General features: G+C 45.0%; 1 protein-coding gene and 1 non-coding gene across 3 annotated transcripts; one reads left to right on the top strand and one right to left on the bottom strand.

The window, feature by feature from the left end:
• Window positions 1-590: 590 nt before the first annotated feature.
• LOC121592471 (WD repeat-containing protein DDB_G0292056) lies at window positions 591-102,702 on the bottom strand. 2 transcript variants are annotated; one of them, XM_041913941.1, is made up of 6 exons: window positions 101,436-102,702; window positions 55,328-55,952; window positions 11,847-12,056; window positions 11,368-11,597; window positions 5,262-6,799; window positions 591-5,145 (listed from the first exon to the last, which is right to left on the bottom strand). In XM_041913941.1, the coding sequence occupies exons 1-6, from the start codon at window positions 101,511-101,513 to the stop codon at window positions 4,929-4,931; spliced, it is 2,898 nt and encodes a 965-aa protein (XP_041769875.1). In that variant the 5' UTR covers window positions 101,514-102,702; the 3' UTR covers window positions 591-4,928. The 2 variants fall into 2 exon arrangements, with proteins under 2 accessions (XP_041769875.1, XP_041769876.1); XM_041913942.1 differs by lacking the exons at window positions 55,328-55,952; window positions 101,436-102,702 and adding exons at window positions 44,281-44,335; window positions 44,450-44,462.
• A 34,109-nt stretch (window positions 102,703-136,811) lies between these two features.
• On the top strand, window positions 136,812-136,909 carry Trnai-uau. The gene is made up of 2 exons: window positions 136,812-136,849; window positions 136,874-136,909. It is a non-coding gene; the product is annotated as a tRNA-Ile (tRNA).
• Window positions 136,910-141,079: the final 4,170 nt, after the last annotated feature.

The raw sequence follows: 141,079 nt of genomic DNA on the forward strand, positions 1-141,079 counted from the left end.
ATTGCAGTATGAGGGTGATTCTTTTTCGGGGTGTATTTTGCATGTACGCGTTACCGTAGCAACAGCATACACGCACTTTCGAGGGGATACGGAGCGTCAAGGCAACGGCAACAAATCTACGACGAGCGCTCACCGGAGAGAGCAAAGATGGAATAGAAAAGAGATTAGAGAGGCCCCTCTATTCTTAGTCACTTAGTCCGTGGAAGACCAAAAAAAAAAAAAAAAACACACACACACACACACACACACACTCATGCACACTGAGGGTTAAAATCCGGTGACCTTTTTTCCCCCTATCTCCCTTATTAGACAGGGACTGTTAGAAAAAGCTGAACAATGAAAATTATCCTCACATTCAAGCGGTTGCAATCAGTGCAGAAATTTATAATCTTTTCCAAATAACAATCGCTAGACTGTTGTTCTCGTGGGGCGTTTTTTTCACTCGTACAATGAAAAGGCAACAGGGATAGATACGGGATAATGGAGATGTTGTTAATGTTTTAGGTAAGGAAAAGATGTACACAACCAAAAAAAAAAGATATATCTTCATGAAGTTGTCATCATTTTATAAGAGATTATTTCAATTTGTTTTGATATAATTCATGTATGGTTTTTATATTTCTTGCATTCATACAGCTGTTTGTTTGAAGTAAAGGTTTTACGTATTTTATTTCATGTTCTATTCGGTTCGATTCTTTACAACGCGTTGGAATGAGTTTGTTTAAATTATGTTTTCTTATTCTTCTGCTTCCTGGCTCTAAACTGTCTGCAAGCGATCGCCTTACCCAGTTGCAAAGCATCCACCCCTTGTCGTCTATGGCCTCATTCGTCGTCATATTAATGCTTTCTAAACGATTAGTGGAACTGTTTTGGGGGTTTTGGGTTTTATTTTATTAGAATAAATGCTTAAAATGCGCTTCTGCTCCGCTCTGTGTTTGGATCTGCTTACGAGATGCGATAATCGAGTTGCTATCGATTGTATTAGTATCGTACTACACGGGCCGCAAGTGACCCCACGTGGCCCTTGTTATGCTTTTACGAAAGGTTTTTGATAGTAAAGTTACTTTGAGATACTGGCACTGGCAGCAGTGGAACAATGTTTTTGCATGTTTTTTGGGGGGATGTATTTATGTTTTAACTTCTCTCCCTACAAGCTAAGTAGTGAATTTTGTGTCCTTAGTGTAAGGTGTGTTTGTGTGTGCATTTTGCTGTGTAAAATTTACGTGCTTATATGTGTGGTGAGAAGGTGAGAAAAAACGTTTCCCAATTTTTACAGTGTGTGTGTGTGTGTGCTGGTGGTGGTGTCTCTGGTGATACTTTTTTAATTTTATTAAACTTGCGCTAAATCTTAACAACTACGTTGCTTCGTATCTGAATTGAGCCTATTCGTTTTGTCTTTCTTTACTTGCGTTTTTGCTTATGCTTTAACAGCTTTTACTTCCTTCCTTCCTACCACTAAGTGTACTATTTACATTAATGTGTTTGATCATCACTATCATCACTAGCATGTTGTTTTTCGTGTATCAGTTTTACCTTAACCTAAACATTGATCGCTCTCACTTCCCCGCCGTCACGCAGCTTGGCGGGCGAGAGGGTTGTCTATTATTTGATTTTAGTCCGTTCGTACCGCTACTATACACCGGTGTGAAGAGAAGGGGCAAACGAGGAATAAAGTAAATCACAAAATAAAGACAAAGAAAAATAAAACACATTTGCTAAAAGCCATTTCAACGAAGAAGAGAGTGCGAACAAAAAAAAAGAAGGGGGAAGTAGGAAACAATTTAAGAATTAAATAACGTGAAAGGTATTTAATACCGTGCGTTTTACATACGTTCGTTGCTCGCAAAGTTTTTCTTTCTCTAAACATACTGGCAATCAGCAAACGAAGAGCACTTACTATACAATGAGCTAAGAAATAAATAGAGTTCAACTACTTTTGGGAAAGTGTTAAATTGGGGAGCTACATTTAGACGGATTATAAATAACAAAAAACCAATTCTCTGTACTGGACGTGCGCCGGGCTCCATTGCAGCACGTGTATATGGCCACAATTCAGTGTCCTTTTTCCACGCACACGCAATCACGCATTAAACGATCACAAATCATATGAATTGCAACTGGTTCACTGGCGGTGGGCTCGTTTGCTCCACGTGTATGCCATGATCTCGCAATTGGCTGGATGGCCCTGGCAAGCTGCATTATCACCCCATTTGGACAACGCCCCCCCTTCGCGTGCAGGACGTGGAGCCGTTACTCTCACATTAGCAAATTTTCCAATTAGTGTGATACCACCGCGTGATGCCGGTAGGAAATAACCGCGTAAGCCTATTTTGATGTGATGAGGATTTGCTCCCAAACCCAAGGGAGCCACTGCGTGACCGCGTCATAGCGTTGCGGTAAAGGGGGAGACCACAAGCAAAGGGAGGGTATGAAAGAAACATAAAACCATGCTTGTTAGCTAAATTTGACCGTTTGATAATGTATGGGAGATCGTTTTTTTTTGTTTTGTTCAGTTGTCCTGAATACTCTGTCGCTGCATTTTGGTCACACAATTTTAAGGAAGAAAACATCGCCTCTTCCACCACCATGTAATGAAATCATTTAGTGTTCAATGCCCTTTTCCCTACCAACAAATAGACTCAATTTAAAAAAAAGTCGTGGTCGGCCCATCGAGCCCTACAACAGGTGGCTCGCACGAACTCGTGATCGCTGAAATTATTATAGCCCGTTGTAATGTAATAAGCGCGCGGTTTTTAAGCGCATCTGTGTGTGTGCGTGCGAGCGAGCGCTTCTCATACCCGAATGCTGTTTGATTGGTGCTTCCAGCCGAAAATAATAAGCCACCCCGGGATGGGGGAAAAACGTTTATACCCCATTTTACTCTGCCAGCGGGTGGGTTGGTAGGCCGCATCATCAAAATGAAATGCACCGCAAAATTATCCGCACTGATTGATAGAACCCAGAGCTGCCACAATATCCTGCGGGCAAAGTGGTAGTTCCCCGTGCTAGGGAAAAGTGGTGCAGAGCGGGAGGGTGAGGGCGTGTTCGAAAATGGGAGTTTATTTTCCGCCTATTAATTAATAAATAATCATAAATATAATGCCACGGGATGGAAACGGGGTGGCGCGATGCCTTTGGGTGAGCTTTGAAAGCCTCGTGTCGAGTGGAGACGATGCGTTGCTTTTTCACGTGAAGCAGCCTACGACACGCGGGGTCGTACGAAATGCGCGGAGTTTGGGTGGGTGGGGTGGTGTGTTAAAATAATGAAAATAATAAAAAAAAACGGGAAAAGGATTGTACACAACTTACGCCCCATAACGCACAGTCCACCGTGATAGGAAATGGCCGAACAACGAGTTGAATGTTGTAAGCCGCCTTCTCTCTCTTGCAAAAAACGGGCGGGAAATCGGTTCGGCCGTTTTGTTGGCGGCATCAACCGCACCCCGGTTGCTTTGTTGTTGAACTGGAAAATCTCTCCGCTCGTGCAAGCGCAACCATGCGCCTCCATTCGGGGGGAGGTTTTCGATGGGATAATTTCCACTACCACCACTACCACCACCGCCGTGTGTGTCGATTGGTGTTACTTTCCATCATTAAATCAATCAGCAGCAGAAAGTATCACCCCTGTTCCGCTGTTGTGTTGCGTGGGCTCTTTCATGAAATTGTCAAACAAGCGAGTGCGCGGGCGTCTGGGAGGTGGGGCTGCCCGCCTTCATTTGAGCTGCACTTTTCGCTACACCGGTGCAAAAATGTGTGCGCACCGTGCGCTATGTGCCAGTTCTGTTTTCGGGTTTAATTATATAATTAGGAGCGTAATGCACAGCCCCTTCCTTGCCATGCCACATCGACCCACCGAAATTCGGCAGCGCGCGATAATAGCGCACAAATTGTTCGTACACCCGATCATAAATGCACCACTGGAGCGACCACAACAAAGAGACTCTCACACGCACACAAGAAAGAAGCTGCTGGAAGCGTAAAATATTACAAAATTCCCCGCAGCAGCAGGAGCAGGAAAGAAAAAGCTTTACCCCGGGTGATCGGTATGATGAAAGCCGATAGGGGCAGTATCGGACGGACGGTGGTAATTTTTGCCTGCACTTACAAACCCGATTACAAAACCCCTCCCCGCTTGCATTATGCATGTTGGGTTGGAATTGTCCCAGCGTGGGCGTATAAAAATGATCAAGCAGGTAGGCTCAGCGCAGCACCGAACGCAGGTTTCTGATGATGGCGAAAAAGAGCTTAACGCTGTGGCGGAACACGTGTAGCGGGATGTGAATTTTTCATGAAGTGGGAATTCATTATTATGTTAATTATTGCGCGATAACCTTTTTACCCCACGATAGTGGTCGGAGTTGTGTTTTGGGAGGCTTTATGGTTTACCAAGAAACCCACGGGTTGACTTAGAAATATGAGCCCGTAATGGAATAATCCCTCAGTGAACTCAGTGAACTCTTGAGTTTGAAATATTTCATCGAAACATTTCAAATGCTTGTGAGGCGTGTTCGCATTTGGAGCCGCCATGGGCCAGCGCTTCCATACTGCCCGAAGGAACTGAAAAAGTTGACGGTTTGGAAAACGTTAAAAGAAGGAGGAAATCATATTAAATATAAGTGGAATGTGATCCCATACATTCTAGCGTTCGTTTTGATTCGTTGATTATTAAATCTAACACCTACTGGCATGGCTTGTACTACTTTACAAAACCCACCCCGGACACTGTCCGAGCGACAAGGGTTGCTATTTACGTCTAACGATTAGGAAACGAACTGCGCTTTGCTTATTTGCTGCTGTACAACCAGTTGCCTCACTGCAGCGCTGGAATGGCTTTCGGCTTTTTCGCCTACTCCCTACACCAAAACAAACAAACAAAACATCTTGCTCCGTCTTTGGTTCGTGTACGATCTCTTCCTTAATCTCGCAACTTAGTCCCGATCGCCGTGATGGAACGGATGCATCTGCGACGCTTCGTGCAGCCCGGACAGGTGGGGCGCATCGTGCAGCGCGGCCAGATGAGCCTGCTCGCCCAGGTTCGCTAGCTGGGCCGGATCGTACAGCGACATCTTGAGCCGCTTGCACTTGGCCCGCCGGTTCTTGAACCAGAACTGCACGTTTTTGCTCTCCAGCCGGGGGAACTTCTGGCTGTGGGGTAGAGAAGAGGAAAAGGAACAGGAGAAAAAAAGATTAATGTAACTGCAGGTACGAAATAAAATGATCAAGTCTTGGCTGGTTCAGTAGCTCAGTGGTAGTCAACTTACCGGTAAGGCATTCGGTTCAGATCCTCGGTGTACTTCAGGATCAGGTTGTGCGATGGGTGCGTGTTCATCGAGAACCACTGCTCCAGCTTCGGCACCTCGGTAACCGGATCGATGAACGTGCGGTTGCGCTTCCGCCGCTCGTCACTGTTGAAGGACAGGTTGAGCCCGCCCTGCCCGAGCGGACCGTGCCCGCCCGGGGCGAACTCGCTCTTCAGATGCATCCCGGCTGCGCCCTGCATCGCCGGGATGTAGTGCGACATGTACATGATCGAGTGGGACAGCATCGGGTTGTTCATCGGGAAGGGCAGCTGGCGCTTGGAGTCGGGCGAGGGCGACCGATAGTCGTCCATGTTGCTCACGTCCGGCTCGTCCATGTCGAGATCCTCGGAGGCGGGCGAACGGGACGAGCGCTGCGGGGAGTTGCTGCGCTCGTTCGAGTAGTTCGATTTCGGCTCATCGTTCAGTGTCGAATCGTTGACGGATGATTCGTTGTTCCCATTGTTGTTGTTGTTGTTGTTGTTGTTGTTCGTACTGCTGTTGTTGTTGTTGTTGTTGAGACTGATACCACTCGCGCTGAGACCTACTCCGCTGTTACCGTTACTGCTACTGCTGCCACCCGCACCTGCAGCTGCTGCGCTCGAGTTGCCCGCGCTGTGCTCGTGGTTGGGCGAAGGTGACGGTGGCGGACTTGCCGATCCCACGTGCTGCTCCTGCTTGATCGGTGTCGGATGGGTGTCGGACGGCGTTAGCGGATGGTTGCGCTCGTGGATCGTCAGCGACAGCGGCAGCTGCGGCGATATCGCCCGGTCCAGCTCGTCGTCCATCTCGTCCTGCGACAGGTTGTCAATGTCCTCGGACGGTGCGCTGGGCGAGCTTTTCATGTAGTCCGCCTGGGACAGCATCATGCCCGGCGTGCCGAACCCGTTCGTCATGCCCTGGCGCATCTCGGCCCGCTTCTGGGCCGCCCGCGCATTCTTAAACCAGTACACCACGTTGTTGACGTCGAGCGGCTTGCGGCCGCGGCGCGACTCGAGCGAGTTCAGCTGCACCACGTACGACTGGATCTGCTGGCGGGAGGGGTGCGGGTTCTCCTGGAACCAGCGCTGCAGCTTCGGCAGCTCCATCTCCGGATCGAAGCTGGTGCGCATGCGCGTCTTCTGGTTCGGGTACTGCGAGTGGACGGTCTGGAGGGCCGGATGCACCACCAGGTTGTGGTGCTGGTTGGTGTGGTGGGCGACGGCGGCGGCGGCGGCCGCTGCCGCTGCTGCTGCCGCTGCCCCGCCGTCGCCGGCCAGCAGCGAGCCGGCCGTGTCCCGCTTCACCCCGTGCAGGCTCGGAAAGCCGTGGGCGGAGAAGTCGAGATGATCGCTCGGCTGCGGGTTCGCGAACGGCAGTATCTTGTGGGCGATCGGGTTCGGCTGCGGCGCCAGCTGGTTGCTCCACCACTGGTCGAAGTTGCGCCGCGTCTCGTCCGTGATCTCGGGCGTGAAGGGGAACGTGTTCTGCAGCGGGCTGCGGCATATTTGCGATAGCGTTATCTGCAAAGCAAACGAAGGGAGAGAGAGAGAGTGTGAGTTCACAGTAGATTAGTTTTGCGGGACAAGGGATTAGCTGGCGTGTGCTAATCTGTGCCACTTGCTAGGATTAGCCGACCCGGTTGGTGTAGTTGGGGTGTTCTGGTGTGTTCAGCGGCATCATTAGTGCCACGTATGGTGTAGGTGTACGGTGTAAAAATATCTGTTTGCATGACTTTGTACCTTCCATTTCCACCTTTTCCAACCGTAACGCACCGCCTGGTGGGTCGATTGTAAGCGTTGGATAATATTTACGCTGATCTTGAGCCATAAACATCGGCGGCATCGAGCGGTACCGACACGCAGCGATTCCATATCCGCATTACTGTATCAACACAACGCTAGAGTGCCTAATCGGTACAAACGAGTACTCTTCAACCCCGCGTGAAAAGGGTCGTATTTTTGCTAAATCGTAAAACTAGCGAAGGAAAGCGGTGACAGCTGAGTAAGTGGAAGGACTGATTTTAAAATTATCTTATCATGCCGACAATTACCACTCTCAATGGTTCTGGCCGTGATCGCTTCAAGCGGGCCAGCGATGCAACCGAATGCACTGGGGTAGGTCAATATGGAACGTAGCGTAGAATGCGTAGAGAAGAAAAAACGTAGCGTAGAATGCCCTCAAAGCTTGTTTCGTATCAAACCTTTGTGTGAGTTTCTTGCGCTATCGTCTTGTTAGTTTGTATACCATTCCAAGAAAGCCTTAACCTCAAAGCACGAAACATTTCCAACAGACGCACTCGTGAGGATGCTTTCGAATGTCTTGGGCAAGATATGCGTCTGCTCAAAAAATGGAACGCTTCGTAAGTGATTATGGCTCAATATAGGCATTTCTTATTTTAATAAGTTAATCAGATCTTTATTTCTTTATTGCGAGTCTAAAGTTTCGCCCAAAGATACTCGAGTTTCACCGCACAATGTTTGAAAAGTTCAAGCACCTATTGGAAGAGTTAAATCTATTCACCTTCTCGTGCTCGCTTGACTCGCCGTTCGTCCTTCCCGGCACCCACTCACCGGGTCGCTCATAATAAATAGATTTGTTTTTCATGAAAAGCATCCACCCCCCCCCCCCCTCTCCCCGTTTCCCTCCCCATTGCCACAATGCCGGTTCGAATGGGACTCTGCTCCGCAATCCCCTCGACACCATCATCGCCATCGTTTGCGATATCTTAAAGACGTTCGCCGTGCACATGCCGTCCTCACAACGCTTGCTGGGGCGGTGATCCTGGTGGATTCGGGATCTAAATTTGCCCCTCCGCCCCCTCTCCCATCGCTCCGTACTTGCTTCAGGCTGGGCGAAGTTGGCGCGAAGCGGCACTGGCAAGCTGGAAAGGCTTAACCGGTGGCAGGAAGATTTCAAGTGTCTGATGTATTATAAGCCATCCAGAAGATCCGGCGGAGCAGGACTAGGGGCTGTTTAGTGACGAAACGAGGGCAAGCAGGTCGGTATTAAGGATCGCTTGCCAATTCCGGTCTGCGCTTAAGAAATTTCTGAACACAACACGCAAGGATTCACCTACAACACACACACACGTGCGCGGACAAACAAACATCCGGGCGAGCTGGATATCAAGAACGGTTGCTGCTGCTGCCGCTTTTGTCCATGGCGCTGAAGATGTGTTTATCTGTTGGGATATCGTGTTGGGTGTTGAAGCTGTGGAGGAGTATGAAACGGAACTGAGGAGGCATGTGGGCCTGATCCACTGTTAAAAGCCTCTCCGCTTGAGAATGCCGGCAATACAGTACGGTACGAACGTTACGCAGGGTTGTTATGGAGATTTAGGACCTTCAATTTCCAACAATTCTATAAAGCTTTTTACTTAACAAATTAAGAAAGCAAAAGTTTTTTGATATAAATATTTCATTATTTCAAAATAATTTGATGTTCTGAAATAGCTCATGCCATTGAATTGACACATACCGCCACAGCTATGTCCATCACTGTACATCTTCAAGACACACTTGGACGGCGGCCTCATCCCATGTGTAGCGATTGGGATAAATTCTTATACTTAATACTTCTTATTTGTTTGTCTGATAGAAAACCCGCCGAGACGAGATCCTTCGTCCTTCTGCTTGCCTTTCTTACTCTGCCCACTCCTGCCTCAGTTCTATAATACGTATTTGCGCCGTTTTCTGCAAATCCGCTATTTTCAAGCTCACGACGGTGGGGCATGTTCTCATGCTTGTAAGTGTGCTTCACGAACACGGCAGCGCAGAGCGTTGCTTTCGACCTTTTCTGGGTGGAAGAACGAAGCACACCGCCCTACGCCTTTTAAGCCGGGGTATCGGTATGCAAATGTTAAGCATGGTGTACATGTGAAAGTGTGTGTGTGTGTGCTTCAGTAACCATTATCATTAAGAAACGATATTAATTTTAATTTCACCCACCCCTCAGTAAGAGATTACGTGCAAACTTATAATCGTTCGGAATTCAATCTTAATTCTGTGAAACATATCTTGAACCCGTGCGACCTCCAGTTGCTCGAGTGTGTGTGTGTGTGTTTGAAATCGGTCGTCAGTATCAAATCGGATCAAGACTTATCGTTCGCCTCAGTCTTCGGCTACTCTAGCTCCGAGCTGTTTTAAGACGGATGTGGATAAATCGTCTCTTGGCGCTCGCCAGGCAGACGACTCAGCCAAACAAGCGGTGTGGTGCCTGCTGCCAATCGGGAACTCTGCATCCGGTTGTGCCGCATTGGAAAATCCGGAAAACTTATGATTAAGACACTCGTTAGGCACCATAAAAAAGTGAAGCACCTTCGACAAACAGCACAGTCGAGAAGACTGGTTCGCATGGCAGTAGTAGCATCATAAAATCGATCACTGTGAGGGCATTCTTCCCTTACGCAAGGGTAGTAAAGGGGCCCTCCCCTTTTCGTTCGGTGGCTTATGATTGATTTCAATTACCCCAATAAAACATAAAATCCCGCGCGCGCTTGTGTGTGCGTGTAAAAATCAGAGCAACAAATCACGGTGTGTGAGTGCCGGTAGCAGTAACCGGGCCAATCGTGCCCTCTGATCGATTTCCTCGAGCACAGCGCACCAGGTTTCTTTTTTTATGACAGGTACTTCAATCGCGAGGTTTTGATGTGTAGAGATTGCTGTGGGAACAATCGTGCGAGGATGGGTGGAAGAGGTTGCGTACCCCCTTGGGGTCGTTGTTGTTGTATGTTGGGTAGATAATGTTTTTGGACAGCGCGTCTGATAGGCTCGCAGTGGGACGGCTGATGGTAGAATGCTACGAAATGTATGTTTTATCTGCCCACTGATAGGGGCCGTCGACTTGGGGAGTTAATTAATGGTTTGATAAACGAGATTACATCGGCAAATCTGGTCATTGTCGGGAAAGAATGGATAGACAATTTTCTCGTGATAAGCCTCTATTACGTGTCACGTTATAAAAGATTGAAAATTTAATATTTTAAAACGATTTATTTTTAAATATAAAGAACGAGTTCTATAAAAGATCGACTACAACTCTTAACAAATAGGTTACAAAAGATGCTTGAACAATACGCCTATAAGTATGCAATAAGCATAACAAATTTGACTGCTTAGGATGTATGAGCTTAAATACTCTTTGAAAGTATGAATTAAACCAGTAAACAACCGACTTAGTTAAAAATATACAATTCATCCAATTTTATGGATTGCTTACGGACAGATTTTTTTTATTCCCAAATACTGCATGTCTTTAACACAGCCTTATCAACTGGACAGTTCTGATTATTAGCATGAAAATCGGGCATTTGCATCAGAAAACTGAGTCAAAATTGTTATTCCAGTTAATGCAAAAAACACGATGCTAGTGATTTGGAGTTTGGTTAAGCAAAGCTGTTTTAAAGTAGCAATTAATGCAAAAAACCGAACAGCTTTATCTAAACAGCATCGGATTAATGATGTACTCTGTATTGCGCACTTGAATGATAGTGATGGCAGAAACGACGTGAGCTACATTCGCATCAATTTTAATCAAAATTCATTAGCTTCTATGCAGATGGAACGAAAATAAGAATACCACAGCGAGCGGCAGTTAAAAGCATTTTTATCACTTTAGCCGCTGTTTAACATCTTTCAACTACCGCCCGAAGGTGGCAGCATCAATCCTGGGACACCTTATAGCAAATAGAAATCGTATTCTGACTACTTCTTAACGTCTAAGCGCCTGAGATGGAAAAAGCAAGTGTTTCAAAAAAGGAATAATTTAATTAGAATTAACCTTTACGTTTAAAATTCCCCATGCTTACGGTGAGCTCAACTGAGCGCTGTTCTTCGCAACCAGTGGAAGGGAAAGGGAATAAAAACCATGTTCAATGTTATTCAGCCCTGCAGCTCTCTACAATGGCAAGTGAAAGTGAACCACTTCTTTCTGAGATGGCATTCAGCTGTTGTAGAATAAATATTTGCTCAAGGAATTTACCCTCCGAATGCCAACCGTGGGTGGCCATCGTTTGCTGTGGTTTTGGAGAATCATTTTCTTCTGCTAGGGAACTTTATGATATGGGAGCAGGATGGTTAAAACCGCTTACCTCATCCAGCGGACAGCCGGTCGACCGGAGCAGTGCGTGTGACTGGAGAATCAGCAGCTTCAACAGTTTATCCTTGATTTCGGCCAGCTGGGACGGTTTGTTGCGCAGGATCGTTATCTTCAGCGTCACGACCGAGGTCAGCTCGCCGAGTATGTCGCTGACCGACACGAGCGGATTGTCCGAGATGGCATCGAGCGAGAGGGATTTCCAGTTTTTGATCGCGATGGAACCTGCGAGATGGTGGAAATAAAAGATTTGTTGTAAAATAAAAAGAAAACAAGTTTCAAAAACAAAGAATTGAAGATGTTCTATTAGAAATAAAGTTTAATTAGTAGATCTAATTTATAAACATAAAAAAACTCAATTTAACAGCCTCATAAGGAAACCTCTTCTTATCTGTTTGTGAAATAAAACGCTCAAGATCTTGAATGCCTTCAAAGTGCGGATAACGATTTGCTCTAATTCGGCGCCACACTTACCTCGGGCTGCATTGGAGATCTCTGTGGAGTAGCCGAGCCGCTGGAGCGCGGTCGTAACGATATCACAAAATGGCGTCGCGGCCGGTATGATGACGTAGCTGTCGGTTTCGATGTTGGGCCGCCGCTTCCAGGGGCTGCGGGTGTCAAAGTTGAGCGTCGCCTGCAGTGAACTGACGGACTCAACCACGCAATGGAGCGGTAAGGATTTAGCTGAAAGAAATGAACCAAGAGCAAAAAAACCATTAGACTTTCACTTGCAACTTTCCTTTTCCGGGTGAGCCGCACCGCAGCAACGAATGTCACTCAGCGACGTGTCGATAAAATCTTTCAATAATCTTTCGCTTTCCTGTTGAAATCATCCTTCTTCACGCTGTTTGGGCGGTGAAGCGGCTTCAATCTCAAAGATGGCCGAAACGTCAATCGAAAAGTGTTTGAGTGGATTTTTGCCAAGCAGGAAGGGGGAGAAATTTTAATCCCTCATTGAGAAAATTCCATCAACCGTTTTCCACCGAGAGCAGTTTTCCGAAGGGGAGCACCCCGGTGCTCGCTAATTCCATTTCAAAAATCATAAAGTCAACATTTTAAAACCGTTTCATCACGACCGTCCCCGCACCTCACTGCAAGTCTGTTGAAGCGGGGGCAAATCACTTTAACAGGAATTTTGCCAATACAACATACCAACCAACCAGCGGGGAGGATTTTGGGACGTAAGGTCGGTCGAAGAGTAGGGGAGCAAAAATTATCTCTTCATTAAATTTGATTCCCTTTGGTGGCTTCCCGTTCGGCATTTGCCTGAGACACACAGAGCCAAAGAATCGTTCTTATCCTTCCGGCGCGCGATAAGATCCTTCACCATCGGTGGATGGAAAAGGTACTATTGGATGGTGTTAAAAATTGGCAGGCCGGAAAATCTCCTTTGCCGGGTAAGGTGACGCCTTTTAGCGTCATCGGTGTCAAACAAGTCGAACGGCAGTCAATCCGCTTTCGCGCGCGTTTGACAACCGTGGCGACGACAGGTATGAAATGGGTGGACTTTGCTCACACCCCTCCTCTGCCGATCGCACTATCTGATGGAGAAAGAGGGCAATTTTACGGGGTGCGAGTGAAATTTCCTAAATGCATGGGGCAAAGAGAAATGTGTTGCAGTGCCGCAGTGTGATGGGAATCATTTTTTAAAGCCAGCGTCGACAGGATGCCAAGCTGAAACGAAATCGAAGCTGATGGTGCAGAAAATCGGAGAGCTTTTAGGAATAGGGAAAAAACACTCAATTTACTTTTTGAAAAGACAGTTATGACATACATTTGTAAACGTAAGCATACAATCATGAACATGATTTAGTTGATAAGGATTTTTAAAATTTGCTTTCCAGAAATTTCAGATTGTCCTTCGGAAAAATTCTAATTTTTAGAGAGCAATTTAAACAAAATAGAAGGTTCATTCAAAAAGTCGTCTCAACAATTTGTTTTCCGCTTTGACGTTTCCCGAAATTTAGGATAAACTTCTCAATTCAACTGTTTGGTACGGAACCCTACGTTGTGTTTTGTATTTTTTTTACAGATGTTCTTAATAAAGAATCGGTGGCTCTGAAAAGAGCCGATTGTGTGCTTTTTTGTGGTACCAAGCTGGGTGGTTTTGCTTGGAGTTCTGTGCCACTTGTGTGTGCCAAGGAGTTGCTGTTGAGATGCGCGAAGCGTGTTGCTTGCTGAGGATTTGAATGACAAAGAGAGAGTCTAGAATTTGGCTTTGCCGCTTTATTTATAATGCATATTTTTTAATGGTGTGCGTGATGACGAAACGATCGATGACCCGTCGAACAATTTGTAGCGATCCGCGAAGGTAGTGATGGGCCACAATCGGAACAATAGTAGTGATGTGCTACAATCGGGAACGAACATACCGGCCACCTTTTGGGAACAATTCCCAAAACTTATTCCTCGGTCTGGCACTCTAAGGCACATATCTTGGAGACTGGTCTTTTCATGATTCCAGAAGCGGTCCGAAGGGTAGCTACTCGTGCCACAGCATCAGTTCCTAAATGCAATGATACAATGCGTGCCAAAGGCCACTTCAATGGAGGTAGTTGATCGTCTTTCATGATTACCAAGTCGCCTATGGAAAGTTTATGTTGTTTACGGCTGATGTTACGTTGGTTATGCAATGATGTTAAATACTCCTTGGTCCATCTAAGCCAGAAGTTTTGAGATAACTTCTGTATCAATTGATAGTGGGATAGTCGGTTAGTTGGTATATGCTGTAAATCGGCTTCAGGCAATGCCTGGGGATCCTTGAGTAATAAAAAGTGTGCTGGTGTTAAAGGTGATAAATCATTTGGATCTTGTGATAGTGGTAATAGTGGTCTTGAATTCATACATCCTTCAATTTTTGTTAATAGAGTACACATGGATTCGTATGAAAGTTGAGCTGTGCCAAGCTGCCGAACTAGATGAGTTTTAGCTACCTTAACTGCGGCTTCCCAAAGTCCACCGAAATTAGGAGCACGTGGTGGTATTAGATGCCACTGAATGTTTTCGTTAGACAAATGATTAGTTATTTTGTTATTATCTTTATGAAGGAATTGATAAATTTCATGCAATGCATTCTTTGCACCAATAAAGTTGGTACCATTATCTGAGTATATGTTTTTCGGTTTTCCTCGTCGTGATACGAATCGATCCAAGGCCATCAAAAAAGTGGTGGTACTCAAGTCACCTGCGAGTTCTAAATGTACAGCCTTGGTGCTCATACAAACAAATACGCATACATATGCTTTTGGAGATGCAGCCTTGCGATGAGATGGACGCAAATAAAGTGGACCACAATAATCCACACCAACGCAGGAGAAAACTTCATTTATTGTTACACGTGATATTGGTAATTGACCAATAGGTTGGATTATTGGGGTGGGATTAGCTCTTACACAATTAAAACAAGTTCGAGTTACACTTCTAACGGCTCTCATGCCGTTCAATGGCCATATTTCTTCACGAATAGATGATAATGTCATGCTCACTCCGCCGTGCATCGTTTTCAGATGATGATCCATGATTAGAAGGCGAGTGAAAGGATGGAAAGCTGGCATGAGGATGGGATGCTTAGCATCGTGGCTCAGATCAGAATGGCGCAACCGGCCACCAACGCGTATTAATCCATCGTTATCAATAAATGGATTAAGAAGTCGAATAGAAGAAACCTTAGCTAACCCTTCATTTCTTTTTAAGGCTTGTAGTTCAACAGAGAATTCAGTAGCTTGTACCATTTTGCATAGGGCTCGTTTAGCATGTTGTATCTCCTTTACCAGTAGAACATTAAGCGATATTCTTTTATTTGATTTGCGAGTGTTGTTAATGAATCGCAAACAGAAACCAAAAATACGAAGTAATGGTTGTAGTGTAGAAAAACGTTGAAATATTGGATTTATTTCAGTCACTTGAGTTGTTAGGATAGATACCTTTCGTTCGTCCTCTACGGTTATGTTGTTATCCGGGGTTTGCAAGGGCCAAGAGCCTTTGGGTTCACGAAGCCAGGAAGGACCATGCCGCCATAGATCACTACTGAGGAATTCATTCACCGCTACTCCTCTAGATATCATATCAGCTGGGTTTTCCTTGCCAGAAACATGCTGCCATTGGAAGCCATGAGTTAGTTCTTGTATTTCAGCTACTCGATTAGCTACGAAAGTTTTCCATGTTCTAGGAGTAGCTTTTAGCCAACCAAGAGTAACAGTAGAGTCCGACCAGAAATAGCATGTGTCAAGTGGAATATCTAATGCATGTTGTACCTTTTTGAATAGTCTAGCTCCAAGTAATGCAGCAGATAATTCAAGTCGTGGAATGGTTAAAGGTTTCAATGGAGCAACTCGCGATTTTGATGTTAGTAAATTTACGCGTGCGGAACCGTGTTTGTCTTCTGTGCGTACATACACACACGCACCGTAAGCACTTTCAGAAGCGTCGGAAAAACAATGGATTTCAATTTGTTCATAGTGTGGTTGAAAAGCAAAACGGTCAATTCGAAAGTTAGTAAGTGTAGGGATTTGCTCGAGAAATTCTGCCCATGAATTTTGTAATGATGGGGAAATTGTTGAATCCCAATCCAAGTTCAATAGCCACAATTGTTGCATTAGTATTTTAGCTCGTATAGTTATAGGGGTAATCAATCCAAGTGGATCATATAGTTGTGCTATGGTTGATAGAACCTTTCGTTTGGTATAAGGGCTCTTGATTATATTAATGTTTATGTTGATACGAAATTTGTCTGACATAGGCTCCCAGCATATGCCCAAGGTTTTGATACTTTCATCTGGATCAAAATTGACGGAAGAATGGGTGGCAACAAGTTCAGGTGGTAGGTCAGCTAATACTGCTGGAGCGTTGGAACACCATTTGCGAAGGAGAAAGCCACCCTTCTGTAGCAAAGCATTCAGCTGATTGCGTAGTTCAATTGTTTCTGGGATGTTATTTGCTCCTGCTAGCAAATCATCTACGTAAACGTTTTCTTTAATCACGGAACGAGCTTTGAGATACGTATCACCTTCATCATTGGCAAGTTGTATTAGAGTGCGCGTTGCTAGGAAGGCTGAAGGAGCTAGGCCGTAGGTTACGGTTCCTAACTCATAAGTTCGAATGGGCTGAGAGCTGTCAAATCTCCACAAAATTCTCTGTAGGTGTCGATCAGTTGGATTCATAGTAACCTGCCGATACATCTTTTCGATGTCAGCTATGAGTGCTATTTCATATTTTCGAAATCTGATAATTAATGTCAATTATTCTTCCTGTACCACCGGCCCTACTAGTAAGGCATCGTTCAGTGATTTACCGGTACTGGTTTTGGCAGAGCCGTCAAACACAACTCTGACCTTGGTGGTAGAGCTAGAATCCTTCAGCACAGGATGGTGGGGAAGATAAAATGCTCCTGAACAATCTTCCCGTTCTCTTGGGACTAGAGTCATGTGCCCCAACGTTATATATTCATGCATAAACTTGTGATATTGAGCCTTGAGATGCGTATCGCTTTCTAATCGTTTTTCAAGTAGTTGAAATCTGCGCATAGCTGTGTTTTTAGAATCACCAAGCATTTGAGTGATATCAGGATGTTTTGGCATTTCAACTATATATCGACCATTGTGGTCGCGGGAGACTGTTTCTTTGAAATGGTTTTCGCATTCTCTTTCGTTGAGACTATAACTTGAATTGTGAAGTTCATCTATCTTCCAAAATCGTTCTATTTGTTCTTCAATGGTGGGATGCATGGTTACTACGTGACATGTAACTTCGTTTTGATTTTTGGATGGAATATTGCCGGTCATAATCCATCCAAACACAGTTTCAACAAGTTGGTTGTTGTTTGGTAATTTTTGTCTTCCTGGACCTAGCAATGAATAAAAATGTCCTGCCCCAATGATCATGTCAATGCGCCCTGGTGTGCTGAAGTGAGGATCAGCAAGTTGATATGAAGCAGGTACATTCCAAAAATGAGCTGGTACTGGTGTAATTGGTGTGTCACTAGCAACCTTTTTCAAAACTAGAAAGTTCATTGTTGTTGCGAAATTATTTATTCGCGATTGTACTTCCGCTTGTATTTGATACCTTGCGCTTGTTTTTGTACCATCAACTCCGACAATGGAAACGTTAACATTTTTTCGAGTTAAATGTAACTGCTGACACAATCTTTCACTAATTGCGTTTGGCTGTGAACCATTGTCCAATAAGGCTCGTGCAAAATGTTTTTGGCCATATTTGTCGACCACTTGTAGTAGTACAGTTGCGAGAAGCACGTTTTGGGGACTGTGCTCAGAACTAATTGTATGCAAAGTTGCCATGATATTTGATTCAGATGTGGTGCTTTCTGATTCAGGGTTATTATTTGTTTGCGTTTCATAGTGTAAAATAGAATGATGCTTCCTTTTACAAATTCGGCAAGAGTACTTAGAAAGGCATTGTTGAAAGAAATGTCCACTTCTCAAGCAATTGATACAAAGTTTGTTTCGTGATACAAACGCTTGACGCGTCTTACATGGCATAGCGATAAAGGATTGACACTGATGCAACGTGTGACCATCTTTTTTGCATGCAGGACAAGTGTGTGTGTTGTCCTGTTTCACACTAATTGTGTTAGTGCTCATTTTCTTGGAAAATTTATGGTTAGGTATACCCATTTTCGAATGAGATGTGGTTGAGCGGTTACCTGTCTGCAACGCTAATGCTTCAATTGTTTGAGCTCTTTTCAACAAGAAGTTTGTCATATTTGGATGAGTTGGCTGGATGTCTTGGGAATTGTGTTCTTCCCATGCTTGTAATGTTGCTTTATCCAATTTGGTAGCAAGAAGTTCCACAAAAATTGTGCTGTTGTCAGGAATGCTCTCCTCTAATTGTTTTAAGATATCGATGTGTAGCTGAAATTGGTTAGCCAATTGTCGCAAGTCTGGGGCGTGACTATTGGTTAGCTTTGGAAGCTCGAACAATGCACGTGTGTGCATTTTACGAAGATGTACTTTATTGGAATATCGATTCAAAAGAGCTTTCCAAGCCACCTGATAGTTTTCTGCTGTAATAGGAATTGGTTGTATTATTCCGGCAGCTTCCCCTTTGAGGGACGCACGCAAGTAATGAAATTTTTGGATGTTGGAAATTTCTTCAGAATTATGAACAAGTGAAACAAAGGTGTCATAAAAGGATAGCCACTCTGTGAGCTCACCACAAAATTCAGGTAATGAAATGATAGGTAGTTTAACACTTACGTTTGCTGGGCGGGTAACCTCTTCTTTTACCTGATCTGCTGTTTCCGGAATGTACCTTGTTAACGCGGCCTTTGTTTCGAAGTAAAGCTCCTCTGCTTGTGACAATAACGCTTCGTTTTCGCTGGTAGCATTTTCGGAATCGTCCCATTCCTCGCAGTCTTCCTGCACCATTTGGAAACATTCCCAAATTTTCGACAACCGATCAAGTCGGTCGGGTATTTGCTGTTGTTGTTGAGGAGTATAGTCTTTTGCAAACTGCGCAAGCCGCTGCATAGACACAATGAGGCTTTGCCGTTTGGCTTGCCTTGACTTAAGCTTGTCTGCTTTTGTCATTTTTAATGTTCACTGAGCAAACACGGTTGCTTGAGAAAAAATCACTTTACTTTTGTACTCGGAGGAGGTACACAAAATTTTGCGAAATGCACAGACAATTATTGATTGTCTTGCGAAGAATATGCGCCGCGAGATAGCGCACCAAGGATAATGCGCATGGATCACACGAATTGTGAAGCGCCTTTTGTACACTGAGTGGTACACGATTATTCGCGAGCACACACACACACACTGTGTGTCGCTTGTGAAGCGCTACGTACCGCGAATGAGTTTGAGAATGACGCGCACAGAACACACACTTTGTGGTACGCGTATTGCACCGTGGGTGGTACACGAGTATTCGCGAGCGCACACATACACACTATGTGTCGCTTTGAGAAGCGCTACGCGCCGCGAATGAGTTTGAGAATGACGCGCACAGAACACACACTTTGTGGTACGCGTTTTGTACACTGAGTGGTACACAATTATTCGCGAGCGCACACATACACACTATGTGTCGCTTTGAGAAGCGCTTCGCGCCGCGAATGAGTTTGAGAATGACGCGCACAGAACACACACTTTGTGGTACGCGTTTTGTACACTGAGTGGTACACGAGTATTCGCGAGCGCACACATACACACTATGTGTCGCTTTGAGAAGCGCTACGCGCCGCGAATGAGTTTGAGAATGACGCGCACAGAACACACACTTTGTGTTACGCGTTTTGTACACTGAGTGGTACACAATTATTCGCGAGCGCACACATACACACTATGTGTCGCTTTGAGAAGCGCAACGCGCCGCGAATGAACTTAAACGACCGCGAATGAAACAAACCGGTGTACAACTTTACACTTGGAACACACACGGTGGCCACAGAACGCACACAATTTTTCAGGATATCTAATCCTGGTTTGTCGGCACCAAATGTTTGGTACGGAACCCTACGTTGTGTTTTGTATTTTTTTTACAGATGTTCTTAATAAAGAATCGGTGGCTCTGAAAAGAGCCGATTGTGTGCTTTTTTGTGGTACCAAGCTGGGTGGTTTTGCTTGGAGTTCTGTGCCACTTGTGTGTGCCAAGGAGTTGCTGTTGAGATGCGCGAAGCGTGTTGCTTGCTGAGGATTTGAATGACAAAGAGAGAGTCTAGAATTTGGCTTTGCCGCTTTATTTATAATGCATATTTTTTAATGGTGTGCGTGATGACGAAACGATCGATGACCCGTCGAACAATTTGTAGCGATCCGCGAAGGTAGTGATGGGCCACAATCGGAACAATAGTAGTGATGTGCTACAATCGGGAACGAACATCAACCTCTAACCTCTCTCCAAAAACCAAAAGCGCCTCCACTTTGGCAAAGGTTTCGAAATACAGGTGTGTGTACCTTCCAAACGCAGGCCATAATCCTTCGAGGGAGATTATTTCATTCTTTAACCCAATGGCAGCCTTTTCCCCCATTTTCCAACAAGGCAAATCTTTCCTTACAGCTTGTCCGGGACAAGGATAAGATGGAAAAACGGACTAAGCCTTTCCGTTTAATGCGGGAAAACACACGGTGACCTCTCCGGCTGCACGGTGGAAAAATGGTGGCAGGGAAAAACACTCTTAAAAATCCGATATTCATCCCAGCTCACCTTTGCCTCTTTTTTCTTGTGTGACTAGGTTTTGTCTAGGTCTAGGCCCGTTGAGTGATTCTGTTGTTACGTGCCGAAGGGATTGGCGCTCAAGATTCATCCCATCCCCCGTCATTGTCCTGCCCAAAACCGCACAGTGCATGATCGCGGCTGTTTTGCGTGCGTGGATGAACAAGACAAAAAAACGCGAAACAAGAAAGGGATAAAGAGAGTAAAAGAGGGGACATTGGGAAAAAGGTGAAACAAGACGACGCTGGGTTGTTTGTGCGAAACCAGAATCCGTGTACGTGTACCCAGGATCTCCCCGCCACGTAAGCCGAAGAAAATCCTCGATCCTAGACACACATACACCCGCAGACAATGCATTATAAATAAAGGATGAAAGATTTCCACTCATCCAACTTAAGAGGGTTCGAGTCTTTGGGCATTCGGATTAGCGTCGTCTCCTTTGGTCCCGCGCGGCAAGGTAACACATACGTGTTGTGGCACCCTAGCGGCACAGCGGACGAGAGCGCTCGGCATAGAGGGTTGGGGTGCTTTGCAACGTCTCTCCCGAGACGCCGTATCCACCGGCAAGGTGGATGAAAACTAAACCACCTACTTTGGCTTTTGTTAAAAGGATATCCGTCTATCCGTGCGTTGAACCTCGGCACCATGGGGTGGCGGGAGTTTGCGTGAAGAGTGTTGTGTTCGCGTCTGCATCCATCCCGTGTGATGGGTTCAAATTGAAAAGTAAAAGAAAAAGCAAAATGTTTGCAGTTGCACTGATGAGCTTAATGTTTGATGATTAAAAACATTATAAATAATGAGTTCGTTTATAGTACTTAAAAAGGTTTGTGAAAGAGGTATATGAAAAATGGATGAAAAAAAAACTACTGTTAAATGCTAATAACAAGAAAATGTGTCTCTATTAACTGCGACAATATATAAGTTGCAATGAGAACGAGCCCAGAAAGCGTGACGAAACGACGAAACGAAAAAATGAAAAATAATGCAGGAATGTAACCAAAGAGAAGCTAAAAAAGAAGCATGATAAGCTTTAAAATGTGAATTTAGATATGAAAACAAACGATGAAGCCAACACAAATACATATCGAATTGTTTTCACTGCATAGACGATCGTTAATTGAATATACTTGTTTTGTGAGTATTATCGTGTTAAGTTTCCTCAAGCAATTGTTATGTAAAGAATAAACAAAATGTTATATAGTAAACGTCTTTTTATTTTCCTAAGACATATGTTACCCTTTCTCTTAATTATCTAACAAAACCATTCACTCTTACAGTATCCAAGCTCTTGTAAATGCATTACATCTCCCCTAAACTTGCCCAACAAGTACACCAAAATTATCCTACGTCTTAACATTCAAAGGACCTCCAGACATGCTTTCCCTAAAAAAACGTTGTAGCCGATCGTTGCTGCTATGCACCAGCGTTTCTTTTTTGATTCTTCCTTCAAAACAACAGACCTTCACTCATCCGACCCGCTCCCTCAGGACATGCTGCCGGGTTGCTAAGACGCTGCTGCATGAAGGTGTTAACTCATCTTCGGCGTGGCAAAACTCGACACGAGCAGAGTGCAAAACCTTTCTGAAGCGGATTTGATAGTTTTTAGCACACACACACATACACACACAGACCTCGAGTTTTCCTCCCGAAGGAAGTGAGAAGCGGTCCCCGTTGTTCGGGCGCTTAAACGATGCCCGCTGACGATGAGCAGATCTGACATGGTGCTAAAAAGACGGATACGGCAAGACACGCTCTCATCGAGTGCATCGAGTGCAAACGCTTCAAACGATGATGGCGGCGTTGGGGCGATGATGATGGGTAATCAACGGGTCCGGAAGTGGTGCCGGGAATGCGAGTGAGGGGTGGCAAGTGTTATTATGATTAAATAGGAAGTTTTTCGCTACTTTGCCCAAAAATCCTTGCCCCCCGCCGGTGTCTTGAACGGGTTTTGGGCAAATTTATTCCCATCGAATCGAGAAGCGAAGCTGTACGTGTGGGTGAGTGAGTGTGTGTTTGTGTGTGCGACGCTGTACAAGTGAGTAAGAAGCGCTTGTGTGCTAAGTCCCTAGTTAAGAAGCATCAGGATTGCACACAACCTCAACCCGTCCTGCACGCTTTGTATGCAGTTTGCCAAAAGCGAACACAGAGAGCACAGAAGCGTTTTAATTTGCATAACACGCTTTTCGGAAAATAATTGTAACAGCATTATGTACAACGGGCAGCGGGTACAGCAGCATAGAAGTTTGCATTTTTGTGGGAGAAACTGCACACACAAAAAAGGGGGTAAATTAGAGCGGGAAAGTGGAAGGAAAATCGCAAAACCCTTCAGTTTCGCTTGACTTGTGGCGCGGAGTTTCCATTGCACTCCGCATTGCGTTTCCGTCCTGCTCGTGTGGCGGAATTAGGAGAAGCTTTAAGTAACACACAAACCAGTGCCTTTGAGTACCGAATATCTTCCCCCTTCACACACCATCAAATAAAGGATTTGAATGTTAGTGAGTGGAAAATGCACAGTTACAATACATCGAATCTCCTGGAGCTATTGTTCCCTGGCTCGAGGTGCAAGATGTGCAAAGGCGTTTCTTAAAGTGGTCCAAGGAAGTGGTTCTGTGCACCTTACACGGTACAAGAAATATGCAACGGCGCAGCATGCCAAGGAAAACCCACAAAACGATAGCGAATGGAAAACGGTCATTGCATTATTAAATGTTTCCGTTTTCCGTTCTCCACATACAGACACACTCAAAACGTCCTCACCATTCGCCCCATGGGGAAGGTAAAAATTCATCATCCCTAAACTGCGTGGAACCAAGTCATTGGTGCGGATGTGGGTGTGTGAGAGAAAATTTTAATTAACCCCTTTTTGTGAGGGATTAAAGTATTTACGAATGTGTAAGCACTGATACTGACCACCAGCTTCCTTCACCGAGTGGACCCTTACCTTCTGGCGGGCGCTATCTCGGTTTCAGACACCCATATGCACCTTCATCTCCCTCCTCCCCCTAGTTTCCAGTGTGAGAACTTTGCCAAGAGGCTTCCGTCGGCGGTACCTGTACGTAGAACGGGTCAACCTCCCCTCCCCGAAGCTCTTGTGCCGGTCAGTTCGGCCTTTTCAACACAGCACTCTTGCTTCTAAATGATATGAAATATGAAGTGTAATCCTCTATGTTAACTCGATAATACCTCTTTAGCCATGTGGGGACGGTTTCCAGAGGGTTGCGCATCCCTCTCTCTCTCCGTTTGAGCTCCGGTGTGTCTTTTGAATCCGATGACCATGCTCTGGTCTTGGTCATCTTTCCCATCCCGCTGATGCAAGCAGAGGGTGGTCGTCGCACACAAAAATTTAAAACTATTAGCTCTAACCCCCGTGTGCTGACCTCGATAACTCAGCCCACCTTGCAGGCTCAGTGCAGAGCGGTGTGGTGTTCTCTCTCCCATCTCCGTTGTGCGGTGGTGTGATGCGCTATACCCCTCACAAGGGGATCGTAACTTCACTGTGGATTGGAGCAGTGTCCTTGGGAAAATCACCGTTGGGCAAAAGTCGAAAGCTAGGGCTAGGTTGATGGCGGTACGGGCAGCGAACAAAGCTTAAATCCCAGGCCACAACAAACTGGGATTCTGATTCTTGCTGATTGTCGACATGTGTTAGCTTAACCGTATGGGTGGGTGAGTGTGTGCCCTAGTACGGTTCTGATGTTCCAATGTCTATACGGTGGTGTCTTCGTTGGTCAACTCCAACAAACGGAAGATCTTGCACAACCAGAAACAGGGATGAGAACGACCCAAACGTATGTCTCTGGAACCGAGATATCGTCAACCTCGGCTCTAACAGGTCTTGCTTCAGCTAAGTACAATGTCCAGCTGGAGGATTTAGATTGAACGACCTGAGAGTTGGATAGTCCTTTTTTATTCGTATGGATTTTTTTATTTAAATTAGAATGATTAATATGTAGTTCGTTTCCTGGAGCGCAACAGAAATTCAATTCAAACTGCCATTTTAATAAACTTTTCAGATTGATCCCCACCAAGCCGTAACGGTTGCGTTAAGAATCTTGCAGAGGATTTCAATACATCCTTCCTTCTGGAAACAGTTTTCGTAACGTCTTATAGGTCGCCCCCAAAAAGGGTTGACTTATCTGCTGAGCGTTACGATTGCCCTGGGTGGTTTACATTCCTTTCAGGATTTATCTGTATGTATGCTTAAGCGGGCACAGGTGTCCTTGCTTCAACTTAAAACAATCCTCCATCTTGGGGCGCAAGCTCGCCTATCTAGCCTTCAAAAACCCCCGAAACTGCTGAAGATGCCGTCATACCCTTCTTAATCCTTACCGGAAGCCGGAAACCTCCGGTTGCGAAGGAGTTGAATTTGTCACTTTCGAGCAGGTGCTGGATGCTGGTGGACGGTGTAAGTTCCGCCGAATGTTTGTCTCCTCTTCCTCTTTTGGTGTTGTTCATCTCTGTCTGCTGGCCGGTCATCTCAGCTGACGGTGTGAACCGTTTTAGGTGGACCAACATAATGCTACATAATCGTCTCCGGTTCGCCGGACAAAACAAATACCGCTCAGCACCACCGAAGCTGTCCCCCGCACCGCACCGAATGGAATCGAATGTCTTGGCGCACTCGTCTTGAGCCCCGTGATGTGTATGTACCACCTTAGACCTAGGACCATCTTGTACGTGTGTCGGAAGGTTTTTGTTTTCTTCTGTCCAAAATGTTGCACAAAACGGAAGGGGAGAAAAAGGACAGGACGAATAAGTGTGTGTATGTTTGTGGGGATGGATGGCGCGAGGGGCACAAAACCTCGAAGCCTTAGAGGGATGCGGATTTGTGCGAACAAAATCCTTTTTCCATCAGTAGCTCGTATCGATTCGAAACCTTGGGCACAGAGGCGGGGGATGGAGCAGTTTTCGGTGACGGTGGACACAAATCCTCGTTTGCAGCGTTGAAGCCGTGCCATCACGGGGTAGTGGGGTCTTGTTAGGGTTAGGAGTGTGCGAGTGTGTCTGTGGGTGCGGGAGATCGGGTCAAAGGCAAACAATGGTGCTTTTGGTACGCCCCGAAGAGCGTACCGATTAGATTTCGCAAAATAAACCAACTGAAACGGACTAATCCATTTCGGTGTATATATTCACGGTGGCGGAAATCTGTCAACTCGAAGCGGACTTGCCTGACATCCCTGACAAACGCCGCAGACACCGAGCAGAGGGACGGGGAGTGTCGTATCAGAGTTTCGGTTTCGATATTTGTCACCTCCAGATCCCCCCGGATCGGCGCCCCACTTTGAACAACCACCGTTGCAAGGTGGAATGGATACAGATTGATACAAATCCTACAATGGCCTCGGGGGCAGAAGCGCTCGACGGAACATCGGAAAGCATCGCCCGAAACGGGAGGATAACGAAAGCCACTTTGGAAGCGTCCTTTGCTAAAACCCCGAACGGTGGGAAGGAAGCGTTTGGGCCAAAGTTAGACGTTCGCATCCTTCCGGAACCTCACTGTTGACCTCACCCGGGGATCCATTCGGGGATCGAATCGGATGGATTGTGATCGGTTCGGTATGCGGGTTTGGCACGCAAACGCGACGGGGAAGTTAATCTCATCACTCAATTGCCCGACCGCCAAGCGAACAGCCAAACCGGTCAGTGGGGCATAACAATAGGGGAACGGATCTCTCGTTCCATCTTCATCCGTATCGCTGCTTTCGCTCGGTTCCGGTTTGCGGAGTCCGGGTCAGCTTGGAGCAGAGGAGAAAGAAGAACAAGAAGAAAAAAGCAACAGAATAGCGGCTTAGCCCGCTGGTCACACACTAACACTCAGGGCGGGCGTCGGTGTAGGTGCCAGATCGGATACAGCGCCGAATGGGATCCGCGTGCGAACGGATGCGGATTAACGATATCGGGGACAAACCGATTGGCATCGACGTCCAGCGATGGAGCGGCTTCCATTTGGTTTCGGTACGGAGCTGTGTGTGTGTATCCACCCAGAGAGCTTTAACTATGCGGTCGTATTTAAGCCGTTTTTATAGTTATTTTATATCTTGTTGACATATCCATTTAAAATATTACTAACTAATAAAGTTCCGTTTGAATATGAATTTGATGAAATATTTAACAATTTTCATGTCAATTTAAATTATTTCAAAACCAAACCAAGCTCTTCTAAAACTAACTGTCCCCGACAGCGATACTTTCACCACAACTTAAGGCTTCACACACATACACCAGTTCGCTAACTATCGCCGAGCGAGCACAGTTCATGAAAGTCAATTAAAATAATTCCAAAACAGCTGAGACAAGCGCCTGGCGTCGAGATAAAACTTTTCTCTAATCCTTTGGATCTTGATCCACCTCCACCCAGCACCTCACAGCGAGCGTGGGTAAAAGGCTGGCTGGGAGGTCTGTTGCTCGGGCTGCGACTCTATCAAACCCGTTGCAGCAGCATCCTTCCAGGCTTCATCGATGGTTTAATCCTTCGGGTAAATCCCTTTATAGAAAAGTAACCCAAACCAACCGACCGCATTTCGCCCGAGTTTGCGACGCCCACTGTTTCTATCTTCCGCTATAACACACAGACAGCCACACACACATACGCGCGCGCAAGGGTATGGGAGTGAATCTAAACCGGATTTCTGTCCATCCCGATGGTCCCTGTCGATGATACGGGATGGATGGATGAATAGATGGGCCATCGTGGGGGTGGATTAAACTTTGTCAAACGTGTAGCCTCTCCCATGACTGTGAGTGCCTTGGTGTATTAGAACTCCAAACGCGTACCTCTGGTCCTGGTTCCAACGACCCACTACCGACTACCAAAGGGGGCACATCCCGCAACTATTTACATTTGGATATTGCCAACTAATAAGGTGCTCACAAATCACTACCCGTTTCCTACGGTTCGGTTTGGCGGCGGCTTTTTCAACGTTGCGTGTGTTCATTCACCGTGATCTGGGCGCAACATGTGTGAGAGTGCCGGTTCCATTCCGGGATGGGTAAAGCTCCCATCAGGAGTAGTCCCCTTTTCCGCATCGTAAGCTTGGAGCACTAGGAAGTACGGGAACGTCTTAAGATATCTGGCAGAGCAGCGGCTCGGGTGGCCCGGGAGAAAATCTCAACTAATTAGAATGGGATAAGCCGATGGCTCACGGTGGAGGGGACGGGGTCGGACGGTTGGCTGGGGAGAGCTCTTTGTCGTTGGTTAAGGGAAGGGAATTATTTCTTCCATTTAATGCTTCGCTCTTACGCGTTCCTTTCAAACATTGGAATGAGGTAGGATGGAGATCCTGTCGAGCTATACTCACGATAGGTGAGTGTGGGAAGTACCCAGTGCAAGGCGCGGTAGGTATTAAGTGCCACAAATACATACACCCGCACATACACATTGATACGGCTCCAGTGTGCGATGAATAATGATAACAATAGTAAAACTACTAGTAAAGCCGGCACCCGATAACGGCGACGGCAAGGAGGACGACGACTTCACCGATTGGATGGATCAAGAAGCCTTGAGAACCCCTGTCCCACCCCATTTCCCCAACACTGGCGTCCCGAAGAGGATCTTATTAAGGCGCTCGGTTAAGGCGAACGGTAGTTCGCCTTCCCTTTTCCATGCCGAACAGTGGCACAGCTGCGGCGAGCCCTTTGGCAAATCTGGCAAACGGAAAGGATTAAGCAATTTGTCGGTACCCGATGCCGGTATATGTGTGTGTGTGTGTGTGTGTGTGTGTGTGTGTGTGCGTACATGTGTGCGCACATTTCCGAACGCTTTTCGATTTTCAAGCGTACTTGTGGCGTGGCGATAGCTTTCCTTTCCGTTTGATAAGAAATAAGGAAGCAGAAAATGGAACAAACGGCGACGGCGATGGGCACGATGCGGATGGGTTTTACGATATGTTTATCGTGCTGGTGCCGAACTGCTGCCCCGTAGTCCTTGCTCTTCCTTCTCTCTTTTCCCGCCCCGAAGCCTGCCACGTGGTCGTGCACCTGTGCCTTCAACGACTTCATTTGTAGCGGTAGCGGCACAGACACAACCACTCGGATCGGGATGTTTAAGAAGATGTTTAAGAATATATTTATTTGATTAATAATACCTTTTAACTCTTTCCCTACCCCCAGCTCCCCAGCCACTTAGGCTCCCGGCTTTGGGGGTTGGGATTGCGAAAGGCTCGGTCCTCCTTCTCGAAACGGCTCTAAGCACGTGCACACGACACACAGAGTGCGCACTCACTGCCAATGGATCTATAGCGGCAGCCTACCGAAAGCGGTTGATTTAGAGACACAGCGTGGAGGCAGTGGAAAGGCAGTGAGACAGTCAGGGCGGGCCGTCTCGAGCCCACGGACAGCCGAGATGAGTTAATGTCGACGACGAAGACGTTCCAGAGCAATCCGAGGTTCTTGAACGAGGTTCTCAAATCCTTTCGACGAGCGTCTCTACACGCTCGGACTTGGGCGCTCGCTTTTGGCTATGCTGGCAGTGGTGGTTCTGGGTGCTGGCTCCTCTCACTTACACCCTCGCAACCCGTGGCTCTAATTTTGTGTGAACTATTTGAAGAGGGAGATTTAATCAGCTGGAAGAAGGTGGAGTGGGCTAGCTGGCTGACTGGGCGAGGCTTTCAGAGCGTGAGTGAGTGTGCCCGAGCGAGCGTTCTCGGGGAAATAGGGATTAGAGACTTCAGGAGCGATTTATGGAAAATTATAAGGAGCAGGAGGATAATAATGGCGGGCTCGCGCCACTGTCTCGAACGGACCTGCTTTTGGGAGGTTTTCGGAGATGGAATTATGCCTTGAGTAAAGCCAGAAGCCAGAGCAGCAGTAATGGCAGCAGCAGTACACGCACTGCTTACCGTTCCGGTGAATCAATCGGAGACGGTAACAGGCCGAAGTACGGTTGATAGCAGGTATTGGTTGAGATTACAGTTCATGCCTCCGGTTCCCAGCCAAGCCACGGCTAACGAAACTTCTGACGTTTTCGTGGAAGTGAGGCAAGCTTGGGCAACTATAAAATGAATGATTCATTATAATTGCTCTCAAATCTTAGCAAAAAATAAACGAGAGCAGCATCTTATCGAGAAAAGCCATCTACTCATCTCTATGGACTTGTGATTAGCCGCCCATTGCGCACTGCTCTTGTCTCGTTTTGGGGTGGGAGGAAAAAAAGGACATCAAATCTTATCCCACCGTCACCGCTGTCCCTCAATAGCCGGTATTAAGTGTATATCTTCGCTTTATCATGCTTCCTCAGGAATCGTTAATAAGCCTGTGCGCCCGCTCGTTCATCGCCGTTTCCCCCTTCACTGCAGTGGAACTTTAAGTGGAACAAAACATAATCCGACTCGATTGATTTCGTCTCAGCTAATTCTGCGTTCCGCCATTACCACATAATTCCTCGTCCTAAAACTGCCCAGATCCAACGAGTCAATGTATTCGGGCGGTGAATGGCCGAACGGTTTTAGCCAGGAAGTCTGAAGACTTCATCATTTTGGGGGTGTTTTTTTGTTGCTACTGTTACGGACTATCATCTTATTGAAAGACTGTGCCTGAGTGTCACCGGGGACGGCCTTTTCCCGTGGCCTGGGCTGGGATAAGGATTAAATCCTTCATTAAAATTAATTCAAGATAAGAGTTAAGAAAAACAAAACCGCGCCCGCATTTTCAGATGCTGCCTCAAACCGTGGCAAGGTCTGCTGATGTATAGTCTGATGGGTAAGGATTTTGTGTGGCCCAGTTTTTTTTCCTCTCTTGTGGGAAGTTCGAGCAGACTTTTGCAAAGTGTTTTGACAAAGACATTCTTTATCTGCTGATTATAATTTTGGGGGATAAAAATGTTTACAAAAGCAAAAAGAAAGAGCAAAAACATCGATCATGGGGTTAAAATTAGATTTGTTGAACATAGAAGGTCCCTTCCTCAATAATGATGGGAGCGATTTAAGCAAATGAAGTTTAAATTTTGTGCTTAATTTGAGCTTGACTTGGCTTGAAGCTTGAAAATTAAAATAATTCAGATTTTTATATTTGCGGATGATTTTTCAGAAGAAATCAAGTGTGTTTAATTAAAAAATTAAAATGACACATTTTAGCAATTTTTGTTTATAACTGTGCAATTTTGCTGTAAACAAGTGGCAGCTTCTTTAATGAGTGTCATAATATCATTTAGATGCAACAGATTAAATTATTTCGAAAAATATTTGAAATTAGTCGCACGCTGGCTTTTTAAACAATTTTTTAAAATAAATATTACATCATGCACCATATTTCGCTTAATATATTTGAATTTTCAAAAGAAATAAAACAAAAACGGATAGAAAAATCTATGTGTAACTGCTGTGTTGGAAAGCCCGGAAAAAACTAAGTCGAAACGACCGGAGCCGAAAAATGTCACCAAGCGCAAACAAATCCTCAAATCTGTTGTGGATTTTTCCAGTCAATTGATTTTTTCTTCTGTCTTCTTTTTCTGCTAGTAGCAACAAGCGAGTGAACGCTGCTTTCGCCAATACCGTGCCACAGCGCAGGGAAAAGTCATCACGGTAGTCTGTGCGGTGGTTGATATCTTCAACCATCAAGGGTGACGACGAATCAAGCAACATCCCGAACGAGAGCGTCCGTGGGGATAAATCGTGGGAAAAGGAGCAGTATAATTCGCCGACGAGCGATGAACGATCGTCGCAAAATCTTCTCCCACGCTCACGCGCACCCCTCTCCCTTCGCTAATAATGCCAATCGTGCGGATTATTGACAATATCGTTCATTTTATCATAATGATTATTGTTTCCTATTACTGTAAAAAGGGAGGAACCATTGGAAGGAAAGAGCACAAAACAGAAAGGTCTGGTCTGGTCGGTTGGGCCAACATTTTGTATGCGCGCAAAACAGTAAGCGTTTGCTTTGGATTTACTTAAAAAAATAACACCCTCACTGTCCCCACTCTCTTCCCGTTTCCGGTAAAAAAAACGGCAACGATCGATCGATGCTGCTGCAGTGGAAAGCTCGCTTCCTGCCGTCTCTCCAATGCGCTTTTGCGCTTAATGCGATGGAAAGATGGCCCGGAAAACCCCGAGCTCGAGGGCGAGCGAGTTCATCATCGGCTCAGTCGCGTAATGCGTTCGCAACCCTGGGACACGCTAGCTCGGTCATACCCGCGTAAGTGGGTGGTGATTATGTTGGGTTTTCTTTCACTCTGATCTCCTCCCGCGGTTCGTCTCTCCCCCGCCACCGCCGCTGGTACGATACGATGCGATTTTATAATCGAAACAGTCAATCAAGGCACAGTTGGCAAGGGTGCGGAGGAGTTTGAGCGCGACCGATCATAAGCAACATTTCTCCCCCCCCCCTTTCCCTCCTTAGCTTCGGGATCTCTTCTGCACCACCATTGCTCTCATTTCACCTGCTCAGGCTGGGCTGCAACCATGCATATTAGTGGCATTACCATTTGCAGCTTATTGCCGCGTTCAATAATATAAATTTAATTCCATAATAAGCGGATAACTTGCTGCGTAACCGTGGCGTTCGTTGGCGTTTGCGTCATTTTGGGATTCATTTGACTGGGGTTGTGGTGGTGGCGTTTGGTGGCACTTTTTTATCCGGCTCTCGTTTTCCGCCCTGGGTCTGTACCGCCAACACAAGCTTTTAATTTTTGCGTTCTCTGCGTTCTCCGTGCTGACAATTGATCAAATGCATCGTTTTGATGTAAGGTAAGGTGTGGTAAGGCTTGTCGGATAAACTGGCGGAGGCAGTCAGAGATTACTTGGGTTGCGCATTGATTGAATCGTGTCGTAAATGGCAAATGAATCAAAACATAAATATTCTGATGTATCAAATACTGATTAAATAAACATTGAGCTAGCTTCACACCGAAATTAAGTATCATTTTTAACTTCAGTCTCGAATGTTTTTTTATTCATCAATTGACAAAAACACAACAAATTTAAAACTATTGTTTTGAACTCCATTCAACAGAAAAAAGGACACACACACAACAGTTGTGTTGTGTAAAACAGGACACCTTGCATACGCTATAAATCCTTTCCATAATCCTTCGTGCGCTCGGTGCACGCGGAAACCTCTCCTCGCCTTATCGCTTCACGCGAGTGGGTGAGGTATAATTACCATAACCCGATCAATTAGTTGCCATCGATGAATCAAACCATGAGCAAGCGGATGAGTGAAAAAGCGACTGAAAAGCAGACAGACTGCATCGCTCTGAGCTGAGCCCGTGCTGCAGTGCCCCCCCCCCCGTTTGCTGGCAGGTAGTAGGAACTAATGAGTTGCAGGGTGTCAATAATTGAATTGAAACGGAATGGGGTAACACTGGCAAAAATATTCACCCACAATCGGTCACACAAAATAGAGCAAAAAAAATAAATGAAAGAATAAAAAACCAAAAAATCCCCACCATAATTCGCGAAACCAATCATCATCCGCCCATCGGTTCGTGCGGGGAGATTAATCTTATAAGCTTTTTCACTCGATACTTCCCTCCGATTACGCAAGGGATTTGTGGCCAATTGATGAGCCAGAGTGGAATGAATGAATGATGATGATGATGATGATGACGATTCGATTCTATAATTACGCAGATGGCCGTTTGATGGGGATGAATGAGGATTAAAAAAAAAAACAACAAATCCATGAACACCGCCACTGTGTAAGAGAGGGTGCAGTTTAAAAAAAATAAATATTTAGTTCTGCACAATGTGTGGTAGGTGCAGTTGAATTGGAATGTGTTTTAAAAATAAAAAAGTGTGGTGTTTGCATTTTTGCACAATGGTGGAGACGCCTAGCCTCTTACAACTTTTAAGTAAAAATGGGGTTTAAGTCAATTTTAGATACTTTTTCAATTCAAAATCAAATTGAACCTTCAAGTTTAACTAAAAAAAAGGCATATTTTCAAAAAATTTCTTGCAGTTTGAATGTTTATTTTCTGCAATTAAAACTGCATTTAAATCTCACGTAACGTTCTTCGTGAATAGGTATTTCAATAACATATGGTAATGTCCAACCGATTTTATGTCCACCTGGACTTACTATGTTGCAGTTGACATCAACCATTTCCTTCCCCCACCCGCTTTACCAGTTAGCTAAAAGCGCCCGCCAGTATCCATACACACCGGGCTTGCACCCAAAGCAATGCTGCCTTACGGGGTTGTGTCTGCTTAAAAAATCAATAGCGTTAAGAGAACCTGACACGAAACAGAGAGGGAAGGAAAGAAAGAACGAATGGCCACGCGAAGAAGGAGATTATAAATTTTAATACCCACTGACCGGGAGGTTTGCCTACCAGCACTCCTCCATTCGCACACCTTCTGCTTTACAGGTCAAGATTTGAGCAGGAGACTAGCATTGTATTCAAGGTTTTTTGTTTTTGCTGCTGCCGCTCCTTGTAGTCCAACAATTGACCACCGAGGCCTCTTATTATCGATCCCAAAAACCGAAGAGCTCCTTAGCCCAAGCAGGAAAAGGGTTTTTTTTGTTGCTGTGTTGCCAACCGTCACACAGCCCCCGTTTCACGTTGAGCTGCCGTTAGGCAAATGGCTTAAGTTATGTTAGCTGCAGGTCGCGGTGCGTTGTAAATCAGATTCCCTTGCATGCATTTGCTCCAGGGTTTTAGGGCGGAGGTGGTTTTTTCTCTTCTTCTCACAAGTAAAGTAAACGGCAAGGTGTCGAACGGGTGGAATGATCCGCCGTACCGCCGTCTTCAGGATAAGGTGGAAGCAAGGGAGGGGGGAAGCATGGACCAGCTGTGTGTAATGTGATTAGGTGAAGTTTTGCAACTGAGCCTAAGACATCACCCTCCGCCTGTTCTGCTGTGGTTGGGTTCTGCTGTAAATCTGTTTAAACAAATAAGATTGCCAGCGCTTGGAATGGGTTGAGCCTGTTATCATGGCGGAGTGGGGCGTGCATAACAAAAATATAACCCAAAAACACCGATGAGCAACATGTAGCGAAAAACTTATGAAGAGTACAAAGATACACATCTTTTTCTTGGTTTATTAATTTTTAATAGAACCTCACAAAGAGACACTTTCTAAATGATTCAATAAAGAAGGGGAGATTCTGATAAGAATATCCGGATGCCGGAAGGAGTGCATCAATTTGAGCATTGGGAGTCGGTTCGAACGCTCATCGAATGGTCTATGAGCTGCACTCAGCAATTCAATGCAAAAGCATGACAATTGCATCAAAGAAGTACATGCTCACCCACTCCGATCTGTTTCTCGATAGAGAGTGAGATGCCTTAAGTCTTACCGGTTGTCTCTGGGAAACTGGGCACAGAAGCACTAAGCACCGAGTGTCCGAGCCGATGATTGGATGATGGTTCCATGCATCGAATCGCCGCTGCTCCAAACACAGGGCAAGGAATAAAAATGATCTTCTTATTGTCCGTATCGCCGAGACGTTCGATACTACTGGCCGATAGCATAAGTCGCCCTGCGGGACACCGCTCTCCAGTCATTCGACGATGGCGCCCAAGACGGTGGAACCCGAGATAAGATTTATTCAAGATTCAATCAAGAGCGGCGATCCACCCTAGCGAAAACGTAAGGAAATTATCTGTCAGAGGTTTTGTGTCACCGCCATCGGTGGACTATTCCCGGTCCCGGTCAACTTCTTGCTGGGTTTTGTGGTCGCACGGGCAGGCAACGTTGCTGAGCGCTCGAGAAGTTTGTTGGAGGAGGGAAAGGAACCACATCGGGCAGAATCACGGTGGCTTTCGATTTGACAGGTGCGCCACATTTGCAAATACCACTTCGAGAGAAGGCGCGGAGAATTGCCCCGGAGAGGACGCTGCAGGAAAGTTCCAGCAACAGCCACAGTAGATGCTAAGTATGATATATATTCGTTTAATACTTTATAGGAAGGAAAAGATCTTTATAATTTCCTCTGCCAGCCGTTCCATTTGCCTCCCGGTGTGTGCTTTCTCCGCCCCAGGCGCTTCTTTCCGATGCAAGCTTAAGCCTTCGAGCGGGAGGAACCTTGGGAAGGAGATTCTTGCGTTTGCGAAGACTCATCATACGAGCCCCACAGCGTGTTCCGTTCATCGACGCTCAGATCTTAAGACAGCAGCAGCGGCAATGCAGTCGTCTTCACCATCATCGTCGTACGTATAAACACGTCCGTCTGCGAAATAAAGCGAACCCAAATGAAGCAGAACCGGGGTCTACCGCCCTAAGCAGGTGATACGCTAGTCACAAGACACATAGCCGCAGACGAGCTGCCCTAGCCCTCCAGTGCAAGGTTTTGTCCTTACCGGCACAGTACATAGAGACGCACCGAATCGGGAACGTGTATCGAAGGATTTTCCGACAAATCCGTCCTCGATGCCTTAATCCTTTTAGGCGTACAGGGCAGACGACAACATCACTCCGTGTGCAGGTTTTGTCCGGATCCGATCGTCTCTGGACCCGGGCTGCGTAAACCGACAACGGTTCTGTGCTGTGGCTTTTCAAAGACTGTCGAAGACCTGGTCGGTGTCAGGTCGATGCATCATAGTGGAAGGATGTGTGTATGTGTGTGTGTGTGTGTATGCCAATCCGTTTCAAGCTTCTACTGTTCGAGTCTTCAGCTTCCAATGCCTTAAGACAGCCCGGACGGTGGACGATTTCTTTCCCGGCACAGTGTCTTCTTCCGTTTTCGGTTTTCTCAAAATAGCCCCCTTGGCCCCGCTCACCAAACTTGATAGTCGAAACTTGAGCACAAAACTGTTTACGGTATTGTTTGCGAAAGTTTGTGAAATTAATTAACTCAACCCCGGGATCGGACGTTCTGGCCGTTTCAGTGAACGGCCGGCGGCAGTATTAGCATTGCTTCGAAGCTTCTGCACGATTAGCTTCCAAGTGTGTGCGTGTGTGTGTGTGTGTTGGTGTGCTGGTGTGACTGATCAGCTGTACACACGGTCAGCAGCGTGGTTTTTATTTCACTACAAAATGCCACTTGTTTGCCAAGAGCGGGCGGAATGTTGGAAGAAGTTTTTGGAGAGTAAATATTTATTAGCTATTATTATGCTGTACTCAGTATCGGCCCATAATGTCCGGAAAGGGAAGGAGCACGCTGAAATCAGGCTGGAATTGGATTTGTGTTGAGTTTGGTTGTTTGTTTGTGAGCAAAAGTTTTCATTTTTACCGCCGGGTTATGCTATAAGGCAGTTTATTTAAACGAAAAACAATTTTTTGAGCGATTTGTTTGTATTTCGATTGATTAGTTCGATGACAGTGAGAAATCATCAATATTAACTTACTGTGTAGTAATATAAGTTGAAGAATGCACAGGACATTATTATTAAAAGATGGATTGATGGAACTATCTATTGTATTACTTGTTCATCCATTTACATCCATTATTAAAAGGATGTTAAATTATTGATGAATAATTACATTCATATTTTTGTGTCAACCGTTGTAGACAAGTTATTTGATAGTTAGTTTCAACTTTTCCTTTGAAAGTATATGGATAAAAAACTAAAGGCATTACGTTTAGATCCGATGATCTTATTTAACTATCTAAGAATATTTTATAAGATCAATTTCAGTATTATGATTGAGCTAGGTAATGTTTAGGTTTAACTCCATGTTGTATGGTCCTCGAAGCAAACAACTGAAATATAGAAGATCAATATCAATATCATTTTTAAAAAAGGTATGAATGATTTTTAACTTTTATAGAGCATCTACATTAACATTAAAGTCATATAAAGATTTGTCTTAAATAAATCCCAACAAAACCTATATAACTGACAAACACACTAATTCACAAACCACTTCAAAAGCAGTAATAAAACTGCAATTTACACCTTGTTACAGCCATCACTGACCAGTAAGCTCGAGCGTGATGCTATCATGCTTAGTATTACAACCACGTTCGGCTAAAGACAACGTGAACAATTATCATCGTGCAAAATTGCGCACCATCTTCTTCGCACGGACAGAAACCGGCTGGCACTAGCAACTGGTTGGATTAGCTCCAGCAAAACTCTCCTCGTCTGCAGCTTTACAGGTGGGCAGCCGATGCCAGTGGCAGTGATAGCATCGATATCCTCACACTTACGCATCGATACCCGCCATGAAGAAGACCGACGAAGTCAAGCGTACGGAATCCGTACCTTCACGCCAACTACTGGAAGTCTAAACTCCATCCGGTCCGGTCGAAAGTCTTGCGCCGCCGCGGCCGTCTGCTTTGCGGATATAGGGCCAGAACAATCAAGGGCACATCACAGACACTGGTTAGGTTTACTAGGTACAACCCCCCCCCCCCCCCCCTCTCTCCACTCCCACAACACGGCGTGGAGTGGAAGAGTGATAGAGTAAAAGAGAGAGAGAGAGAGAGCACAAATATCATATTTTCCTTAATCTCTAATCCTACTTTATCTTGTTATGGCAGAAACGTATTCCCTTTTTCGGTCCCGGGTGTTTCGTGCTCGGGCTCCAGGTTTACACGCCCGGTACCGTCGACGTCGGCGTTGCCGACGGCGCAAAAGCCATATTCATATTTACCCCCCCCCCCTCCCGTTGCCTCTTGGTTGCCACGCTGCCAACACCCGTCCACTTAAGGGGTGAGGTGAGCGCGGTGAGTGCAATTTGCAGTGGTCGAGCGGTGCGACTCAACTTTGTCACGTCCCGCGTCTTTTGCGAGGGCATGTGAGTGGGATGAGGGGTGAAGAAGGAAGCGCGGAGACACGTGAGGTGGCATTCCGCTGCAGCAAAGAGCACTCGAGCGTTGGCGACGCAGAAATGATCGGTCAATGACGGCGCCTTGGGTGAGTTGGTGGATTTATACGAGTTTCGAACCGGGCCGGTACATCGGTGAAAACGGGACGTAAAGTCACCTCTAATCCTGCCCGTACTGTTTCGTTCGTACACTCACTCTCGCTCTCGCTTACCACCTCCAAACACTGGTGGCCTTTCCGGTGGGGTCTGGGATGTGGGTTTGGAGCGTGATTGTTGGATTTGCAGCTGCAGCAACGGCCGACAGCTCGGCGCTGCTCAAGATTGCATCGCGGGATGCTAATCCCTCACTGTGACGTTTGTTTATGGACCGGCCGGATTAATGCGCAACAACCTCCTCCAACCTCGGTATGGTGAGGCTACTGGAGACCGGATTGGATTCGCGGCCGTGTGTGTAATTAGCATTACCGAGTGTACCCGAGAGCACAAAACGTCTTTATTGTGCGCTCAACACACACACACACGGCAACCGATTAACCCTCAGCATCGCATCCCAGACAGACGTAGAGGTTGAAGGTTCGCAGACGTACGGCACTCACTTGATTAATCTCAGCCCACCGGAGAGCTACAGCGAGATCTCATCTCTCGCAGCGGGAGTGGCAGAGAGAGAGAAAGAGAGAGAGAGAGCGAGAGAGAAAGAGAGAGAGAGAGAGAGCGAGAAAGAGAGTGAGAGTGCCGGTGCTGCGCGGAAAAGAGTTAGAACTTTCGCGCGTTATGTACAACGGGTCCGCTCGGTGTACCACGCGCTCGTTCGCGAGTATACAAAACAAATCGGCAAAGGGCCGGCAATGTACACGTGCAGCACGCAGTACGGTTTGTTTGAATGTATGCTTGCTATACTCACTCGATAAAGCTCACATACACAACGACACACTATTAGGCGGTATTTCGCTTCGACAATAAAAAAAACCTCTCGGTGGCGGACAAAAAAGCGCAACATCCGGCTCACATCCGCCACAGAAGAGCGAGAAGTGGTGTGGTTCTTGCCGCCCAGGCCTTCTACTATAAAGGTTGGGCGGGCGACCGTAGGCACGCTCCGTTCGTCGGTGCGCCCAATCTCACTTTCGTTCGGTTGGCGCGCAAACTGGGCTAGGCGAAAGGGATTAACACATACTAAGAATTAGAGCATTAGCTGGTGAGTTTGCCGGGATTACGTTCGGCTCGGATTGTACTAGTGAACGTACGGGTGCACCGGAAATGCGGAAGGTTTACGAAAGACACACACACTTGCTTCCTTTCGCAAAACAGGAAGTTGTTACGCGGATGTGAGTGACGTGAGTGTCGAAAAGTGATTAGGGTATTTGATTTTTCGAGGAAGCGGAATAGGAACAGTTCGATGACATCGAACTGTTGCAATTTGGAAGTGATTTCCTTCTTTTTTTCTGCAAATTTACTGGAAATACTCAAGAAGATCATTTATCCCCTCCAACAAGTATTTTGAAAGATTAATATGTATACCGTTAAAAGCATGCGATAATTAAAAGAGTTCTAATGTTCTAATCGTTGTTAAGAGCACAAATTAAGATAGAACATTTCACAGACAGGATGATTTGAAATCCTACCATTTAGAGTTCTCGGAGCTGATCAGAGGCAAATGGCAATAACTTGGTTCCATAATCCTGATATTCTAATCGATGTGTCAAAGACAAAGTGAACCTACTTATTCATGATCCCTTTTCACATTCCCAGGCAAAGAAGTAAAAGGGAGAAGCTTTAATCCTTCTTTATAAACCTCGGCCTGCCTCAGTAGCACAAGAATAGTCTTAAGACTCTCCCCTGTGCCATTTTTGATAACAAAAATATCTTCACACATACCCACACACCCACATGCACAAACACATATATAAAGGCGGATCCGGGTTTTCCATTCGGATCAGTTTCCTTGCATAATCCTTTTGCAACCGAGAGCGCTCTCAGAAGGGGGGACGCCTCGTCTCAGGATCTGGGTGACGTTTTATAGTTTTCTCAAGCATCAGCTCCTTCCGGTAGCTTTATCGTCTGTCTGCTGTGTTGGCCTTGGCCAGACCAAAGAAGATGGTGGTGGAGCATATAAAAAAAACAAACGCTCTCTCGTTCTCTCTTTCTCTCAAGTCGCTGAGCAAGCTCCTTGCTTACTTCCTCGCTGCGCTTTGGTTTTAAAGTCCAGCATTGGGAGAAGGAAGGTATTACTGGGAGGTTGGAAATCCATTTCTTCGACTTTTCTTAAATCCAAAATCTATAAATTCTATAGAATTTTCGACTTAATCCTATCTTACCCTTGCCTGCCATTCCCGCACCGTTTGGAAACCACTTCTGGAGCTCCGGGGCGAAGGCTCCGTCTTCAAGATCGTTTTAAAAAAAATTCCCCCCCCCCCACACACACACACATACACACAAACATACACTCCGTTGACGACCGCAAATGGTCCGCTTCTTGTCCTCGACTTCCGGCCGTCCCGGAAGCGTCAGCTTCCCGTGCAACAATCGCTACCTGCTGGAGGATAGTCTTGTGCCGACCCACGGAAACCATGTTCACAGCTTCTTCAAGAGCTGCTGGTGTACTACCCATTCATTGGAGGCGAAAGCTTGCTACATAAGAAGAGCGTGCTATCACGTGGGGAGCTGCCGGTGATGGAGGTAGTGTTGAAAAATCTTTACCCTCTACTTATTCACCGTCGTATGAATGGCAAAAGGATAAGGATTACCCTGCCTGCTCGGGTCGTCCTGTCTACACCGGCGGCGTGTGAGTATGTCTGCCGGGGCATGTGTACGAGAATCTATCCGTCCCACCACAAGCGCTTGGATGTATTTGTGTGTGTAGCCTTGTGTACGATATATGGAAGAGATTTGTGAACGAGAGTTTGTCTGTGCATGGGTGTGTGTGTGTGTGTGTGCGCGTTAGTAGACACCCAACGTCGGATGGGTCGGATAAAGCGAAAGCAGAGGAAGACGAGCGAGCGTATTCCGAAATCTTCCCCAACAGCTGTGAGCGCGCGCATGTGAGCGGGATTTGCAGGGAGACGACATGGAGCGTCGGTACAGTATCAGTGTTAGGATAGAGATAAAGCTTCTTGAGGATTCTTGCTTCTTTTTTTGCTTCCGTACCCGTCCACCGGTGGATGGATCACGTTGGCCGGATGTCTTAAGACGGGTGGGTAGCTCTTCTTTTATTTTTTGCTAAAAAAGGGATAAAAAGAAAGCAAGTGAGTGGGAGAGAAGCACCGAAAAAAGGGATTTAACTTCCCACCTCTCCAGGGCTCCCCTTGGTTTGGATTTCGGTGTTTGATATCTCGCTTCTCCGAGGAAGAGGATTTCGACCACATTTCTCCGACCTTGGGCAACTCGGGAAATCCAAACGAAGGTGGAGGATTTTCGAGAGGGCGTTTGTACGATTGCTTTACTGTGCTCGTTTCTTTATTTAGCTGGAGAAACAAAAAGAAACAAAACCACATCTCCAAGCGGCCTGGAGGCCTGGGTAGAGGAATGACAGTTTAAAGCAAAGCACATTCCAAGATGGGGTGTTACGCTGGTGTCGGGTCGGGTGTGTCGTAGGAGATAAACATAAACCGGAATAAATCACGTCTCGCAATCCATTCGCACTTCGTCTACGTGCGAAATGGATCGCTCCACTTGGCTCGTAGTTTTCGTTGCGGAATGGAACAGGGTTACAATGGGGACCGATTTTTCTTTACCACCGTTAGCAACCATCTTACATAGGCGGAGCATTGCCTCTGCCAAACGAACGGTAGCATTCCTTCCTAATTGGGTGACGATAAATCATAAATTTTAAGTACACTACTCTATTACCGCTCGGTATCTCGGTACCCTTTTCTTTGCCCTGCAGCCTAAATGGAACTTCTTGACAAGAAGTAAAGTACCGGAAGAAATCGTTTTCGTTTCCCCCGCAGTGAATTTTTCCTGCTCCTGCATCTCTACAGCGCACCGATTGGGACGGTTGGCTGGAAAGCAAACCTTGAATCAAAACTTTACTACCGCGCAGATTAGTGGCGTATTTCTCGATTCGGGAACGGAATGATAATAATAATAATCCCTCGCACCCACGCGTGGTGGGTGAGGCAAACGGCAAACAACCCCCCACCCCGGCACGAGCCACGAACAGACGAGCAGTACGCACAACTTAATTTGTTTGTAATGGAAAGCCTCCCGCCCCCTGCACGGTGCGAAGGGCGAAGGAAAAACGAAGAAAGAGCGCAAAACCTTCCCATTTCGCATTCTCTCTGTCGCACTCTTTCTCTCTGCTTGCTTCCGTCACTCATTTGAGCACGCTTATCCATGGCTCAAGGAGCGGGTTTTACCTCCCTCCCTCCCTCCGCGGGGTCGGGATGATCGAGGGCTGGAAAAATAAATTGTTATCGTTTACTATTAATTAAGTGGTACGGCTCAAACTGGAGGGGAGAGACAAGAACCCTTGTTAGAAACACACCATTCAACCGATTTGGGATAAAGAAGCAGCAGCAGTAGCAGCAGTGTTAGTGTTCATCTCCCCCTGTTCATCCTATCGGGGCGAGCACTCGATCCGTGTGGAATCGCGTGCAGCAGCGGGAACCGGCCCGGACGGGAACCGTGTGCCGTATCGGATGATCCCTTTTTCTGCTTGCTGTCGCTTGCCGACTGCCGTTTTCCTTCATTTCCTCAGCGCGACCGCTCTGTAATCCTTCGCCCGGCTTAGAGCGGGATTCGCCGGGTTTGGGTTTCGGCTCGTGATATTCAGCAGGGGCACTGCATGAGGCGGAAAGGTGACGTCGGCCTCTGTTTATCTATCACTTCGTTCAACGTCAACCATCCGTCAGAAACGCACACCCCATAAATCTCGCAACAGAATCGGAAATTCAGCGTTTTCGAGCGTCCACACATACACACACACACACCACCATCGTTTGCATCTACACACATACACGTGAAAGCGAGGCGCGAGTTTATCCTGTCGTGATGTGTAGGGGGGGCACGCTCACCGACTATCAGTGGACGGGATAAATGGGTAGCCATGGCCGTGCTCCGTGGATCACCGCGATTACAGTGCTGGGCGTATAAAGAGCTGCACTCAATATTCGACCTTTTGAAGTGGTGAAATTTTGTAAGTCATGAAATACATTTCTTTTTCAAACAAACATAATATGCTCATATGTGATAGATTTCTTAAAACATGTATGTAAATTAAAATAAACAATTATTCATCACTGTAAAAAACCATTGTTTACCGCATCCCCATGAGCCAAGAATCACGCAAGCCCATTCTGTGGCAGGGGCGCTAAAATCACGCATCAACAGTTCAGATTTCGATTCCGTCCTTGGTGTGGGATATTATTCTGTTTCTCCCAGCACGTTCTTTACGCTCACATTCGCCTATGTGTTTGTGTGTGGATTTTTCGGCACTTTTGTTTTTGCCAGCGTTGGTACAATCTGAACCGGTGATTGTTTGCGTGACTCACATTAGCCTGGGAAGGATACGGCAAGGGAAGGAGCCGGGGCACTGCACGGCTTTTGCGTCAAGATGCGTTCGAGTAGCGGTGGGAGAAAAGGGATGTGATACCGCGCGCCCGAAGTTTTCCTTTCGCTTGCGCGAGGGATATATGGATTAGGGATTAAATGTGACCCGAACGATGCGATGTACCGAGAAGGTTTTGGTTTTCGGGTAGATAAAAATAGGTTTTCGATCGTTTGTGGGATATTGAAGGACTTTTGCTTACGGTTTGTGGGATACAGAAGAATCGTTTATGAGAGTATAGGAAAATTTTAACAGGTGTCGAAAAACGAATGATGAACAATGCCATGATGTGTCATTTTTAACAGTTTGTTCAGGGACAATCTGATCAATTTGTCATACCAAAACATCAACCAACAATTTGTTTTGATAATTTTCACAAATTAGGGGAAATTTCAAATGAAAAAATGACATTTAACATTTCTTGAATGAATAATATTTTTAATTGTTAAATAGAAATGCGTTTGAACTCATACCTTTTTATAGGTAGAGAAATATATCATATAATGATGTAAATATGAAGTAAATGTATAAGTTGACTTACAAACTGCAAACACGCGTTTTGGTGACATCAAATAGCAAAAAGGTTTGATAATTACCTGCAAATAGAGAAACATTTAAAAATTAGGTTATTTTCATGTTCATTCAAAAAACTAATCAAACCATTGTTTAAAAAATATGTTTTTTTTCTTTGCATAAAACCATTAATCTACCATTGGTTGGGCCTTAATTAATCAATCTCGCACACACACGCACGCAGTACCGTATTCTGATCGGGCTCGGTCCGCACTAAGGAGCCTGGTGCAGGCACCGTTTCCGATACCGATTCCCATTATTGTTAAGCTGAGGCGAGCGTACATGCGATGCCTGCCGCTCTAATCCCCTGAAGAAGGTAGCACAAGGAAGAAACACAGAAGCCTGGGCACAAAAGACCGCAAGCACCACCACTATCACCACCGCGCTGCTGAGACTTGCCGGGGCCCTTACTGTTTGCTATCGGCTTAAGACGCAACTCCTTGCACAAACTCTGCTCGAGATGCTCGTGATTCCCGGGGCCAGCGAGGATAAAAAGGATTGGTCGTGGGGGAATGAGGGAGCTGAAGGGTAGAAATTGAGGAGTGCTGCGCATGTATGTGTGTGTGTGTTTGAGACCAAATCCTTAAGCATGAATGTCGAGACGAACCGATTTTGGGCCGGGAAAGGATGATAAACAGGGGGAAACTTGTCGGGCGAGGGTCGCCGAACGGGGCCGGTTTGGTTGGCCGAATATCCGGCCCTATCATTATCTCTATCCGGACGCGCGCGCGAACCCACTGCATATCCCGCGCTATAGACTATGTGAATGGGCACACTCACACAGGCAAGCACGCGCACATACACATTGTGGAAAAGGATAATAAAGCCGCGGATCAGGCGCTCCTGCAGGAGCCGGGGAGATGGCGTGGACGCCTTTCGATCCGCTTTCCAAATCCGGCAAACACACACACACATTCTCTCTCTCTCTCTCTCTCTCTCTCTCTCTCTCTCTCTCTCTCTCTCTCGCTCTCGCCCAAAAATACATACAGACACGCGCACACACACTCACAAAAGGCTAGGGGTATGGGAGAAGATGGAAATAATATAAATCCTTTATCCCTAATTCTTTATCCCTTTCAGTGTTGTAGGGGCCCGTGTTATATATGTACGTGTGTGAGTGTGGTTTTTTTGCTGCCTTCCTTTTACGTCGCTCGTCGATTCGCTATAACGCGCGGATTTGGTAATGGAGGGCGAACCTCGGCGGACGGCGGTGGGTAAGTGTAGGAGAGCAGTGTGCATTGGAAGCCGCACGCACGCACACACAGACGTGCAGGAGCAAAAGGGAGAGAATTCCATCCCTGCCACGGTTCGGTATGCTTCCATTCCGACTTGATGGGATTAGGAGTAAATCCAGATAAAAGGATAAAGCATTATTCTTTGCTCGCAAGAGGGAATGTGTCCTCGTTTCCTGTAACACTCGATCCCTTTCCGCTCCCAGTCCTGCCTAGTCCCATGCACGCTCACACACTCATACACACACATGTGCAGGGATATATTTGCAGGTTCTATCCCAGGACCAACTCCTAAAACCGTCTTCTCCTTCCGGTATGATGATGTGTGAGATCTTTGTTGGAGCTCGTAGAGGTTTTTTTTTGTTCGAGCCCCATTTCCCGGTGTCGCTGGAGAAGGAAAAGTTTCACTGATCCATCGTGTCTCCACCCTGGCCTCCCCGCAGCTCGGCATGTGCACCATACAAGTTAGGGAAGAGAAAGAAGGAAAAAAAAACGGAATCCTCGGGACGAAATCCAACGCACCACCGAACCGGTTGCTTGGTGAAATGCGAAAATGCGAACGCGGTGGGATTTATTCCCTGCTCTCACGGACCCGCTAGCCGGCTAAGGATTTACTCACAATAAATCTTATCTTGCGCCCGACAGCTAGCAGCACGAAGACTAGGGCAGGCTGTGCCCCCGGGGCGGGATTTCGCTACCTCTCCGCGCCCGCTTAAAGCCCGCCTGGCTGGCAGGCGATCATCCGCTGCCAGGGAGTAATGTGTCTCGAATTTCGCCAAAAAATGCAGGCTCTGTTTCTTTTCTCGTTCGGCTGTGCTCGCTACTCCGCTGCTGGTACGGATTTAGCTGAGACGATGGAAAAGCGAATGGATTTGTGGATTTCGTCCTTCACGTTGCGCTAGTTCCTCCCTTTTTTTGCACCTGCCACCAGCAGTTTGGCGAGTTTTGGGAGGGTGAGCAAAACGAGCTTGGGTTTTATTTTTAATCGATACGACGAGCCAACGATGGGAAAGGTTGAAGCGTTGGAACGAATAATCCTTACGGTGGTGATTAACATTTAGCAAACGAAACGAAATGGCCATAGTGATGTAAAATTATTTGAAAGTGAGAAAATAAGTAGTGACTTTTCAAGAAATTGTAGAAATAAAATAATGATTCTGTGTAAAGTAGAAAAAATATCAAAGAAAAAATAAAATAAATAGATAAACAATGCAAACAGACAAATGAACTTGTGATATTCAAAAGAGTATTTTTGCTTTGCATATTGTGTAAAAAATGTGAAAATAAAAGTAAAATATAAAAATAATGAACATATAGATGACACAAGTTTGAAACAAAAACGAAAGTGTTGAAAATAAAAGCAAACAAGAATAATAAAAGATAAAAGAGAATCTTCTTATTATTTTGTTGTTTTCTCCATCATCACAACAACACATTCATATTTGTACGGAATGTCTTAATATAGGAATAGAGTGAAATTTTTTTAAATAAATATCTTACTCACATTTAACGATGTAATAAATTTTTCATTATAAAATGTTTGTACTTATATTTTTAAATGTAATCATTCCTTTGCCTATAAAGTACAAAATCTCAACACAAAGGACGCCGAAGGAGCAACAAACTCACCAACACCGCGCTACGGCTCGGATAAATCAGATAAAAAAGAGAAACGAATGTCGTCGACACTGCTATTGCCGCTGCTACCGTGTGTTAGGAACGTTCCGGCGGTATGCGAGTGCCCGGGCGTAGGAAGAAAACCCCCTTGCAAAAAGGATGAAGGATGGATTAAGTCGATCATGTGTGTGTGCGTTTCTATTTCCGAGGCAAGGTTATAAAGAGCCTTATCGAGATGTTTGTGCTGCGTGGTGGAAGCGACCAACTTTGCTTGCGCCTTTGTATGGCGGTGGTGGCGGCGGCGGCGGCCACCGGTAGCAGCCAGCGAGATGAGCTAAGACGGAAAGATTTCCCCCTCTCGCGCCCCCCCCTATCCAGCACACGGGACGGTGTTTTGAATCCATCCTTCCTATGTTAAGGTGTGTGTGTGTGTTTGTGAGTGTAGTTCTGTGAGGCGTATGTTTGCATGCATGCCTGCCGGTAGTGTTTGAGGAAGGATTTAGCCTCATCCCGGGCAGCAAACCCGTGCGGGAGGGAGACGCTCCCTCATGGCTCCACTCTCCCCCGAAAGCCGAAAGCCATTGAACTAACACAGAGTGGGATTGAGAGAAGGAGAGAGAGAGAGATAGAGCAAGAGATACTCCAGACGCCAAACACTGGGCAAACCGGGCCCCGCTGGTGAGTTGAAGAAAGCTCGAGGAGAACAATATCCTTGCGAGACGTCGCCTCGGAAGCATCCGCGGGGTGAGCGTGGCGGAGTGGCTCGAGGAGCGACAGGTTTCCGTTTGCCGTTCGCACCGGGTACTGGCCCCGTAATCGTAAGAACGTCGTCGTTGTTGCCGGCATCTTGTCGAGTTTATGTATGTTCGGATTAAGCAAATCCTTGAACGGGCGGATCCTTCGCTTCAGGATGGCGCTTGGCAAAAGCGGAAGCCAACTGTGGCAGCTTCGTGGAAGGCGTCGGTTTGCGGTTGCAGAGACGGTAGCGTTGCGAGTGAGCTAAGAAAGGCGATATTGCAGAGCCAGGTTTGGATTTGCTTTCCTGCTCGTAGCCAGCTTCCCTCAGCTCCACTCATTTTGTTCATGGTGAAGGTCGGGATTTTGGAAAAGGTAAAATCGATACCATTTGATTCTGGTTAAAGCAGCCCGGGAGGAGGACATCGGGAGTGTCTCTGCTTTATCTGCCAGCTAGTGTGTAGCGGGTGATGATACAAAAACCGCGCGAAAAGAAATTATTCATCACGCTCATGTGTCCCGGGGCTAGTTGAGGTGTTTGCTTTTTGCTTCCTTCTCTCTATCTCTCTTTTTCTCCTCAGAACACTTGCTAGATTTGGTGCAATCTAGGGGATTAGAGGTTCCTGGTATGCTATTTTTTCTCTCTCTCTCTCTATCTCTATCTCTCTTTCTATTATCTCTAGAATACCACGGAATATCTCCATTATTGAGCAAGGCAGACTGCACCAGACAGGCTGCAAATCCATCGCGAAGCAGCGAAAACAACAACAGCAACAAAAACAAAACAAAAATCTCACACACACGCCAGCCGGGATCTCCGGTGAAGATCAACCGTCTTCCCCACACGTTCGCGCTTGCCGGAGAGGACGCCCCCGACACGGCAACGCTTCTCAGACACCGCGCACATCCCGGTGCACATCAACCAGATGCACCAGCCGTTGGCAGCTATCGGGGATTAAGTGTTTGTCCCGGGGTTTGTTCCAATACAGGCGCCACCGGCCTGCCAAAGTCCCGGGGCACAAATTTGTATCCTTTTGCTGCCCGCTGGACACCGCACGGTGAAGGATTGGTATTTTTTGTGTGGGCTAGTGTCCGGACACTTTTCCCGTTCGCTAGGAATGTGTGAAAAAAATCTCTATCCCGGCAGGTCAGTTGTGTGCTTCTACTACGAGGTACTACCGCGAACGATACTACGCCAACTAGGCGATAGGTACAACCTCGAAACCCCATGGTCATACGGTGCCGGTAGGTTTTATAGGTTAGAGAGACGGTTATACATAAATAAAGTCTAAATCCCCTTTTCATCCATTTCTCCGATGGGCGATGGGGACGTGAAAACGGTTCTCTTCCCATAACCGGCTGAGGTCACCCATCCATCCATCCAACCATCCATCGTTGCTGATTCGCGAATTTCGTGCATTGCGCTCGCACGCGAAGTTTGTTTCTTGTATCCTTGTTTGTTTTGGATGAGGTGCTTTTTTGAGCGTTTTATTGTTCTATTGAAATGTCGAAATGGTTGTTAAACATCCCACCGGTAGCCGATCGTAACCGATCGTTCCCTCACGGCCCGGTTACGCCTGATCATGGTGCGGCATGCAGGCGTTCGGCACATTCTTCATCGATTCCCATAAATCCTTACGGGGTGCGGTATCCATACACGCACATACACACAAACAAGCACCTGCTTCAGGTTGATGGCGTACGAGGATGCGTTTTAAGTTTCTATTCGCGCTCATAAAACGATACGCGAAAGTGGACGCGGCCGTCACTTCCATGAGCGCAACAGCACGATGGGTTTTGGCGTTGGCGCTAAAATGGTCCACCGTGCAGAGCAACCAGTTTAACGGTCGCGGCTCTAATCGCCGCTAAAACCGAGTGCAAAAAAAAAACAAGTAAAAAGTGTAACCTTCTCCCGGAGGTTACCGTCCACCGACGAGGACCGGACTTCTGGGGCCGAACGTTTTCGAAAGCGCCCGCGGTCCCAACGGCCGAGAGGCATAATCCCAATTCGACGACCTGTTTTTTGAAATCCAAGAGGATTAAGCACTAGCAGTTTGGTGCTCTTGGGCCCAATTTCTTTTTTTGGTATGTGTGTGTGTGCGGTGGACTGGTGCATGCGGTAGGAGTGTTGTGTTTGGAGTTTGCCGGCAAGTTGTCCGCAAATGGCAACGACGCAGCATGGACGCAGCAGCGTGAGCGCGTTGCCGCTGTTGCAGAGTTGGATTTGCGACGAGGATTTCCCGTCGAGTGGGCCGGATTGGTACCCATTATGGGCCGTGTGCTGTTCACGAATGTCCCCGAATGGGTTGGGAATGGGATCCACGTATCGGGGCTTTCTGCGACTGCTTTTCAACGTTCACCAGGACCTGGTGGGTCCAGACAGCCGGTAAGATTGATACAATGTTTTGACGCTGTAGTTTTGTAACTGATTTTTAACGATTTCTAAAACGTGACTCTCGTCAATAATAAAGCGTGTTCTTGCGTGTCGTCCGTATCGGGGCGTACATCGAGTCTCCTACCAAGTGTGATAAGAGTTTCAAAAATGTATAGACATGGTAGATGGACAAATAAAATCCTTCCGAAACTAAGGGGTTTCCCTACACCCGTACCTTCCGTACTGTCCAATCCAACCAGCGTTATCCCCAGTGGACAGTGTAGTTTGTTATCATTCCGCGTACTGGCAAGTAGCACAAACGGTTTCAAATAATCACGCAAGAGGTATGGGAGAATTTCGCGAATAATGATACAGGATCTAAATCTCGTTCATCCGCGCACCATCGTCCGATCTGCCAACTCGCCAGCAGTTTGCTACCAACCATTCGACAGAATCTGGCGATCAAAAGACCATCGCTACGATCCCAAAACCCCTGTTGGCGGCAGCCGTTGGTCAATCGATTAAAACCCCCTTGCCCGGCCAAAGCCCGCGTACCGTATCATGTGCTATTGCCATTCCATTCCGGTAGATTCTTGTGACTTTGCGTTGCGAATACTATTGAAGTTGGATCGAACGGTAGCTTTTTCGCCGTTTTACGCGTTCACGCGCGGACGCACCGGGAGCTGCGGATGGGACTCCATTTTTCTAAATCCTCCTAAAATCCGGCTCTTTTCTCGCGGCCATAGGGATACACCGGACCGGTCGCATACGCCTCGCACAACGTACAATACCGAGTCCAAGGGCTAGTTGATGCGTGCCCGGTATTGATGCAAGGATTAAATCACTTCCTGGAACGGTGCAGCGATGGGATTGAAGGATTTGTGCGTTTTGTGTTGTTCGAAGTGCAGCGTTAGAATGAAGCGAAAGAATGTATACTAGCCGATCATCTCGATTGGTTCAATGTTTATGCTAGGTTGAATTTTGTAGGTTGTTTGCCAACTCCGGGCCTGTTCATTACCGCACTGAAGGTCACTGTAATAATGTGCTGTTAGTAAGAGACATTTAATGACCAAAATGGAACGTAAATGAGGCAAGTTACCGAGGCAATAATCGGTTTAACGGTCAATAGCATTAGGCAGATGCTCAGAGTCTTTTCAATCAACTCTCCTTAGCAACCTATCCATTTGATAACTTTTGATTTATTTGCTTTTGTTGGAGCGAAGCCCCCGCCGAAAAGATTAGCGAACGGGATTCTTTTAACAATCTCCTCTCACTGTGGATTATTATTGAAAGGCTAAAAGAACGGAGCAACTGTACCATTCGATTGTACCTAATATCCAATGGGATTACGCTCAATTAACGCAATTGGCATGATGCCACCGGTGTATGAATTGAGTGCAAACATAAAAAAACGATTGCAAACAAAAACTCTCACCTCATTTGGTAGCTAATTGAGCGATAAGGGAAAGATTGAGATGTGATAAACGTTATTATGAAACATCCAATGCTTCGCACTAGAACCACAGCCGCTCAGCTCCTTTACCATCCACGCGTTCACAGTAACATCATGCATTCTTTCTGCATCGTACGTGACCCGGACCGTTGAGCTCCAGCACGTGTTCATCTGCTCAGTTCGTGCTCGTTTGATCTGGCCCTGGCATGGTGTGCCACAACAACGGTACACAATGTGCCACACTGCTAGTAAATTGATATCCTGGGATCGAACGCGATTTGTGCACCGAGCACGAGTCGGGACAGCTTATCACCAAGGAAAGGGGCAAGGAAAACCCCCGGTGAAGAATATGCAGATTTACCACACTAATGGAAGCACCAGTGGCATTAGAACTGCGCTCCTGTGGTAAGGTAAAGTTCGCTGAGCTGTTGATGCTTTATTTTTATTTTTTGGCTGTTAATTTTAGGGTTTTCTGTTTTGGCCGGAGCCCGGTTGCTAAGTGAACGATTTATGATACTAGTACCGGTGTACCGTTCTTAAGAGCTTGCATCCACTTTTTGTCGATGGATTTAAGGGATCTTCATCCGCACGCATCGGTGGATAAGGCCAACCTTCGAGTGCCCGAAGGGCACGTAGCATGGTAGTTTGGTACCGATTGCAAAGCACTTGTGTCCTCCCCGCCCTTCTACCCGGTCGTTTTAAAGCCCCCAAAACTGTTCGGCTGCAATTCAGCCCATTGCTGGAAGCACATGCATTTGATTTTAGTGCCGTTGCTGTACATACGGCCCTTGTTTATCGAAGGATAATTCCCTTTGCTTTCAAACCGGCGGCAGCCGAGCACGCACGCAAACCTGCTGGTGCACTCGGACCCGGGTGGCATATCACATCACGCATTTTTGATTTGCCGGTTACCGGTCGCATATCGGTCGCCGTTGTTCGGGATTCAGGATCGGGATGAAAGGGGTATTGCACCCGAACATGCTGATGATGACGATAATGATGATCACCGACAAACGCCGGAAGCTTCGACTGTTGATCGGTATGAAATTATGTGTTCTAATGCTGCATGCAGCGCAAGAAGATGGGGATGCAAGGATTGTTACGATGTAAGCGATCTGGGTTGAGGCCTGATGCAATCGCTCCATCCGTTTTTAATCCTTTTTCCACTGTGATTTATCTTAATCATGCTTTCAGTGGTGAAGTTCGCTTGGAGGGGTTTAATTTTCGGCATTTTTTTTGCGTTTTTTTGCAGCGTCTGATTTTGTAGCATGAAAGAGGCTTTCAAATGGATTACTGGTATCTTCTTTATCCTTTATCCTATATAACTTAAGGAGTTAACTAAAATATACACAATATTTTACAATTCACCGTGCGAAATTTCTCAACACACATCCATCAGTGAATAAAATAAACAAAAAAACGGATTTGTTAAATCGCAAAACCCAAATCAATTCGCACTTCACCAATGTGCGGGAAGGAGCGAAATGAATTCGTTCTCCGCTTGTTACCGTTGCAAATGAACACTGATGCATTGTGCGTATGTATTGCTGCACTGGTGCAGAGTGCAGCATAACCTCAACCCCTGGAAATAATCACGACGGGCAGAAGCGGATGACAATAACCAAATCCTTCTAAAATATATAAATTGTGGATTGAAATTTTCGATTTAGCCGATTCAATTAATCAAAATAGCGGAACGGTAGAGATGCCGGGAGGCTTCGAGGGTAAAACGCAACGGATAAAGAAACGGTTTAGCGCAAAGCCCTGTTGGAAGTTTGCAGAGAAAGAGAGGGAGTGATAGAGAGCGAGACTGGCGCCATTACACTGGTGGAACGATATGTGCGTTGTGCTCAGAATTTGTCGTAGAACAAATCTGAAATATATATTTTTTTAATTGTAAAATTTAGCCTCTTTAAGAGGAAGCTTGTTCATGGGATAAAGATGCATTATTTTAATTGATTCAAAAATATTTCTAAAAAAATTTCTAATGATGCCTGCTATGCCTAGCTGGAAAGAACAAACATTATTCATTTCATGACGCTCTAACACGTGGCCACCCTTTAAATCCCAACAACGCAGGGGCGAAGTCAGCACCATTTCTCTCTCTCTCTCTCTCTCTCTCTCTCTCTCTCTCTCTCTCTCTCTTTCTCTCTTTGCTTCTTTTCAGCTCAATCCATTAAACTATTCTATGCGGGAATTAGTTAGTTCAAGAGTTTTGCGTGGACTGACCTCTCCACTTTTCACGACCTCGAAACACTCGCCAAAAGGGTGGCCCAAAGGGGTGAAAATCTCTGCCCCGGCACACACACACACACGCGCGCTCGTGGACAAACTCTGAGCTCGGCGCGTGGGTTAGTGAAAAGCGACGGCCTGGAAACTCCACAATTACCTCCCCATAGTCCGAGGGGTAATAGGCCCATGATGCTTGATTTTTCCAATCCCCCCTCCTTCCAGTCTCGTTCTCCCCCTCTGCCCCCCTCCCCCCAAAAGCGAGACTTTAATCTGGCCTCGCTGGAGGAACCGCGCTGCTTAGCGCATTTGGTGTTTTATATGTATTTAACGGATTATGCGCTACATGGAAGCCAGCATAGGCGTCCCCAACACAGAGACACACACACACACACACACATTGGTGTACATTGTTGTTGCCCCGAGCAAAAATTTGTTCCCGAAGAGCGCGTGTATCTGGGGGGAGGGGGGGAGGGAGGGAGTTGCAACGGGGTTTGAAAAGCGCATGGGAAATGCAGGTCGGTGTCGCTATTGTCGAAACTTTGCAGGCGCGTTGTTGCAGGCACGGTGTTTGGGATTTGGGATGGGATGGGTCATAATTTAAAAGATCACGCACCGATGTAATCCACCAAAGCGAAATGGGGCAAGGGGAAGGGAGGTAGGCCGCAGTTTGACGCAGCGGGAAGGGTGGACGGGAATAAAGGATGAATAAAATCGTAAGAAGATTAATTTAAAGCAGTAGCGTCCGTGTGGGCGATGGCCGCGCGAGCATTTCCGGCGCAACGGACGGGACAGGACACCAAGCGGGCAAGAGAAATTATGCGTCGCGTAATGCAACACTTCATCGATCAAATGGGAACATTTCGTAATTAAATGGAAGCCAGCCTACGGCGTAAGCTCTCATCTAATTTAAAACTACATCATTGCTGTAAAGAGCTCTAAGCGGTAGTGATAGTGCAAGAGCAAAAAAAAAACTCACAAACGTGCATATAATTCCAACATTAGATTGAAACGCAAAATATTAAAGTCTGAGGTAAATGAGGGCAGTAAATAAATTAATTTTCCAATGAAAATCTCACCAAACTCGTTTGTGGTCGAGATGATAGCCGAAAGGACTTGCGAAGTAAATCCACTTCAAAAACTTCATAAAAATACTCTTGCACCTAAAGCAGGACGCGCTCTCGCTTAACCACCGATTTGTGTGGGGCTGCCACTCGTGCGACCCAATTGCCACTCGAGCTGGTGAGTGAAATTAAAATGGCCCACCGCACCACCGGACTGTTAATATTTTAAATGGAGTTTGCATGCTCTCCCTCGAGGCTACTTGAAACATCAAACGCTGGGTCGAAAGGCAGAAAAACGCCCTCATACCTACCATTCACTTTGCTGAAGTCAAACTCCTGCTTCCGGTCCTGCATGGCGGCGGCGGCTGCAGCAACGGCGGCCACCGGTGACTGTAGGATGGTTCGGTCGACGTGGGGCGGCGGCGGCGGCGGCCCATTCGGAGGATGGCTATCCCGCCCGGACGGTCCCGTTTGTCCGGGACCGTTGTTTTCGGGCGCCGTCAGCGAGCTGGAAACGCTGATGCGTGGCGTACCGGACCGATTAACGGTGGCGGCTGCGGCCAGCAGCGACTGGGACACGCTGATCGCTGGATGTAGGCTGGGACCGAGCTCCGACCGCGGCGGACCGGAGGTGGACGGTGGATTGGTGGTGGAGCTGGAGCCACCGTTGCTGGCGGTTGGCAGATGGTGGTTCGATGCACCGTTCACTTCCGGCGGCTGGATGCGATCGGTGGCGGTGGTTGGTGGTTCGGCGGAACAGCTGTTGCTGCTGCTGTTGCTGCTGCTGCTGCTGGAGCCGGAGGAAGCGACGGCCGAGCCGGCGATGGCTTTCGGGCTGGTCATTTCCGCGTCCCGCTCGGTGGGCTGCGACGGCGACACTGGCATCGAGCCGTCCTTTTTCGGGGACTTTGAGCGTGTTAGGGCGAGCGCTTGTGTCTGTGGAATTGAGGGGGGGGGGGGAGAAGAAGAAAATAAGAAATGTTGATTCAATAAAAAATGTTTTAAGTACAGATTTTTGGTTTTGTTTTTAAATCCTTATTTAAAGCGCTACAACAGCGCAACCCCGGAATGCCTAGCGCACTACCACATCGATTTGTTTAATGTGGCGTCGGACGAAATCAGTTTCAATTAAGTTAACTGACACCTCGCGTCTCGCTTCCCTTCCCTTCCGTACTGCCGTTATTGGCAAGACACTCGAGACGAAATTCCGATACGTCAAGCGAAAGAGATAGCGAGAGTGCGTCACTGAAGCTTCTGCCCGATGCCTCTAAGCACGCAAAGATGTTTTCTGGGTCGGATTGATTGTTGGACTAGTTTTTGTTGGACGAACGCGAACCGAATTAAGTTTAATCGGAGACCGGCGCAGTCGGACCGGCCTTTGGAGTTGATAAATTGACCGTTCGATTAGAGGCACTATGGAGTTATGATGCCGTTTTTGGCTGTCGTTGGAATTACCCATGACGTTCCCATCATACATTCCAGAATTTTTATGACAGGGATTTTGTACCTTGCTAGGACTTTTATGCTTCTATCAGGATTTGATTTCAATGTGAAGGTAGAATTTCCCTTCACTGATATTTTGATTAACATCTTCAAGCTTGAAAACTTTCTAAAAAAATCCTCTTTGGTAAACAAGCTCAATTTTTCAGTGAAATACATAATTTGTACTCAATATCTTAGCCCTTTAAAGGCGCAAAAATAAGATTTAAAAAGACTATAATGACTCATTGTCTTTGGAGAAGTTATGTTCATATTTGCATGATTTTGTTCTAGAAAAACAGAACCTAAATCACCTAAATCCTTTCTCTTTAAACATAATGAACAGCATTCCCGCCCAATGTATAAACACCGTTCTCTTTATTCTAACCACATTCTATCGCCGTCGCAAGGGCGCGCATTCTCTCGCACTCTATCCCTGGCAGAGCAAACGTATACTTTCGGACTCACGGCTCATCGGGTCAATCGATGTTAAGTAGTGGTTGCGAAGCAAGACGGCTTTGACCATAATAATTGAACCAAGGGGGAAAAGCTGGAGAAGACGTCGTGTGATTGAGGTGTGGATTCTGTGAAAGATCAGCAGATCGGGCGCAAGATAACTGGCGAGCGGAATGCCATTTCAAGTGCACTGGTCAATGTTTGTCTTAACTTACCGTTGATTAAAACATTAGAATTGCTATTGTCTCTACACTAAACACTAAAGCTCGTTGCTTAAATGTATAATTTCTGGCAAAACGTGCATCGCCGCTATCTTACCCATTAAATCTTGTACATTTCTAAGTCATTACATCATCGTCGTATCAAGCTCACCGAGGCTGACCGACTTTATTTGCCTTCAATTGGGATCAACTTCTCGCAAACGGCACGATCGCATCAATGTCAACCGGCCATTAGACCCGACCGCTGGGACGGCTGTCGGCCACCGACGACAGTTCGCATTCCCCCTCTGAGATCGAATCCATCCCCACGGACGACCGCGTGGCGGTCTTCCTGCGGGCGGTGAAACTGGTCGGACGGTGCGGGTTAAGATTAAGATTAAGAGCCTTCACCAACGGCCGTGCGGTTCGAGGAAGACGTTTGCGTAAATGAAGCGTACGATGATGGTGCTCCACGGTCAACCATCTGTGCTCTACCCCGTTCATCGGCAGACGCTGCGGTTCTAGGTCTTTGTCTAGCTAATTGTAGCTATTATCACCATGCTTGTCGGTTAACCTCCTGGAAGATCACACCCCTTCCCGGCCACGAGCTTTGCCGATGTGTTTGCTGTGTTTACATCGTACGCACTCTCTTTTGTGTGATAAATTTATCGTTTCTCGGCTGCTACTGTTTTGGAAGCGCTGGTTGGTTTTTTTTCTCTCTTACATCCCCTTTTCCCGTCTGTTGTGCGCTGCATTCCCTCGTCGCTAGAGGGCACTAGCAGCAAAGTAGCAATTAATTGAAGGACAATTATTTGAATAATTTTACCCCGTCTGTCCGAAAACGTACCGAACTGCGTCAGTGCAGCAGGACGCACAGGTTAAACATATGTTCCCTGCCATGCTCCGTCCGCACGGAATGCTGTGTGTGTGTGTGAGCGAAAGGGTCGAAAGAATGCGTCAGAAAGGGAGAGACAAACAAAACGGAAACACCGGAAGGTTAAAAAGGGCTAAACCCTCATCGAGGTGGTTTTGGGATGTGCAACGACCGCAACAGGGTGCTACAGTGTGCATCGAGTAAGGGTGACACAATGTACATTTGGTCGTCGTCCTCTCCCCTGGGTCCGGGGCCCGAGTCATCCTGCTGCATCCTTTGGCAGTTCCGCTTTCATCATCATCTTCGCACGCCACACACCGTACCCGTTCTAAAACCGTCCTAGGTGGCTAGTGTTGCAACATAATACGGGAATGCACTGGTCTCTTGGAGAGAGAGAGAGAACAAAAAAAAAACAACAACACTCAAAAACATCATCAAACGGCGCACGGAACGCCACAAGGGCTGGTAAAACGGAGGGGAGCTTTTGGGCACGAACATGAGGGACAATTATGTGGCACTTCCTTTTCCCGCAGCACACAAAGCGAACGGGGAGGAACGGTTTAATAACGACCAAATTGTGCCGCAATAAAAACGCATCTCAGGACACTGGGCCCGAGAAGACATCGCTTGGGGACGCTTACAGAGAGTAAACTTGCCTGGAAGCGGCAGAAGGGTCATCGGAAAACGGATCAGAGTGATATGCAAAAGTGGGGGAAAGAGAGTGAAGAAAAAAGCAATAGAAAAGAAAAAAACAACACCACCAGCCAAACGATAAAAAGGACACATTCAAATGCAATGACAATCTCACCCCAAACCAAGCGATCAACCGTTGTACGACGGGGTGCTAGTGAAAGGACCTACCAAATTGGTGGGTTTTATTACCGAAAGCAAAAAGGGGTGGTTTGCTGCTGTGCCCAGAACAATGCAGTAGGGAAGCAGAAGGCGAGTAACGACAAAAAAAACAGTCCTCTACACGCTTCGGCTGTAGCTTTCGGCCGCACAAATACACGCCGCAGACATTCCGTTGCAACCTGTTGCATCGCTTACGGCGGGCCTTTTGGGCAAGATGTTCTAGACACTTTTGCCAGTTTTTTGTGTGTCAACGGCGTGTTTGCCGTGGTGCCAATTTTTATGACTCGTTTTTGGAAAAGAAGGGGCGTAAAAATACTAGCAGTGGCAAAGCTTTGAGTTTACCTTTGGTTTTATGTCTGTCGGTTAATGTAGGATTAATTAGACAAGCGGGGTTTTGTTTCTGGGGCAGCATATCTTTGCACTCGCACTCGCACGTGCAGGTCGGAAGGTGTGATGATGGAGGTGGAGCTAAAGAAGTGCCGGGAATCGTAATCTAGAAGGGTAAATTGTTGCACAAGTTGCAACTCGTGCAGCAGTGTTAGTGAAAAGACAGCCGCCGGCAGCACGATCGGTCCATTTCCGCCGATGAACACATTAAACTTTCAACACCGGCCAACCAGTCGGCCCCAAAATTATGAGTATGGGAAGATTTGCTGGGTTCTGTGGATGGGATACAGTGAGTGGCAAAAGCGGCTTGCCGTTAACTACCGGCGGGCTTTAACGAGCCGGGTGTAAGTGCATGTTTAATGGTGAATATTTAATGAACCATTGCTAAATTAAACAAAAGATGAACATTAAGTGGTTAATATTGTAGTGAATTTCTTTTTGGTCTGTGCTTCCTCGGAGGAGCAACTATTAAGTGTTTTTGATATCGGTGGTGACAGGTTTTGAAGACATCGTTGCACAACATACACACTTACAGAAGACAGTATGTAAAAGATGTATGTTTTTAGAGCCAATACTTGAATTTGAAGCATTATTGGCAAGAATAAATGGCAAAAACAAGCGCATTTATACAATTCTTCTAGTTTGAAGACAATCAAAGGCTTTTGTGTAGGTTCTAGAAGTTCAAAACAAGCGCCAATAGATTTAGCAGCCAAAATAAGCGATAACATTACAATTATTGCAATTATTTACATAACAAAGCATCATAAATGATTTATTGATGTATCAAAGACTTCCTAAAGTATCTCCGGATGACAAGAGTATGAAATTCCTCCTCCATAAGAAATAAACACAGCAAATGAACATGCTGGAGATACTTCTGTTCTAAAATTGCACTTACGAATCCGCCCAACGATTCTGCATGCTAGAGTTCAAACACCGCTTAATACATTCAAGATGCTTGCACTAAACCGCTGATCATTTCCGCTTAATTCCACCATCCGATCTGAGCATCCACAAAAAAAAAAAAAAAAAACAAATAAACAAACCAACCAGCAGCCAAAGCGTTCCGGAATTCCCGCCACACCCCGCAAATGATTGGGTGTGAAAATGATAAACATCATCACCGCGGCCGGAACTCGACTCCACCCGCTGCAGAATCGGTAGCATAATTGCATCTCTTCATCTGCAGGGTCGGAACAGAACAGCAGCGAGAATGCAACAGGCAAGTAGACATCGTGTGCGCCTGTAACAAAAAAAAAAACTTGCACCCAGACTAAAGGAACAACAAAAAAGGCAAACTTTTTGTAAGGTGTGTTACCTTTGGGTGTGAGCAGAAGGTCCAATTCGCTCACCGTGCTGCCGAAAATAAAACAAAGCAAAAACAAAAAAAAAAGAAAGAACCAAACCAACTGCGATGACATTGGGTGCGTGCCGCGGTAGCAACAGTCGGTTAACATTTTATTTAATTTAAATATAAGCGACTGGCAATTCGTAACACAGTGCGCATCTCTCTGCACCCTCCTCTCTGGTTGGCGGGCAAAGATCGCCAAAGCATGGCGGTGATGACGGTCCCCAGCTACCCGTAGCTGGTTGGGGCGCTGAAGCATAAAAGTGGCATCATAAATTCGTCGTCAACCGCTGTGCCGTGCTGTGGAGCTGTGGGGGTTGTGTGCGTGTGTGTGTGTGGGGATGAAGTGATCGCGTTTTTTTATCCCACTCTTCGCTTCGCAGTTGTTTGGCCCTGCTTGCTTTGTGCTGGGTGTTCGAGTGGGGCGCGAGTTTTGTTCGGGTGGCGCCTCCTCGGGACAGTACCCCGAATGGGACAAGCTCAGCTGGAGAAAGAGTGCGTTGGATGGTTTGTTTGCTTTTTTTTATCCCCTTTTTTGCTCTGCCCAGTGTGAAAGGTGTGTAGCTTGCGGGTGGGAGAATTGTTTGTTTATTTCTCCAAAATTCCAGCTCTTCCTCCAATTGCTACTGAACAAACTGTCGCCAAAGTAGTGGGTGAGTTAAAGTGAAAGAGAAAAAGCTTTTTTTGTTAAAATAATATGGTTCGTTTTTTCTGTATGGACTTTTTTTTATTACAACGCTTACTGTTTTTGCCACATCCCGCGAAACGGAATAAATACAGTCAAGTGGCACAGGTTTCGAGGGTCACCGTCTACTCTCCTTCTCGGTCTCGCTGTGTTCACTTCCGTACGGGTGATTTTTTTTCATCCTCCTGTTGCTTATGCATTCCGAGGTTCAATTCAGCACGTTTTTGTGGGGCTTCCGTATTGGGCAAGCATTGCGGAATCATAAGCGCAGCGGAAACCTCACAGGCGCGCGCGCCATTTATTGGGTGCCAACATCGACCCGTTGCAGCGCAGCCGTTGAGGATTGATTATGTGTGCGGATCATTCTGTTTTTTTTTTTGTTTTTTTTTTTGCAACCCGAGTGTATATGTGTTTTCTGGATGCAATTCTTGTTCGTACCCTGTTTGGATCATTATCCGTTTCCTGCCCCAGCAAAGCGTATACGCACGCCGTCTGCTTGTGCTGTAATTTTAATCGCACAAATAAGGTGTTAACTGTCGGTTGGATTGGATTGGCGGAACGAATCACCTTTGCTTGGGGTTTTTTTTCTGAGGGCAAGGATGAGTAGAAGAGTTTTGTTTTATGCTCTTCTTCGTGTGTATTGTCTTAGGGAATGAAACAACTTTGCTTTCGTGATTTGATTATAAATTAACTGTTCATTAATAATTTTAAATAATATGTAACACACTTTTGAGCGATTTTCAAGAGCATAAATTTCAAGGCATAGGCAATTCGTTAATATTTAATATTTCATATTTCGTATTCATAGCATCTCCTGTATGTAGCAAATATCAAATTGTATCGGAGAGATCGATCTACAAAGAATTTAATACAATTTTCGCAAACGTTTTGCTTAGATTTGCTTTTAGATTTCTCAATCTTCAGCTCACTTTTGTAGCTACCCAATAAAGATTTATAGCTGTTCCATAGCTTCAAAGCATTGTTAATCCATTTGGAAACACGCTTGTGTATGTGCTGCCTCCGTCTTTTTTGCTAATCCTCTCCAACCAATTGATCATTAGTTTTATGCATTCGACCGATTTTGATCGGTTTTTTGCTGTTTCCTTTGTCCCACCATTCCCTCATCTAACCTTTATTAAGCTGCACATCCTTTGATTCGTCCGAGCGAGATCAAAATCGCCTTGAAACTAATTTACACAATATAATCCTCCAAATGATCGGTGTGCGTGTGTATCTGCGTGTGCATGTGTGCGATTTCTTGTCGTGTGTGCTCTTCTTCCGCTCTGTTGAAATTGTGAAATGAGGCGCATTTTTATATGGCCACCACACAACAATTGGCCGAAAAAATGCAACGTGTCCTCTTGAGAAAAGAAATGCACCACACACAAAAAAAAAACCAAACACCGCATCGCTCCAATAAGAAGAAGCAAAATCACATAAACCTGACACTGAAAGGCATTACAGCAGCCACAAAAATTGGCATACTCGGCTACCGAACAGAAGCGCACCGCACGGACAGAAGAGTCGCCATTATTATTATGCGCTTAATTAATGAACCATGCTGAGAAGCCGCTCTTGGGTGGGGGGGCAGACCGAGGGGAAAAACACCTTGAAGGCTAATCTTTGTTAAAATATTATGAAAATTTCTGTGTTAACAACAGCGCGAAGACGGGCGAACTGCGGGCGCAAAAACCCCACGGAGCCGAGAACGATGCATGGGCAGATGAAATTATGAATAATCATACTTTTTTATCCGCATCGTCGTCGTCGTCGTCGCTTCCTTCGCAATGTTTGGCCCCTTCCTCTGTGTGCTGCGTTTTTTTATGGAACGAGTTGCTTCCTACGCGGGATTGCGAAGCTGTTTGCGAGCTTCCGCGCGCCTTCAATTCGTCCTCCTAATGAAGCGTTGCGTTCCTCGGTGGAGTTTGCCGTCCCGACGTTCGCAGCTATCGCATCCTTTTGTCCCCATTATTATGAGATAGACATTTGGGCGATTGGGTGATGGAAGCCGGTGGTCGCCTTTCCCCAAAAACCCTTTCCCCTCACGCCTGTTCTACCAGATAATGGGAAGAAGTTTGTTTGACGGTCGACACGGCACGTCTCGTGGCAGAGCTGCGCCCAAGACCTCGCTGCTGCCAAATCGGAGCACCGCGGAGATGGGGAACAGCATGATAAGAGGGGGAGAAAAATTAAAACCAGGAGCAACATCTTAATGACAAATGATTTATTGTAATGAATAATAATAAAAGTTTTGCCCAGCGCACCAACCAGCCGTTCCCGCGGGCTCCAGCGTTCACCGGGCTCTGGAGGTTGGTAGTTTGGTATTCCGCGGGCGAGTTCCAGAGACACTCCACTACAATGCACTGTAAGGCAAAAGTTTGAAATGCTTCGTTTTTGTGCCGGGAGTGTGTCGGGAGTTTTTGAAGCATTGCGAAACCCTTGTACCTGTTCCACCAGCAGTGTGTGAGATAGGCGTAAGTGTCAGTAAGCTTCCAATGATGGGTTCGCTTGGCAAGAGCATGTAAGCGAGATCAGCAGTTTTGATAAGGAGTCCGTTTGCTCCAGCGAGAGTCCCTGCTGGGGCAAGTGCTTGTTTTTTTTTGTTTTTTGCAACGTCACCGTGACAAGCTTCACGGGAACAGTTCGATGCGTGATTTATTGAGCCACTGCACTGGTATGCACTTGACACTGGGGCGCATTTTCATTTCCCACACCAAACCGTGGAGGGCATGGAAGAAAAACAAAATAAAATAAATGCAAGGGCGCGTTCAGCGCGCGCTGCACACGGAAGCGCCACGGTATCGGTGATTGGAGGCTGGGGACAAACTTCACTCAAACTGCTTCAATCTATTTACGTGTGCTGCGCAGCTCTAGCAGCGTCTAGCAGAACGCTTCGGTTGCACATTGCAGCATGCTCAACGCCTTGTACGAGTGTCCCATGTCGAACGCTTTCCTCACCCGAGGGAACGTGGATCGCCGATCCGCAGGGTGCGATCGCCATTGGCTTCAATTGAAATTTATCAATCGATTGATATCAATTTTAATCAAAACCAATCTCGAATCCGACTCGCCAATGCCGACTGCCGAAGCGTACTGCTGTGCGCGCCGGCTCGGGGGAAATCGGCAGTAAACGCGGACTGACGCAAGAATTAGTAGGCCCGTGCTTGGCAATCATCATTCTAAAACCGTAACCGCCTGACCGTTTCCAGCAATAGAACGCGTGGAATCATCGTGCATCGCACAGCCGGGTTGCACATTGCGCAAATAGTGCCGCACACAGGACCTAGGCTGTGATCGCTTAAGTGGACGAGTGATTTATTTTGAACCCGCTGCTAACCCTTCCTGGCCGCGTTTGGCGTGGGTCTCGCCCTTGCGATTGTCTTGTAAGCGAGCTGGTAATCTGAGGCGTTACACTGGTCGTTGGTCGCTAATTAAACGATTTGTGGAACGGATCGGGAAGTCGTGGACTGAGCGGAATATGTGATTGAGAAATACTTGTCGTGTTAGGAGGATGTGCAGACAAGTGTAAGCAATGAACATTTGTTAAGACAAGCTGGAAATCAGTGAGATTGAAGTAAAGTTATATCATAATTGATTATTTAAAAATCGTCAAAACCAAAACATTTTGAATACTGATAAATTATAGTATTGTGAAACATATGGTATCAAAAATATTAATATTTGGTAGCTCGTTTTATCTTAAAATAATGTCCTTAGAAGGCATCAATTTGGCATACTTTCTTATTGGATATACCATCCCTATACCGAACATGTCAGCAATACCGCCCTCCCAGGCCGGGGGCAAGGAGCTAAAAGAACAATAAAATGTGACATTTATTGCCAATCTGTCTTCTCTCTGGATGAGTTCTTCAACCAACTCCCGGTTTGATTGACTGTTAAACACGTTAAACGTTCAAACAAACGGTTTGACTTTTTTTTCTTCCCTTACTGATTGTGTATTCTCGTCAAATTGCATTCTGTTTTTATGTTTTGTTGTGTTTGCCAGCACCCGACCCAATCCACCCCTACAGGTGCATTTCGTTCAAAGCGATTTGCACAAAAAAGCATTTTTGCTCTTGTTCTCTTCTCACTGTAACGTATCCCTTGTACACGTAATGGGTATCGGGTGGCAGCAAAAACCAGGAGAAACCTGAGCAAATAAAAAAAATTTAACCCCCACAGACACACACACACACACCAACACATAATCATTTAATTTTTTTCTGCATTTTTTGTCGTTTGCTTGGGTTTTTCGTCTTTTTTTATTTCCAAAACAGTTGGAGCACTGCATTTCGTTGGAGGGTGTAAGTATTTGGTGTGTGGTGTGTGGTGTTTGGTTGTTTTTCACAGAGAGCGAGCGAGTTCATTTGTAACTCTGCTGATTGCTTTCGTTCTTGAGCATTGTTGAACAACGCTGTCACATTGGTTGCTACACGATTGCTGAATATTCCTTCCCCTTCGTAGAACTTTCGTTACGAACAGCAGCACCCTTCATGTTTTGATCGGCTGATCACATTTCGTCCGTTTCTTCCTGTTCTGTTGCTTCTTCTGCCCTTCTCTTCTTGATGATCTAGCAAAAGCAACGATAGTGGTTTCGGGCGATACGTTGGAGTGGTGGTGGTGGTGGTGTGTTGTTAATGCTTTTGCTCGTTTTTGTTTATCGTATGCACACTCTGCATGGGCACTTCCTTTCCGCCAAACCACGTTGTATCAGCAGCCGCTGGTGCCCTCCGCCAATGCACACAGGGAACCGATCCGTGCCGATGTTGCCCGCTCATGCCTGCCCTTCACTCCTGTGGGTTATGCTGGTTATGCTGCTGCCAGTTAACAGGGCATGCATCGCCGAGCAATCGAAATGTTCGAAGCAACCACCGACAGGCCGAACGGACGCGGCAAGAAAGAACAATACCCGGAATACCGGAACTACTTGTCACTAGGGGGCTGGGACGATAAACAGTGAACCGAAAGCCCCCCTCTCGTGTGTTTTTTTTCTCTCTCAAGAGGTTTTTAGCACTATCTCGTCGGTGGTAGATTTTCGCCGCCGCTATCCGCTAGGGGTGGCGTGGGAGCGTCTTGCTGACCAAGAGCGTAGAAACCATTTGCTTTACCTTCTTTTATGCACGGACCACCGCCGCTGCTGCTAGCACACCCCAAACACGCTTATCATTTTCGGCCTAGTTTTGAACGTTTCTTGCTGCACCAAACTGCACATCGGCCGGCTCTGGCAGGCCCAAAAGTTTGCAACTGTTCCCGGGGGAACTGTCCTGGTACAAGTGTGTGTGCATATGTGTGTGTGTGTGGCAAATGCGGGTTCCGCACCGCATTGCACGGTTGCTGTTTAGTGTGTGTCGCGTCTGTTTCCTTATCGCGGAAACGGAAGCTTCGTCTCATCCATGCGTGGTTCGAATTTCTTAAGATATGGCACCCCGGCTTCAGTGAGGTTCAAGGGAATTTGCATGCTGCATACGATAAAGCGGGCAGCATAGATGAACCGACGTAAAACGTTCGTTCCGGTTAAGCTTATCGGAATCGGTTCCGCTGACGAGGGAGGGCCTCAAAACCGCTGCATCAGTGCAATGCGTTCCCGGTGGCATACTGTTGGGCTAGGATCGGGTGATCACACGATACAGCAGTATGAGGTGTCAAGAACATATGTTTGTAGGAATGCACGGCTAAGTGGTGGATATAAGTTCTCTATTACAATCAATATCATTGGAGGGGAATTCATTTCATTTATTTTTTCTGCACATGTGTGACTATAAGAACGCGAGCAATCAGAACTTTGGAATTTCGAACAAGAATTTTCCTAAACCTACATAAGTTTTTTGGCGCTAAAGAGCGAAGCAATAAGAAGATGCACTAAGACCAGTTTGTCTTCAATTGAAAATGGATCCGCTGAAAGTACAACATCTTCAATAAATTGTTGATATTTTCTAGGAAGGTTTCTAAACTAATTTTAAGGCTAACAACTCTTTTCGTTGACACGTGAATCAATCCCATGAATGCCTTATATTAATCAACTGAAAAAGATTCTGATCAAAATATCAGCAAACAATCTAAGACATGAAATTGATCGAATTTAATAAAATCATCTGGAAGATATTGAATTTGGTCTTTGAAAACGTGACACGCAAGAAATAGGAAGAATCACAACAAAGATGATCTCTACATTATCCAGAGGACTAATTCAGATCCAGATCTAGAGGACTTATTCTGATACAGAAGACTCAGACGCTTTATACATCATAGTTCGACAAAGAAATAAGATGACGAAGTAGAGGTATCCAGATAGTTTTAAAGTTTAAATTTTACAAAAAAAAAACCCTACTACAAAATACCTACTTCAAAATACAAATCCATTAATATAAGATGCAAGATATCTGTATTTGATGTTACCGAACAGATTAGCCTATGAATTGATTTATATTCTTGTTCTTTAATGTAACTGATACATTCAATCAAACTTTAGTGTTGATTTTCATCAACTTTAGAGACACTAAACATGGACATCCTAGAAACAATCAGACGAATAATATTACAAGGAACTCATAGTCAAATGCAAAACCAGAATTATGTATCTAGAATACCGCATCTAAGATTTTAAGTAAACAATTAATTACACGAAATTTCAATACTTTGATAAGAAACGTATTAAATAATATGGAAAAGTCAACGAAACTCATCTCTCTGGACTGGGGTAGAAATAATGACCACCAAAGAATATAACCTCTCCACACAAAAAAAAAACCCTCAAACATGTTCCCGTCTGTGTTGTCGCCCTTTGCCCCTCCTATTCGGCGAGTCCCGAAAAATCCCAATGAGACAGAAAGGCGCAAAACCGAAAGATCACCATAAAATAAAATACTTCCACTTCGAACATAATCACTCTGGCCTCGTGTAAGTGTGTGTGTACGAGTACGTAAAAGGTGATTGCTACTGAAATTTATTTCTCCACATTTTACCGTACCGTTTGAGCGGTTGCATTGGAGCCCGGCCCCAGCCTCCGCCGATGCAGTGCAGTGATGTTTCGTTTTGTTCTCGCTCCGCGGCTGATGTTGTTGAAAGGGCGCGGGGAAATATTTTTATTTGTTTGATATTTTTCTACCGATTCGATTGCAAAACACAGGAGCACGGGAGCGCGTGAACGGTACGAAGAACAGGTACCGTCGTCAGCTTCGTCATCTTCATCACTGTCAAAAGCACAGGGCTGTGGCTGCGAAGTTCTTCGCGAACGCGTTATATGCCGCAGCTTGTCTGAATGTGTGTTTGGTGTGGTTGTGTGAGTGCTGCAGTACGGAGTCATCCCACAAATGACGGTGACGAAATGTGTATGATCCCAGGGCGCAGGAGCGCGGGACAAGCTCCGGCAGACAAATCGAGAGTGTATGCAATTTTTAATGCATTCTAAATACACACAACAAGTTTTTTGCTGCTGAGCGCCCGCTTTTCCCGCTCAGCGTACCAGGCTTGCCCGTACCCAGTATTTCTCCTGGCCTGCCACCGAGCAACAGTTTGTCCTTTTCATCCATCAAAACTGCTTTCGTAAGGGCAGGTAAGGGCAGACGTTCAATCGAGTTGCGATCGTTGCAGGATCGCTCACACACATGATCTCGTTCGTTCTTTCGCTCTGTTCCGTATTCGCTGTCTATCTCTCCCTCTCTGAAATTCTTGTTTTCTCTCTCCCGTTCTGTGCCACTGTGTATCACATGCGTACAGCCTTTATCCCTGCTTTCCTTATCCATCATGTCCCAGTGCGCATTTGCACAACGGCGAGGGAAACTGGGGACCGAGGGTCGTCCGACGGGGGCTGGCAAAACGGCCGCCTTTAGTACTATCAATCTTGCTCCCCGTGTTGCTCAGCGTACCATCAAGCCAGGCCGAATGCCATCGTCAAGCCCTTTTCTTATCTGGCGCGTACGTTCTTGTCTGCCTTTTTACATTTTGTAGCGTTTTTTGCTGTTGTTGTTGTTCGTCGTTGCCTCCCTGCTGCATTCCCTTTCAGGTTTATTTTGCTTTTTTTTCCAGCGCCCTGCCCGGGTAAGTGTTCCCAATTTACACATGTTCGCTCATTCCATTCTTCCTCCATCGGCCATCGGCGGCCACCACCGGCCATTCCTTTGCCTCGCTGCATCATGCTTGCGTATGGAGGAAGTTTTTCGTCAGGGGTTCGTCACTTGAATTTCGCACAAAAGACTTCGATCGACGGCTTCGGTGAGCGGAATGGCTTCCCGGTTTCATTCCCACTTTGCACCACCCAGGACGCCGGCCGGTTCTCGCCCGTTGCCATCTGTCCGGCGACTTTGTTTATCGCGTGGAACGGGTGGGGGAGTTGGGGGGGAGGGGGGGTGCCTTTTGGGGTGACGGCAAACCTTGCCCTTGTGTCAGCGATAGTGCGTATCACGGGACGGTCGCGAACAGGACAAGCAATCGCAAACCGACCCAGCTATGCGGCGAAGGGATTGAAGCGGGAGGCAAGATTAAGCAAAGCGGGGCAGCATACAGCCAACCGTACAGCGTGTTCAGCAGAAAATAATTACAAATACGAGTGACTATTAACTGGATTTCGTTAAATTAAATGCGCGCGAGTGTGAGCCGCGTGGCTTTGCGTTTTTCCCCTTGGTGGCACCGTCGACGGTGGTGGGCCCACGACTTTAAAGCTCCCCGTTCGAGTAAGCGGTAGGATTGTGGGCTAGCTTTTCAACCAGTAGCGTAGCTAGCCGGTAGCAGAATGTCAGTGTGCGGATCGGTTTAAGTGTTCGGCCGCGCGGGTCGGGTTTTGAGTGACAGCTTTGCTACTGACTGACAGCCCGCGGACATCCACCATCTTTCGCGCGAGCGATCGGATCGGTGCGGTGGGCAATCGGTGTTTGTTCTTTTGCAGCTACCGGTATTAATTAACAGCTTGCTGCGCTGATGCAGCCAGGGGGGGGGGGGACGTGTTGTGGAGACACTCGTGGGTCGTGGGTAATAATGGGTAGAGTATGATTCTGTTGCTGCGTGGTGCAGTTTTGCATGAGACAGAAGGGATCGCGCCAGAAAGCTGTGCGCAATTGTCCAGTGGATATAATGTTAAGGATGTGCGAATTCATGCAACGCTTTTTCGAGCAAGATTAGGCTTCTTTCTTTCAAGATAAGTGAATTGAATGCACGGCTGAATAAAGTAAACAAAAATTAAACTCTGTGTGATTATTCAACACCTTGCTAAAGCGATACTCAGCTAAACGCTTACCTAAAATAACATAAAGTTAATTTTTTCATTGAATTAAATCTCGTTACAGGAAAAAATTAAAATTTAATAGATATCCTCAATTTAAGCATATCCTCAATGATTTTAAAGGGTTTTAGTTAAGCAAAGCTGAAGCGAAACAAACTATTCTTCTGATTTAAATTTAAGATTTTTTTTAGCTAAAAATGTGAAACCATTTTTCTGCAACAGAAATGAAGTTTATTTTTGTTTTGTTTTTTTTTTTTTTAATATTTTTATTTCGTTCCAAAGCTCATTTCTTAGCCGTGTTTTTCTAGCTTTCTGTAATTTAAAAAAACAAATGTGTTAATTAAAATCAAAAAGACATTGTTGCAGTGCCAGATATTTGAAAGTGTGAAACAGAATCATTACAGCCAGTTTCTCAACCACCAAAAGCATCGTAAAAGATTAATGATGATCAATAAAATGAACCTTCAACCTCACAGCAAGTGCCGTTGCATTAACACTCTAAATGGGGGTTAAGATTAACGTGCCTCCCGCAAAAAAAAGAGAGAGAGAGAGAGAGAGAGAGAGAGAGAGAGAGAGCGAGAAAAAAAAACAAGGTGTGCAAGTAAATTAAACACCCCGCTCAGAGAGGCCGGCAACCGCATAAGCATCGGCCAAAGTTTGAAATATGAAGTGTGAGCCAAACAGTTAATCGAATTTATTTTCACTGGCAGATGTCTGCACGTGTGTTTGTGTGGTTTTTTTATAGTCCCTTTACTGTACAATCTACAACCATCGATGCGTAAGCTCGTTACCCAAATGAACGGTTTGCAGCAGATCCTTAATCCATTCCCGATGCACACACATACACACCGTAGCCCTGCACTGGCGATAATCGTGACGGGATCATCAGCTGCATTTGTTTGAAGATTCATTAAAGCGATGGTGTATTAATGGAACGGAGCCATACCACCAAGAACAAAAAATACACACGCACACACGCACCATGAAACCATCGAACGAAACACTCTATTTCGGGGGCAAGAATGAAAACCCAAAAGCATGAAAAGCTGGGAGAGGCTAGAACGGGGGCAAAGAAATTAATCATATTATTAAATTTTGTTCGTCAGCGTCAGGGCAAGTTTTGGGGCGACTTTGCATTTAAAAAAAAACGAAGGGGTCCCTCTATGATTACCATCCCAAGTGGACTGCTGTGCGCACTTTTCGATCGATCGGAGAAAGAAGAACACCAAAATCGCACACCGAGTACGCGAGGAAGATGTGCAGCGCCGCGCAGAATCGCGCATTCTTGTGCTTGCGCGCGATTTAAGCCCTCGGGACGATTATCGAGCTACCAGACGGAAGGGCGAGAGGGTGCCGCGACGCGGACGACCGAAACATCCAGACACGGGCTCGGGCAAACCCCGTCATATCCCGTTTTCATATCATCGTTATCGTCAATTCGTCTTTGAATTTCAGCCTTCACATCAAGCAACAGCTTCATTCAAATGGTTCACCGCTCCTCGGTGCATCCACGCACACACACACACACACACACTCGCAGGCGTTGCATCCGAAAAATCCATTAAAAAACGGTGTACCGCCATCGATCCGCACCACTCTGCTCCTTCCTTAGCTTCCTTTTGGGATTGCGTGATGGATTCGTCGCGACCAGGATCGCCTTAGGGGCGGGCGATCGCAAATCAAAAAAAAAAAAAAAAAGCGTGGCAACAACAAGCGAAAACTGCACCAACCTGCGCGGTTTGATTTGAAAACCTTCAGGGCCGAGAGTGTGGCTTAACCAGGCAGGTACGGTAGCACGGTAGCGCGGGGTAGAAAAGGCCATCAAAAAAGGAGAATTTTAATTCATTCTCAATTCAAATTTCTATTATCCCTTCGAGTGCAACGGGGCGAGCAATTGCAACTTGCGCCTTGCTGCCGGGATGCGACCAGGAAGGACCAGGCATGGAACGGGGACGGGATGGGGGTTAATTTTGTCCTGCTGTCCTTTCGCGCCGGGTCGTCGGGAATCACGATGATTATAGGGGTGCTCCGCTCATCGATCGGGCCCGCTGACGAACTGCTGACGCGGAATCGAGCCCGCTGATCGAGCTTCCTGAAGCGCTTCCGGGCATCATTATGTGTCCGCCGTTGTGGTTCGGGTGGCTGCGTAGCCACGGCGATCAGGTCGCAAGACACAGTGCGAGAGAGAGAGAGAGAAAGAGATTTGCCGCGAGGCATCAGAATTAGATTCGATCGTCACCGCTGCATCAGCACCGTGGGTCCCGGTGTGCATGTGCGCTAACCATTTTGTTCGGCCACGTCGGGCTTTGCCCAATTGTTGTTTAAGTGCGTTTGATCACGGGTGCAGCTTAATGAACGTTTAATTTTTCCAGCCTCCCTCCCGGAGCAGGCATTTTTTGAATAAAAACAAAGGGGAGCGGGCGCCTTCCTTTCCGTACCGATGCAAGCTTTTCCTCCGGACGGTGTTTGATTTCCGTGCGTGGTGCATTTTTAATTGAAATGCGAACATCTACGAAACTGCCGGATCAAACTACAGCTACCTGATTGCCCGTTTCGGATGCCGAAAGAGGAATGCTAGGCTCCATGGTACACACGGCGTTAACACACGGCTCCAGGACAACAACCCCACACGTTTGCTCAGGTGCATTGATTTTTATGGAGACGAAGCCAACCTGTCGCGCCACGGGAGCGCAGGGCAACGTCAGGGTAAACCGGGGGTAGAATTATTATCAGCACATCCAATTCTCATTTCAATACAGCTTTCTGGTTTTCCAAAGCGGGCGCAAAGGGAAAGAAAGGAAAACAGAAAACACAGCAAGCCAAACGGGAAAGCATCATTTTTCAGCCGGTGGTTTTTGGCACAAGGACAAGAAAAATTGTTGCCCAAAAACCGTTGCCGTCCAGCCGAGTGGCCGAGGCCAAAATGAGATGGACAACTCTTTATAAATCAATCTCGTCAACTGTCAATTTTTGGTAGCTACTGTGCGAGTGCGTAAGGTGTGCTGGAAGCGCTACAAGCCATTTCGCCCCATCCCCTAAGCCCCTTTCATCCTTCTACCCCGTTGTGTTTTTAAAAAGGAACATTGGCTTTTTGGAGCTGGTTTCTGCGCCTGGTGTCTGGAGCAAACTTTTTGTGTTGATTATTTTCATGCCTCCCCAGTTCTTGGTTGTGTTGTGTGTGTGTTTTTTTTTTGTGCTTCCCCTCTTAACTCTTTGCGCCCTTTTTTGGAGAAAAGCTGATGAACCGGCATTGATAAATGATTGTGTGGATAAATTGTATGCGGTTTGTTCGCGCGCAGCAACTTTTGAAGACGCACCAACTATAATGCATCAAGTGCATCTGCTCGGCTGCAGTTACGGCTGCATACGAAAGACAAACTTACGAGCGTTTTGGGGTAAAGGCTTGACGCGCGTTTAATTATATTGCGTACCATAGATAATCAGTTTGAGATTTAAGGCCAAGTGGAAGGGGCTTTTTTCGCGGCATCGCCAAGCTTAACTTGAATGTTCTGTTATGAATTTTGGGTTTGACCATGGAGAGAAAAAAATGAAACAAAATATCAATATTCGCGCCTTGACTTACGCTTTGACTGGTTTTCTGATTTACTTTTTAAATCACTCTTTCAGAAACATTATTACTTATCAGTATTATTGCTGATTACACAATCAATTCTATCATCTTTTAAGTGTGATCGTTTTTCTTCACAGGATGTTTATCAATTGTCATCATTTCAATTTTTGCTTTGAACTGATTGCGGTTTTGTTGTCAAAGCGTCAAAGCGTGTAGCGTTATTTTTTTCTTTTCAGTATACGTTAAAGCTTTTTGCCTTTTAAGCAATTGTTCATCAATCCTATCACAACGTATAAAAGTTTCTATTTCTATATTTCTATATTTGTAGCTCCATGATGTACCAAATAACTAATAATTCATCTAAAATGCTGTTTATTAAGGTAGAACTAATCCTTTCCAAAATAATCATTGTAAAATAATCATTGACTCTTATACGTTTGTTGATCTTTTACCTTAGAAAATGCTCTAAAATTCAGTGATCAGCGACGCTGAATTGATGTTTCTCTTGTGCTTATTAATCCTTTGTTTGGCTCATACCTGGAGAAGAAATAAATAAGAAAAAAGACGTTAAAAATGTGGTACATGATGATTGCCTCATGAATAGTTCGATTGAAAAGAATAATATAATAAGGAATGATTATTATTAATCAAGCAGAAACATCTCCCGATGGGAATAATCGGTACGTGTATTAACCCAAAAATGCCAAGAGTCTTTACGGCAACGCACCTTTGCCTCCGCTTCACAAAAGCAGTAATCCGTCCGTCACCTTTGGTACCAAACTAGGACCCGCTGGCGCAAAGACACTACGCCATTTGCTACTTAAGGGATGATTGGTTACCGCGGCAAGGGTCCGTACGGCTCACAATATTTGGTCACAGCTATGCGCATTTCACGCGCGCGCACACTACTGCGTATCCGTGCGAGTGGATGCGTAGCGCATTCAGAAACTCTGCCGCCGCCGATTCAGGAACCAATCAATCCCGCGGCACCCGCGAGCGTCAATTGGCAATCCCGTGCAGCCCATGAGTGTGTGTGTGTGTCCTCCGACGCGCCGAAATATGTGCTGTGATTAAATTTCACAGATTTGTGGAATTTGCGGTACCCGTGCGAGCAATGAGCAATGCCAAGTGCCGATCGATTCGGCGGCGGGGCCCAATTAAACTGCGCGCGGGTACGCGGTGAGCAATTATCTACCGCAGGGCGACGTGCTGCTCGATGGTCGCGGGAAGTTCTGCAGCTTTCAGCAACCGCACCGGGCGCATAGTTGCGAAGGTGCGAAGTAATTTTGCCTTGTTCGGTGTGTGTGAGGACGCTATGTCCTGTCCCCCCGATTGGAACGTGTTTACAAGTGCGTACAGGGAAGAGTTTGCGACCCCCGACGGGTTGCAAATGGGACGGGTGGGAAAGCGGCGTAGCTACGCAGCGTGCGGTATGGATGGAAATATTTGAAGTTTCCGATAAAAATGTCCATTATTGTGCACGGGGACAGTGCAGAAATGGTTGTCGGGTGAGCAGATTGACAGTATTTTACGTTCGTTGTAACACGATGGTTTGTTTAAGATTAAAGATGTATTTTCTCGAGATTTTGGGAGTTTGGAGGTTTTGCAATGTACAAATGATAAAATTTTTGGTTAAATTTTACTTCAAATAATTAGTAACTTCAAAATTATTTGAAGTTCGTTAAAAAATCCAGTAAAACAGAATTGGCAGCTTCAGAAACATACACATATCATAGGTACGAGTCCTAGAATTCCTGTACAAAATCCGACTCCTATCACCAGCATCACCTCGGTTACACTTTTTACATTTTTTAGCCCATTCCAGTTCAATGTAAAAAACCAACACACACACAGTAGCCAGGATCACTCAACGCATGCATGTCCCGAGCGCATATCGACAGCCCATCGACACAACCTGCTCACCGACCCGTGGTCCGGCCGTCATTCTTTGCGACATTCCACCGGAGCTTTCCAAAACCGAATCGCTGCCGAGGCTCCCCTCCACCATTACATTCAGGACCTCCGGGGGATCCGATCTGCACGCGCTGTTGTATGTAAAGCCAAGATCTCATCTGTCCGCAAACCGCAACCACGAACGCGAAGCAAAAGAACGGAGCGAACGACAGGCGAACGAGGGGACCGCGCTTGCAATCACGGCCCCAAGACAGGCATCGCATCTTTTATCATCATTATCATTCACCTCTGTCGCTTTGGCTAATGCCCCGCGGTTTTGCGGAATCGCAAATGTTCGATCAACGCACACACTCACGTATGAGGTGAGTGATAGTAAAAAAGAAACGAGAGACGTACAACATATCTGCAGCAGCAGCAGCAACAGCAGCAGGACAAATACCGTGCAGGCAGCCGTGGAAGAGATGAAGGGTTGCAGTTGATGCGCTGCTGATCGCTTCTGTATTTTCGCCATTTTCGTCGTACCGTCCATCAAAAGGGAGCCCAAGTTTTACGATCACCGTCAGCCATCGTCACCAGCCCTCGAGGGAGATAACAAAGCGAACGAGAGAGCGAGAGAGAGAGAGAGAGAGAGATAGTGCAGTTCGTTGCTAATGGAACGCTAGCAAGCAGCGCTTGGCCAGCGAACAGTTCCCCGCAGCGCCGTTTGAAAGGAATTTTGCTCTGCCCTGGACAGCACAGGATTGGAAAAACAGATTATCGTCGATCGGTGGAAAAACGGCAGAAATTGCCCGTGATCGTTTCCCCCCCCCCCCCACAAAAAAAACGTCAAGAAGCGATCCTGGCGTGGTGGCGGTGGTAAAGCTCGGTCGAGTGAAATTGCTTGCGAGCATAATTCCAGCTAAATGAAAACAAAATGTCTTTCGAATAATTTCGGCTAGCAAATCTTTGCCCGCCGTCGGGTTGCACGGGCTTCACGCAGACCTTTTAGCCGCGCATCGGCCGTCTCGAATGCCACATTCTCAGACCTTGTCCCAGGGAGGCGCGTACCACGAAACACCGTCGTGGTGTGCCGGGCGCGATCGGTGGTGTGGTGTGGTGATGAGCGTTACGATGACGACGAATGTCGTAACATTTGTACAACATGACAGTGAGGACGGCCCATCACCGACGGGCGGTGTCAGGTGGTGTTCTAACGCGGCGCTCGAAGCATTCTAATGCTTTATTTTTCGGGATTTTTGGAAACTAACAATCTCCTTTAACGATTAATGGGGTGGAAGCAGAACAAATGGAGTTTTGGAAAGAAAATGTAAAAAAATGTTTAAAGTAATTAAAATAATATATTTACGCCTAAAGTTATGCAAACAATGCACAAAATTGGCTTGTCAAGAGCAAAATAGAAGATTATAGGGTTATGACCGTTTTGTGTTACAATTGAGTTATTGAAAAGATTATTTCATCAGGAATTGATTTCATGGATTGATTGAAAGAACCTTCTTTTTTTATAGAACCTTCTTCCTATCTATCTATCCATATCCTATCTTTTATTATATAGACTTTTTCAACTAAATTTTAAAGTGTTGCTTGAATTATTTGCCAAAAGTTTGGAATTGCTTGGAAACAGTTTGATTCTCTTTGTAAATCAATAAAGTAAAAAAGAGTTTTCCAACAAAATATAATTACAGGGACGGTGGCACTCTTAAAATTAAAAAGAAGTTTAGCAAATTAATTGCAATCAAAAGTGTAAGCTACACCTAACGGGAAGCAATATTCTTAATTGTATAAATACTGCTATGAACTGCATTCACCAACAAATCATTCCAGTGCTACTAACCTCAGAAAGTGTATTAAGCAGTTAATAAGCCCAAAAAAATGAGAGCTCTTACATTAATGCGACATAATTTTATATGTTGTTCACAAAGCAACCCCCCTCCCCTCCTTGCTCCCAATAGAAAGAGCAAGAACGAAACCGCTCTCCACGCTCTCCAACCAGAATGTCTCTATATCCCGCAAATTGTACCCTTTGCGTGCGTGCCTTGCATTACCCTCTCCGCCGCTCCATCGGTCTCTCATCAGGGGGGAAAACGATTGTTTAATTCGATTTTACTTTACAATGATACGTATTATTATAAGCACTACATCAGGCCGGTGCGCGCATCAACATAATAATTCGTTAGCAAAAACACTTTCCTGCTTGGGTTGCGGAAGGGGCTTGGTGGGGAGGGGATAAAAACAACAAAATCTCACAGTAGACACACACACGCGCGCACGCACACCTTACCAGACACATACCAACAAAATAGAGCACCCCCTTTGGCACGGTGCGTCAAGCCAGCAGACAGGAAAAGAGGTTCAGAGTGGAATGTAATACAAAAAAATCTTTGCACACACACACACAAACACACTGGGTAAAACATACATCGATCTTCCTCCCATATTCCATCAACACGCGGCCAGCCCACTTGATGCGATCATTCCCGCACACTCCGGCGAGTTGGGCCGTTGGGCGAGTGCGTTGGCTTACCCGTTGTTTTAGATCGTTCCATCTCTCCTTCCATCCCGTCGTTGGCCACCCTTCGCGCCAAGGAATCTGTCGCGCAACCCGAACTTGCACCGCGACACAAACACGGGCACACGGGTGAAGCCCGCGTGGAGGGACCGAAAATAATTAGATATAATTTGACGTTTGATACATGATCTTATCCTCTTTTCGCGCTTTTCGTCGTCGTCCGTGGCGGAGACGCGGGGAGCTCCGGGGAGCCCCGGTCTATCAGAAAAAGGGCTCAAAGGGAAAGGTAGAAACAGCAGCAGAGACTTCATCACATGCACACATACACACACATACCATCACCAGGGAAAGGGGGAGAGAGCTCGATGGAGAGCAGCCACGGAAAAGGGATAACAAACGGTGGCAAAGTGTATATTTAATCGATCATTGATCTTTGGCGAAAATATTTTTCAGCTACTGCATTCTCAAGAGGCTCGTTGTTTCCCCCCTCCTCTCCCTTTTCCCTCTCCCACTAACGTGTATCAACAGAAGAACAGTTCGGCTTGACCGTTTTTTGTTGCTGCCAGGTACAGGTTCCTGCTGTTATGCTTCGTCGCAAACCTCCCCGAGGCAAAAGAATCTCCTCTCCCTGCGGGCTTGATTGGAAATCGGTTTTTCGTCATTCTGCCACATTTTTCGCCACAAGCGGTTCGCGGGGTTTTTGGGGCTACATTCTTACCGCGGCCCTCTCGCTGCGGTCAAAATGCACTTGCTGCGACGAAATGTCGTACGATAAATTATTGCAACATTGGTGTGTGTGTGTGTGTGTGTGTGTGTGTGTGTGTGTGTGTGTGTGTGTGTGTGTGTGTGTGTGTGTGTGTGTGTGTGTGTGTGTGTGTGTGTGTGTCTGCTTCTTGTCGCTTTTGATGCTTGTTGTTTGTGTGCCTGCAAGCGCGTGGTTGTGCTTAAATGATCAACCGAATGAGTGGCAATCGGGAGAAGATCATTATGTTATCCGCAACAATCCCCCGTTTGCTTGCTGCAGCGGCTGATTATGGCGATGCTGCGGCTGCTGCTGCTGCTGCTGCTGCGGCTACTGCTGCCACTGATGAGGATGATGATGGAAACACGGTGTACACGAAACCAACAAGCACACATCATCTTTTCCCCTTCACCAGGGTTCCGCCGGACTTTTGGGGAGGGCTTTTTTCAGCCATGTTTCCCTTCTCTCCGTGCGGTGTGTCTCACTGCACCGGGGTTGTCACTGTTTGGCTGGGCCCTGCCAAACGGACGAACGATCGGGTTTGAAGAAGATTTAAAACACGATGACACTGTTGTGTCATTCGCTGGTCGTGCTTGTTGTGTAAATCTTGTTAAAATGTCACATTAGGGATATGAGCGAACGCGATGAGGGGCGATGAGCGAACGAGGCTTTTTGAGCGTTGTTTTGTTGAATTTTGAGCAGACAGTTCCAACTCCTCGTCCACATCGCCCCGTTCGTCGTCGAGTGAGAGGATCCGTTTTTGTACGAATCGAAATGGTATTGGGGGAATTTCGGGTGTTTGCATTTTGGTGTTTTTGTGGTTCTAGGGGTCGATTTTTCCCCCCTCCACCGGAGAAGGAAACATATGCTCCAGAAGCCCCGTCGACGACAACTCGTTACAATTTCCAGGAGGTTCCCCGATACGATCTTCATGACTTCTTTTGGATCGCCCGTGCGGGAGATCGATCGCTGCTCTTTTGCCGAGGGGCCACGACGATTTATGAATTCAATTTGCACAAATTTCGATTGCCAATCTCGATCGCCAACTGCACGAAGGCCGTCTGGGCGAAATCTCTGCACTGCACTCTGGTGCTGGTGGAATTGCGGCTGGGAATTTGGACAGCACTTGGAGCGGGGTGGGGAGAAAAAACACAGGGTAGCAAACGTCAACCAAAACATCACCAAATGCTGACAGTTTGGACGAATCGACGACTCCTTGTTCGATAACGGTGCATCATACTTCCAACAACCCCCACCTTTTTGTGCATTACTGGGCTTGAACTTTTGGGCTGAACTTTTAATCAAACAAAGAGAAAGAAAGGGGAACAAAAAACTGAAGTTCTTTTCTGCCAGATAATGCCTGGCAGTGATTTAGCAGGGGGGAAATATATTGCTAACATTTCCAAGAAAGAGAGAGGGACAGAGAGAGCGTGCGCGCGCGCGCCTCCGAGACATAATGATGCGTTATAAATGCCGTCTTGCTGTGGGTCGTATATCGGGAAGCCCTATCTGGTGCGGGCGACCCCAATTTTTTGCCCTGTCTGCATGTCTCTCTCTCTCTCTCTTTTAGCGATTTTTAGCGAATTGGAACCCGAAGAGTTGCGTCTCTTGTGTGAGTTGATTAGTTTATAATCGTCATAATCAAAGCCGGGTCGGTTATCTGGGGTTCCGTTTTATTCTGTGGCACACTTTGGCTCCATCGGCTTATTAATAAACGAGAAAAATGAGCTGCTTAAGAGCCCCTCGTTTTGCAACTGCTGCTTGCCAAACGGGCACCACACATTTCACACCCCATTAGGGCATGTGTCTTTTACTGTGTGGGGCCGCGGCGCAGAAAAGCAAAACCCGGGCCCTCAAAACTCATCGCGTTAGCAATTTTGCATAAGTATACCGGCGGCGCCCTACACCTACCTACGGTTTTGGGTTATTTATTGTTCGTGTAATAAATTTTCGTGGTAAAAAAGAAAAGAAGAGCGGCATAAGTGTGTGGCTGGGTGCGTTTTAAGGAAGCGAAACAATTTCACACCTCATACGATAATGTCGCAGCATCATCGCACGCTGATGAGGAGCTGGAGAAGGTTTGCGTTCGCCGGAGGTTTATCAAACGAAGCCTGATATCAAATCCATGCGATCAGCATTTGAATTTAATGTCGGTGTCTTATATTTATGGGCAACTCAAGCACGCCTTAGACCGCTTACCACTAATTTTGGCTGGGAGAAGAATTGTATAAAAATGTTGTAGAAAACGCTTAGGTCTAATTTAATTTGAAATCAATCTGCAATATGAATGCTATGTAATAATTAATGTCGTTTGTTTTGATTTTTTTTAAATCAAATTCAAGAAATCAGAAATTTAAAATCAAAGACTTAAACTTAGACTTAAGAGTCTAATTTCTCAGTGATGGATCCTTAATGAGAGCTGATAATTATTCGCAAGAATTAAATTTCTTTGGTTTTTTATGGTTATTGAGGTTGGTTGAAAATTGAACTACTTTATCAAAATAAATGGCTTTTGCTTTAAAAATTTCCTTTAAACCTAGACTTCCGACGTTGTTCCGATGTTGTTGGTGCAAAAAAAAACCCTAGTTGGCTTAACAAGACAATTTCAAGTGAATAATAACGACAAAACTGTCAAAACCTCTATCACATCTACCATTCTACCCCTACTCTCAAGAGGATATTGAAGAATTAAAGATACAAACCAAAAAAACACCAAATCTATTCTTCTCATTCCGGTAACCGATCCCTCTGCTTAAGACAGCGATGGCAGAGTACCGTTTTTCGCGAAACGCGCAAAACCACACCCAAGGATTACAGCCGTACGCAGCTGGCTGCGTGCGAAACAGCATTACCACAAGCCAACAGTGAGCAAGTTCCTCCTCCCCTTGAGCTCATCCCTACCCTTAGCGCCTTCAGCATGCAGAGGCCCTGCTCGTCTCGCGACGCACCAACAGCAGCGTCCCAGTGGGTTGGCGCCCAGCGCACCGAAACCGCCATTCGAGCTGCGCCACGATTCGCCAGCCGCAGCTCCCAGCAAAGAATGTCTGCACCGCGGGTGACAGGAAGCAGCTTTCACTCATCCGTAGCGCGAGCGCGGCCATTTGCAAAAGCGCGACGGGATACCATCATTCGGTAGGATAAAGCGGAGCCGTCCAAAACGGGCGCCGCCGCGGGGCTAGCTTGCGATTAAAAACGGACGCACCTGGTGGTGTTTTGGTGTTGCGTCTTCTTGCGCATATGCGAGTGCGCAGTACAAGCCGCCATCGGGCTGGAAATGGTTCCGGTCGTGTTTTGACAAGCGCTGGGGCGCACCAAAGCAGTTCAAGTAGAAGATACGGCTGGAAAGGCCTGTCGTAGAACCTCAGTGCCACACTCAGTGCACAGATAAACCGGGACCTGCGCTGTCTGCAAGCGCGAATTAACATCAAACGCAACGCGGGAAAAGCGATATTGAGGGTTTTAAACGTGTTTATTTGCCTTAATACACACTAACGCGTGATAAAGATAAGCGGCCCGAATCTGTTGCTTGGGTTAGGAAGGGCTGGATGGATCCGTGAGCCTTCGTCATATCCGTTGCCGCTTTACCCCATCGTTTAGCAACCCGTGCTCAGTGCGGGTACAATAAACCGCGCACAATAATTATTGTCAGCCAGATTAGCGAAACCACTGCCGCATCGCACCAAGGCAAAGTGATCCGTGCTTGTGTGTGATCATCAGCCCGGCTGAGGTGGTGGGTCACACATATGGTGGACAGCCCAGCGCTCCAGAAGGGGCAACCGGGAGAAGTGGATTTGAGCACTATTTACCGAACCGGGTGAAGTGAATAGGTTGTGGTGAAGCTCCGATGCGCCGACTCGGGGGTTTTTTATGGACAGTTTTTGGATCTGACTTCAAAGAACGAATGGCCTAGAAATGCCTCAGCTTTTACTCATCAAAAGTGACTGTCACAATTTTTATCAGAAGCAAACAATTGTCTCCCTTTTTTCTCTCTCTTGCTCTCCTCTCTGTATGAGTGGTAATTTACAAAGCGTGGTCGTTCCACATACACTAAACCAAACCTCACAGGTTTCTGGAGCCAATCGTGCTACAAAATCCAAACCACCCTTCATCCAGAGCCAATCCACCAAACCAAACGCCCCAAAGCCTCGCAGAGATAATCACTCATAAAAGGCACGTCGTTTTGCACCTTCATCTCCAACCCCTTGGTTCGCCTGCCAACTGCTCCGCCGTGGTGGTGATTAAGCGCGACAAGCCGGCTAGCGGCATCCTTAGTAATATCGGGTGGATTGATTTATAGGTTAATAAATTTATTAGATGTGATTTGAGTATAAATTAGTCAGCCGGAGAGTCCCCGGTACCATCGCTCGATTGGAAGATCGTTGATTCGGGCATTTAGGCTCGCCTGCAGGTACGGGTGAAGGCAAAAAACCCGTGGCCCCGTGCGCGTAGTCTTCAACGGCGCGATGTCTTAACTGTGATAGCGTCAGTTGCGATGGCTTCGACGGAACGTCGGCTGCCTGAGGTTGCAGAGTCGTGCCGAAGTTGGGAGGTTATTATTTATGCAATTAAAGAGTTTTGGGAACGGCGGGAGCCTGTGAGTACCGTCTTTATTAATAGCTTGTTCAAAGGGGTTATGGATTTTTGCTATCAAAGCGGGAAGACATTTTGAGGTGTTTGAGTTGGCAACATTACACACCACCACTTGAAAGAGGGGGAGTTGTGGAGAGCGAATGAAAACACGTGCCCAGCGTAGTTACTGCACAAGCTCCAGCAACGTCACCGTTTGACAGGGTCGTTGCCTGCAGTTTGTGCCTGCCAGTGTCCCGAACGGTTCTAACGCTCAATTCGCAGTAACGTTGCCAGTAACTGAAAACCCTTCCGTTACCGAGGTGCCGAACTGTTAATTGTTTGTTAATTATTTGAACAGCGCAAACACAAAAAAGGACCAGTAACCCCCGTTTTGCATGCCAAACCTGTCAGTGGCGTCGTTTTTTTGTTCACAGTTGACAAGACTTTTCATTCGTTCGTTGCAGTTGCAGGCAGCCTTATTTTACTTTTCGGGACATTCTCCAATGCAAACGACGGTGACGGTTGTTCCTTCGTTTACCGGTACCGGTACCGGGGAAGACGGGGGTTGGTTTCGGAGGATCGATTAATCGTGCCGATATGTGTGAGGGCCCGAAGGCCCCCAGGTGATGACGCTTGCTCGGCGCGGCTATGCGAGAGGGTGGCCGCGCACAAACACTGTGGGCTCTCGCTTACCCACGCTGTCAGGGTTGATTGGGTAATGGATTTTCGTTATCGGCTCTGTTCAAGCGTGAACATTAAAAAAAACCCAAACGCTAACGGACAGACGATCGATTCGATTGACGGCTTCGTTGTTTCTTCTTCTTCTTTTACCACTTCTTTTGCTACTTCTTCTACTTCTATCGTTTGTTGTTCCTGTGTTCCGCCCCTACGGTAGGTGCGCCGCATGAACGAAACAAAACTCCAGCGAGGTGGATACGGGGCACAGTAAAAGGTAGTTTCACTTTCATGCGTGCTGTTTTTATTGGCGGGTGATGGGGGAGAGAGTAGAAGAGTAGGAAGTGCGAGTGCATTTTTGCCCATGTCCCCCCCTCGTTGACTGGGTGTTCTATTTGCGTATCTACAGTGTGCACTTCCGCACAGCAAGTATAGAAAAAGTAAAGGTACCGTGCTTTTCGAAATCAAGTCCACCGAAAGGTTCTGAAAGGTGCGAGGGAAAGGCGAGTAAGGCCAGTTCCGCCAGTGTGTGTGTGTGTGTGTGAGTTTGGGTTGGGTGTTTGTAGAGACCGCGACAGCGAAATCGAATAAGCTTGCCGTTGCTGATAAGCGCTAATCGGGACATAATCAGCGGTGCCGCTTTAAGCAAACCCGCCGTTTTCTACGAGCCAATCGATTACCTGTTCGGTTGACACAGTTTGGAGTTCCGAAATTCGGTCGTAGAATCGGTTTGTAATATGTCTAAAGTTAGCTTTAGCGGTAGAAAACATTCATACCGAAACGAAGAGCTCTTTTATTTTATTAAAATATAATTGTGTAGCCACAAAAGGAAACGTTCATCCGATCATCACGATCGTTTCGCTTAGTTGTGCCTGCCTGCCGATAGACAAAATGTTGCAACGTCATTTGATGCATTAAATCTACATTCAAACCCAGACAAAATCAAACCATCGGCAAGATTATCCACAACACAATCCACCCAGTCTCGGTCATAAAACGATCGATTTTGATAAGAAAAATCAAACGAATCAGTTCTCGAATGTCGAATATAACTTAATTTCTGGCTCGTCGGATTGCGCCTTTTTGTCGTAAAGGTGGCACGGCACGGTCTCGCGTCATCCACACACTCGCTCGCTTATCAATGTCGTACCGTCGTTGAGTGAGCCCACCCCACCCTGCGTATGCGTAATGGGTGGGAAAGCACTTAAAAAATGTAAACAAACCATGCCGTACGTACCGCGCCACGTACCACACCGCTGCCCCTTTTGGCCGTTTGGGGTAGATAGTGACGCGCCCTGCATTTAACGCTGCAGCGCGACCGTAGAGAGCTGGCTGCGAGCGCGTACAGCCGCAGTAGGTGAACCCTCGCTCACCTAATAATTATTGCCATTACATTACTCACCGTCATCGCTGCCAGAGGGCGGTCTGCTGTAGTTTTATTGTCACACACGAAAGAAAAAGTGATCCTCACTTCGGATAACTGCTGGACATAGATTATCCGTCGGAAGAAACGTGAACGGTTTGAGGGCTGGTTGTGTTTCGTCTTGGACGACAATTAACAAACAGCTCTGGGTTTTACTTTCTTTCTTAGCTGGTTGGGCCGATCTTCTACCCCGCTCAATATAATGCTCATGTAAAACTGTTTTAATTGCACTTCCCCAGTTTAATTGTAGAAAGTTCCCTCTGAGTTCGGCGAGGAACGCAGGAAAAAAGGGAATACATATGCTGCCCTTACTGATTGAAAGGGGGAAATGCCAGCAGAAAGTTCTTTCGTTTGGTTCCATCTCACTGGGCACACAGGCACGCTGTCGGAAATACAGCCACAATCCTGGATCCAACCTAGATGAGCGCTTGTGTGTCTGCGTTTGGGTTTTTTGTTCTACAGGAAGACGCTTTTCACGCATGGTTTGTGTCCGGGAACAGCGTGGCACCTCTATATCCTGGGCGGGCACCGCCCCTATAAGCAACGGCAGCTCTCCACGTATTAAAAGAGGCAGGAGACAAAAACTCATCAAAGCCTAGAACTAAAGCCAACAGAGCTACGGTGACCACTGGCTGCATTGAGTGCTACAAATTGCAGCCCGAATGCAGTTCGAAGCTGGTGAGGCAAGTTCTTTGCCACCAAAAAACTACTGCGCGAGAACTGCATCGCCCGGGACACCCGGCACAGTTCCATAACCCGCACACAAACATCCCACAGAAAGAAAGAAAAAAGGGGTAGATGCAGTTAAATAGATATCGAAATAGATTATGCTAATTGCAAGGTAGCGCAGACGCTCCCAGGACGCTGATGATGGTGATTATCGTTATGATTATATATTGCGCACTATAAATAGTTTGCTTGTCTCATTGCGCCCTCAAACGGAATGGGCCAGCTTTTGCATACAAAACAAAACATACACACAAAGAGCAGTAGCAGCAGCTCGATGAAATACTTCGCGTCTTGAGTCGTTCGCTTTGACCTGCTTTTGTGCTGCCTGTTTTTTGCTACTCAGTTAAATCAATGGCTTAGAGAGGCGTATAAAGAATTAACCATTCCTTATGGGATGGGTCAGTTGCTGACGGTGACTAATTTAAGTCGGAAGTTGTAAAAATGAATCCTGCGCCCAGGCCCCGTTCACTGACCTTTCGACGAGCGGAGTGAGTGATTACATTGTTTGGCTAATTCGAAAGACGGAAGCATCAGCAGCGCACCTGAGCTGGGCTGGGAGGAAATCTTATGCGAGGGGACCTGTGGGAATGTGTGAGGCGATGTTAATCGGATAGGAGGAGACTGATGAATGACAGCTTGCTTTAGCTTGTTGATTCAGCATGTTTTAGCATGGTTTTAGATAGACAAGATTCAAGATTTCATTGGGAGGACCTTAGAAACCTTTGTAAACATTCATCTAGATCTTGGAGTATAATTTAAAACGGATGCCTGTTTGCTCTGCAGGACTCACAACTTACTCCTAACTGACGTTCTAGCAGCTCAATAATGATTTACAGCCGTTGGGTGGGTCGTGGGATTCTACAACTTCTGATTGAACCTCACCGGAACCTCATCAACCGGAAAGCTCGATTCTCGCTCCCCTCATAACTCAGCTCCAAAGTCATTTGGTTAAAAAAATTAGCCTTTTTCCATACTTCCTGACCTTAATTACCAATTGATCATCCTGCAGTTCTACATAGCTCTCTCTCTCTTTCTGGCCACGGTTCGTTGCCCACGCATCGAACCTTAATGGGATGGTTTTTGTTGTGTGCTTGATGTTGCTGTTTGGTTCGGCTGGATGAACGACACCCGGCAAATCCGACAGTTGCATAATACGCACCGGCGTGTCAGGAGAGCTTCTCACGTTTGCATATCGCCATAAATCGTTACTCAGGGGTTTCGGGGGGGAAAGTCGTTCCCCGCACGAGAGCCCCTTCGTGCGACGCACCTTTTTGATCGATTCTTTGGCTTTTTGGAAAAAAGCGATATGTAAGTTTGGGAAATAAATTTACAAATTACGGGAAGCTTCCCTTCCCAAAACGTCCAATAGATCTATCAAGCGACGTAATGGCGGAGGAATGACTGATGCGCTTCACCCATCGGTTGCTTAATCGAATGTGACGGAACGATGTACACGGGTGAATCCTGCCATCCGAAGCGATTGTTTTATCCCGAGTAAAATTGAAAAGCAAAAAAAAAAGAAACCCATCACAGGAAGTTAGTTTCCAACCGCTTTTTTCCTCTGCTTATTCTTCCCTTTCCTCTCTCTATCACTCTCTCGGTGCATCTATGTGTGTGTGTAGAGCAAACTGTTGCACATCTTATATGGGAGCGCAGTCCCGCAGTACCCGGTGCGTGGTGACGCTTCGAAGATAATGACTCTTCTAGGGTGGGGGCCGCGCACATTAGCCTGACTTCGGAAGACTACATTGCAGCCCGCTTCTTCAAACCCCCTGTGTTTATTTGCTAGTAGAAAGTCCTTCCTTTAAGGTTGTCTCCTGGTTGTCCCCTATCGCTATTCGCTCCGGCGCAAAACGCAATTCTTTGGATGTCGTTGTCGTAATCGTAAGAACGAGGGGTTGCGCTGGCCCAGAAATTGCAATGCATACGCGTCGGTGGGAAAGTGAAGCCGGTACGGGTCAACGGAAGAGCAACAGAAGATCCTACCCCCAGGTGCATGCACGCATGCACTCTTCTAGAAACAGGATGAGCTAATGGCTTTTGCCTTTGTAGTGGGCACTCCCCTCCCACGAGCAACCCCTGACTAACTACAGTGGATCAGAGTCGTGGTGCGGAATCGACGCACTGGCACCACGGAACCGTAGCCCCATGGTTGCATGGCTCATCAGCGAAAGTGACATCTGTCAATTTAGCTTCCTGGCATTGTTGTTTTGTTTCGGTTGCGGGCAAAGCAGAGGGCGGGCCGGCACAAGGACTTCCGGTCAAGATCCCCACGCGTCGACAGCGCTCATCCCCCGATCGGGTTGAGCGCGGAACGGTTTGCCGAGCGGCAATAAAGTGGAGTCGGTTACTGTTAATCACAAGCCCAAACATTACACCGCGCGTGCTAGTACAAGTACAAACGGTTCCACCACGCAACACACACACACACATTTTAGCAGTAGAACATTGGGTAGTAGTGGTGATGGTGAGAGGACCACCGTACATCGGATCGATGCTGGCAAACACAGGGTCGATAGGGTCATAAATTAAAATCCCAAAACTGATAAAATCCGCGTTTCTATGTATTAAAGGATTATGCATCAGTGGTACATCGAGCACCGGAACGGATGTTTGAATGAGTGTGTGTGATGGTGTTGTATGTTAGGATTGGAAATGGTATTACATGCAGCGACCGTTCCCGATCGGATTGAACGGGTGGGAAACTAAGCGTCAGCTACACCTGGTTGACTCGCTCTCGACCCTCGTTCGAAATACAAAACCCAACACGATGGAGGTTCACATTGTTCAAAGGTTTCGAGGCCAAATCTCATTTAAAACATGCGTGAAAATGTGTACAATACTGAAAACATTTCTAAAAATTAGTTGCCATAATCTTTTGAAAATTTGTATCCAATATTCCAATGAACCAATAAAGAAAATTGTGGAATTCATTGTAGATTAGGTTTTTAATTATTGAAAAATTCATTCAGAGGCGATTCAACAGTTTTTCAACTTGATGAGGACTCAAACGATCCACCATTCAAGATTCGTTCGAATAATTATTGTTGAAGAATCAAACACAAAAACAAAATAGAGAAATTTAACAGATTGAGATAGTTTAACAATCTCCCAAATCTAAACCTGATTGCTGGATAGTCAAACATGTGCTTCCATAAAATCCCCTCTGTTTAAAACGGTGGCAAACGGTGTGTTTCAAATATTAAGCTGTTTCTTGTGACATCCTTACATGAAGTCAACTTTTGCCGGTTATGATTCAGTCGCGCTAATACTATCACACTATTTGCTTCGCAGTTGGAACCTACTTGCTTGCTTTTTTGTAGGTGCTTCGAATGACATCCGGCCACCGTACACATTTGCCACCTTCGCGTGCTGAGGTTTTTAGAGGCTTAGCACAGTTAGTTCAATGGATAAATGGGTCCACCCGATGGCCTATAACCAACAAACGAACACACAAACACACACATACACACAGAGAAACGGAACCGAACCTCCGAACCGCGACCATCGCGAGGCATTGCAAAGAACGGAAGCTAATCCGCGGAAAATACGGACCTGCCACTCGGCGAGCGATGGCGGCACGGTTAGTTTGTGTGAGCCTTCGTCTAGTTTTTTGTGTTGTTTTTTTGTTGTTGGTTCCATTGCTCTCCAACTCCATACGGCTCCCGGTGTTTGTTAGGATGAAGGATTTTTGTTTTCCTCCAATCACTACTGCCCCTCCGTTTTTGCTTTCGCACTCTCGCTTTTACATCCATCGATGCCATTTGCCCCCCCCCCCCCCCCCCCGGACGCCATTGTTGCAACGTTGTTGTAATGTACGGCCGATGGAGAAAGCTCTTAATGCAAAGGGGACACAAATGGTTCACGTTCGCTCGAAACGATGCGATGGGGCTGCAAACAAAACAACGGAAAAAAGTCGCGATGCAACACGAGTGCATATTTTCCCCCTCCACAGACGAACTCCACACTCGGTGGAGCAAATTAAAGCCTCGGCGGTTTCGCGACACTAAGTGCTGACAAATGGACGCACACCCGGCTGCTCGATGCCACAAATCATAACTCCCCCGGGGTGCAAGTCAGCCTCACCTGGAATCAATCGGGAAATGGTACATAGTGGTAGTAGCTGCTGGTGGTGGTGGTGGTGGTCCAACATATCCCCCTTCTACACTGCTTACATTGATTTCTGGTACGCTTCTGTCAACCGAATCTGGTGCGCACGAAGAGTCCTTTAACCTTCGCGCTGGATTAGCTCGGCCGGTGAGGCGAGCGCGCTTTTAAGCGTTGGACTCAGCAGCAGCTCCCCGATGATACGATTTACGATACCCCCTACTCATCTCCTCATCGCCCAGTATTGTCTGTGTAGTTTGCCGACGTTTTTTCTTTCGCTTTACCAATCCATTTCACTGCTTCTCTCAGTTCATATGTCTCACACTCACGCACACTTTCGGGGGTTGGGAGTTGGTGGAATTAACATAAATTCAATCGCAAATCTTAATCATTAACAGAGCCGTAGCTGTTTTTCTGCGGTCTATAGCCCTGTGTTATCAGTCATAAAACGCACACACACACACAAGCACGCACACAGACACATTTAGAACAGAAGGATTGGAGATAGAGTTTTATTATTAAAATGTATTTTATTTTATATGCCAGTGTCTGTTCGTTTCGGTTTTGCCCTTCCCTTTCAATCTACAGCCGCCATGCCGCCCACCAGCGGAACGGAACGAACTTCGGCACAAGCATTCGGTCCGAATAAGCGACAGATGCGGCTTAAGACAGCGGAATGCGATGGCTGGATTAAATCATTCACCGGTACATGATCAAAACGGCCCACCTTCGCTGCCAGCAAGAAAGAGTAGCCTGGCCACAGTTACGATCGTGCTGTGCGAGGTTTTTGCTAATCCTTCAAAAACTGCTCCGCATCCCCTGCACCCTGTCGCTTGGTCTCGGTGGCCCGAACGTTCCCGCGGTGAGTTCCCGCTTAATCGGAGGAAGAAAGTATCCCTTCCCCCCACCCAGCACGGTTTGCTTGTCGCGCCGGGGGAAGGGGATTCTTTTCCAAAACGCGGTGAGCGCGGGAGCTTCTTTGGAGCGGCGTCCAGTTCCATTAAGCTCATTGAAATCACCCAATCAACGATCGCAACCTTTTGCGCGGAAAGTGTTTCGGTAGCCTCCACGCACCACCGATGATAAGGATGATGATTGAGCCGAACGGTGGATGACTTTTGTGCAAACAAGAAAGGAAAAAACGACCAGATAGCAACAAAAAAAACAGCAACCAGGAGCATTAAGGCGAAACACGATCGTAAAGTTAATACCCGCGCACACACACACATCCAGCTAGGCTTCCAACCGGAGTTTCGAGCTCAAGCTCAAGACCGATTTGGATCCGATTTGAAGCCGAAGTGGCTGCGGCTCAAAGAACGTCGCCGTAGCAATCAGCACGACATTGGGGCTTTTGGGATGGATTTAAATTCTCACCTAATTTCATACGCCCGTCGGGTTGGATTTGGTTGTGGCGGGTGTGGCGAGGTCGGAGGCTTGATCCGATCGCATATATTACCGATTTCCTTTGAGCGCAAAAAGAAAAGAAGCGAACCTAACACGCCCGGGGACAACCACAGTAGCTCACCGCTGGACATAAAGGTACACGGCGCGGAGTCGCGGAGTTCCTCGAGCGCACGTTATAAGCTTGCGAAGCTGTATTTATTCGCTCCCTGCTTTGTACATGTCGTTTTTCCTTCTCCTCCTCCTCCCCTTCTCCCAATTGGCTCTACCGGGCCAGGTATTTAATATCGTAATAAATATTAGCCAACCCCCGGCCAGTTTTGGAAGACACGATCGTGTCCAGTTTGTTTCACTGCTCCTTTCTGGTTGGCGCATCTTGCGGAGCGAGAAAGCATTTGCTACAAAATCAGAGTGCCGCACATTTAATCTGTAACATCTTCACGCACAAATTCGCGAAACGATCGGCCACAGATGAGTCAGTGGTGTGTGTGTGTGTGCGCGCCTGTTTCGAGATTTGGTGCGTTTTGTGTGTTTTAAGTTATGTGTGTCTTTTTATTGAACGTGCTTGCGAAACGAAACGCGAAACGGAAGGATACGAAACGATGTTGTTATGGTCACATTCCGGCTTTACTTTACGCGTGCATTTTGTGATGAAACGTATTCGAGGGAGCGAGACAGTGCGAGAAACGGAGATAGCGAAGGAATTAGCAGGGTACGGGCACGAACAACGCGCAGCCCGTGTTTTGGGACCAGTTAATGTATGAAAATCCGTCAAAAGATTTAGCGTTTTCACTAATCACCCCAAATCCGCCGACCTGTGCGAATGAGCTCGTCGGGCGGGGGTTCGGTGGGGCGATCGCCGTCGTTTCTAGCGTGTGTGCGTTTTGTGGGGATTTTTATTTTACGAAGATCGAGTTTTGTGTGTGTGTTGGGTGGTTGTTTTCTTCACGAGCAGGCTGCAAAGTTGGAGCCGAAATTAATCCAACAGCAACACACAACCGAACCTCGCGCGCGATGAGAAACGGGGCCGGTGTGTTTTGAATAATCTTGGATTAAAGCAGAGCATCATAATTCTTCCAGAGTTTCGTTGCCACTTGGCACTAACAACAACGGCTAGTCTAGCAAGAGTTTGGATGTTGTTTTGGATCCAGTTTTTTTTTTTTTGTAAATCAAGTACCTACTAGAAGCTCACTGTTTGTTACAATCCAACGAGTGATAGGTACATAGCATCTCACTGTACTACTAAGTACGGCAATCGCGCACATCAAACAACTTTAAAACTGCACAAACCTTCGTTTTTATTATGCGTACGATTAGTATGATTGAGCGAGTTTTAATCCGACCGAGAGCGTTCTAAAGTTTTCGCTTGCGACTTGTCCTATAAATAATTCGCTCAAAACTCAGCATTTCTGTTACGTACGGAGGGAGGTAAGGAAATAATCTTATCCCGTTTGCTTACTTCCCGCTTCGGGTCTTCTCCGCCCGCTCAACAGTTTCTTCCTACAGTTTCCTGCCAAGACTAATGTTGACGGACGGATAATCTGTCCCCACTGGCGTTCCCTTTTTCACGTGTGAGGTTCCTTTATGTGTGTGTCCCCACTGTGTAGGGTGAAGAAACCTCGCGTGCAATCGTAAGAAAGTGTCGCAACTCGAGCACGCACACGCAAAAAAAAACACACACACAAACACATACCCACAAGGGTAAGCAAGTAGCGCGAACAACTGTAAGCGCGCGCGTAATGTCGCGACTGCCGGCCTTTTTCTGTCCCGGAGGGCCCATGCCGGATAAAAGTTAAGACTTCAACCGCACCCGCACACTACCCCACCTTCCGTGTGTGTGTGTGTCACACAGCGCCAAGAGCATGGGGAACGCAAACCGGCAAACCGTGAAAATTTTAATCCCACATATATTAATCATACAATAAATTAAAATAATCCAATCGGATTTAAATAATTAATTTATTTCGTATATTATTTATTTCCTCATCTTTGCCTGGTTGCTGGTTGGTGCATCTGCGCGAGTAAGCTAGAGTGGAATGGTGGAGCACGACACAGTCGAGCGGATAAATCGCACTCCACTGGTTACCTTAAGGAAGATTTTTCCAGCAAATCTGTATCGCAGCCGGTAGGTGACGGCTCCACAAATCACTCCAGTGGACTCCAATCCGGCTCGAAGGACCAAAACTGGCTGATTGAGAGGGGGGGGGGGTTAAGTATGACACGAGCGGATCAGGTAAAACGGTATGTACCACTAATTACTTGGACCGACCCTTGGAGTATGACTTGCGACCTTAATGTCCAACGTGTTCGTGCGAAAGACGTAACGTTCATGTACACATACAACCACAGCCGCATTTAAACAAGGAGTGAGTAGGAATGGGGAATTTTCTGTTGTTATTTTCACCCCCAATGTGACACGATTTCGATCTTTTCAACTCTCCCCCCCCCTCCCCTCCCATTCCATCCCCGCTAAAAGCTAAACCGATGAGCGCTATCGTGTGCAGGGGAGGATTTGAAGTTACGTTTGCTTACTTTAATGTTTTTATTCTGCTTTACACTTCCTCCAAAAGAGACAGGGCCAGGGCAGGACCTTTCTGGAGTCGAAAGGCGTCTTCATATAGTAAACCTCAAAAGGCGGCGGAGGCAGGGCGGGGGGTGTCTAAGAAACATTCCAACCTCAAACGGTGCGGGAAGAAGCGAAACGGAACGCGGCGTACCGCTCGAACTGAACCGCCACGCCACCGCGATGCCTTAATCCGGGGATTATATTTATTTTCAGTGAGTGAGCTATAGCTTTGGCCGATTGAAATAAACAGTGCCAGTGCCGGCAGTGGACTTTTGAGCCGGCAAGGCGTATCGCTACCGGCATGTCTCGTACCGTCCTTGGGAATTTGTGAATAGTTGTGATTTGTGCGTGTAAAGTGTGAGCCACGGCTTGGAAGCAAGTGACACCTTTTTTTTAACATCAAACTGGAACGCTCGCACAAGCTAATTTAATAATACAATAATTCTCAAACCTTACCACCACTCTCTTCTTTTAATAGCAGCACCACACACACTACTACACGTACTACACAAAAGAAAACATGTGCCATTTCATAGCGGCGAGTACAGCGGCCAAATCGGTGCATAAATTTACTACTCTTCGCACTGTGCGGGGACGGGATTGCACCTCTAATCGCTGTATGCATTTCATTCATCATTAAAGCGCCCCCCCCCCCGCTCATTGGCTTGGGCGTTGTAATTACAGCGCGCACTCACACAGCCGACACAGCCGGCAGCCGGGTTTAATTTTTAACCTCACCGGCAAACCACCACTACCGGCTTCAGGTGCGAAGAAGATGGGTCCCAAGGCCGCCCAAGGTGTACAGGGAGAGGTGGCCAAGCGCGCGCGCGCGCCCTTTCTCATTACGGCGTTGTGAGGGCAGCAAATCAAGAACCCCATTTGCTTTTGCTTTGCATAATTTATCACACTTGTAGACGTATGTTAGTGTGTGTGTGTGTGTGTGTGTGTGAGGGGATCTTGTGTTTTATTCTCCAGTGGGTGGCGGGGGTAAGAGAGATCGACAAACAGTCACAAACCGTGTCCATATGTTCCGGTTCCTTCGACGGCAATGAATAAGATATTCAATAATCTTCAACTCGACGCGGCAAGCTTCCAATCCCAAACCACCCGACCCGATCCGGTGGGCTGGTGGTGGTCCAGCAAGCCTGCCAGTGAGTGTGCGGAGGATTATATAAAAAAAAACCACCACCACCACACCATAACCCACCGGCAGGCCAGATTTACTCGCTATCTTTACGTCCGCTTGTGGCTACCGTGTCGTGGGTGAAGCGTTGAAGAATTATATTTTCTTGTTGAGGAAAAAAAATGCATTTCAATCTTGGTTTAAAACAACAAAAAACCGTTCCAAGCATTTGTTGCTGGAGGAAACATGTTCAGAAGCAGCCGTAAATACGTCCAGTAATCTTTTGATGCAATAATTTTCCCTCTAAATCATACGCGATTTGCAAGAAACAGCAGACAAAGCACGGCACACGAGCAAACACGCTCTTCATATGCCAATTTGCACTGTTGGCCGGTTGGCTTGGGGCCGAGCTTTTGTTTTCTGTGCCGTTGATGCGGCGGTTTTAAGTCCACCAATGGTCCACCCGTTCCGGGTGGAGGTCAGAGCGTACCAGATGGCCACGAATCGGCCAGTGTGCTAAGAACGGAGACCGCACCGGAGTCGCTTAATGCGCGCCAACAATCCGTACCGTGCAGATCAAATCTCTTGACAGTTAAGCCGTCTGTACACACACACACACATACACTGGCACAGTCAATCTGTAGAACTGGACACACTACCAAGGTGAGCTGAGTCTCTCGAAGGCGATGTAACAGTGTGTTAGCTGATCCGTCGGCGCGAGGAAAAGGATTAGGGCGAAGATTAAAGGCGCGCACGTTCGCGCACTCGAGTGCCGCTGTCTGGGACGGACCGAGTTAAGCTACCGAGGCAACGATTTACGTGTGAAAAATACATCACACTCCATCTTGCGAAACCCAACGCTCTCCCTGTTGCCTCCCTACCGCATTGTCTCACAATCAGCTTATGGAGAATTCTTCTGCCCTACTGCTAAACCCCCTCAGCCAGTCGGCTTATCTGGGCGAGAGGAGATGTGTGTCGTATATTTTTTTTTTCGAACTGCTACCCAAGAGCAGTGAAAGAGAGAGCGAGTGAGAGTGTCTAAAGAGAAAGAATATATAAACGACTATCCCGAGAATTGATTGCATTCCGATTTGTCCGCGCTGTGCAACAGGGTGCAAACGAATGTTAAATGCCACATAAAAATATCAAAAGTGATTAACCATCGGGCCACGTAGGGCGCGGGGAGGCGCGCAATTTTACGATCTTAATCCCGGGGTCAGTCGAACTTACCGAGCGCGGCCAGCAACGAGCCGGCCGGCCGGATTAGTGCGAGTCAGATGAGTGAGAAATGAGTCAGCGCCCGAGGTTTTTGTAATTCTAGCCCTGCTTGGCCAAGAATCAACCATAAACGCACGAGAAGCAGGAAGGCAGAAATCGTTCATTGTGGCAAAACCAAAGAGCTAGACACTAGAGGAAAAGTAAAACTAGCTAGTAGTAGGTGTGCGTGTGTTTTTTTTTCTTTCGTTTTTCTTCACCGACAACGGAATGAAAATTGATACGCGCGCTGGTCACGTAAATCAATTCGACGTGACGTGGTGGTGGTGGTGCGGGTAAGGATCAAGTGGCCCGCTGTTTAGCGCAGCACCACCGTGAGCGATCCTCTTAAGATTTGTGGCCGCGGGGTTGGGAAAATAAAAGAAGGATCAGCTTGCATTGCGCTTTGGAGGTGCCACACTGATTCGGGGCGTTTTCCCTCGCGCGCTCGAGAGAAGGAGGAGGAGAGACGGATTACATCACGCACGCGGTAACCTCACGGTGCGACCTTTAGCCTTCCTCCGGTCGCCTCCCTACACGCGTGTGACATGCTAATGCGGGTCAACGATGTTAGTAAGTGCGTTTTTATTTACTACAAATCTGCTATCCGCTGCCCACACTTTCACTTTCCCTGTTTCCCGCTGGATACGCTGTGGCGCACATTGTGGGGTAATTGATGTCACGTTCTTGGGGCATTTTCCCTGCCAACGTTGAATTTATTGTTGTTTTTTTTTTAGGGTGGAGTGCCGTAGAACGTGTGTGATATGTGTCGCCGGGCGAGGTGACATGATATCGATAGGGCATAATCTTCCAACGATTAGCAAGCAGGATTATGGGATGTAATGCTCTTATGATATCAAGGTTAAGGATCAATGGAGAATGGTTCTAAATGGATTATGTCCAAGACATAATATTCTTGTATTTTGTTTAAACTTTTTGCTAAGTTCAATTAGTCCATATCAAAAACATAAAAATCAATATGCATCTTTTAAACCATTTCCGTTGAAACAATATTAACAGAAAACTGGGTGTAAATCAAGCTAATGAAAATCAACCTGTTTATTCCAAAGAGTAAAATTAAAAGATTTCCACTGTTTCTGTGGCTGCATGTAATACTGAGTATCGTTAATTAAACCTGTGATAGCTAATAAGAAGCGTTCTAATAGAGTGTTAAATATTTTACAAAATTGTAATCATAACCTCTAAATACTAAACAAAATTAAATTTAACATTACAACACAAAAGTTCAGCTGTTAATCTTTTTTCATTTTCAAACACTCATTCGCCTTCACAATTCAATGAGTGCAAAACAGGTCACAAAAATCTTAACAAAACACACAATTTCAGCATCAATTAGAGGATCATTTTTCAAACCATCCTATCCTATCTACACGATACGATCAATAGAAAGTGCACTGAACCTTGCGGGAGATTTACCTCTACTGCCTGGTTTGCAGATGAATAGCGAATGTGCTGCTACATGGAAGATGGAAATAATGAAAATAAAACCCCTTTATGCCTTTAGTTTTTAAGAAGAGTAGAAAAAAACGGCAACCCCATTTTTACAACAGGACAACGGGTTAGGAACACAACAGCAGAAGAGATATATTTACACATCTTTCTCGTTGGTAAGTGTGAATGGGGAAAAACGGCATAAAAACAGAGGGAGTGAGAGTTAAAGATCACGGGCGCATCCCAAAACGCGATGCACCTCCCCGAACAGGATGTCTTATATGGCTCCGCAACAGATAGAACTGCATTCACAACCGTTCGCACAGCATCAAGCCTGCTTTGGATTAGGAGCATTCAGGATTTCTTTAAGGTGTGCCTGCAACGGTGAGCGCTACAGCAATCCATGCAAAACAAAGACACCGAAAAAAGGTGCGAAACGAAAGTCCTTGCAAAACGTACGGAGCGATAAAAACAATTCCTTAACGCAGGAACGAGTGAGCGAACGAGTGGTGTTATTTTATTTTTTTTTGCTTTGTTCCATTTCATTTTCGGGTGCAATAAAATCGTAATTCGTTACGTGCCCTCTATCCGAAAAAGGTGTCGTCCTTTGCCACCTTGTTCGCCCTGGTTCCCCTGCCGCCGACTTCGGTCGGCAAGGATCGAAGGCTGAAGGATATGGCAGCAAGATAAAAACGATCAGTGTAAACATAGCGTTTCGGGAACCCCTTGGAATGGAAAACCATATCCTGCGGAGGTATGAGGCACGATAAGCAGGCATCGGAGAAAGGAATTGGGACGAATTAGAGACGAAATAACAAACACCGCAACTAAGCCCAAAAGGCAGGACCTTCCTGCTTAACAAAAGTGTCCTGACCCGGAGCGGTGTGTACATACACAGGACGCAAAAATTGTTTGCGTTTCACATCACCGACACGAACAAGGATCGAGCTCGTCCGGGACTCTACTCTGCTCTGCTCTGAGCCCCATAAATCATCGTCTTAAGTCGTCTGCCCAGGTTATTGGTGGAAGGTTCATTAATCTCGATTAACGCGACACGCACGATCGAACCACGATCGACCCGCCGGTAGCTTCTTCCGGCTGGCGGTGACGTCGAAAAATCCGTCCCCGTTTATCCAGCTCCGGACATCCGTGCGTTCCGTTACGAAAACGGGGATGATTCGAGCCCCGAAAGACGGATTATAATCCGAGCGTCTTTGTCTGGTCGAACGCATGCTGCCGGCGTTTTTTTATTTGTTGGAGTTGCTCTCACTTCCAGCCACCCCGTGGCTAGCTTGGCCTGGCCCTTTGCAAGATAATCGGTGCAAACACAAAGTTCACTCCACACGCAGCCACGTCGCTTGCAATGCGGGAATAGAACTGGATTAAAACATTCCCAAACGTTCTTGGCCGACTTACGGATTACTTCCCTATTTTTATGTATCTCTGCATCTCAAGCTGACCTGCCAACCGTGCTGAGATCTTCAGTTGGCCTAGGGAGTCCACTGGGATTAGGGAAAGACGGAAGCATTAATTCGATTTATGACAATTAATCGATTGTTAGCTAATGAGGAAGATTTCTTCACCAGTGGTGATGCAAACCGCGGCATCGCCACAAGGGAAAGCTTGCAATCATGTTTCATTTTTCGTAGAACTAGTGGCAGACTACACTCGTTGAATCATCAACCCTGACAATGCCATTCTGGAAACGGTCGTTTCGTTGTTTTGTCTCGTATGCACAGTTTATCGCACTCCATACTAAGGCCAGCATACGAAGGTCAGTCATAGGAGGACGCTTCCGACAGACGAGACGCATCCGATGAATAATGCCCTCGAAAGCATCGGCGCGCGCGGGCTCGCCGATAGCAATGGTCCCCGCCAAAACGACGTCTGGTGCCAACCACTATCACTACACACTACACTCACTGCCGGGGTCACATACATATCCTTAGCATAGCGCTTCCGAATGGGAATCCGATATCGGGTAGGAGAAAGTTGCGCTTGATAACGGGCAGCATAGGCCCGTTGTAGGCGCCGAACCCTAGGGGCGAGTGCGAGTGAGGACGGGTCTCAAATGGTCTTTGCGGTAGTTCTCAAGAGCGGAAGTGCTAATCTGATCTGGACGGGCTGGTTTGAGTTTGGTTCGGGGTTTTGTTTTGTTTTGTTTTCTTCTTTATCACAACTCAAACCTCTGCAGATTAAGCCGAATTGGCATGGAATCACGCTTGGAGGTTCCCGAAAGTTTGTTGTTAAAGCGATGACTGAATTTCTGCTTTTGGGTGATAAACGTTCAATTCTCCAAAAAAACAAAAGCAAAAAAAAAAATTGCTGTCATGACGAAGCGATAACAACCATAGGCGATCTTGGATGGGTCTATTTAGGTTCCCATTTCAGAAGTCAAAGTTTCAATCCAGCACCAAGTGTCATGTTTTCCTACTGACTTTCCTAATCCTCCGTACAGCACCAAATATCCCATTGTTTTACCGTACCACTTATGCATAAAATTGCAGCTTATCCCACCGCCGACACTCAACACACACACACACAGCAAAAGATCACGGCCGAAGTCCAGGATTAACAAGATTAAAAGATAAGCATCTTAGGATCTTGCATTTTGCTCACCGGCCCAAGCTCAGAAGCTGCTAAAAGTCAAGTACTCCGGAGCCTCATTACCATCCGAACATAAGGTCACGTACCCAAAATGGGATGATCTTTCGATGTTAGTTTTTCTGTCCCATTTCAATTGAGCTAATGTTTGTAGGCACTCTTGGAAAGACCTTGTACAGGTACACCGGTATGATGGAAGAACGAAAAAAAAGGATCACCTCGTCCTTGAGCCTCCCAGCCGGTTCCGGTTTTAGGTGTCTTCCCCTAATTAAGCACGCCGCAACTCACCTGTTCTCCAGTGCTGGCGGCGACCCAAGCTTCAGCGAAGGTTTCCATTGCACTCTGAAAATCCATGCTAAACAACATGCACCACGCCGTTTGCTGAGCCTTGCCGGTGTTGCCGTGTTCTGCTGCCACTGATCACACTCACACTGCACTGACCCTCGATCGTAGAGTCGGGGCTTAGTCAATGTTTTCCAGGCTGCTGCTTTCTCGCCTCAACCACTAATGTCATGACACAGATTAGAAAACACCGATAATGACAGCTGATCTTACCAACTCCACAATGCACTGTTTCCACTCACGGACTCCACTCACACTGTTTATTCACACTGCACACACCGTGCCCGGTATCCCGCTTGGCAGGCACTGGTTTAAAATTCTCGAAAACTTCCCCAAAATTCATCACACCTGGACACAGGTGGTCTGTAACATTGTCGATGGTGGAAAACTTATCGCCTGGCATACGCTGACTCAAAACCTCTCACGACCGACTTCGGTTGCGCGTTGCGTTCGACTCGACGGCTAAGGATTAAATGCTAACCGAGGCGACTGTGCCGAACCGATGAAGAGGTGAGCTTCCCGATTCCTTGCTCGTGTCCGGGAGGGTGAGGGGGAAGGGGGACCTTTCGATAGAACGACCGGGGAAGGATATGGAGAGCCTGTTGAGGGGGAGCCTTTCACATAATCGGGCCACCCCGTTCCGGAAGCTACCGATTTGCGCGCCTTTCCGACAATCGGATCAGCTTCTTTGCGTATCGTGTCGGGAACCCTTATTTCGGTTCGATTTCCCACTCACACACTCACTCACTCGCTCTCACTGTACCGATAGGGGGTGGAATGCAATCGTCACCCCCCGGAGCAGCTTTTGCTCTAGGAATGATCAAAATGGCAGTTAGTTTTATGATCGCAAGATCCTAGATCACACTATCACAATTGACACTTTGTTCAAGCACGGTGATCTTCCAGTGGTAGCACTTTGTAACAGCACTCGTATCAAATATCTTCGTCCATCTTCTTATCTCACCGTAATTGCTTGATTGATCGTGATTTATCATAAACCGCTTCTACCCGCTCAATTGTATGCTTCACGCACATTCACGCACGAAAGTATCAAATCACTATTATTTCGATCACAATTTAAAAAAACCCGACCTTACGGATTCCATGAACGTTCACGTTCAAATCTTATGCACGCATCGTGCGTGCTTGCACCGTTGACCGAGTCGTGCGACGACAGAATACACGGAGCAGAATCGCGCAACGAACCACTCTGGTCCGGGAAAAACAAGGGACTAAAAAAAAGTACGCTCAACCCGCACGGTGTTGCCGGATCCGGAAGATTTCACGCATGTAGGGCTCGCTAGAACGTGCTGGAGTGAGCGAGTCGGCCCGCTGTGTCGGCATGGTGTGTGCTCGTTCTTGCGCAGGCCCGGCAAGCGAGGGAACACGATGCAGCAAAACCGAACTGGCTTCGTTGGATTAAAAACAGTGCTGGACAGTTGGTGATGCTGCTCTCAAAACTATGATTAAACGTGAGATTGTTTATATTCTTTATAAGAAGTATACTAAAAACGAGCCTTAAAATAGGTCAAAAATGTATCTAAATTGATATTTAAAAAATAAATCACTATATAGAAGTAGTAGAAGCCGAAATAATGTCCTTTGAAATGAAAATAGCATATTATTCCCCTATTTAAAACAAAAGATTGATACTCAACTGATGAAGTTTATTGAAATCAAACACTTCAATTATTTTTGGCGATTAAATTTAATTGTAATAAATGAAATGCATTCGAATGCTATATTTTCTTCAAGGTAATTTTCTTCAGTCTGTCACTGTATTTACGGAATGTAATCTCACAGAGCCGGTTTAGTGAGTTCGCATATCTTCGTGGCTGTCTACAATTTGACATGTCGTCAGAAGCGAGACAGACGGTGCAGAAGACAAGGACAAACGTTGGCACGCTTTACCGAGAATTCACGACAAAAATTTGAATGCCGCTTCGGATGCAGATCTCCAATCGCAAGGATAATCGGTGCCATTTGTTATTGTTAAATTGTTAACAATACAGGCGCCATGTTGGTGATAAAAATGTGTGATAGCCAGCACAACTGGTTTTTGGAAAATTACGTTTGTTTCATTGAATATAGAACATAAGGCAACGATTTAATAGATTTTACTCGATTCTATTGAATTTGGCAAAATTATATAAAGTATTATTTTATTATCTTTTTCCATCTATGAGTCATTGTAAAAAGATCAGTTTTAGTAGCTAATATACCAAATTTTGTATACGATTCTTACCTGCTGTAAACTCCTTTCTTGCTTCATCTCATTACTCCCTTTTGCCAATTCGTTCTTAATAATTTGGCATATTTGCACATTTCTACTGCACATCGCTGGCACATGCATTTCTTGGTGGAACTCACGCACACAGCGATATTGTTTTGACGCATGTGCTCAGCGAAAAAGTGGGCGTGTTTAGCGCGCTATGCCAGTGTGCGTGAGTGAACTTGATGCATTCATGCATACGTTTCGTTATCCAGTGCAGGGGTCGTCGGCAACTGTTATTAGCACAGGACTTGTTCGAGAAAAATATAATTATAAGCATGAAATATGGACATTATTTCCCTCTTTATAAATATTATGATATTCAATCTGTTTTCAGAACTATTTTGTGTTATTTATATGGAAATCAATCTAAAAATGTTGGCTTTGAAGGCATCCATTAGCAAGTGTACTGGAGTTGTTTCTTGGTTCAACTTATCAGGACTTTCCGTACTGTTTACACACCTTCTTTATCTTTTCTTTCCTGGGAAGGTCTCGTGAATGCGCTCTCCCTCTCAGCTACGTTCACGGAAGAGAGATTTTGGACTCAGCAGCATCTCAAAGATGCCCCATGTAATGCAACGTGGATAATACGCTGCGTTCTTCCGGTGGAACCGCTCAGACTTGGCGCTATCCCGATTGTCTCACTCTGCCAGCTCCCCAATTGGTTGACTTCGTTCGCTTTCTTGGCTAAGCTGTTATTCGCAATATCTTCGGAGGATCTGGCAGCAGTGGGTGTCCTTGGTTTGATAAACCGCCTTTTTTTTATCTCGCATTCAAAGTTGAGCCCTTTGGCAGAACATAGAATTCCCGATACCTATGTTTCGTTTCTTTATAATGGTTTTACATGCATTTCACTTGCTCGGGTGATCCAAACTAGTACATATTTTTTAATGTGCTTTTTTTGTCGATGTTTGTGGTGGTTGCTATGCTATTAATGCGTTCTATGCATGTATATTTTTTTTGGTAAAAATACAAACTACATGGTTAACTTTTACATTAATGTTTGTTTGTTATGAACAGTTCATAGAATGATATTTACAGTGATTAATATTCTTTTGTCCTGGAGTAAATAACTGATATCATTGTTATTTTACATCTGTTGAATCCAAACAATATTTATAAAGAAATTAAACGATTGATAAGTGATATAGTGTCATTTGAAATATTGTTTTACAAAATTGGTTTTTATAATGAAAACTGAATCAATACATCTAATTATGAAAAATTTTAACATCTAATTATTGTTTATATGAGAGTCTCCCACAATCAGATAATCAAATTGAAGAACTTTAATGTTTTATTTTGTACTAAGACCATGCAACTTAATAAGCCTATGCACCAAATAGTTGCGTCATCGTTGCTCCATCTAAAATTTACCACACTTTCTGCGAAGAAATTCAATCCACGAACAAAACTACTTACAAGCACCTGCCCGATGCTGTGTCATATCATACCGTAGGCTCTAAACGACAAACCGCTCTGCAAAAAGGATAAAGGTCTTTTCAACCGCAGCACCTACACCGTCTTTACTACCTTCCGAACTCCTGGGTGGTATGAGAAACCATCCTCAGTACGCTCCGAATCCTGGAAGCAATGACGTTCTCAGTGGCCTCGGTGGTACGGTTGCGATCTAATTCAGAGCAGGATAAAATTTAATTATTTACAATCAAAGTTTTATATCAGCGCATATAATGACATTGTAAATTTTCATATCTTCTTTAATGTGCCAGACGGCTGCCGCTCGGTTGAGGTTCTTCAGTGCCACTGCAACTGAGCCATGTCACCTACGCCCTGAGATCTCATCTAATGAATCGAGAAAAACGGTGGCACGAGTAGCGGGTAGCTTGTTAAAAGTGAGCTCGATCGGTAGATACAACTTTTCCAGAGCACAGGCGGAAACTATACGGCTGAGAATTAGATTTTTAGTTCGGCGCTTTTATGGATGGTTGGTATAAAATGTATCAACCTGGAAGTGACTGGAGCTTCGCAAGGGATTGTGAGGAAAGTAAAAGCTTGAAATAGTCCTACTTAAACGTGATGAATGAATGTTGAGTTTTTGTGTGTTTTGAATGAGGTTTGCTTAACAATGTTGAACTGAACATTCTAGATGCCAAAAACTGTAGTCAACATTAGTCACAAAATCGTGGGGAGATAAGAAATAGGATATTTCTTCGTGTAATAAAAGTTCAGAAGCCTATTGAAATAAAATGAAGAGTGTAGATTCCCGAAAATTTATTAGCCAAATCTCATGTTGAAATTCTCGAAAGTAAATAATTGACGACAGCTAATATTGCTTTTTTATATCAAAGATTTTATTTGAATGTAACATTATTGAAAATAAACAACTTATAAAAAACTGATAGCTATACATACTCCTTGTGCCAACTGTCTAGCAATTAAAAAAATAGTTTTTCGTCAATCGGTAGCCCACAGGTCATTATATCCGATATCTGTCCCTTTCGCTAAGACCACATCATTAAACTGTTCAAAAATGGAAGCAAATTCTCCCTCAACTAAAACATACTTTATGGGTGGGAATAACTCCCATCCTTTCAAAAACCGACCATTCACTGATACCGGCACGTGGTCGAAACAGAAGGCAAAAACTGCGTGAAAGCCGTTGGTACCGGTTGGTACAAACAGCTTCATCTACATGAAAAGTCGTACCACGCTGAAATACAGGTGCTCCCGCTGCTACTGGTAGAAATAGGCAGAACACATTACGGACAAAATAGGCTTCGCCTGCACTAGGTGCAAGTTTTAAAGGATCTTTTCGGGTGGGAAAATTGTTGCAAGAAACTCGCCCATGCCATCTAGTGCGTGAATGTTTCCGATAAACTTTTCCTTCGGAGGAGCTACAAATTCCCGACCTTTCGGTGGTGGGAGAGATGTAGCGAGCGTAATTCTCACCAACGCGTGATATATGGACGGTATTTGTCTCAATTAAAATTACACCGAAAATGATCACTGTGGTGATGATGCTGATGTTACTGAGCTTGATGATAGCCGGCCAGGACGACAGGATCGTCCGAACGATAGCCCCATTTCTCCCGGCCTTACGTTCACTCTTAGCGTTCCGATGGTGCGGGAATGGTTTTAAGTAGCAAGTAGTAGTGGCAGTAGTTAAGAAAATTGTTACAAAGTATGTTCTGCTAGAGCTGGTCTCTTACCATCCGACGAGGGATTTCTTTTGTGCAGCATAAAGTTTTGCCATACCTCCATGTGCTTCGAGAACGTCTTGCAAATGTCTCGATACAGAAAAGCAATCCGGACTAATTGGCACCGAAGATCCATTAAAAATAGTTGCCACTTGCCCGTGCAAAGCAGATGCGACAGGGGTATTTGGGGCAGCACTGCACGGAAACTTCAAACGCTCCAAACGCTTTCTTAATGGGCAAAGTTTAGACAGAATGGCAATGTGCTATTAAAATTTTTCAAGATCTATAAGTTTAAGGATTTTGCCAGGAGACGGTTCTGCAAGCTGTCAATTAAAATTTGGTCCGATGATTTTGTGAATGTATTTATGGAACAATCAAAAGCGTGTGAGGTGAAATAGAACTTGAAAACCTGAACGGTGTAGCGTCGAATATTTTAAGTCATGCTTAATTTGATTATAAATAGAATACATTTACTTGGTTTTTTCAGTTATGATTTTTACTGTAGAAATAAAATAAGAGCTTAATTTCAAATAGCTGTCGTGAATTTATAAAACACAAGACCAAAATCAAATCTTCATGTGCTAAATATCTAAAGTGTTTTTAAATTCCAATTTGAAAGAACACCTAGCATAATTTATGAAAGGGTGACTGGCTCAGCACATAAATAAATCATCTCGCTTTAATATCGACCAGCAAGATACAAATGAAGTTTTTGTTTGAAACTTTTCGATCCTGATAAAGCGTCGATTCCCTGCAGCAGAAATTCCATCGATTGCAGGATTCTTTCCAACTACACCAAAACCAACCTAATCAATAGCACCATCCGATGGTGCTACAACCGTCACAGCCACCCGTGCCATTTTTCCAAATGAGCAATCACATCATAAAGCATAAGGCCATCTCACATCATCGAAATCCCCAAACGTACCCGCCACGTAGTGAAGGTGATGCCCATACCATAGCCGTTTCCTTTGACGATGAAAAATTCTCTGGAAAGGGGTTCCGGTCTTTCAAATCATTTCCCATTAACCTGTGTGGAAAAGAAGGGGACCGTGCCCGGCAAGAGTAGAAACGGTCTGAAACGGCTCTTTCATGAGTGGTGGCAAAAAAGGGCCTTGGTTGAGAGTGATGTAGCAAGCACTGTCAAGACGGCAGGGGAACGATTGGACAATTCTTTTCCACTGCTCTCGGACGAGGAGGAAGATGTAATATAGATAGAGTCCCTGACAACCTTTGCGAAGATGCAATGATGGGTGAAGCTGGGGATGGAAAGTAGGCATTTAACAGCTATTACAAGAAGTTGTCATCGATAAGAAGCAGCCCGGGGCGTCTCTTTATCATTGGACAGTAGGAAGCGCTGCGCAAGGTAAGCTGTTCTTGGGCCGAGGAGAGTGTGGCTATGCTGTCAAAAGTCTTCATCTAGAAAAAAATAACAACGAGCTTTTTTGTGTTTGTGTAATCCTCTAAAATACGGTCCCAATCCCCAGCCACCAACGTCATCGGTCTGATTGATCGTGTGGGGTTGTCTATCGCCGTTCCATGGGGCGATGGATCAACACCGGCCGATGAGTTTGGATGGTTTTACCTTCGATATGTGGACTATCAGTTCAGCAAATATTTGTCCGCTCCGCGGCAGACAAATATTTCAGCACAGTGTTACGTGCTGTATATTGCTTCATCGAACCAATCGATCGATCGTCTGAGTTGATCGGAATGATTGTGGAGTTGCTGCTTCTAATCTAATCTGCATTAAAATGAAACCCCTGTTTCTTCACATACACCCAGGCGGGTACGGGAGAGGGTATGTAAATCGATGGTTTAATTAGCAACGGGTTCAATTGTATCGAGGCCAGGTAGTTAAGTCATGGAATCACCCAATCACCGCCACTGTGGGGCTTACTGTCAAGATTGGGGAGCCGAGTCACACGCTGTGTGCTATCTGCTTATTTGGACCATCGGTTACCTCGCGTCGTATGTTAATTCAATCAGCACCTTCAGGCTGCAATCGGGCTGAAGCTGCCCCATTACAAATTAGAGTGACGATGAGCTCCTCATCCAATAATCGTTATCAGTCGGGTGGAGGGCGTCTTATCGGGTACCTCATCCCCAGAGAGTTTTGTATCGTTGTGTGTGTGTGTTTGTGTCACTGTGTGTGCACTGTAACAACAAACAACGTGGTGCGGATTTTTCGTGGTATCACGAGCAAGCTATCGAGCTGCAATTGTCATGAGCTGTCCGCATGAGCTTCAGGTGGGTTGGTTACGTATTGCTCTGGGGGAGGCCGGCGTGCAAGTGATTGATGTGCGCTTAATCAAGGCTCAGTCCATTGAAAACTTAATCACATTAACGGGTGGTCCAATTGATTTGGTGGTTTGCGTGTGCTGGCTAGGGACAGGAGTTTGAATAATCTATTGGTCAGTAAAGGTGTGTTGTTGTGATGAGGATGCGCTGAATGCTCTTACAGCGAAGAAATGGGTACATGTGAAACGATTTTAAAGTCGAGTGCAATATTTAATTAAAATGATCGAGGAATGATATTTGAGCTGCTACAATCTATAACACCGGTTGCACGAAGACTTCATTATCAAACAAACTTTTAACTCAGCACTTTCATACTCTTTCGGACTCTGTATGTCCGCGAAGGACGTTATGCCAAATAGAAGATGAAGAGGAATAATTTCTCGTTGATCACTAAATCTATTAAATATAATATAGAGGGCCAGTATCGTGGTACAGTCGTCAACTCGTACGACTTAGCAACTTGCTGGTCATGGGCTCAAGCCCCGAATGGACCGTGTCCCCCATGCGCAGATTGACATATCCGAATATGGGTTATCAATAAGTCTCTCAAAGCCAAGTCCACTAGTTGGACAGAGAGGTAGGCCTTGACAGACAACGGCTGTTGTGCATGAGTAGTAGTAAAATGATACAGCAAAATAAAAGGTTTAAGCAGATGATGAAACCAGCTTTATTTGAGTTTACGAACTAGTTTCTTGTGCCACTCTCAATTCAAAAGGATTTGCTAAAATGATGAATTAACCATAGACGTTAGTTAGCGAATACTTTATGATTTTTCACAATCCAGAGTAAAAAAACCCGAAAATGTTCAGTTGTTGCAACGTTTCGCAATACTCAACATTCAAAGTATTGCGAATACTCAATACTCAACATGCTGCTACCTTGGAACTTTATTTAGAGAAGCCAAGTATTTATTTTAGGGCCAAATGAAATATCATGCATACATGGGATGAGCGATCTTTTTCTTACTTATATGCGCAGATTAATCCGAAAAAAATGTCTGGAATGGACTACACAACAGTTGTTGTTGAGCTCAGGTCAGACTGCGTCATTGGAAATAACGCTGGACAAGTTTAAATTTTGTGATAATGCACATTTTGTGCTGCATTAGGATGTTATCTAAAGTAAAGCGGTCTGCCGTTTATTTTGATAAAAAACAATAAATTAGGAATTCCCATGGTGGTTTGATGCCATTCCAAGCCACTATTAAGCGTCCGCGTGTTTTCCCCTGTATAATCGGTGCCCGAAACGAAACGTCACCGTGCAACCAGACATATCGAGACAATTTCACGCCATGAAGCGAGAAAAAAATTTCAAAATCAATATGGCTGAAACATTTCACGCGAGTACGTACCCAGCTGTTATCCTGTAGTTGTCCTGTGAAGTTGACATTCGATGAAATGCCAAAATGTTCACGCACTCACACATGGCGTGACAATACTCGCCGTGAAACTGATTTTTTTTAGATGGAATTCTCATCGAATATCATCGAATGTGGCTTAACGCTTAACGGCGAGACGCTATTTCTCGGAATGTCTGGTTGCACGGTCACGTGCACGGCTTGTGTGCCGTTTTTTTTAAACCATCGTGTACCACTTGATCAAACACGTACCCTTCTCGGTGGTAACCACGATGTATGCAAACAAGTGGCACAATCGGAATAGGCAATTCCCTGTACCGATAACAGCCTTTTGCGACGATGGATCATGGATTGTTGATTGTTGAAAGCCGCAATGGATAAGCGTGTTGGATATATACAAACTTCTTTGCATGGATGTCGAAGCTCAGCTAAGATCTTATTTATCGCCTAGTGAGCAAACATTAATGCCGTTTCAACATTCAACACAATTGCCGATTAGCGTCCAAAGTGTTGAAAGAAGTTAAAGGAAAAAAAGAAAACAACAACAACAACAACAACAACATAACAACTTACATGCAACTTACCCTGGTATGGTATACCAATTTTGAAAAGTGGCACTGTATGTTCCGATACCCGGTGACCTGGCACCGCGATGAGTCCTGATAAGCTGGGCAGTGTCTTGTGCGTCTATCTTGATGCTCGGGTGTCGGGCGGTTTGACACCTTTCCGTCGCCTTTGGGGTCACCTATTCCTAAGCACATCCGAGCGGAGTATTGCGGCGTAAGTGAGTTGTTAGCTGTTATCATCCATCGGGACGCAGGCTTTGAAACGTGACGCGTAGTAGCTGTGGGGCAATAGAGAGCGAGAGAGCGAGAGAGTGTACAGCAAAGACGGAAAGTGTCTTGTCGGAACCTCTGCCACTGCCACGTTCCATCCGGGTAGAATCGCGGCACCTCGAAGAGCCTCAATCCAATAACGGGGTGTGGTCGATTTTTCAATAAGTTTAATTGTCAATCCATGTTCCCAGCCCGATGGGGCGGGAACGGTGCGGACGGAGGCACATCTTTATCATCATCGTGTGCTAAACGACACATTAACAACGTACACGTACCAGCCGAACGAGGGCTGAAGCGCCTTCAAGTCAACATTAGACCAAAACTTAATTTTTGTACGGTCGCCCATCAGACGACCATCGTCTTCGCAATTGCGTCACCGACCGTAGCACGAAAGGGGTAGAATGTGCGTGAATAACACCTTCAGAAAGTACCGAAAACTAAACAAATCGATTGTCAAACAGACAGATTCAAGCGGAACCAGGGGGATCGCAAGTTTCGTAACACCGTTTTGTATCGGATTTGTAGCTGGCCACTTCGCTGAAAGCAATCTGCGTTCTTATCAAAGCAATCGAAGCCCAATTGATTGGAGGTAAAGTAAATCACGGTGGATCTTCTTATCTGCTCGGGAGACACATTTGCCGTGGCATAAGCTTACATCTACAGCGATGGATATTGCCACACTAAGACGGACATTGTTTGGTTTTCCATTCGCTTCTAGCTAGCGATGTTAGAAACGGATGTTTGCTTTGAATCGTTTTGAATAAAAAAGAAACGAACTAAAAACCACACGTATTCACGTCAGTATTGATTGATTGAAATATGCTGTTGAGAAAATGTTTTATTGTATTGTTTTTTTAGAGTTGATATCGTATAATGTTGCATCTCACTCACCAATTCTTGACATAGCAGAATAATCTCTTGCAATTAAGGCGTATATGTCAAACGAATTTATGTAAATTATAGATACGAATTACGCATGTTTTGGACATTGTTAGTGTTTCAAATTGATTTAAAAGAGATCGCTCTTACTGTATGTACATCCTTTATTTAAGTTACAAGTAAACCATGAACTGATAAGCGAAGCTGACGTTCTGAAAGGAAATTGCTTGCCTCAACCATCGTAATTTGTATAAATTAACAATGGTCGATGTCGAATATTGATATGTTTTGATGAGTCTGAAGCTGGTGTAGAAATTGATGATTATCTTATAGGCCTACAGAACTATGATTTATTGACTGATCGCAAGATAGTTTTTTTTTCTTCTTTGGCACAACAACCGTTGTCGGTCAAAGCCTGCCTAGTCGCAATCGTGGGATAGACTTTCAGTGGCTTATTGATTACCCATCTTCGGATAGACAGCCCTACGTATGGGGGCACGGTGTATTTGGGGCTTGAACCTATGACGGGAATGGTATTAAGTCGTACGAGTTGACGAGTGTACCACGAGACCGGCGCAAGATAGTCACTTCTACGTGTTTTGGGGGCAATTCGAGATCTGAGAAGATGACGGGTATATGTTGCTAAGTATTACGATCTGATGACACGCAATCCACAGTGTGGGATTGGATTTCGTATTTTGAAAGAGTAGCGTGATCTATACGTGATTTCAAACCATGAATGTCACATGAATTAATGGTGCATTTCTTGGCTCTTTAGCAATATGGTAATAAAAGTATAATTAAAAAAAGTTTTACATAAGGTACAATGAAAGCCATATCAGTTGATGGAGCGATGCTTTTTTTTATTTTAAATTTTCATATTAGTTGAAACTTACTTTTTTGTAGGTATAATAGTGTGAACATTGTCAACCCTCAAACAATGTTAGCATGATATTCATACAGTTGAAGTGAAAGACGGAGAATGTTGTATTTTATTTTAATCTTATCTGTATTCCTATTTATGATGAAGGTCTTGTTTCAAGGCAAACAAAAAACGAACAGTTTAGTAAAATGTTCATTTAAATAAAGCAATTGATCGTACATGATCAAAATATAGAATCTGCATGTTAGATTTTTGATAGATTTTACTATAATAAACAGAAATTGAAAAAAAAGTTTGATGATTCTTACAGTGTCATCCATTAATAGAGATCCAATAACAGGATCCATTTAATGTTTAAGTCTATCAAAATCTTGAGCTCTTTCCAACACGAGTGGACATTAAGAAAGAATGACATCGATGGCAACAGCTTCTATCCGTCGTTCTAGAAAAGCCCACAGCTCACTGGAATTAATCATAAAAAAGGTTAAAATCGAATCACACAAAGCTACTGTAAAAGACGTTCTTATTTTTCACCATCAAGAAAAATGAGACACACAAACACACGCACAGCAAAAAAGAAATAACGATTGAGAGTGACATAAAAATGGTTGCGTTTTTAGGAAATGCCCCATCAAAGAGCTTTACCGTGAAAGATTACAAAGAATAAAAGTGTGCTTAGAGTGGAGCCCGATTTAGGGTGGAGTCTCTGCACGAACCGTGCTGCGAAATGAGGCAGTGCAGTGTGCGAAATGTGGAAAACTCGGAGAAAAATTACTTCCATTTTCCTACTATGTAGGGGTGTTCGTAGTGTGTGAGGGTTTTTTTTTCTTCTTGCTCCACTGGAAGCTGTACAAGAGCAGAACGGGCGGGAGAAAAAATGCCACAGAGCTGCCAATGAAGGATAGAGCAAAAACCCAAGCCAAAGGACCTTGTCGCACAAAGTCGCCAGCAATCACTTTCGGTAAAAGCGGCCATTCTGTTTTATTTCCCGCACCCGTCCCGAGCGCGGTTGGTGGTTTCCATCAGCCCGTAAGCCATGCTGCAGCATTTATGTTTTAGCGAGCAGCATAAGAATAAAAGCAAAACAAAAATCCGAAAGAATATCACGCAAGCTTTTTGATAAAGTACTTTGTTGGAGCAAGTAAAAGCATCCCCTGAACGCAAAAATGAGACAGAGACAGAGAGAAAGGAAAAGAAAGGGCTTTCGCTTGCAACGAAAAAACGATTGCATTTGAAGCTGCCCGTCGAGCTGCCTGTTTTTTTCGTTCGTTCGCTTCTCCAATGAGTTGGAAGGATAGAAGGGGGGTTTTTTTCGTTGTTTCTCCATAAAGCCATCCTTATGTTTAACGTTGTTCCTCCTTTTCGGTGTGAGGAGGTTTACGAGTGTACATAATGAGCGAGCAGCTCGATCGGGGACGTTTATAAGCACACGCGAAGGAGAAAGAATGATCCACACCCGGATCGTGTAGATGAGAAATTGAAGCGAAAAGAGAAAATGCGCACCACGGAATAGATAATGGAAGCACGAAACTCGGGCTGGGAAAGCATAAGCCCCTTCGGATGGAGCTGTAAGACGTGGAAAATAAAAACGGACAGTTCATTTTTTTCCTGCACTCTCTGTCTCCACGCTGCTCCTGCAGCTTCATCGCTACAGTTGACGGGCTGAAACATAGAAGACCCGGTAGTACATAAGAGACAAACCCAGCGCTGAGCTGCCTCGAACGCTATCATCTCTTGCTAGCCCGTTTATCTGCTTGCATATCTCCTTGTCTTCGGGTTGCGCTGCTAAGGCATGCCTGTTCCTTCGCCCGGTCCCGGGGAGCATGCGCGGATTTGGTCTGGGGAAACGACCGAAAAATACCAACACACGGAACGGCACGTGGGCACGTGGCACATAGCATCCTTTGCCGTAGTCAAGTCGAGTGCCACCCACACTCACACACCCTTACGCTCGCCCTTCACCCCTCTACACCAGCCTCCTCCTTTCCCCGTTTGGAGTTAGAGGCGCGAAGAAAAGGCGCTGGAGCGTTTTTAGGCACCGCCCTGAATTCTGATGCAAAACCCGATTGGAATTTGCTTTTGGGTTAGATTTTCCCGATCCCGAAGCTCGCCCCGATCTGCCGGGATAAATCGTTGCTCGACCCGACCCGGCCAAACACTACGCCGTTTGCTGTTCGAACTTCGATCTTGGTTGGAGGGTTGCAACAGCCAATGAACTGGCACAAACGGTGAAACGGTCTTGCAGGATCGCGCGCACCGAAACCAGCAGCCCTCAAATCAGGCTGTTTGCCATTAAAGTAAGACCCATTCAACGACGTTTGGTAGCGTCAGTAATATTGATTTTCCGAGCTGATGGACAAATGGACGGTGCGATGCTGATGTTGCGTCCTCTGAATTACGTCCGCAATATCGATTTACCTCCGGCACGGAGGGCAAACGGTGTCCTCTGCGTTTGTGACAACCCGATACACAAGTTGAAGGACAACCAGCGTTCGCACATTGGTATGAATTGGGTTCAGCGGTGACCCGAAATAGACCACCTGCCCCCGTGCTGCATCCTTGGAATCGGGACCGTTCATATGCCTCCCGCACTGTAAAGTCAACAAACGTAAAGGGACAAGACATGAATGATGTTTCTATTGAAGTCGTTGGCATGCAGAGCCGTGTGCCCGCACGTCGGCGGGAGTCCTGGAGCTGGGCATATTTTTAGCACAAATTGCGGTGAGGAGGTTGCTTCAGGTTTGCGGTGTCGATGGTTTTGCAAAGACGTCAGTAAATTTCTTTTAGATGAGAAATAATGTCGCAAATGTTGTTTAAATCGAGGTAGAATGATCGGAAGGTCAGAAATGGAACCTTGGGAAAATAGATTCATTTTAATTTCGGTACAGAAATTTTGTGCCCGGTCTGGTGGTACAGTCGTCAACTCGTAATACGTAACAACATGCCCGTCATGCGTTCAAGTCCCGAGTAGACCGTGCCCCCATACGTAGGACTGACTATCCTGCTATGGTAACAATAAGTCCCTGAAAGCCAAGCTCACTTCACTAGTGGGTACAGACAGGCCTTGACCGTCAGCGGTTGTTGTGCCAAAGAAGGAGAAGATAAATTTTGTAATAGAACACAACAAGGTTTTCTTGGACGTTGAGCCTTGAATGGCGAAAATACATTTTCTTACTTCAGTTTTAAGGATACACGTCTCTCTTATTACTTATTACTCGTATTACTTTTACTGTACTTTGTTGATAAAGGCGATGTACTTTCATGTTTTTGGTGGTTACTTTAAATCGAAAATCTAATACCTAGCATACCAAATGCTAATTTTGCTTATGTGCTACCTTTGAGGCTTCTTGGACAGTTCTTTAAACTGCGTTCTGAAGTATTGGCTTTAAACACCATTAAACATTTATAAAATTGTATTTTTTAGAATCTGATGTTCTATTCTTAGGTTATTTAATACGCAGGTTTTTGTCTAATGACTAATAATTCTGATAAATCAATTTCAGTACCATATTGGTAAACTGGTCATTTTGCTAAGGAAAAGAGATTTTATGACTTTCATTGGACCTCATAGATATCATGCCTTTTTCTATATTTTTAAGATATTGGCCTGATTTTTTGCAGGAGCATATCTAAAGTGTGTCCTCAGCGACATGTGGACATATTGTTTCGATAACTAGTCTAAGTAACTATTGAGGAATCCTCAAAGTCAGAAAATACATGCAAGTTTGAGGTGTCTAACATTAGTATCCGTAGTAGGAAGGTCAGTCAATTAAAAAAAACGTATTTGTGTGGTTATACGTGAGTGTCATTCTCAAAAAGACGTATTTTTAGTACGCTGCGCTTTTCATCTGATCGCTTAGTGGAAGGTTAGCTGGGAAGTAATTATTTGGAATCGTTCCCGACCGACGATAGGTTCCAACACGAGCTCAATCTACTTACGCAGCAGAGATATCTACTTCACAGTCCGTTGTACTGATAAAAGACGCTGTTGATAGAGCTTCACACAGAAAATAGACACTCGGTGCCGCCTTCCAAAAGGTAGGAATTCAACCCCGATAGTGATCTACTACTTTTATCTAGCTGTTGTTTTCCTTTTGCCGCTTTGTTTTTCCTCTTTAAGTGGTTTACTAAGCAAGGTACGATTTTAACGGAACTGCTACAGTAGTTAGACGGGGCTGGAAAGGGGTAGTAGAAATTAGTAACTGTATCTGTAGATCGAGTAAGAGTGGAGAAAAAAACTAAATAACAAAACACGAGTGACAGTCTCAGCAGGGCGAACAGAGGGGTGAAGAATGAGTGAACGGAGCAAGGGTTTGGGGCTGCGTGTTAACATTATCACTTGACGAGAAATCACAAACGGCGGCTTTTTGGGGACGGCAAAGTGTTTTTGACGAGGCGCATCGCCAGGCCCTATCTGCGTCACGATGGCGCACTGCTTATCGTGTTAAGTGATCCATTTACTAGTTTCAACTCGATTCCGTTTGCGGTGTGTTTTCCAGGTACTTATGGAAGGAATGTTTGTTTTTTGAAACATCCGAGAGCTATTGCAACTATTGATGACTCGGTGGGGGATTTTCGCAAGCATTTCATTATTTTAGCAATCGTTTGACGCGTGTTTATCTAAAGTTGCTTGTACATAAATGTTGCTTTATGGTATCTAAATATCCTTCTACTACAGCTGGCTTCATATTTGTGCTCAAAACCAATTGAGCAAGACACTAAAACCTACTCAAAAACAATCGTCTTTGATCCCAGACAATCGATAAGACGAACGAGGCCACCATCTGCTTGCTGTCTCACTAGCTTCTCACCCAAAAACACAGGATTGCGATAAGGTGTTTGGCTAAATTAAAACGAAAATCAAATCACCAACACTTATCATCCCTTGTAAATCTTATCTTGTCACCGTGCTGCTCCATGCTCGTAGCTAAAACGCCCATTCCAGAGTCGAACATGTTTTAGAAATTAATCAAAATTTTCCACTACACAACCGCAAACTTAAAACGCACCACCGGCTGTGTATCGTATTATTGTTGTTGGCTTTTTTCTTTGACCCTCCTCATGCCCTACCCTTTTTCCAGCAGGTTGTTAGCAAAAGTGCAGTAGAAACCTTGGTTCCGGTTTGTCATGTACTAAGCGGGTCGGAGGGGTGGAGTGTAGCGTAGTCGGAGGGAAGATAATGAAAAGCGCAAAGCGGCACGCTTTTATCCTTTTTGATGGACATAACCTCTCCCCTCTCCCTACCCAACCGGCGCTGGATCGACGAGCTGTTGTGTGTTGCGGTTTGCTTGAGAGGGCGCACTCTTTTGGCGGGCCGGTTCCTGTTCAATGGTCGAGATAGAGTGATTAAATACAATCGAACACTTGATAGAGGTTGATAGAGGTACTACGATGGGGGATGAGAGACAATTCCGAAAGAGACGATTGCCCTACCTGACGCAACTTCTGAAGAAGCACTGTATCGTAAATGGAATCGCTTTATCGGACACAGGTAACGGTTGGATGGGTGATTGGAATCGATGGTTGTGTTGTGGTAATAAAGATTTCGAGGAAATATATTTCAGAGGATGAGAAAGTAATGTTATGTTGCATCTGAAGTGGCCAAGGGCATCACATATACAACTATGTTTAAATACATGTTTGAACATCATTTGTACGAATTCGTGGGATCACAGAAATGCTCGGAAGGTCGAATAAGTTTATCAAGTGAAATGCAAAAATGTTACTGAATATTATTAATTTTGAATCAACCTACAGTGAAGCAGAAAACAATGAAAATATCGTGTAAACCTTAATTATTTATGAAAAGTTTCGTATACTTACTTACTTATCCGGCGCTACAACCGCTTTACGGTCTTGGCCTGCCTCAGGAGTGTCCGAAACCGCTCACGGTCTCGCGCTCTCGGTTAATGGCGGACGCCTCCAAGCCATCTTGCCACCTCAATTTGGGCCTACCACGCCTCCTCTGTCCTTGTGGACGGCCTAAAAAGACTTTACGGGCTGGGTCGTCCGTTTCCATGCGTATAACATGGCCAGCCCACCGGAGCCTGGCGAGCTTTATACGCTGTACGACAGTGAGGTCGCCGTACATCTCGTATAGCTCGTCATTATAGCGGCTCCTCCATTGTCCTTCCACACATACGGGGCCAAGTATCCTTCTGAGCATCTTCCTCTCGAACGCGGCTAAGAGGGTTTCGTCAGATTTGGACAGTGTCCATGTCTCAGAGGCGTATGTGAGTACTGGTACCATATAGGTACTATATAGTCCCAGCTTCGTCCGTCGCGACAGGTTCTTTGAGGTGAACTGCTTTTTCAGGCTGTAGAAAGACCGGTTGGCAGCCAGCATCCTTGCGCGCAACTCAGCTTCCATGCTATTGTCGTTGCTGACCTTTGATCCCAGATAGGTGAATTGTGGGACGACTTCAAAAGTGCGTTCACCTATCTGCACGTCACGCCTACGTAGATTCTGATTATTTGTTGGCGGGCCCGCTGATGTAGCCACCATCAGATTGGTCTTTGCCTCGTTTATCTGCAATCCGAGGTTCTCTGCCGCCTGCTCGATCCCTTGGTAGGCTTCTGCTACATAGGAGAGCCGCAGACCAATGATGTCTATATCATCAGCGTATGCCAGGATCTGAGTTGACTTATAGAAGATGGTTCCCGTAGTCTCCACCCTCGAGTCACGGATGGCTCTCTCTAGCGCCAGGTTGAATAAGAGACAAGCAAGCCCGTCCCCCTCGCGCAGACCTTTGGTGGTAGCAAAAGGTCCTGAGAGTTTTTCATCCACCCTCACCTGGCATGTGACGTTGGTCATAGTCATTCTAACTAGCCTTATCAGTTTGGCCGGGATTCCAAAAGAGCTCATAGCGTCATACAGTTTTACCCTGGCTATGCTATCATATGCGGCTTTGAAGTCAATGAAGAGATGGTATGTGTCTTGTCTGTATTCAGCCATCTTCTCCAAGATCTGCCGCATGGTGAAGATCTGATCAGTGGTAGATTTTCCGTTTCGGAATCCTCTTTGATAGTTTCCTACTATCTTTTCGACGTGCGGGACAAGGCGATCCTGAAGGATCAGGGAGAATATTTTATAGGCGGTATTCAACACCGTAATACCCCTGTAGTTGTTGCAGTCCAACCTATCTCCCTTCTTGTATATGGGGTAGATGATGCCGAGATTCTAATCACAAGGCATCGATTCGCTATCCCACACCTCAGTAACAATTTGATGAATCTCGTTTTTCGTATAAGTTTCGTATAATAGATAGAATAATTAATGTTATTTAGTATCCCGGAGACCCATAACAGAGCGTTAAAACATATTGACAAATAGCTTCCTGCCGTGAAGTTAAAATTATTGAATGGCGATTGCAATCTTTGAGAAAACAAAAAAACAAGAAATCTCGTTAAAATTCACACGATCTCTTTTTTAAACCGTTTCCTGAGGTTAATTTAAACGATACGTTGGCTAATTAACTAAATCATTTCTGAGCAATTCAGCTTTGTACAGAATTTCTTCTTCTTCTTATGAATTTTTTAAAGATCTATTATCGTTTAAAGTCTATCTCATCTATACGTTAAAGACTATGACTATCCGTAGTTGGGAATGAATAATAATAAGATATTCCTTTCAAGACATAAAGATCTCATTGGAAAACTGCTTCCTTATGGTAATATTGTTGATAAGTTTTTCATGTGTTTGGTTATTTTGAAAGCGTTTACTCATTTTTGTTTCATATGTCACAATTCACACATGAATAATGCATTTTGTCCTGAAGTACTGCATTTTGTGCAAATGATCACACTATTCAAATGACCATTGTTTATGGTTTCCTAACTGTTATTCGATATATCTATATGCTATTTATTTGGTCAGTAATTTGTAGCTTTTGGTTAGGAACATTGTTAAAATGCATTTGTTAATATATAAAAATAAGATAATAACTATGCTATGTTATGTTGCTATGTTAATTTTCCAGATGACTCTACATGCTTTAAAACCTAAATAAATATGTACCTGAAGAACCAGTACCTGAAGCGTTTCATGTAAATTTTCATTTTTCTGTTTTCCGTCACTGACTAAGATGTATTCTATTTGTTGCACTAAAATTTTCCACAAGATGTAACTTAAAAAAGTGTTTTAGTGCAGCTGCAACACGCTGTCCCTGCTCTTTTTCTTCTGATCTCATAATAGTCTCTTCGACCGCAAGGAATAAAAGCAACACCCAATTAGCTGATCAATATTGGTTTATTGTAATTCTCATAAACGGGTTTGCTTCCATCAACGATCGGTCAGAAAACTCTTGCCAGTAAGCGACCGTAAAGGTAACGCCCCAAAACGTACCTTGTTTGTTCCGTTTCAAATTACTTTTAAGCTTTAAAGGCCGTTTCGGGAATCTTTTCATATGCCGAGCAGCCGAAGAAAGAAGCGCACAACCAACAGCCAACAGAAAGAATGCACTTCACGCGGGAAGCGTCCGCTGGGAGCCCGCACGAAGTTGGGCTACCGTGCGTCATTAGCTTCCACAAACAAACATACACTCGCGCTGGTATCTGTATTTGTACAGATTGACTCTCCGGAAGGCTTGTGGGATCAGGCCCAGCCTCATGCGTGCGAGTGTCAAAAATGCATCCAGCGTTGATCGGACATCCAGAAAACGATCCTAAATCCGTAAACGAAGCGATGAGCGTTTGTGTTTACGCTGCCCGCCGGACGGAGGACGGTGTTTGTTTTGGTTTCCCGGACCGTAGTGCTACCGGCACGTCGAGTGGACGTCGGTGGGATTTACCTTGCACTTCGACTGCAAGGATGTGTTTTGACCTGGAGGTGGTCCGGAGGTTGAGTTTGACTTTCAATAAGGGTGATTAAAGCTGAGGTAGGAGATTTTTTGTGCGTTGCTCTTGGTGAGGAAACTCCAATTTGTAAGGGCTCAAGACGATCCGTGGTGATGGGTAAACTTGATCCCCCGTTAGTCGATTTCATGCATCGTTTCGGTTGCTCAGCACGGTAGCCCTTTGTTGGTAGTCTGGACAGTTGGACAAATATTTAGAAGCACTTCAGGCTGTTCAATTGACGAGTGTGTAGTTAAGGCGTTGGATTTCCGTTTGCTATATTCCATCAGAGATCCAGAGAATTGCGAGCAGCAGTTAGGAGAGATGATTGTGAAGGACGATGAGTTATGCTAAAATCTGAATTAAAATATCAACTGCGTTATTTTTATTCCTTTGATATTGCCTACAGTAAAATATTTACGTAAATTAATGTACGAAATGTTAGTTCTATAAGAGGTCTATTTGAAACAAAAATTAAATGCATTGTCCGTATCTCAACCCGAACACACTTACCCACCATGCTAACAGGAAACACTCGGTCTTTAAACGTGTTTTCCCTCTTATTCCAAAACCCTTGTCCACTTAAAATGTCTTTCGCTTTTCCTTCCCATGCACGGGTCAGTTTAAGCAAATCGGCTTACAAGAATGAACCTAGCGGACCTTACCGTGCTGTCTTTATCCGATCATCGGATGGCCAATTGCTTCCCGCCCTGTCCAGTTTGTCCAGACGATAAACAAAATTGCAACCGTTACAGAAATGATGAAAAGTGGAACTAATATCCCAACAGGACAGAAGAGCTGAACAAGAAAAAAAAGAATCAAAAAAGGTAGCATGAACCATTACATGAACCATGATGGAGGTACCGTCTATTTTCTTCTACAGGCATGATCCCCCGCGCATATGAACCAGTAGAAGTGGATACTGAGCCGAAAGAAGCCGGCTGCTGGACACTGGCTCCCTTTGCTTGTACACCCATTATTTGTCCGTATTTTTGGAAACAATCTTATTTGCCCACCGGTTGTGTACGCTGGGCAGCGGGGCTAAGAAGCGATGTCACATTTCGTCGACCGAGATAGGAAGCCACGTGGTAAGTGAGCTTGGTATTTATTTTTTATCTTTCGATTTATTTTCTATTAGCAAACGATAAATAACCGGGTCGTCGAGTTGATCTGAGCTGAGCTGATTGTCCGTCGAGCCAGAGGGAAGCATTGAAACCAGCCAGAGGACACAGCCCAGCGTCTTAAGCACTGAAAGCTGCTCCAAACATGTCTTTCGTAGAGAAAGAAAAAAAAGAAAACAACAATCCTACATGTAGCAGGCAACAAAAAGCGAACCGCGAGTAGAAAACGGACATCATCCTCGAGGAATTGGAGCAGTGTCTTCAGTCGCTGACTACGTTCTCAAGGAAAAATCGCCAAAGAAAATGGCAATGAATACGATATAAGAGGCTAAGGAGCATCCTGGCAGCAAATAACTCACCGGATATATGACAGATGACTTTATGATGTATAATTTATAGCTATATTATGCTTGTTATCGGGCTTAGCGTTGTGGATGTGGTGTGTTGCTGAGTTTTTTTGTTGTTGTGCGCCCTACCTTCCGTTTCCCTTTCGCGGTGCGGTGGGAAATGGGATGAACAGAGGGAAAAAACAGCAAAAATACCACCAGTCCAAGCTGGTGGAAAATAGGCTGCACGGTGGTACTTGGTGTGGTTGACAAATTGGAAACAAGGGGACTTTACGTGTTATGCGGATAGGCGTCGTTTTTTCTTCTTAGTAGCTGGGCGCATAAAAGACAAACATTATGATAGGATTTGAGGAAGATGTTATGTCCAAGCTTATCATTAGTCGTGGTACAGATTGGTTGAATGGAGAAAAATGGGAATGGAAAAATTTCGATCATAATTAAAGCATGCTTAATTTCGATGTAAACTAAGAATTCATTTTTTGTCATAGAAACTTGTAAATTTCAGCAAAAATTTAAGAGTTTTTTATGTTTTTAATCGGGGTGTGCAAGCAAGTTAAAGCATTGAAATATGTTCTTTCTTTGTAGCATGTCCATGTCTACAACATGAAAAATATTCTGAGTCAGTGCAAAGCTGTAAATAGTTTCATAGGTAAGCTGTGAATAAAGATGACTTCTAGTATATGTGTTAAATAAAAGACAAATGAAATATTAGGTTTAGTGAACGAAAACATCTTGAAATGTGCAAATGATTAATGAACACCAGATAGCTGTAATTTACGTTGAATTGTACAGAGTAAAAAAAAAAACAAACAAACAACTCATCACAAAAATCTATCGCCCAAGATGAGCTAAGACCATACTTTACTGTGCAATGATAGTTAGCAAAAGCAAATACCATGATGAAGTGTGGCTATTTACGAAACAAAACCTAATTTAAGAAGCATTAAAATTCCAAAATAAATGGGCGAATAAACACTCCGACCAGCAAAACGGGTAAGAAAATGGACCGCTTCAGCCCCGGAAAGGATAGGATAAAGTTGGAAAGCTTTGGGTTTTAAAACAACAATGCACTTGTGCACAGTCCCGTACTGAACTGAGACTGAAACAATGAAAACCATCCGGAATGTTTAGTGAGAGGAATTAAAAGAAAAAATAGCAGACGCAGAAATAAATTGTTTCCTTGAAACCGCATCACGCAACGTTTGTCCATCAGTCAACTGCCGAGGTCAAACCTTGAACAAAAAAAAAAAAGGGAAGCCTCCAAAACGAAAAAAGGGTTTACACTTTATTGCAGCGGAAAACTCATGCCATGACGTCGCTACTTCGCTTGTCTTTCTTTTCCAGCGAAGGCTTTTATTTTGTGCTGGAGGTTAGAAGTGGTATAAAACGGGTCATACTTTTTAATATGCTTCAATGCAAAACTCATCCACAAAAACGGAACGTACTGGGCGGTTTTGTGCGAGCAGAATCCTTATTTAGCATGAAAGCACCGAAAGAGCGACTGTTTTGGGTGTTGCTAGTGTACAAAAACAAAGCAAGTAAAAGGGGAAAAGGAATTAAAACATTAAACTCACTTTTCTCCCGATGCTGAATGGTTGGATTAGATATCATATTTATTTTAATGAGTTTAGCAAAGCGTTTTGTTGTTTTTTTTCTATTTTTCCTGAGGTTTGGAGCTTTTTGTTTCAGTGAGGGATTGCACCAAATGGTTGAATTACCTGTTTATAATGTGGTATTCTGGGAGAGTGTAATAGAATGAAGGATTTATTTTGTATTTTATAGTTTTAGAAACTAAGATTGAGCAGCTCGGCTAATTATTTACTTTACAGGTGTTATCGACGTACGTTATCTAGCCTTTCTATATTGTTATCTAGCAATACACGTATATGGCAGAAAAAAATAACAGAAAAATGTGTACTTAAACAGAGAAAAACAAATAAAAATAATCAATGCAATTTTAGCTCTAAAATTGTCAACAGAACAAAGACAGGATAAAAAAGAAAGAATGGAACATAAAAAGAACGCTTTTCACGCTCATCATAGGTACGGTAAGGCACCGGGTGAAAGAGGGGACTGTACCATCGATACGGTGCGCTGTAAAAATTAAGAAAATGTGATATTTATTCATTAACTTCCCACGTTCGGTGTCATCGGTGAGGTTTCCGTAATATTCTTTTGAAGGGTTTATAGTGTTTTTTTTTCTTAAAACTTTTTTTTACCTAAATTTTCTCTATTCAGCCAGCCTACGAGTATTTGAAGAACGATTTTTTTCATGCAACCAAAACCGCTACGGTTTCTACCTCTCGCCATCACGGTTAATTTCGGCCCATCTGCTTCGCCACCCGGAATGGTGATTTCACCTCTCCACCGAATTCTGCTCCAGCGGAAATTAATGTCCTCTTAAACTGTTCAAACTAGAGCCATCCTGCGAGAGGAAGAAGAAAAGAAGAGCCCGGTTTGTTTAACGTTCGGTTGTGGACAGTATTTTTTCCTTTTTTTAAAAACGAATCCGGTCTCTCTTTTTAAAAAAGAACATCTTTGCCGTATCAAACACGTACAACGGTGGGGCGGAAAGGAGAAAAATAACATTATCCCATCTTTTGATACACAGCCCCGCGACGACACGCACGGCCGATAAGAGCACGAACGGGAAAAGGATATTTTTTAATGAATAAGATCAGAAATTTTTAATTGAACTCCTGAGATTGGACCGGGTTTGCCCTGCTTTTTGTTTTGTTTCGCGGCTCTCTCCGTCCCTTTATTAACTGGCGCTTGGTGACACACGTAAGACGATAAAGGACGGGCTACACCGCAGTGCTCGTCCCGGGGTGATTGATCGAAGAGGGCAGGCAAGAGGTGGGCGAATCTTAATTTTTCTTTTCATGCTCACTTAAGCCCGGATTAATCCATTGCCCGCTGTAGGCTCGTGCCATGGTACGAGGTTTGGTTTGTTCTTAACGATACTTTTTTTCATTATTCAGAGCCATTCTTCTGGCCTCTGTTCGTTTCAAGCGTAGTAGTCATTAGATGGTCTTTGATATTTGGTCACGTTCTTGATCAAAAAATATGCGATACAGTCACTAATCAGGCTTCTAGGTTCTAGGATTAGGCAAACTAATGATGAAACAGATGCTTCTGTCCATAAAAAAGTCGCTCAAAATCGTATATTTACCATTGAATGCTACAAAACTATATATGTGTGTATGTTGTAAATGTACACAAAATAAGTCAAAATTCTTTTTACGCATGAATTGTGTCGTTGGATTACCTTACGCTGTCATTGATTGATTGCTGACTTGTTATCGTTGAGGCCTTTAATCGACTCGAGCTTCAATTCGCAATTCGAAGAATAATTGTAATCTCTGGCAACCAGTGATAACTGCATTATCTATCGCTTTTAATTCCAATCCTCCCCCCCTCCCCTTCTCCGTCTCTTTCAACGGTAGAGCTTGTGGCGGTAAAAATGTGGCGTAGCTCTCGTATAAGCGATAAGTGCGATCGTGGTCAGCGTTTTTCACAGACACTTGTCGGCTGGTGGGGGACGCCGATGGACACGCGCTGCTCGGGACACTTGACAGATTGTTTGCTAGCTACACTCCGTACTGGAACAGGATGGATAGTAAGGTGCTGTCGATTTTTAAAATTAGACCATTGCTTAGCGCGGAAAAGGGTGCGAAACGGGCTCAAGTACAGTTGGTGCGTACTGAAAAGGTAATCAGTGTGCGGCACGGAAAGAGAAGCAATCGCATGCTCATGATTTTCTTTGATTTATTAAAACAACAACACTTGATCCGATCTGTTTGCCGATCAATCGAGCTGCTGTGTAGTGCGGTGTTGCTTTATCAGAGATCAAACTCTTTCTTTTTCTTACGCTACGGGTTACTCTTATTGACACTGTTCGCAGCACTTTAGATGAAGGAATCGTAAAAAACAAAGCACTTGGTAGTAAAAAGCAGAGAATTGGAGCTATTCTATACAAAAATGAACCAAACTTTTGTAAAAATGCACATATAAACCTAGTTTAAGTTTAGATCATAAACGTCATTGCGCGATAGTTGTAATTACTTTGGGAATAAACTGACAGATAAGCGTCATTCGAAGATTAACGCACAAGCGGAAAAGACATGTTTAGTTGCTTTGTGGAAATTTATTTCTTTGTGAACATTTTTTACACTTTGTTGTATAATACGACTGTCATCGATGACAAGTCAGTTAGGCTTCAATAATTCTCGAACAGAACCAGCAATAAATAAAAACGAAATCACCCTGTATGTATCAATCAAAGAGATCGAAATCCAATAACGATTTTTGGACAGTTGGAGTATAATTTCTCACCTTGCTGCAAGTTTGAGTGCTGCACCTCAATGATTAGAATAGATTCATTGGACAGCTAAACGACTTGTTGAGCAAAATCTACAATAAAAAGCCGTACGTTACATGATAAACAAAACGATGAGGTATTGTAACATTTTTGATGATTTTTTAAACGCTTCAAAACGATCTGAAAATTAGCATAGGAAACAGGAGTAAAAGCCGCATTTAAAAGGTATTAATTATTTTTCTCTACAAAAACACTCTCCCTGCCTTTGTGCCGCTCTTATACAGTCATGCAAATGTTGAGAGTCGAGTCGAATGGTAGCTCCAGCCTTATTATCCTCGTCTTATCACTGTTGAATGGAACTTTTCTCATAATTTTCCCAAACCCTGGCTGCGTTTCAGCCGTGCGTGCGCCCTTGTCACCAGGGTTTGCGCCAAAGTAGCTTATTGTGAATGCCAAGGTTTCGGTTCACTTCCACAGAGGCGCTACGATACCGTGGTGGAGGCGGCTTTCTTTCCCGGCCATCATCGGAGGCAATGCAAAATCATTTGAATTATTGATTCATACAATTCATAAAGCCGACCGAGTATCATCGTTTCCTTGTGCTAGTCCAACGCGTTAGACGGTTGGCAGAACAATGGCCAGCGTGGTAAGGATGGTTACAAGGATCAGCAGGGTAATGAGGTTGGGTGCATTTGAGACGGTTCAGCGCGTGCTACAAAGAAATGATTTCTTCTTAAGACGTGTTCCACCCGGCGTGGACGATGATGAATGTGAAGGGTCTGGGACGCGAAGTGGATGGTCCGCTTTGGTTTGATGGTTGTTAAAATTATGTAAACAATTTTAATCCTTCGCCCGCTTGGTGGATTGTGGACGCCGCGAGGACACTCGCTTGAGCTCCAGCCCAGGGTAGAGCAGTTGGATGCAGAACAAAGCACGCACGAACAGGATCAGCGCTTCCGCGAGGTTGAGCAGGCCAAACCGGGAGGAAGTGTAGTTGGGAGAATAAAAAAGGCAATCATACTTGAGCGTACCAATGACAAGGGGACTTTAGAGTCCATTAATAATCGACGCTGTGTGAGACTCTTTGCGAAAGAGCGCGCACTTTCCGACAGGATTAGAAACGGTGCGTCAACAATCGACCGAAAGTCCGATCTTTGACTGTTAGATTAATCAGTGAGCGAACTGTGTGAAATAAGTTATGATTTATCTTGGATGCGAGCATCGCTCCAATTTCGCATCTATTAATCAAATTTCCACAAGCAGAAGCGATATGCATGATAAATGTCATTTTCTTCCGAATAATCTTCACCCGTGTGCCGTCTTTTGCCTTAAAACAAACCGCTTGAAAACACTTTCCCGACTGACTGCGACAACGCCCACGGAGCTGCTCCCTCGCGTAAAGTTAATTATGCGTTTCAATCGAATTTCCACTCTTTGCCTACTTCAAAGGGAACAGCCAGCAGTACAGCCGATATTGCCGAAAAAAGGGGTTAACTCAATTTCATGGCAGCTAATGCGCTCGTCGACTGCCGCTAGGAAGTAGTTGCTTCTTCGCCAGGCCGCTTTCCGGGGTTGTGACCGGGTAATTCGATCAGCGAAGATCAATACCGACGGTAGGGGAGCTGTTTGCGACCACGCAGACAAAATGGGACAAACCAGATGACAAAAGCCATCACATTTTATCCCGCTACACACACAGATGGTTTCAAGCAACGAACGCAAAGTTTGTGCCTTCCAAGACGTCGTCTTCTTCCTTGATTAGGGCGCTTCAAGAAGCTTCAGATGCTTCTTAATCGCCTCAAATGGAACGCAAACCTCATCCTCCACTCCCAGAGCAGGGGAGTTTTTGCTGGTACGTTGCGAGCGGACTTATTGCAACTTTGCTTTAGATAAAACAATGGAGAGCCGATTCCTCTTTTTGTTGTGTCAATCCTTCAAAGGAAAGAATTGAAAGCATCTTAGCGTCATTAAAATGAAACTCTCCGCTCCGCGAGTTGATGATGGGGGAAAGGAAAACTCTTGACTGCACCTTGGCGGTGCAATGTACATTTTCTATAGCTCGTTTGTTTTATTTTTTCTTGCGTCATTGAAGATGCAGTTTTATGTCTTGATTTTAAGGTCAGCAGTAGACATGGGCAAAATGATTCTTTGCGACGATTCGAGCAAGCTGGCTCTTTTGCTTACTGCGAATCACGAGCGAGCGGTGATTCGTCCGCTCACGCTAGCCATATATTAGCAATTGGACAGGATATATAGGTAATATCTTTCGTGAGGTATTGCTAAATTAATGCAGATTGTTCTCGAATAATAGAGTATATAGTTAATGGTGAGAAAAGATCAATACACAAAATACACATATTTTACATCTTCGATGGGAGCACAACAACCACTAATGAGTTTTCATCTCATTAATTGTTCTTCCCATCTTTTTCATCCGTGGCATCTGTTCATAAATGAAATAATGATCTTTTTAGACAATGGCTATAATCAGGCAGGAAGACAAAACAAAATGTCACTCTGTGAACGAATGTTACAAAAATCATTATAATAGTGAGTATTTAAGCAATAAGGCAAAGCCGTCCTCCTGTATAAAAAAACATAGCGTGAGGCAATTAAAACCCTTTTTATTACAAAACAACTTATATTATTTATCGTAATAACTGGTTTCCTACAGCGAACACAGCGAAACAATTCAGGTTAGGTGATAATTATTATAACCACTATAAATCCATTTTGTGTACGTCGAAATATACCTTGCTTTTTAAAATCAGCTGTTTATCAGCGGCTCTACAACCTAGCACGTTATCGCACTGTCTATCAAAAATATGTAGCGAGAAGATCAGGGTAGCTCGCGAGCGGCCTGGATGCTTAAAATCCATGCATAAAAAAACAGCCTAGCTCGCGAGCGCACTGCCTATCCAAAATCCATGCATAAAAAAACAGCCTAGCTCGCGAGCGCACTGCCTATCCAAAATCCATGCATAAAAAACAGCCTAGCTCGTGAGCGCCCTGCCCATCCAAAATACGTAGCGAGAAGATCAGGGTAGCTCATGAGCGACCTGTTGGTCCAAAATCCATTCATAAAAAACAGCCTAGCTCGCGAGCGCCAACATGCATAGTGAGAGGATTAAGCTAGCTCGCGAGCGCGCTGCCTGGACAAAATACGTAGTGAGAAGAAAAGGGGCGCTCGCGAGCTACCTTGTTCTTCTCAGTATGTATTTTGGATGGGCAGCGCGCTCGCGAGCTAGGCTGTTTTTTTATGCATGGATTTTGGATAGGAAGTGCGCTCGCGAGCTACCCTGATCTTCTCGCAACGTATTTTGGATAAGCAGTGCGCTTGCAAGCCAGGCTGTTTTTCTCTGTGTGTTTTGCACATACGATGCGCTCGCGCTCTACGAAGTTTATACGTGTGTTATGAATAGGCAGTGTGGGTCGACGACAGTTGCTTGTGATGTTTTTTTTTAATGTTAATTTGAGCTTTAGTTTTACTTAACTACAATAAGAATGTTTACTGTTTTTACAAGCAGCTATTTACATAAGTCCGACAGTATTATAAATTTTTATTTATTTTTGTCTCAGGGCAACTAGTTTCAAACGAGTTTTTTTTATATTTTTTTATGCGAGCGGGCGAATCATATTTTTCTGGAATGAAGAACGGCGAGCGGCCGCTCACTAATGGGAGCGAGCGAACCTTATGATTCCCGCTCTTCTTGCCCATGTCTAGTCAGCAGTGTTTTTTTTCCATTATGCTGGAAATTCAGTCGGGAACAGTAGTTGGAGCGTTAATTCTTCTTTTGTTGAGTTTACGTGTCAATTTCGTAAAATTTTATAGTTTTTATGAGGAAAAAACGCGCATAGTAAATAGTGGAAAGAAACAATCTCAACGATGTCATTAATACGAACAATGAACGTCAGAATGGTAAGAATTTTCCATTTCTTTATACATGCTAGGAGAAGCGGTTGAAGCCAGTCTTAGCAATGAAGGATTATATGTAGTTTATTCTATTTTAATGGTTTCATTATACTTTATTTTATTTATTTGTTCATGTATTTTTAGTTCAAATACGATTCACTCTGTCATCATGATTGCTCTTTATTTGAAAGTTATTTGAAAAAAAAAATAAAAATAAAGTTTTATTACTAATTTGATCATTACAATTTATAATAACTTACATGATGCATTTCCTACTTGAAATTCGGTTGTTTTAATGTGTTCTGTTATACATCTTTTACATCCTAGACAATCATCATATTGATTTTTTTCAGCGTTCTGTGTTAGTCTTTCGTTCCGCAAGTAGTCACGATTTCAAAGTGATTTAAATTTCGCGATTATTTTACGATCCTGGTGAAGCATTCATTTTAGCAGCGCAGTGGAAAACGATTTTAAGCGCGTCCTTAAAAAAGAGGTAAGTAAAGAGATTTCAACTAACCTAAATACCCGCGGACGTCTCATTTCGCGCTCAGATAAAATAGGAAAGGGGCTGGAGGGACTTAGCTGGACATTTTAACTCAGTTCCTCAGTAACAGCTAGAACGCCACGTTCCGGATCACTTCTCATTCGATTATGGCGCGCTTAGCGATCTTCTTGCAGGAACTGATTTTAATGAGGAAGACGGTACGGTATTTTTTCTACCCTTTTCACTTCCTCACGGACAATGGTCTGACGTTGCTGGCCTGGGCAAATTACGTCCAATCGTCCGGCAGCCTTCATCTCGTAGCTTAAGCGTAGACACAACCGCACCGGAAGCGCTAGCACCACCGTGCAAGATACAACATTGGGAGCGCCACCGTGGGCAAAGGAAGCAATAATATCCTTTCGCGCTCAATTACAATCGCAAAAAGCGTGTAAGTCACAAAACGTTTTCTTTTCTCTCGACCCACTCCAACATCCCCCCCCCCCAACACTGCTGCAATTGGCCGTAACCCGTTGTGCAGTGCAGTGAGAAGGTAGCGGTGCGGGGAGAGTTGTCCATAAATTGACTCCTTCGCCAGCGTCTTCACCCGGGAAGCTCGGGAAGAAAAGAACGACCGTCGCCGGTAGGGGTAAGTGCCAGTGCCACTGTTCGATGAATGAAGGAGATAAATAAAATGGGATTAATTTATAATTAAATGATGATAATTTCCGCGCGCTGCTCGGGCAAGGATTTCCCGCTCGGTTTCGGGCGTGTCGGGTCATAGCGAACGGAGTACCCAGGAAGGGGTTTTTTGGTACCGAAATCCCACTCAACTAGTAGCTAGGGGTAGGTGGACAACTTGGTGGAACACGATCACCAGGACCCGGCAAACGGGAGAGGGCGTCTATTGTATTAGTAACGCAGATGATTTCGACAGGGGCGCTTCCCATGGTAAGCTTACGGGGTTATTAAGACGTAAGACGTTGGTTTTACGCGTTTCGGTAGAACGAGTAAGACTGTGGTGGGTGAGCGATACCGAGACAAAATGGAGCCGATACCGATACAAGATTCGTGGAAAGTTTACTTAAACTAGTTTCAGTCGCGCAAATCATATGCATCTGCGAAAAGTGAAACTTTCCACTTATTTAATTCAGTTTTCATGCAGCAGTTTCTTTCAGTTTCGATGGAGAATGATAACGATTTTCATAACCTTACTCGGTTGGTTCGCATTGTAACGTTTTCAACGGTGCGGTATTTTGATGATGGAATTTCAATTTTCCCTGGAATACCGATCCGTTTTCTTCCAGCTGCTATCGTCTTGACTTATGGGAAAGCTTTCTAACGAAATGGATGATGTAGAAAGTAGAAGCACCAAAGCATTCCGGCGATTCTCGGTGGAAGTAATAAATGCGATAGAAGTTAGGTTAATGTGGAAGTATGGTAAATGTATAGCATTTTATTTTATTTAATGCCAAAAATATTTCGTCTCGTTCCCTCCATATCTGCTGTAGCACACGAAAATGAAACATTTGTACTGTAAGAATGGTTCGGTTGAAATATAAACTTTTAAAACTGTATGTATTACTTATACTTTGTTCATATCTTTAACGAAAAATATAAAACATTTGTTTTACTATTTCTAACTCATTTCATCACAATAACATAGCAAAACTCTCTCGAAATACCTAACAGCAGCATTCAAGACTCGTCTCGTGTCGATTCATCTGCAAGCATTCCTATTTGCCGGTGGAATCGGTTCTGCTTTCCGTTCAATTAAATTTCGCTTAAAAACGCATTCCACCGCCTTATGCTAACCGAATCGAAAATGAGTAAATTTCTGTTCGAAGCTCCACCACGAACACGAGAGGGAATGGTTAATTCAATGTTGCAGATACGATCCGTGTTGTGGCGGTGGTCCCGCGCACTCTACAACCCCCCTGCTTCGTTATGTTTTCAATCATCAAACCCACCAGATCGACGCCCTATCTCGACACGCTCGACTCGCAAATTGTACTACCGATAGCCAACCGCATAACATTTTCGTACCACGGTTTCGGGTACGGCGGTAAGGATCTCTCGGAACGCATTAGTGTGGTTATTTATGACACCGCCGGCTTGATGGTGAACGCAACCATCGAACACAATCGAACGAATCGAACGGCTTTTTCTCCACAACAGCAGACCGCTTCTGGCTGCTCGAGTGGAAATGTACGACCCCAAATGGAAACGCCATTTTGCCTGGGAGCAGTAAGTAGCAGGAAATAGAGAGAGAAAAAACGAGACGCTGCCAAACACCGATCTCATCTCGCGAATTGAGTCGTAAGCGGTCCCAACCATTCGTTCAACCAGTTAAACCAAACTGGATCGAGCATAAATATGCTAATAATAGAAGTAGAACGTAGCCACACTCGATTGGGAAACGTGGGTGCACGATGTTTTCCGCAATATGTTTTTTCCCCAAATTCTCAACGCCCATTGATAACGATGCGCGTCGGCAGGAGAATTGGAGCTTTCGAGCAAATGTGCCAAAAAAAGTAGACTCATTCACCACGCACACCGGTGAAGATCCAGGGTAGCAGAGAACTCATAAAATAGAAAATTGTCCTTTCGGCTATGGTTGGCAGGGGAAATGGAACGAAACAGAAAGGGGCGGGTGTGATTTTCTCCCATTAACCGCAAACAAACACATGGGAACACTTCAAATCAACGGCTTCGGGGGAGTTTTCTCTCACTTTCGCTTGCCCGCACATCGGGAAAATCGGCTCGCGTGTAGGTGTGGAAAAGCGTATAAAAGCGCCCATCTTTCCCGCTTGCTGTGCTGCGGGGGGTTTTCGGTGTGTAACATCACTACCCTCCTCACATACCGACCGGAAGCTGGGAACTTCAGCAAGCAAACGTTTCATTCGATGCCGTTCGCTTGGTGCGGTGCGGTTTTCGCTAAGAAGCTCAGAGCGCAATGCAGGCAGAAGGGAGGAAAGAAGCAAGGACAAGAACCAGGGTGAACCCGCTGGAAAGGAAAAACAGACGACTACAAATTTGGACGATATGTTTACGAATTTACTTAACATTCAGGCATGGGCATGGGGTTTTGAGGGTTGGGAATTTGGCAAAGGAACAGAATGGGAAAAACGGGGGAATATTTCTAACACTCGCCCCCGGGTGCAACAACCCGCTCCGGGACGCCGGGACGCACTAAGCTGAGGTACAATTCTTCCGGTTACGGTTCGTTGTCGCATGCGTTGATGTCGAATGTGATTTGATTGCGGTTTGATGAGCAGCAGGTTGTGTGAACAGAACGAGAAGAAGTGAACTAAGAGGCAAAAAACAAGAAGTAAATTCAGTTTTAAGTGAGTCGGATGGGGAGGGGGGTTGGGGGAGGGAAAGTGAAAACAATTCCCAAGAATTTATCACATGTGTAATGTTACGAGAATGAGAAAACTCGGTTACTGGTTTAAACCCTGCAGCAAGGGTTGGGGTAATGTAAGGAATGTAAATGTAATGTAATTTAATAGTGAACTGAAATCGTAATGCATTGTGGTAGGTAGAAGAGCTATTTCCAACACTATGATTATTCGGCAGTAGTATTTACAGGAAATTATTGGTTCTAAGTATCTTGTTAAACTACTTTTAGTTGAAATTTTACTTGCATTGTCACCAATATTAATAGTAGAATGCAAGAATAGAAAACAAAGACTACATGGTGTTTGTTTGTGATATATTTTCTAACTGTTTATTTATTCCCATTGTTACCATTCCTTTTTAACGCATGCTTACGAGACATCTTTGTAATAAAGGCATTCAAACGACAAAAATAAACGGTTTACGAAATTTGAGAAAAAATATATTATATCTTTAGCGATATTTTTAGCGGCTTTTAATGTTACAGACACCATTGTTACAGAAAACTATAAATAAAAAAAAATGAACAAATTTATTTACTTAGAGTTTCATTCCAATCATACTATTAATACATTAAAATGCGTCTGTTTGAAGCTTCTTAATGAGTGTGTCTTTATTTTGGTCCTTATTTTCCTCATTCGCTTATAATTTTCTAATATAATAATATGAATAATAAATAACATAATGTGAATAATAAACATAATAATTTAATTAATATTTTTTGTATGATAAAATATATGTAATAATGATAAACTCATAATAAATTAATGCTACATTCATTTTTAAAAAAATCATAAGTTAGTAAAATAAAATTAACCAGTCCTAGTTTTGTTTGATTTATTTGGAACGAGCAGAGTGAAACACATCAATAATATGTATTTCTACATTAAAGAAAATACACATATATATTTTATAATTATAATATGTTTTAAACAAATACATCAACAATCTAATTGTATAACAGTCAACATTTTATCCAATCATTGCATTCTTTTATTGGTGAAAAATGGAAAATTAATGCAAATCAAATTTTACCACAACAATCATCCGACACAATCAACAACAATAGAATTTACACAACGTGAGATGAATCACCCGCCGAGAACACGACGATTATTCAACTCTTTCATTATCACGCTTCACAACCATTTTTTATTGCATCATTCTAACGTGCCCGCATTATCGCTAACGTACACGACACAATGCGGACCATAGCGCACACGCTCCAGTGGCGCAATTGGTTAGCGCACGGTACTTATATGACAGTAATCGTTGCTTCGAGCGATGCCGTGGTTGTGAGTTCGAGCCTCACCTGGAGCAGCAGCAGTGTTGTTGTTTAACCGAAGCTTTTTTAGACACACTCAGTACATTACATAAGTACCCTTTTCTTGCGAAGAGATGTTTGGTTTGGTATTGATACTTACATTATCTTCATTATTTGAAAGTAGTAGTAGTAGTAGTAGAGTAATAATAACAGGTTAAGTTGATGTTATTGATATGTGTTTAGTGTAATGAAAATAGTGTATGACAGCTCGACGCTCTAATAATGTAAAGTAAGGGAAGAACTAACAAATAATGACCAAAAATTGTATTCACTTCACGCTGATATCAGTTGTTTCTTGTTACTGTTTTGTATGAGCAAAAAATAAATACTAAATGTTGTATTAAGTGTTGTGGTCCAGTTTTATTATCATCAAGCCTGCGCCAAGCCTTTTATTTTCATAGTTCATTGCATTTTTACTTTATTTTAATAATTTTAAAAACTAAACTATGTTTATCTTTGCTCTGCTAGACACACAGCATATCTAATTACGAATGCTGAAATCAATGAACATTGTATCAGGTACAGAATCATCCAAAGAGGGCAAAAAAAAAATATACAGAAACCACATCCGGCAAACCGGAAACGATGAATGTCACAAAAGCGTGACTTGTGTCGTTTGTTTACGCGTTTCTTATCTCGACGAAATGATTTCGCTTAAGCTATGCTTTTCACTTTCCCGATGAGGAAAGTCCTTCTCCGCATTCCGTGCTTCGAAACGGAAAAGAAGATGGTCCAATGCGGACCAGGCGGCTACGAAATGACAAAATAAAAAAAGTAATACGTAGGAAACCATAACGAAAGAAATGAAAGCGCCAGCGACATCGGAAAATCTTCCAATTATCTCACCGGTTGTCAGTCAACCTTTTTCAATCGTGCTTAGGGAGAAACGGAGAGAGGGAGCAGTAGAGACGGAGAGCAAAAGGAAAAAAAATGAAGGACGATGAAATCGCGCATTGACTGTTTGGGGGCAAATGAACTGATGTGATGAGTGAAGAGGAAAAGTAAAGATATTTCCTTTATTCGTAAGCGAATGTATAAAAAAACTGATCTGAGGTGTAATGCAAGACGCTGCGGGAGCACCTCAGTGGCGGAATGGGCAACAAGCATTAAAACATAAAAAGAAAAGGAATTATTTCTTTACGCTCGATCGGTTTTCTTTAATTCAATATTTGCGTGAGCAGTGATGCGACTTGTCGAATAAATTAGTGGGGGAAAAAATGGAAAGCAAATCGAAGAAAAACTGTTAAGCTGCGGTTTTGGAGGTACTTGGAATGTACGAAAAAAAAGATAGCAAACAAACATGACACAAAGCATCACGATCGTGAAGGATGATTAACCATAAGCAACAGCGACAGCGCGCAAAGAACGCGAAACGCCATTTTCATCATTTCCTGGTGAGTGATTTTTTTCGGGTATGACATTTTTAGAAATATTGATCGAATTTTAAGGAATGTCCTTTGTAGAGTGGGTTGTATTTAGAGCACAGTCTCTACACTGACGGCCTGTTTGATTGAATGTTTGCGCTTGCTTGTGAGCTATCCGTTAATACTTTTCACAGGAAGTTGTTGGTTATAGTTAACAGCAACGAACAAAACAACAAACAAAACAACGAACAATACCAATTTTATACCAATATAAAACGAACACTCCGAAAAATTGCCATACATTTGAGGCAGGAGCACTAATGCTATAAAAAAGGAATGTTTTTCTATTTGGTTCTTACTTACGCAGGCAGTGGTTAGCAATCTGGTTGAGCTAAAATATCAGTTATAATAACGTATCATTTTACATGACGATCTTCAACGCAACGATTTTAGAGCAGCACTGATCAAAATTTAATGTATTTGTGGCATAAGTTTCAACAATAAGTATATTTTCATATTACACTCCATATCCTCGATATTAGACTTTAGATCGATGTTTTTTCGTGACATATTTATTGTACATTCCACAGGCAACCATCGAAACTAAAACCTGATGATATTTTTGTGCCCAAATTTTAATACTAAGCTAAGCTATATCATAAAAACATCTCTCGCTCATGTTGCCAACCACTGTTTCGGCATCGTATGGCGTCAGTGCACCCTGCCGGAACTCCATTTACTAAGCAAACAATTAGCAAACTTCAAACCAACCCCAAACTGTACGCCAATTTTTTGTTGCACCTTTTTGTGTTTGTTTTTGTTTTTGGGTATCTGATACACTTTTGTGCCTCTTTTTTTTGTACATCCGCTCTCAAACCTAAACCGAACGATATGACATCCGGTCTGTATGCAAAAGTATGCACACCCTGCGTGTGTGGCGATGTGTGGTGCTGGTCACATGGAAAATCCATTTATCCTTATTAATTAGTTTAGAAAATCTAGCCACTTTGGTAAAACCGTTTCGGTCGGTATGGTTTGGATTCTGTACCTGAGTCTAGTTGAAGAAAATAGTCCAAAAGCAACACTGTTTACCTAATTTTTCGGCAACGAGAATCAACAGGGCTGAAAACTCCCATAACAAGTGGTTTGACTCTGCTCTGTTTGCAACAGTGTTTTCTCCATTTAAATCGAGGGTAACTGGCGACCGTTTGGTTGATGCGTTCGTGTTTCCAAGGGATGTGAGCAGCCGCTTGATCCTTTCATATGTGCAGGATGTGTGGATGTGTACAAACCCACTTGTTTGTATTCATCCCCTACGGTGTACTCGGCTCGGATTGATTCTCGCGTCCCGTGTTCGTTGCGATGTCGCCTGAGAGAAGTTGAAAGAAGGGGGAAAACTCGCATAAAAAAACCCGGAGGAGGGACTTTTCCGCGTGTTCGATATTTTATTGATTCCAATTAGAGGCCATAAGGCTAATGATGTTTTTATCCCCGGCAATGGAACGGGTCCCGTGGTGATAATAGCGCTGAGCCGTATTCTCTCTCTCTGCGATGCTTGCCGTGTATTGATTGGGGTAGGATTTCGGGGGTGTAGTTTGTTCCTTATGCTAATCGATTGGAATTGATGTTTGGGAAAAAAGGGAGTGATTTAGCGAGCTCGCGTATGCAGTGGATGAAGGTGAATTAGAGTATTTACGGATTATTTATGTGTGGCTGTGAATGTTTTTTTTAGCGCTGGCCGTACGTGTACTTATGAGCTTCATTATTGAATGATATGGTCGCTGTAGAAAAGTAGGAATCTTTGCAATCTTTGCAATAAAATAGGCATTTGGCGTATTTATATTTTTCGTACGACTAAAGAAAAGGGCCGATGACCAAATGATAACAATTGCTGTTTTGAAAACAAAACAAAAATACTGTATTGTATTAAACATATTCGAAACCATTTGCTCTGCAGATAATGCTGAAAAAGAGCATTGAAGCATAATAAACCGCATTGTGTAATTTATGGAGTGTATTGTTGAAACTTAATTTCTCATTTAGGGCGCACATAATTCAATTTCATAAAATAGGGTTGCAAATAGTATGCTTTTTATTTAATAGTAAGCGTAGTAAAACATGTATCCATGCTTCAGCTTTACTCAGCGCCTGAAGTTATGCAATATAAGGTTAATTTGATGTAATCCCTGTTTTCTGCGTTGATTCGTTAACGGGCTCAAATACTCACAAAACACTTCATTCTGTATGTGTTCTGTATAAATAGGTATTATGTTCTTACTGTTACATAAACACATTAGTAAAAATTTACAGCAACTCTTTTTTGTTTATGAATCTTTTATTTTACGTAACGTCGTTCTTAGCGGACATTTGTCGGCCTATGCATGCTTTCGAGACTTAATTCATTTAAACACAGCCGTATAAGTCAACCCTTGCTTGGGGAAAACGATCCATTCTAGGATTGAACCCATGACGGGGGTTTTATTGAGTCGTACGAGTTGGCTACTGTACCACAGGACCGCGAATCTTTTATCATCAGTTTTTTTACAGCCAAATAAATTGTTTCCTGACGTTCAAACGGTAATTCTTTCATCATTGATATTTTATCATCAGTTCTAAGAAAAAAAAAGCTTATCTGAATGTGTGTCGCATGGTTAGACGTGTTGGAGTAGCAGATGGAACTGGAAATTTTTTGAGAAATATTCTGTGTGATCTGCAAATAAAACCCATGCTACTTGTTGAGGCGCTATCTACAGAATTCTTTCTTTCACCTGAATGGTTTTTTAAGCAACATTAGTTTATTGT

Source organism: Anopheles merus, chromosome 2L, assembly GCF_017562075.2.
Source record: "Anopheles merus strain MAF chromosome 2L, AmerM5.1, whole genome shotgun sequence".
Taxonomy (NCBI): domain Eukaryota; kingdom Metazoa; phylum Arthropoda; class Insecta; order Diptera; family Culicidae; genus Anopheles; species Anopheles merus.

Coding starts and splice junctions, on each gene's coding strand:
- LOC121592471 (XM_041913941.1), bottom strand. CDS start 101,513: ATGTTGTTTAGCATGGATTTTCAGAGTGCAATGGAAACCTTCGCTGAA. Junction 11,598..11,846: donor GATCTCCAATGCAGCCCGAG/GTAAGTGTGGCG, acceptor ACCATCTCGCAG/GTTCCATCGCGATCAAAAAC. Junction 6,800..11,367: donor CCGGCTGTCCGCTGGATGAG/GTAAGCGGTTTT, acceptor TTTGCTTTGCAG/ATAACGCTATCGCAAATATG.